This window comes from Schistocerca piceifrons, chromosome 2, assembly GCF_021461385.2.
Source record: "Schistocerca piceifrons isolate TAMUIC-IGC-003096 chromosome 2, iqSchPice1.1, whole genome shotgun sequence".
Classification (NCBI taxonomy): Eukaryota; Metazoa; Arthropoda; class Insecta; order Orthoptera; family Acrididae; genus Schistocerca; species Schistocerca piceifrons.
The window spans coordinates 679,897,579-680,041,757 of NC_060139.1; the positions used below are offsets into that span (position 1 = coordinate 679,897,579).

General features: G+C 43.6%; 1 protein-coding gene and 1 pseudogene across 1 annotated transcript; both read right to left on the reverse strand.

The window, feature by feature from the left end:
- Positions 1-1,997: 1,997 nt before the first annotated feature.
- Positions 1,998-67,496, reverse strand: LOC124775747 (gastrin/cholecystokinin type B receptor-like). The gene is made up of 4 exons (XM_047250577.1): positions 67,330-67,496; positions 47,326-47,443; positions 14,105-14,390; positions 1,998-2,626 (listed from the first exon to the last, which is right to left on the reverse strand). Exons 1-4 carry the CDS (start codon positions 67,494-67,496, stop codon positions 1,998-2,000), a joined length of 1,200 nt encoding a protein of 399 aa, XP_047106533.1.
- Positions 67,497-93,375: 25,879 nt separating this feature from the next.
- On the reverse strand, positions 93,376-93,492 carry LOC124778438 (annotated as a pseudogene).
- Positions 93,493-144,179: the final 50,687 nt, after the last annotated feature.

A 144,179-nucleotide genomic window follows, 5' to 3' on the forward strand; every position in this document is an offset into this window, starting at 1 on the left:
AAGGAAGGCCTCGGCGCTTGTTCGTGACGCCACGTCAGCTAGGCACGGCGAACGCCAGGTCTGTTGCAGGCATACTCATAATGGTGGTGTCTCCCTCCCTGACACAGGAAAATGTGAAACTATTAGCGGTAGTTGACCAACACACAGTGTTCTGAGAGATTTCTGCAATCAATTAATTGTGCAATTCATTACACTTCTTAACAAATAGTGTACTTCTGAACTTAAATTTCCACCTGTTTTAAGGATTGACATACAAAACCAACTTCATGGTCCAGCAGCAACAGAATTCGTGCTTCTTTAATTTATTTGTAAATCTGAGGAAGTTACGTTTGTACTGGGATATCGCTGCACTCCACAGGAAGTGCATGGAGTTGTGGGAGGACGAATGGCTGGCGATGACGGCCAATAAACTGCGGTCGGTAAAGTCAACCACTCGGCCGTGGCGTTCCTCCTGCCGGTTCCTCAGGCGGGAAGAGGTGGCCCTCACACGTCTTCGGATCGGGCACTGTCCTCTGACGCATAGCTATTTATTACGGCGGGAGGATCCTCCGTTTTCTGCTGCTTGTGGTGTGCACATCTCTGTCCGACACATTTTAACAGACTGCATTTTATACCGTGATGCAAGGGCAGAAGCACAAGTTGATGGTGATCTGCCTTGTGTTTTAGCTAACGATGAGACGTGTGTGTCTAGGGTTTTTAAGTTTTGTGCTGTGTCTGGACTCTGGCCTAAACTTTTAGGCTGGAGGATTTAGTGTATTGCAGAGTGGCTGACTCCTCCGAGTTTTTCCTTGCGGTCAGCCAGCCACTTACATCTGCTACATTGTTTTAACTCCCTCTCCCTTTTTCTTCCTGTGTTGTCCATGTTTTACTGCTGACGCCCTGCTTCATCCCACGCTTCGGTGTGGGTGAGCACATATTTTCCAATGATTGTTCCCCGTGTTTTTGGTTCCGTTTTATGTAAATGTTCTGAGTTTTTTTCTTAACACCCGTCTCACTATGATACTGAACTGGCGCTGAAGACCTTGCTGTCGTGCGCCCATAAACCCCTCTACTACTACTACTGTACTGGGTTGCTTTTACAAGAAACTGTGTACATATTGGTGCTCTTCTTTAGGTATCTTGGTTGACTATGGGGTGAGGAGCACTGAATGTTAATGAAATATCTTGCGACTGTACACGTTGGGGGAGGGGGTGGGGGACAGAAGAAGAGGCAAAAGAGAGACACTTGTTTTATCAAATAAATTTTTTTTATCTTATAAAGTTCCTCCTTTGAGTTGCAAGAGGGGAATATTTATCTTTTCTAATGTTCATGTTTAAAAAAGTTTAAGCTCAGCAGTATTTTCGATGTATGAAGCTATTTTGTTTCCTGTTTAGAATTCCTTTCGTTGAAAACGACTGTAATCTAATGACTGGCAACAGTTGGACATTAACACATGTAAATTAGTTCACATTTCCAGTGACGATGTCAAACGAAAATAAATAAATAAATAAATAAATAATAGAAACGAGTTCGTTGTAAGGGGATTGGGGTAAGTTTCGATAACAAAATGGATCAAGTAAAAATAGTTACTTGAATGTAAAATTTCCGAAGCTTGCAATGGGGCAAAGCGTCTTCTCATATTGATCTACGTTTGTTTCGACAGGATTCCGTAATATAGAACTATGATCTTCATTTGTAGCTTTACGATAGTAAGAAAATCTTTCATCTAAATAAAACTGCAGAATACAAGACAATACCAAACATTTTGTCCAAAAATAGGAGATTTATAGTGATAAGCACGCCCAGGCGTTTCTGCCTGCAACAGACCTGGCGTTCGACGTGCCTAGCTGACGTGACGTCACCAACAAGCGCCGCGGCCTCCTCTTGAGTCGGTGTTGGTTATAGCCGCTTACATGTGGTCCCAGTAAAATTTCGCCTTAATGATCAACAGACTGATTTAGGAAATCTACGTTATTTATTAAGGATTGTGAAGTTCAGTACAGGTGGTGTGTGGTTGTCAGGGCTTCCAGTTGGCGGTTCTGTGCTCGGCGTCGTAGTAGGGCCCGCGAGGCACGATGGACGGCGGCCTGGGCGGCTCCCTTTGCCTGCTGGGCTGCTGCTGACACTGAGGTTCCGCGCCGGCGCGGCACGGCCGCGTCAGCCAGCTGCGCACGCGCGCCACCGCCGACAGCGTCTCGTTGAAGAAGCAGTACAGCAGCGGGTTGACGACGCTGTTGAACAGCGCCAGCAGGTTGACGCCGTAGCGCGCCAGCCACCAGGCGTACTTGTCGCCGGTGCCGGCCGCGTCGTGGACGATGTTGAACAGCCAGTTGGGCAGGCGGCACACGAAGAAGAGTACCATCATGACGATGATGCGCCGGAAGGAGCGGATGTTGCGCACCGTGTGCGGGGACGTCTTCTTGGCGGAGGGAGCGCGCTGGAAAGGACCCGACGGCGAGGCCACGCCGGTGGCAGTGGCGGTGGCGGTGGCGGTGGAAGCGGCGCCGGCGGCCGTGCGGGCGCGCCCGCTCAGCGTGTCCGAGCTGCTGGTGGCGTTGTTGGAGCGGTTCGCGTCGCCGCTGCTGTTGGACGTGGTGCCGTCCCCGCGGTCCTTGCCGCAGCGCGCGTTCTGTGCGCCACAGGCGGCTGAGACAACGAGATAGCAAAAAAAAAAAAAGGTTCACATGGCTCTAATATATGGGACTTAACATCTGAGGTCATCAGTCCCTTAGACTTAGAAACTACTTAAACCTAACTAACCTAAGGACATCACACACATCCATGCCCGAGGCAGGATTCGAACCTGCGACTGTAGCAGCCGCGCGGGATTAGCCGAGCGGTCTCAGGCGCTGCTGTCATGGTCTGTGCGGCTGGTTCCGGCGGAGGTTCAAGTCCTCCCTCGGGCATGGGTGTGTGTGTTTGTCCTTAGGATAATTTAGGTTAAGTAGTGTGTAAGCTTAGGGACTGATGACCTTAACAGTTAAGTCCCATAAGATTTCACACACATTTTTGACCGTAGCAGGCGTGCGGTTCCGGAGTGAAGCGGCTAGAACCGCTCGGCCACAAGGCCGGCATAGTACAAAGACTTCAACAGTTTTTCACTCCTAGATCAAGGCAGCTTTCCGTCTCTTTTTTTGGGGAGGGGGGAGGGGCTGGGAACTGATTAGTTTCGCGGTGACTGACGAAACAGGTTTGACATTTCACTCTTAAAACTATACCTGAGTTGTGACCTCAGCAGAGCTCATTTCAGGACGTAGCCTGACTTATAGGTGCTACGGAATTATTTTCCGGCTTATCCGAATGTAACACCAATCAGAAAACACTGTTTGATCGAAGTATCCGGACACCTGTTGGTAGACATTAATGTGGGGCGTGTCCAACCCCCGTCTCTATAACGGCATAAACTCTACTGAGGGAATGTGGGGGAATGGCAGCCCATTCTCCGCAAGAGCCGAAACCGGACAAGTGTATGGTGCTGCACGTTCGGGTCTGGACTGAAGTAACCCCAGAGGTGTTCCATTGCTTTCGGGTCGCAGCTTTGGACAGGGCAGTCGGTTTCAGGAATGTTTTTGTCCACAAACCATTGCCTCAGAAATGCTACTTTATGACAGGGTGCACAGTCATGATACAATCATCGTCTCCGAAATGTTCCTCCAATGTATGCAGTCTACAAATCTGTAGAATGAAAAACACTCCGTACCGTAAGACTACTTCCTCGCTACTTCACTGTTGACACTATACGTGATGGCAGGTATCGTTCTCCAGACATTACCAAACCCAAGCAGTTCCATGGCACTGCCATAGGGTATAGCGTGATTCTTCACTCCAGATCACTCGTTTCCAGTGATCTACTGTCCAATGTCGTCGCTCTTTACAACATGTCAAGCGTCGCTTAGCATTGATTATAGAGACGTGTGGCATATGAAGAGCTGCTCGGCCGTTGTACCTCATTCCTTTTAACTCCTTACGCTGTCCGGACTTCTGATAGCACTTTGGAATATGCGAGTTCATGTGAACAACCAACTTTCACAATGATCGCCGGTGTCTGACGGGCAGTACATGTGGCCTTCCTGATCTTGGTTTAGCTGTGGTTGTCCCTTCCCGTTTCAACTTCACAGTCGCAACAGCTACAGTCGACTCTGGCAGCCTTTGGAAGCTTGAAATGACCCTACTGTATTTGTTACTGAGATATCATCTAATGACTTCTCTGTGTTCGAAGTCATCCAGCTCTCCTGACCGACCCATTTTGAAGTTGCTGCTTCTTTACTGACAATACCCCCCCCCCCTACCCTCCCCGCCAGCCCTCTACACTTCTTTTACAGTGGCGGGTCCGTCTCTCGTGACACAGTACTCAGTTCCACATTACATATTAGTGTCGAGTAGTTTTGCTGAGATTATATCCGCAGGGGGAAGGGGTGGGGGAGGAGAATAAGAATACGTATGGACAGTCTTGTCCCAAGTCACATTACCTGCAGCGACACCAATGGCTGTTGTGAACCAACAGCCCGTGAAGTTCCTCGTACTATGAGCCTTTGACGAAAATAATGAAGTTTCTTATTTCGTACCTCAGAGTTGCCAAAGAGCCTGACAATTCATGTCCCCTTGCTCGATGTATGTCACATAACAGCTAAATTTGTAAGTAGGCTGTTTAGGCTTTTATGTTGGTAACGCCACATAGTGCTCTGTATGAAAATCGCTGACTAAGCTGTGTGCAGTCTGCGGCTGGTTGGACTCATTGTTGGAATATTCGCTAACTTAGTGTTGGGCAGTTGGACGTGAACAGCACGTAGCGTTGCGCAGTTGGAGGTGAGCCGCCAGCAGCGGTGGATGTGGTGAGAAAGATGCCAGAGTTTTGAGAGGTTACTATGAGCGGACGATCTGGACATGTGTTCGTCATAAAAAGGAAATTTGTAAGACTGGATGTCATGAACTGATATAATGACTTTTGAACACTATTAAGGTAAATACATTGTTCGTTCTCCATCAAAATATTTCATGTGCTAACTATATGCCTATCAGTAGTTAGTACCTTCAGTAGTTAGAATCTTTTATTTAGCTGGCAGTATTGGCGCTCGCTGTATTGCAGTAGTTCGAGTAATGAAGATTTTTATGAGGTAAACGATTCATGAAAGGTATAGGTTATCGTTAGTCAGGGCCATTCTTTTGTAGGGATTATTGAAAGTCAGATTGAGTTGCGCTAAAAATATTGTGTGCCAGTTTAGTGATGATCAGAATAAGTAAAGAGAGAACTGTCTGAGTACGTTCAGTTTTGCTCAGCTGTTTGAAAATCAAATAACGTAAGAGTTTTTCCAGCACTGTCATTCTTTACATACAAAGGGGAAGTTTCAAATTCTGCGGATGTTCTTTGCTGTCGATCTGTCATTATTACCTCATTCGCTTACGGACGTTGGTCAGTGATAATTCACTGAACTGACACTTGATAACCGATTTATTGCGAAGTAATGGACGCAGGAAGAGGAAAGGAGAGAGGGAAGGGTGGGGGGTGGGGGGATTAAACACCTCACTGGTGACGTTACTTACAGATGGAAAGCAAGTTAGGATTATACGGGAACGGAGCAGGAATTCGATCTTAGCCTTTTCAAATGAACAGATCTGACATTCTCTTTTAACTGCTTCAGAGAAACCACGGAAAATCTAAATCTGAATGACTGGACGGGTATTTGAACGTCGCCAAGGGTACTGTTATTTGATATCCATGAGTCAGGTAGCAAGTTGTTTCTCTTTACAGATCCTCTGCTTGACATCAGACACATTCTAGAAAGCAAAGCCGTTTCAGTGATCATTATCCTTTTTATTCAACGACCTTGGTATCTTAGTGACATTAAGGGAAAGAGAAAAATATTGAAACTTCAGAGGAAACTAATTGCTACCTAATTTGAGAATTGCTCAGGCGTTTGGGATTAAGCCAAGACGACGATGGAAGGAATTCAGGAATGTGTTCCTGTGGCAATGTGATTCAGTCTTCACGAGACTGTAGCGGAGATACTTAGGAATACTAAACGGAAATGTTCCAAAATGTTAAAATGTCGGCTCAACCATTTATTTACAGTGTAAAATCTCATTAAAATTTACGCGTTTCGAAGGTGAAGCCCACATCATGTGTTATACAACAGCCTCTGAAAGTGATCAAGGTAAAATCGCTTTTAGGCAGAGTCTTGTATAACGGTTGTGATGAAAGGTTGTCCTTCAAAACGCGTGGACTTCAGTTATTTTACGCTTTAAACCGGTGACTGAGTCCACATTTTAATAGTGAACTTCGTTCGAATGGAAAACTTTTGGACCAGCTTAGAGAAAGAATATCATATTAAACTCATGGATTCAAAAAACCTGTAGTAGTCAAGAACACGAACATAATTTTATTTATTTCTAGTTTTGGCTCATCTACAAGCCATCTTCAGATCATAACAAAATACACTGATCAGTGAACACCTGCCAAACAGTGGGACACATCGTCGTAATTTGTATGAGCAGTATCGTTTGTCATGCAATCCAATGGAACAATGATATAAATTATCCCAGAATTAAAGGTCGTCATACGTTATGCATAGTTTTCTTATTTGACACTGTTATCATGCTTGCCTTATTATGTTACTCTAAAGAAATGGCAGTTCTTCACGAGAAACTAGTGCTATGTAAACTTCGTATAGCAACATAAACATCATGTTTATATTCATAAATCTAACGGCCTTTTGTTCGATCCCACTGGCCAGACTTATAATTTTTACCTTGCTCTTATAATTTCCTTCACGTCTGGCAATATTTGTTGTTGTGAAAAATGGCAAGTTGCACCGTGGTTCGGAATCCTCTTAAACTGTAGGTCCCCAACATAGCTGGCTGGGTGAGTCACATCAAAAGTCGGAGAAAGGCAACGGCATACCAACAGGATAATACCTATTAAAGCACTGTGATGTTCAACCTTCGATCACTAAACACTTGTAAAATTTACAGTTGTAACTGACACCAATTCGCAGTTCCTAGCACTCTGGTATTGTCAATATACGGCGTAAAACAGAACATTTTGTGCTTATTTTGCATGTGACAAACCTTTGAAGGGTTTATAGTTATAATTAACTAGTGTATAAACTATAAATTATGATGACTGCTCTGAGGAAGGCCTCTGTAATACGGCCGAAATCTCAGTTTTACAGTTTGTAGTAGGACATAGTACAACATCCACAAGAATTTTAATCATCATGACAAAGGTCGTGGAAGCCTACATAGTTGTATGATTTACGACTTCCTTTGAATAAAATATATAGTAGTAAAATTTACGTTGGTTTGGTAACAATTTAACATCCCCCCCTTTAGTGTTCTGGGGTCAAAACAAGCTTCGAATAGATGACTGCTTTACTTATGGAGTTCACATAGCACTAGTTTCTAGTGTGGAACTGGCATATCGTTCTACAGAGTCCATAACTATCACTATTTCTCACGTCACTTTCGAATACTGTAACGTGGAAAGCATGACCTCAGTGTCGACGTATATAAATTGTCTTATTCTGTTAGTGTCCATTATTCTGGAATAATTCACATCACTGTTCCATTGGACTGTATAATAAACGATCCTTCTCACATAAATGATGACCATGTGTCCCGCCGTTAGGCAAATGTACACTAATTAATGTATTTTGTTATGATCTGAAGATGGCTTGTATATAAGCAGAAACTAGCAATGAATAAAACTGTATATGTGATCTTGCCTATCCACAGCTTTAACAAAACAGCCTTGTCAATTAATAAAAACACCCTATTAATCTATGCTAGACTGCCTTTCACACCTGTCATAAAGGAGTATTTAAAAAGTGATTGTGACCCTAGTACTCGCACGGAGGTGTTCTTGCGGTAATTTGTTTCGCGCTCAACACGTGTGTTGGACACATAAGGGGGTCTGTGCAATGTACTACGATGTAAAATGAAGCTGGAAGCTTACGATACGTGCTTAAAACTGACATATGGTTGAAACTGGCCGCTGGCACAGATAATAAAAAGAATAGAGCCTATTTGAATCATGATTTCGTTCTCAAAACATAAGAGGACGCCTGATAATAATAATATCCGTCGTACACTATTTACTCAATACGTGCACATTTTTCACCAGCCTCAAGACTTGCATAGGTAATGTTTTTTCGATCAAAAACCAGTCTTTTTCTCACAGGATATCGCTACATGCAGTTGCCTGTGAAATGGGGGAAGAAGTAAACTTGTTTTCAGTAAGCGGTTGAATAGCGAGATGTCTCACCAAACAAGTGGCCTGTGCACCCTGTTAAGAGTGTGTCGACGTACCTCGAAGGATTGTTTCAAGTGTAGGCCGTGCGCGCGATGTCACTTTACGGTGAGAAACGTTGTCAGCACTGGAAGCTGCTCACCGAAATGCCGACCACCACAGCGTCGTCACTCGAACATTGGACCTCTATCATAGGAACGACACACTGAAGATGTGCTTCGTGGCGAAACATATCTGCTGATGAGCGCAACTTACATCTTATGGTTCCTAGGTATTCCGAGGAGAATGAAACAGAATTGTGCTCTGCCTCTTTCATGACAACTAAAGGGGAGGAGGGATGAAGGGCTATGTTGAATCAGACGGTCAATTTGCCCTTTGGCGTCCATTACAAAAAAAAAAGTTGCAAACCGTCCAGCACCGCGATCCGCGAAACAGGTGGGAAAGGCGACACGTGGAATAGAAACGAAATAAATGGTGTCGGGTTTTCTGCACCGGTGACTGCAGGCAATGATTGTCTTCAGAGAGTGTGAACGTGGTCGGCTACAAATGCAGGTCTCAGGCATGGAGTCCCCACTGTTTTAAAACTGCTCAAATGTGTGTGAATTCCTAAGGGACCAAACTGTTGAGGTCATCGGTCCCTAGACTTACACACCACTTAAACTAATTTATGCTAAGAACAACACGCACACCCGTGACCGAGAGAGGACCCGAACCTCCGGCGGGAGGGGCCGCGCAATCCGTGACATGGCCCCTCAAACCGCGAGGACACACCACGCGGCCCCACTGGTTTAGATGCGGGATGGGTCAGTCATGTTTTCGATCAGCATCACATACGGACGCCTCGCATCATTATCGAGAATAATTTTAGGGGTATGTAGTAACGGGACAGGAGTCTCAGACCTCCTTTTCAGGTCTACGGTCTTTCAAAACGATAGTGCACGAGCATACCGCGCCCATCTCTTGAACAGGAGACAGAAATGAACCAAATGGCATATGGTAACTGGTGACATGAACCCTACTGAGCGGACTCTGGAGCAGTTAACATTACAGTGGGTTGTTAGGGTTGTTACAGGAAGAGTCTTCATACACCTGGTGGCGCAAAGAGGGCCGCCATCAAGGAAAGCGATAGGCCGAAGCAGCGATGTCTCGACACCATGCCGAAAAGGATCCAAGTATATTGCGAGGGACGTTCATTAAGTAATGCATCGCATTATTTTCTCTACCAGTTTCGGTTTTAAAATGTACTGAATTTGTTGTGGGACGTCATGAAATGCTCCCGCTTTACCCCCTATAGTTTCATGAAGTTCCGATAGGTGGTGACTGTACATGAGGCCTTCAAAATGGCGTCTGCAACGGAGATGAGTTTCGCGAAGAGAGATGTCACTGAGTTTCTTTTGACGGAAAACCAGAGCATTGCAGATATCCTCAGACACTTAACGGAATGTCTACGGAGAACTGGCAGTGGATAAAAGCACGGTGAGTCGTTGGACGAGGCGTTTGTCATCATCGCAACAACGTCGCGCAAACAAGACCATTCTCCCGCGTACCGCTCACAGCTGTAACTCCTGCAGTGTTGGAACGTAGGACACTCTCATTCGAGGTAATCTACGAATCATAATCAAACACTTCACTGCACAACTAGACGTTTCTGTTGATAGTGCTGACACACTCTGTAGCACCATAGCTTACACACTACATACCCTTTGTTGATTCATTTATCTTTTTGTTTCGTTCAACATCCCATCGTTGAATTTCTGTAATTAGTGTATGATTAATTCGATACTGTATTGAAGTATAATCTCTGTAATATGCACAAAATGAGCAAATGATATGTTTTGTCTTTTTCACGTAATCTCTTTGGTTATCTTTGAGGTTGAATAATTTTGGTTCAAATGGCTCTGGGAACTATGGGACTTAACATCTGAGGTCATCAGTCCCCTAGAACTTAGGACTACTTAAACCTAACTAACCTAAGGACGTCACACACATCCATGCCCGAGGCAGGATTCGAACCTGCGACCGTAGCAGTCTCGCGGTTCCGGACTGAAGCGCCTAGAACCGCACGGCCACCGCGGTCGGCTTGAATAATTTCGTTTAAATAATTTTTTTTATAGAAATGTCAATATGTGCAAAGGTTCTGTTTTATTTAATATGTTTGGTTGCTGTTATGTAAACTGCTGACCTTCACTTAGGGTTCTTGGTTATTTCGTATGTAAAAGTTGTTGTGGTTCCCCTCGGGAACGGAATTGTCTAGCGCGCTCAAAATGTGGTTAGCATGGATAGAAATTGGAACAAAGAGTCAGTCGGGGGCGAGCTACCAAACTATCAACTGCTCATGTAAAACTTGTGTATTGTGCTGGTTCCGAGAGAGGCTTTTCCTGACGTTATCCAATGCCTCGGATGGATGGATAAAGAGCTGGAACTATTCTGGAATTGGTATCTATCATCGCCACCAAAAAATGACAGAGTCTAGCAATTCTACCTGCAAATCCACCTACCAACATGCAATCGCCACCGCATTGCGCAGTCACTGTAATGGAACACTATAGTAATGTACAGTGAAGGATCAGGATCATAGGATGCTACAGTGTACCCAAATATAAGGTAAAATTTGACTCAACTCTTGTACCTACCGTGATTTATCCTTAGTCACATATCCACTTAGGGTCCCTCCCACCCTAAAGTGCTTGCCGAGTGTCCTTTATTGAAGGCATATTAAAATTAATATGGCAATAGACTGTTCTAAAATTAATATTGTTTGCTGAAAGGATCTTACAAATATCTCAAATTTGTGTTTCACTGCAGAAAAAGTTCAGAACTGCAACTGTTGAGAGTTATATGTTCATGCTTGCTAAGTACTTGTTTCTCTAGTGTATTGAAAGTGTGTTTAGTTTACTCTACTACAGTGGTCAAGATTAAGGGCCCCCCTCCATTGAAAATAGTTCAGATGCACCAAGTTACTTACTCTTGCCATTCAGGTCAAGTTCTGTACAATATTGGGTTCCTCTTGTCTATTTAAAGTGCATATTAATGTTGTAACAGGATCAAAAGTTTGTCTATTGTTCTTATGCTAGGTAACAAGTAACAGAAAAACCACTATCTATGAAAACAGTAACTTCTTTATGAAAAGGACAGGGAGAAGTAATTTGTTAGTGAACTCCATTTAATTTTCATTCAAAGTAGAAAGGTGTTTCGTAGTGAGAGAATTAATCTATGTGAAGCAACTAAATTTGCTGTGAACCATATCCATATTTCATGTCAGATAGGAATTGGTTTGAAAAGTAATACTAAACCTATGTCCAATTTACGATTCTACAGTGAATATTAATAGTAGCGTTATTGAAACCATTCATTTTGACTAAGTCCTCAAAGTAACAGTGTGTTTTGTTATCTGTTATATTTATGCAAATAGTTTGTTCTGATCTGTTAACTCCAACATTAACGTGAACATACTGTATTCAGGTGCCAGAGTTAATTGCACTCGCGTGTGGCAAAGTATAGGTTGTGTTTGTCCTATTTTCTTGAACAAGAATGTCAATCATTCTCTTGCCTAATTAGGCTGGCGAACGTTTTCTTTATTCTTTGAACAGTGTAGATAGGTAAAATATGGTTTGCTACTGTTTAAATATTTACGTAATTCTGACTTTCACTTCCGATAAGCCACCTCCGTTAGGTACAACACGGTCAACATAACAAAATACCTCTCAGAGGGTAACACTGCTCTGTTGCTTTATGACATAATTGCTTTAACAAGACAGTTTTATCTCACGACCCGACTCCAACTTTAATAAGGTTATGGTATAACAGTAGCGGACAGTAGTGTTTTAACTCGTCCGTCACTCAAAGGTGTGTGCCCGCTAGGTTCCGAGACGTCTAACAGAAGACCATAAAGAGCAAAGAAGGGCCACGTATGCGGAATTGCGTTCGCGTTAGCAGAGTGATCGTGACTATTTTTTTTTTTTTTGTCGAACATTGTCACAGGTGATGAAACATTCGTTTATCACTTCGAAAAGGAAGCGAAACGGCCGTTCGTGGAGTGGCGCCACATCATCTCTCCTCTGAAGAAAAGCTGAAAGCCACATTCTCAGCCGATAATGTGATGGATAATGTTGTTTGGAACTCTGAAAGGGTTATTCTGCTTGATATCTTATCTAGTGGTCCAACGATCAACTTCGAAGTGTATCGCACTACCCCAGGAACTGGAGAAACGACTTCAGCGTATTCGTCGATACAAAAATGCAAACGACCTTGACCTTCTTCGTGACAACGCAAGGCCTCACGCAAGAGTGACCACCCGAGAGGAGCTCAGAAACCTTCGTTGGACTGTTCTTCCTACAGCCCGGATCACGCACCTGCCGACTTCCAACTGTTTGGCCTAATGAAGCATGCACACCACGGAAAGCAGTACATGCAGCAAGACGTTGACTCCCACGTCGACCACTAGAGTGGCGACATTCCGGCTTATAAGCCGCCGTAGCAAGGGGGCGCAAGGCCGTCGCAGTGAACGGAGATTATGTTGGAAAATGAGGTTTTGTACAGAAAAGAGTGGAGAATAATGTAGTGTATTGAAATCCTGAATGAAACCGACCTGCTTTGAGAAAAGAAATGTTTTGCAATACTAATTGAACCCTCAAGTAATACACAGGATACGCATGAGGGTATGTAATACTACCAAGCAGCAGGTTCTGATATCGCAGATATGCACCATCGGAAAGAATGCGTTCATATTGATTGTTATTTTGTTTTTATTTCGAAGTAGTATTGTTGTTGTTGTGGTCTCCTGTTCAGAGACTGGTTTGATGCAGCTCTCCATGCTACTCTATCCTGTGCAAGCTGCAGTACCTAATGCAACCTACATTCTTCAGAATCTGCTTAGTGCATTCATCTCTTGGTCTCCCTCTACGATTTTTACCCTCCACGCTGCCCTCCAATACTAAATTGGTGATCCCTTTACACCTCATAACATGTCCTACCAACCGATCCCTTCTTCTAGTCAAGTTGCGCCCAAATTTCTCTTCTCCCCAATTCTATTCAATACCTCCTCATTAGCTGTGTGGTCTACCCATCTAATCTTCAGCATTCTTCTGTAGCACCACATTTCGAAACCTTCTATTCTCTTCTTGTCTAAACTATTTATCGTCCATGTTTCACTTCCATACATGGCTACACTCCATACAAATACTTTCAGAAACGGCTTCCTGACAGTTAAATCTACACTCGATGTTAACAAATTTTTCTTCTTCAGAAACGCTTTCCTTGCCATTGCCAGTGTACATTTTATATCCTCTCTACTTCGACCAGCATCAGTTATTTTTCTCCCCAAATAGCAAAACTTCTTGACTACCTTAAGTGTCTCATTACCCAATCTAATTCCCTCAGCATCACCTGAGTTAATTCGACTACATTCCATTATCCTCGTTATGCTTTTGTTGATATTCATCTTATATCCTCCTTTCAAGACACTGTCCATTTCATTCAACTGCTCTTCCAGGTCCTTTGCTGTCCCTGACAGAATTACAATGTCATCGGCGAACCTCAAAGATTTTATTTCTTCTTTATTTTTCTTTTGTTTCCTTTACTGCTTGCTCAATATACAGATTGAATAACATAGGCTACAACTCTGTCTCACTCCCTTCCCAACCACTGTTTCCCTTTCATGCCCCTCGACTCTTATAACTATAGAGTAGTATTACCATCATTAATTTCGTAAGATTTATGCTTTCGTTCTCAACTCCTTGGTGTGTGCCTCCCTTCACGTATGCAGATATGCCGGCGTTGCAAATACTTTTTCTTTGCATTTAATGTAAAGTAACTGTTCGAACGAAATTAGATCGTCTGCTTCAGGCAGCCGTCCTGCTTGATTCGACCGTCTCACTTACGGGCAGAAGCGAAAGGCTTCCTCTTCCTCCAGACGAAGCTGGCGACGACGGCGTGCAGGACGAGGAAGGCGAGCAGCAGCGGGATGAAGATGAAGCCGAAGAGGACGCGCATGTAGGTCTTGCCGCTGGCTTCGGTGCTCTCGTAGCAGCGGTCGAGCAGCCGGCAGTCTGCCGGCCGGCCCCCCTCCATCACCAGCACCAGCGTCAGCGTCACCTCGTACAGCGACACCGACGGGCTCGCCACGCCTGCGGGACGGCGCAGTGCCACACCACTGTCTAACGTAGGCTAGTTTCCAAAATAGAAAGAGTCAACGGAACTTAAAATTATTAGTACTGCAGAGTAAACTCCTAATACATTGGTGCAGTAAGACATTATTACACGCCAACCAGCGATGCTTTATATGAGATGTAAAGAATGCTACATTCAGGTCACAAAGTCATGGTATTGGGATATCGACATATACACATGGCGATACTATCGCATACACAAGGTATGAAAGGACAGTGCATTGGTGGAACTGTCATTTCTACGCAGGAGGTTTCCAACGTGATTGTGGCCGCCTGACAGGAATAAACAGACTTTCAACGCGGAATGATAGTTGGAGCTAGACTGGCGGAACTGTCCATTTCGGAAATCGTTAAGAAATTCAATAATGCTGAGATTCATACTGTCAAGATTGAGCTGAGAATACCAAACTTCAGGTATGACCTCTCATTACAGACAACGCCTTCATTTAACGACCGAGGGCAGTGGCGTTTTCGTAGATGATGATGATGACGTTTGGTTTGTGGGGCGCTCAACTGCGTGGCTATCAGCGCCCGTACAAATTCCTAACCTTTGCTCAGCCCAGTCTGATGATTAAATGATAACACAAACACCCAGTCATCTCGAGGCAGGTGAAAATCCCTGACCCCGCCGGGAATCGACCCGGGACCCCGTGCTCGGGAAGCAAGAACGCGACCGCGGGACCACGAGCTGCGGACCTTTTGCGTTGAGTTATCGGTGCTAACAGACGAGCAAAACTTGGTGAAAAGTCGCAGAAATCAATGTGGGTTATACGACGAGCGTATCCGTTAGGACAGAGCGGCGAAATTTGGAGTTAATGGGCTATGAAAGCAGACGACCGAGGCGAGTGCCTCTGCTAATGGCACGACATCGGCTGCAGCGCCTCTCCTGGACTCGCGACCGTATCGGTTGGACCCCACACTACTGGAAAGTCGTAGACTGGCCACGATTTAAGTTGGTACGAGCTGACGGTACGGTTCGAGTGTGGCGTAGACCTCATGAAACCACGGACCTAAGCTGTCAACAAGGCACTTTGCAAGCTGGTGGTGGGTCCATAATGGTGTGGGCAATGTTTACATAGTCCTCTGGTCCAATTGAACCCATCGTTGACTGGAAGTGGCTATGTACAACTACTTTGAGACCATTTGTAACCACCCATGGACTTCATGTCATGGATAAGAATGTGCCCTGTCACTCCGCGACAGTTGCTCGCTATTGAGATGAAGAACATTCTGGACAATTCGTGCGTGTGATTCGACCACCTACAACGCCCGGCATGAGTCCCATCGAACATCCATGGGACGTAATCCGGAGGACGGTTCGTGCATAAAATCGTACACCGACAACAGTTTCACATTTGCGGACTGCTAGAGGCACCATGGCTTAATATTGCCGCAGGGGACTTCCAACAACATGTCGAGTCCATGGCACGTCGAGCTGCTGCTCTGCGCCGGGCAAAAGGAGGTCTGACACAATACTAGCAGGAATTCCATTACTTTCGTCATCTGGGTGTACGTCTGAGTGCAACAGAAGAGAATGTGCTATGACAGTGCGACGAAAAAGTCGGAACAGACAGCTCAGTTGTAGCAAGTGCGACGTAGAGCCATTAGCACAGCGTACATAGCACTCAGACATGGCTAGATGGTTAAATGTGTTGGTCCTCGTGTTTTAGGCAGGGTGTGGCAAAAATTTGTAAGCGCAGGCTCTGTACCCATTTAATATAATGACGTCCGCGACATAACTTAAAGAATCCTTTCGACAAAAGTTTCCAAATGTGAATACAATATTATGGAAGAGAAGGTAAATGAGAAGGGAATCGCAGACACGATACTGTGAGAAGATTTTCAGAACTAAACATCCAAATCGAAACATTCCACTTACAGCAGTAAACATTCAGTCAGAATTATTGAGATCTTTAGAAGAACATAGCATAACAAAAGTTTTCCATCTGGTATACGACGTATAGTTCTCGCTTCCCGAGCACGGGGTTCCGGGTTCAATTTAAGGCGGGGTCAGGGATTTTCACCTGCCCCGAGATAGGGTGGTTCATTGATAGTGACCGGGCCAAATATATCAAGAAATAAGCATCAAACGAAAACACTACAAACTCGTCTAGCTTGAAGGGGGAAACCAGATGGCGCTGTGGTTCGCCCGCTAGATGGCGCCGCCATAGGTCAAACGGATATCAACTGCGTTTTTTAAAAAATAGGAACCCCCATTTTTTATTACATATTCGTGTAGTACGTAAAGAAATATGAATGTTTTAGTTGGACTACTTTTTTTGCTTTGTGACAGATGGCGCTGTAATAATCACAAACGTATAAGAACGTGGTATCACGTAACATTCCGCCAGTGCGGACGGTATTTGCTTCGTGATACATTACCAGTGTTAAAGTGGACCATTTACCAGTTGTGGAAAAGATCGATATCGTGTTGATGTATGGCGTGTGCTATGTATGCTGCTCTGTGTCCTGGACGACATCATCCAAGTGTCCGGACCGTTCGCCGGATAGTTACGTTATTTAAGGAAACAGGAAGTGTTCAGCCACATGTAAAACGTCAACCACTACCTGAAACAAATGATGATGCCCAAGTAGGTGTTTTAGCTGCTGTCGCGGCTAATCCGCATATCAGTAGCAGACAAACTGCTCGAGAATCGGGAATCTCAAAAACGTCGGTGTTGAGAATGCTGCATCAACATCGATTGCATCCGTACCATATTTCTGTGCACCAGGAATTGCATGGCGACGACTTTGAACGTCGTGTACAGTTCTGCCACTGGGCACAAGAGAATTTACGGGACGATGACAGATTTTTTGCACGCGTTCTATTTAGCGACGAAGCGTCATTCACCAACAACGGTAACGCAAACCGGCATAATATGCACTATTGGGCAACGGAAAATCCACGATGGCTGCGACAAATGGAACATCAGCGACCTTGGCGGGTTAATGTATGGTGCAGCATTATGGGAAGAAGGATAATTGGCCCCCATTTTATCGATGGCAGTCTAAATGGTGCAATGTATGCTGATTTCCTACGTAATGTTCTACCGATGTTACTACAAGATATTTCACTACTGCATGACAGAATGGCGATGTACTTCCAACATGTTGGATGTCCGGCACATAGCTCGCGTGCGGTTGAAGCGGTATTGAATAGCATATTTCATGACAGGTCGATTGGTCGTCGAAGCACCATACCATGGCCCGCACGTTCACCGGACCCGACGATCCCGGATTTCTTTCTGTGGGAAAAGTTGAAGGATATTTGCTATCATGATCCACCGACAACGCCTGCCAACATGCGTCAGCGCATTGTCAATGCATGTGCGAACATTACGGAAGGCGAACTACTCGCTGTTGAGAGGAATGTCGCTACACGTATTGCCAAATGCATTGAAGTTGACGGACATCATTTTGAGCATTTATTGCATTAATGTGGTATTTACAGGTAATCACGCTGTAACAGCATGCGTTCTCAGAAATGATAAGTTCACAAAGGTACATGTATCACATTGGAACAACCGAAATAAAATGTTCAAACGTACCTACGTTCTGTATTTTAATTTAAAAACCTACCTGTTACCAACTGTTGGTCTAAAATTGTGAGCCATATGTTTGTGACTATTACAGTGCCACCTATCACAAAGTGAAAAAAATGGTCCAACTAAAACATTCATATTTCTTTACGTACTACACGAATATGTAATAAAAAGTGGGGGTTCCTATTTAAAAAAACGCATTTGATATCCGTTTGACCTATGGCAGGGCCATCTAGCGGGCCAACCATAGCGCCATCTGGTTTCCCCCTTCAAACTAGACAAGTTTCGTTCCTTGTAATTTTTTCGTTTGACGCTTATTTCGTGAGATATTTGGCCCGGTCACGATCAATGGACCACCCTGTATACATCTGTGAGGACCTGTTGAATGTGTGCTGGGGATGTTGAGGATAAGCACAATGAAAAAGTGGTTTCGTTTATGATATGAATTGCATGATTGTTTATTTTGTTCCTTCTTTAAGAAGTGTAATAATAGTAGTGTACTTCTAATTAATGCTTACTACCAACTTGTCATATTATACCACATTCAAGAAGAATGTGGCAGTTCCAACTCAGAAGAATGCAGAATCCGACAGGCGTGAATATTATAGAAATCATCAGTTCACTAAGTCATGGTCGTAGAATACTGACACGAATTGCACACAGAAGAATGCCCGAGGCGATTTTGACCCTGCTACTTTTCTTAAAGAAAGACAAATCAACGTTTTTAGCATATTTTGATTTAGTGAAAGTTTTTGGTAACGTTGTATGGAATATACCCTTTGAAATATTGAAACTAACAGTAGTAAAATACACGGAGGGAAAGGATTGCTACAACTTGTACCTAAACCAGAATGCAATCAGAAAAGTCGAAGTATATGAAAGGGAAGCAGTAGCTGAAAAGGAAGTTAATGTTATTTTACCACACAGTTAATAAGCACTACAGGAAAGCAAGGAGAAATTTAGAAAAGAAATTATAGTTCAGGGAGAAGAATAAAAACTTTGAGACTTGCCAATGACATTGTAATTACGGCAAGACAGTGAAGGACTTTGAATATTAGTTGAACGTGAAGTACAGTGTCTTGAAAATGGGTTATAAAATTAATATCGATTACACACAGCAAGGGCGCTGGCGTACAGGCGAATCACGTCATGTAACATTGAGGAATTATGTTTCGAAGTGAGGAGATGAAAGCAGTTGGCGAGTTTTCTATTTGGCCAGAAAAATAACTGACGATGACAGATGTAAGGAGGATATTTAACGCAAATTGGTAAAAGTGAGGAAAGCTTTTCTGAAAAAGAGAAATTTGTTTAAATATGTTATAATCTGAAATGTTAGGAAATCTTGTCGTATGTTATTCGTCTCGCAGTGAAGCCTTGCAGAGAAGTGAAACGTAAACGATAAGCAGTTCAGAAAAGAGCAGAAAGAAGCTGTTGAAATGTGGTGCTGCTGAAGAATGATGAAGATTAAATGGATAGATCGAATAACTAATGAGGAAGTACTCAATAATATTGGGGAAAAGAAGTAATTTGTCGTAAAACTTGAGTTACTGTAGGCATCAGCTGATAGCAGATGTCATAAGTCTTCAGGGAATCGTCTGTAATGGAGGGAAATTTCAGGGGTAAGAATTGTAGAGGGAGACAGAGGCTTGAGTATTGTAAGCAATTCAATAGAATGAGATTGTGGTTGGTATGCAGACGAGAGATCAACGTGGAGAGCTGAGGACCAGAACAACAAAGAGAGCAACAATGAGCGTTTTGAGATCGTATGCTCTGAGGTTATACATCTTTCATTATTCAATTATTACCGACAAAAATCTGAACCGCTAATCCCAGTACTTATAAAAAATACATTCCACATATAACTGCTGCACTACACCGGGCAAAAAAAGGTCCGACACGGTGTTAGGAGGTATCTCACGACTTTTATCACTTCAGTGTATATTAGAATTACGACCTAGTATTCTTGGACCAGCTGGTGCTCCAGTGCTCAGAGTCTGTAATCAACTATTCAAAAAATATTAAGTGTAACTACTCACTGTAGCTTTAGGATGTACTACTACGCTCACAGTGATAATGTTTTTTTTTTTTCTTTATTGTATTTCAATTCCCCAACGGGGCGGGCTGGCAGCAGCATATGCGCTGCTCTTCAGCCGAAAGACATAGAACAAAACAATAGAAGACATTTAAAAACAGCAAAGGAGAGAAGAAGGCGAACATAGATATAAAAAAGGGAGAACATCATGGAAGGCAATAGACAAAAAACGGGGTGACTGTAAAATGGAGATAAAAAACTGTTTAAAAGTAGCACACACAAAAGGCCACACACTGCGACGATTAAAAGAACAAGGCACAGTATGACTGGAGCATAAAGGTGTTGACGGATGGCATAGCACACAATGTAACACTGACGGCGAACCTCAAGGCAGTACACAATTAAAATCACACCTCTTGACGCACACGAGAAACAGCACTAAACACAACACTGATGTGGCACACTGATGATGATCAATACAGAGGATCTGCCAGGTTCAAGGAGATGAGGGAGACCTGAAGAAGGGAGGGAGGGGAAGAGATGGGGGAGGGGAATGGGGGGCGCGCGGAAGAGGGCCAGGTAGGGAGGGATGTGGGAAAGAGAGAGGCAAGTATGGGGTGCAGGGTCTCAGGGGAGGGGGGGATGGAGGAAAATCCGCTCTGGGAGAAGGAGGAAAGAGGAGAAGGGGGCCCTGGGGAGGGGGGGGGGGGACAAGGCAGGGTTATAGTTGGAAGGAAGGGTATATGTCACGGCGAAGTTCGTCATCCGGGAGGGGGAGGCGTTGGAAATTTCCCTGATGAAGGAGATGGAGGGTGTGGAGGTGGAGAGAGGGAGGGATACAGCGATAGAGGCGCGGCAATGGGCGGGGGGTGGAGAGGAAGGAGGAAACCAGAGGGTGGGGGGGGATCAACCCTGCGAACAATGTAAAGGATGCGGAGATGTTGGAGGAACAAGAGGAGGTGGGGGAAGGGGATCAGTTCATACAGGAGCCATGTGGGGGAAGGAAGGCGGATACGGAAGGCAAGGTGGAGCGCGTGGTGTTCAAGGATTTGGAGGGCCTTGTAAAAGCGGGTGGGGGCGGAGATCCAGGCAACGCTGGCATAACAGAGGATAGGACGGATGTGGGATTTGTAGGTGTGGAGGATGGTAGAAGAATGCAATCCCCATGTCTGGCCGGACAGGAGTTTCAGGAGGTGGAGGCGGGAATGGGCTTTCTGCTGGATGGTCAGGAGATGAGGGGTCCAGGTGAGGTGTCGGTCAAGGGTGAGGCCAAGGTATTTCAGGGTGGGGGTGAGTTGGATAGGACGACCATAAAGGGTGAGGTAGAAATCATGGAGGCGAAAGGAGCGAGTGGTGTGGCCTATGATGATTGCCTGGGTTTTGGAGGGGTTGAGACGGAGGAGCCACTGGTTACACCAAGTGGTGAACTGGTTAAGGTGGGTTTGGAGGGTACGTTGAGACCGTTGAAGGGTAGGATAGAGATCCAGGAAGGCGGTGTCATCAGCATATTGGAGAAGGTGGACTGGTGGGGGTGGCTCGGGCATATCAGCTGTATACAAGAGATAAAGGAGAGGGGAGAGGACAGAACCCTGGGGGACGCCAGCCGTGGGATAAAAGATACGGGAGTTGGTGTTGTGGAGGGTGACATAGGAAGGACGGTGCGAGAGGAAGGAAGCGACCAGACGGACAAAATTGATAGGCAGGGCGTAGGTTTGGAGTTTAAAGAGGAGACCAGGATGCCATACACGGTCATAGGCATTTTGGAGGTCAAGGGAAACAAAAATGGCGGAGCGACGGGAGTTGAGCTGGAGGGACAGAAGGTGAACAAGGTTGAGGAGTTGGTCGTCAGCAGAGAAGGAGGGTCGGAAGCCACACTGGGTAAGGGGGAGGAGGTGATGTGCAGCAAGGTGCCGATGGATACGGTGGGAGAGGATGGATTCAAAGACCTTACTGAAGATGGAGGTGAGGCAGATGGGACGATAGGAAGAGGTGGCAGAAGGGGGTTTGTTGGGTTTGAGGAATAGGAGGATGCGGGAGGTCTTCCACAGGTCAGGGTAGAAGCCAGTAGAGAGGATGACATTATAGAGATGGGCGAGGACAGTTAGGAAGGAATAGGGGCTTTCTCGAAGGTGACGGTAGGTGACACAGTCGTGACCAGGGGCCGTGTTGCATTTGGACTGGAGGAGAAGTTTAATGTCTTGTGCTGTGATGGGAGTGTTGACGTCGGAGGGGGGCAACTGCCCCAAGTACTGGAGACTAGGAGCAAGTGGAGCGACTGAGGTATCAGCACGTTCCATGACGATGGGGAAAAGAGAATAATCAAAGTGGGGATCATCAGGGATGGAGAAGACCTCGGAAAGGTGGGAAGCGAAGTGGTTGGCCTTACTGAGGTTGTCTGGAAGGGGGCGATCGTTATGGAGAAGGGGGTAGTGGGGAGCGGAAATGGAACCAGTAAGACGATGGAAGGCGGACCAGTACTTGGAGGAGTTGATAGGGAGGGTGGCATTGAGTCGTGTGCAGGTCTGGCGCCAGTCCCGGCGTTTTGTTGCTGTAATAAGGTTCCGTACGTGTCGCTGTATTTGCCGGTGGCGTTGGAGTGTATCCCTGTCACGAGTGCGGAGGAAGGAGCGATAGAGGCGGCGGGATTCACGGAGGAGGAGGACAGCCCGCGGAGGGAGAGTGGGACGGTGTGGGTGGATGGTTTTAGTAGGAACATGGGCCTCCACGGCGTCAGTAATTACCTTTTGAAGGAAGGACGAGGTGCGGATGATGTCGTCAGGATGGCGATAGGTAAGAGGGTGGCTTTCGACCTGGGTGGAGATGGAGTCCCGGTAGGCATCCCAGTTGGCACGGCGATAGTCATGGACGACCTTGGGAGGGGGTGCAGGTTGCGGAGCCGGAGGGGGGCGGTTTGCAGACGTTATGGTGAGAAGGACAGGGAGGTGATCGCTACCTGTGGGGTTAAGGACGGCGACAGTGATACGCCCAAGGAGGTTGGCGGAGGCAATGACAACATCGGGGGTGGTGTTACTTTCGGGTCGGGTGTGCTGGGGAATGGGAACAAGGTCACCCTGGATTGTGGAGAGGAACTGATGCCACCGCCGAAGGGCAGCAGGAGTGCGGCTATGGATGTTGAGGTCGGCGGCAATCACATAGGTGGAGAAGGTGTGGTCAATGTGTGAGATGAAGTCATAAGGAAGAGGAGCAGTGGAGCGGACATAGATGGTGGCACAGGTAATGGTGAGGGAGGGGAAGAAGACGCTAAGGATAAGGTGTTCAGTGGGGTCATTGAGGAGAGGTTGTGGCCGGATGGGGATATGCTTAAGGTGGCCAATCGTGACTCCACCCTGCGCACGAGGACCAGGAGCATCAGTGCGGTGGAGGATATAGGGGGAGGTGCGGATAGAATGGTGGGGCTGGAGAAAGGTTTTGTTCAAGAGGAAGGTGTCGACCTGGTGGTGGGAGAGGGTGTGCATGAGGAGGTATTTGTTGGAGCGGAAGGAGCGAATGTTCTTGAAGAGGATGCGAGACTCGTGCCGCGCCATGACGGGAAGGAGGGGGGGAAGAGAGGGAAGGGAAGAGACTTAAACGAGGGTGTCGAGGCGGGTGAAGGTGAAGTGGGCTTGATTGTGGGAGTAAGTGGCGAAGGTGTTCAGGTGGAAAACAGAGCGAGCAGCAAGGGATATCTGTTGGAACGTGTGTGGGCGCTGAAAAGGGTGAATGTTTTGGAGTACAACGGTAATGAACCGGATGATGTCCTCGGCCGTGGGGGGTGGACGGAGGGAATTGTTAGGATGGACAGGAGGATCGACGGGACGAACTGGGACTGTAAGTTCAGGGGTGGCTGGAGGGGGTTTAGCTTTACACTTGTGGAAGTATGTGGGATGGGGGCCATTGCAGGAATTACAGGAAGGAGGAGCAGCGAGGTTGGGGCAGTTCTTGAGAAAGTGAGAGGCCTTGCAATGGGGACAGGTGGGGGGGTTTTTGCAGTTGGGAGTCAGGTGGTCATTGTACATCAGGCACCGCTGGCAACGGTAGGATTGGGGAGGGGATTTGGAGGATTCAACAGGGTGGCGACGGTGGTATATCAGGGCACCCTGGGTGAGGAGATGGTCTATGGATGGGGCGGACTCTGAGAATATCCGCATGAGGTAGGTGGGACCAGAGGCATTGTGGATACAGCGGGCAGAGCGGATTTCCAAGTCCGGGTGGGAGTTCAGTTCTACCAACACTTCATCCTCTGTGATTGCCGGGCTGAGCTTGGTGATCACAGCGGTGTAGGTGGGGGGGCGACGGGGAGGCTGGGGCTGACGAGGAGTGGAAGCAGAAAGGAAGGGTGTCAGAGAGGCGTGGGGGCCAAACATAACTCGTGGGAGTTTTCGCAGGAGGTCTGTGTGAAAGGATGGGGACGGGGACTTGATAAGGACTGAGTCCCTGCGGGGAATGAGTTGGGAGATGGGAGCACCAGGTAAGTACTTTCGTATTTCCTTGGTGAGGGTACGAGCGTCGAGGAACTTAGGATCGAGAGTTGACAGGACAAAGGTGTGGAGGGTGGGGGCCAAGGTAGGGGTGGCAGGAGGAGGGGTGGTGTCCATCGTGACGGCAGGGGGAGGGGGAGGTGGTGTTGATTTTTTGTGGGAAGTGGCGGGAGCAGAGTCGGTAAGGACGCGCTTTTGGGCTTTTTTGGAGACTGGAGGCTGGGAGGAGGGGAGAGGGACGGGGAGGAGAAGGAGGTGGCGGGTGGCAGATCCCTGTGGCGTAGTGGAGGCACCGGGAGAAGCAGCTGGCTCAGTGGTGGCGATGGTGGCTCGGCGCGACGTGATGCGTGCGGGAGATGCAGAAGACGAAGCGACGGGGTCGGTGAGAGAGGGGAAGCCAACCACCTGAGGGGCGGCAGCAGAGGCGGCAACAGAGGCGTACGTGAGGGCGGGGGTAGTAGTGGGAGCTGTTGAGGGTGTGGAGGCTGGAGGAAGGGTGTAGAGGTGTGGGTATACAGCAGGGGAGGAGATAGGGGGGTGGGTAAGTGGGGGAAGGGAAGGGGAGGTGGAAGGAGGGAGGCCAGAGGCGGCACTCCAGGAAGTGACTGTGGGAAAGGGGGAGGGGTAGGTGTAGATGACGGTGGAGGTGGGAGTACTCATTGCAGACGAACGGCGACGGACAGACGGACGTGCAGCAGGCGGCGTCGGCGTCGGCGGCGAACAGACGGACGAACAGCAGGCGGCGGCGGCGGCGGCAGCGGTTACGACGACGGCGATGGACAGCCAGCAGGCGGACGGACGAACGAACAGCGACAGCAGCGGGCAGACAGACAGACAGACAGACAGACAGACAAACACACACAATCTTCGAAGACGGAGATTCCACCTTGAGAGTAGCCCAGGCTTTGCAATCTGACGCTTTCGAAGGAGGGGATCCAACCCTCTAGAAGAGTATAATGATTTCATATTATGTTATATTACTGAGTGCGCTGGAAGTCTTTCAGTCACGAAATAGTTTCCCTTCTCTGAGTGTACAGGGTGTTTCAAAAATGACTGGTATATTTGAAACGGCAATAAAAACTAAACGAGCAGCGATAGAAATACACCGTTTGTTGCAATATGCTTGGGACAGCAGTACATTTTCAGGCGGACAAACTTTCGAAATTACAGTAGTTACAATTTTCAACAACAGATGGCGCTGCAAGTGATGTGAAAGATATAAAAGACAACGCAGTCTGTGGGTGCGCCATTCTGTACGTCGTCTTTCTGCTGTAAGCGTGTGCTGTTCACAACGTGCAAGTGTGCTGTAGACAACATGGTTTGTTCCTTAGAACAGAGGATTTTTCTGGTGTTGGAATTCCACCGCCTAGAGCACAGTGTTGTTGCAACAAGACGAAGTTTTCAACGGAGGTTTAATGTAACCAAAGGACCGAAAAGCGATACAATAAAGGATCTGTTTGAAAAATTTCAACGGACTGGGAACGTGACGGATGAACGTGCTGGAAAGGTAGGGCGACCGCGTACGGCAACCACAGATGGCAACGCGCAGCTAGTGCAGCAGGTGATCCAACAGCGGCCTCGGGTTTTCGTTCGCCGTGTTGCAGCTGTGGTCCAAATGACGCCAACGTCCACGTATCGTCTCATGCGCCAGAGTTTACATCTCTATCCATACAAAATTCAAACGCTGCAATCCCTCAGCGCCGCTACCATTGCTGCACGAGAGACATTCGCTAACGATATAGTGCACAGGATTGATGACGGCGATATGCATGTGGGCAGCATTTGGTTTACTGACGAAGCTTATTTTTACCTGGACGGCTTCGTCAATAAACAGAACTGGCGCATATGGGGAACCGAAAAGCCCCATGTTGCAGTCCCATCGTCCCTGCATCCTCAAAAAGTACTGGTCTGGGCCGCCATTTCTTCCAAAGGAATCATTGGCCCATTTTTCAGATCAGAAACGATTACTGCAACACGCTATCTGGACATTCTTCGTGAATTTGTGACGGTACAAACTTCCTTAGACGACACTGCGAACACCTCGTGGTTTATGCAAGATGGTGTCCGGCCACATCGCACGGCCGACGTCTTTAATTTCCTGAATGAATATTTCGATGATCGTGTGATTGCTTTGGGCTATCCGAAACATACAGGAGGCGGCGTGGATTGGCCTCCCTATTCGCCAGACATGAACCCCTGTGACTTCTTTCTGTGGGGACACTTGAAAGACCAGGTGTACCGCCAGAATCTGGAAACAATTGAACAGCTGAAGCAGTACATCTCATCTGCATGTGAAGCCATTCCGCCAGACACGTTGTCAAAGGTTTCGGGTAATTTCATTCAGAGACTACGCCATATTATTGCTACGCATGGTGGATATGTGGAAAATATCGTACTATAGAGTTTCCCAGACCGCAGCGCCATCTGTTGTTGAAAATTGTAACTACTGTAATTTCGAAAGTTTGTCTGCCTGAAAATGTACTGTTGTCCCAAGCATATTGCAACAAACGGTGTATTTCTATCGCTGCTCGTTTAGTTTTTATTGCCGTTTCAAATATACCGGTTATTTTTGAAACACCGTGTAGGTGATCACCGTGTCATTAGCAAAGTTTTCCTGGTATCTGCGGCTCTACACTCTCATAGCGGCGCTGTGCCAGCGTCAAAACCCCAACCCTACAGGAAAAATCAGGAGCCATTTTTCCCGGAATTCACCAGGAGTGCACGGTACTGGACGTCGAACCCCGCCCCCTCATATTCAGAAAAATTGTCTTTTATTAGCAGCCCTTTTGTGATTGATCTTTCATAGACACCTGAGTACTCGCATCTTTGGAAGGTTATCTCTTGATCTTGACCTTGTCGTAACTTCCAGTGCTATTTCTGCATCCGCAGCTGCCGGTAGAACTTGCTGGTCTGTAATTCCTCTTGAGCTATATCAACTGCTCTTTTCATTTTGTTGTCCGGAATCTGTTATATTTTGAATTAATGTGGTTTGATTTTGGATATATTACTCACGAGAAGGGCAGTAGAAGCTTTTCAGCATTACAGAGTATGCGATCTCATGTCTACTCCCTCTGTAAGTTTAATATGTTGTCACATTCAACCAAAGTACGTTCAGATATTCCTTTCAATCCATAGTTGCACGTCTGTGTCCTGATGATGTTAATTATACCTAAACACACGAGATACGGGCAATATCGTATCAAGAAATGTATTGCCGGCCGGAGTGGCCGTGCGATTCTAGGCGCTACAGTCTGGAACCGAGCGAACCATGCCTCGGGCATGGATGTATGTGATGTCCTTAGGTTAGTTAGGTTTAATTAGTTCTAAGTTCTAGGCGACTGATGACCTCAGAAGTTAAGTCGCATAGTGCTCAGAGCCATTTTTGAACCAAGAAATGTATTGTCCTTTTGGAGAAGTTTATGTAAGTTAGTTGAACTCTTTCATAGATGCTTGTGAAAAATGCGTGCAGCTCCTGTGCATACTAACCGAGTTCCAGTCACATGCCGATTCTACAAACATAATTTCTTTGTTTCTTGTCAATGACGTACTGGGAAATTAAGTCCTGTACTTCTGTTGGATTACCACTGTGCAGAAAATGACAAGCTCCTAAATTTTGCCCTTTATTTCTGTGGGACAAATTTCTAACAATACTAGAAAGCTTCTACACCTGTACTTATTTTCCTCAAGCCACATTACGGCGTGTGGCGGAGGGTACTTTGTGTACTAATGTCCTCCCCCTTTTCCTGTCCCGGGCGCTATTGGTTCGTGGGAAGAACCGTTGCTGGCAAGCCTCCGTGTGGGCTCGGATCTCTATAATTTTGTCGTCATGATCTTTTCGCGAAATATACGTAGGAGGAAGAAATTTATTTGTTGACTCTTCTAACAACCCCTCTGAACTTCAACAGTAAGCCATGCCGTGATGCAGGACGCCTCTCTGGGAGCGTCTGCCACTGGAGTTGGGTGAGCACCTCCGCGAAGCTTTTGTGCTTACTAGATGAATCTGTAACGAAGCGCGCTACTGTTCTTTGGATTTTCTCTGTTTCCTCTTGAGGTGTAGCGCCATATACGGATCCTGCCTTGGGGGCGGTTAAGTGGGAGATGTGTCTCAGAGCTGGATAGTGACAGACGGTGACGCGAGACTGGACGCGCACGTAGTTTATGTATCAGCCGATAGAGGACAGTACTGGATAGGGGACTGTGATTTAGTTTCGATTGTACCCACTAGAGTGCACTAAAGTAATAGAATGTTTTTCATAAACTGTTCTAGTATTTTCATAAAGTGTTATTATGTCTTTTTGTGTATGTAAAACGTTAAGAATGCGTTTTAGCAGTATGAATGATGCGTGAGTGTAGTTTAAGGTTAATATGAAGATAATTGTTTAACGAGTTATGTAGTGGGATTTAGTGTGGGAACATTCGAAGAAGTATGGAGGTGGACAAAGGGGATTTTTGTAGAATTGATTTGAAAAGTAAGTTTATGGTAAAGGGAAAGTTAATTCAGGTATTAATAACAATAGTAAATAACTTTATGCATAAATAAAACTTCAGCATATTAGATAATAACGTCGGTAAAAAGTGCAGTCGTTAGGTTTACTATATTGCCATTGGTTATTGATGAAAAGTGCGGACTGACGCGGGACAATGTTGTTTTGCTATTGGCTGTTGAGTAAACTGACCAGTGCTAAAGCAATATTCTTCGCGCGCCTTTCTCTACTGGTAGAGAAGACAGAGTATTCTAGAGAGGATTCGGAGCCTAGCCATGAAACAGTTCGGACGTGTGTAGTAGTAGTTCTGATGGAAATGATAAGTTGGCGGATCTAGCGGTGTTCCATACATCAAAAGTGTTGTAAAGTGACTGCATAATTATTCCGATGAGTGTGTAGAAATTTCGGAATTTTTAAGTGAATTTTGTGACGAGAGAAGACATAAATTCCGCGTGGCGTATTGAGCAGTCGGTGGCTAAAAACTGTGACCGTAGTCACGGTACCGACAGACTTAATATTTGTCGAGCATTCTCTATTAAAAACAATCCGTATTTTTGTAGCTATTGCGTTTTCGGGAATTGCAACACCATAAACTTGCTAACGTGAGTGAAAGGGATTGTGAGTGACTGTATTAAGACTAGCACGGGATTGGCAGTGATACTTGTTCACCTCAGTTTCAGAATATATTAATTAAGGACAAAATTTCCAACCTTTCATTTCGTGTGAAAACTTTCTCCCGAAACGTAGATTAGTGACTTTAATTGCAGCCTGGTTCACGTCGAAGTACAATAGGTTTCGCTGGGCTTCCCTACTGATGATCTGCTGAGTCTATGTTCACAGGTAGGTGCAGGTTCGTCGTAAAAGGGACGGAAGGAACCGCGCCGCCACACTCTGTCAGCACTATATGGTATGGACCCCACACTGACGAGCATCATTCAAATATTGATAGAACGAGGTTTTTATAAACTACGTCCTTTGTGGGTGGAGTACATTTCCTGAGGATTCTTCCAATGAATCTGAGTCTGGCATCTGCCTTACGTCCAACTATTTCGTTCCACTTTAAATCCTTCCGTGCCCGTACTTCTAGTTATTTTATGGATGTGATTGCTTCCAGTGATCGCTCTGGAATCGTGTTATCATACAATAAGTGATATTTCTGCCTCTTTATGCGCAGTACGTTACAAGTTGTCAATGCCTACAGAAAGGGTCGATCTTCTAAAGGTCTCCCTGCATTCTGTTTCAGTTTTCTAGCGTTGCGACTTCTCTTTATACGGTAGCATCATCCACGAAAAGCCTCATCGAACTTTCGACGTTATTGACTATAGTTAGATTAAAATTCGTTGATAGTTGACACTTCACGCGCTCGCAATCAGAGCGCTCAACGTCACGCCCGAACCGTTCGCTGCTACTAAACTGCCACAGCAAGTAGTTCACTTCCAAATCCTAGTCCGGCTTTCTATCTTGATGTGTTTGGTTCCCGAATCCTGGGTCTGGTCCTTTTATTTCCTATTTCATCAAGCATGATAACCAGACTGAAAACAACACACACACACACACACACACACACACACACCGATGCTAGCGAAATACGCACGTTTCATACACAGCAGTAGCCAAATACTACTGGATTCATCGTCATTTATACAGCTATTTTAAACACAGAGATCGGCTTACATTAGAAAAGCTTGGCGCCACAATGTGTGAAGCTGAATTTTTGAAGGGTGTCAACCAATCGTTGCGACTGGAAGACGACAGTCACAAATACAACTATTAGCAGTGTAATGGCAAAGCGTAGTGGTTAGCGTGTAAACCTGTCAGATAGGAGGTCGAAGGTTCGTATTTCGTCTGGTGATTTTTTTTTATTTTTCTATATCTAATCAAATGACTGTAATTACAAGGGCTGTTCGGAAAGTAAGGTCCGGTCGATCGTGAAATGGAAACCAGTGTGAAAATCCGATGAAGCTTTGCACAGATGTGGTGATGATGATGATGATGATTAGTGTTGTAGGGCGCACAACACAGATGTGGTGGATAGCGTCTCTAGTATGCCCGTCGATCGCATCACGTCACTCATTTCAGTGCTGAGCACACAGTGTGCACGTAAAAAGGTTTAGAACAATAGTGTCTCCCGCCAAGTACGAGGGCCTGGTGTGACATTTTGTCTGAGGCCATGCAGCCTACATAACATAGCTGTCAGGCGTTTCCTTCTGCATGACAATTCTCGGCCGCACTCTGAAGGGGCAATGAAGATGCTCCTGCAGCGTTTTCGATGGGAAGTGTTTGATCAGCCACATACAGCCCGTAATTGACTCTCCATGAGTTTCATCTATGCTCACTTGAGCCGCTATCTATGAAGACAATGTTCTGGCACAGACAACGAGCTGTAGATCAGCCTAGAAAATTGGCATGAAGCTCAGGCGGCTTGCTTCTATGATGAGGGGACTGGAAAGTTGGTACAACGCTGAGACAAATGTCTAACTTGGAGCGACGACTATGTAGAAAGGTAGCTGTAAGGTGCAGCCAACTGTTACAAATAAGACATTTTTGATTTTGACAGTGGTTTCCATTTGGCGACCGATCGGACCTTACTTCCGAATAGGCCTCGTATCACTTTTACTCAGTTAATTGGTTTAAATGTAATGTTTTTATTTCTAATACTTTACTGCATCATTTTCATCATGGCACTGACTTTTTTATTTGCCGTTATTTTTGTTCCTCTTCTTTCGTTTGGAATCTGCTTGTGTCGCCTATAACCTGCAAACAAGTGACAACTGAGACTGCTCATCTGTCGTTAATGCGATGCCAGTGTGAGGATAGTTTCAGGTAATCAGTGACAGCGAGCAATTACAGTTCGCTTTTACCGCTAAAACAGAAATTTTGCTGCGGAACTTGGGTATGCAAGGAAACGTATTTTGAAATTTTTCTCTCTTGAGTTTGCTCGTAGAAGTTAGCGTTAAACACCGCGAAAAAAGCTGTCGCGATTTTAGTTCTGTCGCACATTGCCGATCGCCCTGTTCTCGGATACACTGCACATCACCAGTTGTGGTTAGGTTAGTACAAGAGTTTAAATTCAAGGCCACAAAACCCTGCATCTGCCGTAGTTCAGTTATTGGTCTCTTAAAACCAGCTGTCGGTAGAGCATGTCGCACTTCCGTCATACCTCGCGGCGTCTGCTTCCAACATCGTTCCGCGTTACACATTGAACATCATTTGCGAAGTTACCCTTCGTGTTCGTATGTCGCCTATAACCGAGTGGCAGCCGACAGCAGATGTGGCAACACTGTATCGGCAAGTGACAGACGTGAACTACCAAGTAAGTTTGATCGGACTGTAGCTCGTTTAGACACATTGTGGAAAGAAATGATCCTCTAATATTTCCTTGGGCTCCTCCCGAAGTTACTTTGATGTCTGAAAATTTGTCTCCATTGAGAGTGACGCGATGTGTTCCATTTGTTAAACGGAAGCGCCAAAGAAACTGTGTTCAAATACAGAGATATGTAAACAGGCAGAAAACATCGCTACAGTCGGCAACGCGTATAAAAGACAAGTGTCTGACGCAGTTGTTAGATCGGTTACTGCTGCTCCAATGGCAGGTCATCAAGATGTGAGTTTGAACGTGGTGTTATAGCCGGCGCACAAGTGATGGAACATAGTATCTTCGAGGTGCCGATGAACTGGGGATTTCCCCGTACGATCATTTCACGAGAGTACCGTGAATATCGGAATCCGGTAAAATATCAAATCTCCGACTTCGTTGCGGTCGGAAAAAGATCCTTCAACAACGGGACCAACGACGACTGAACTAATCGTTCAACATGATAGAAGTGCACCCCTTCCGCAAACTGCTGCAGATTTCAATGCTGGACCATCAACAAGTATCACCGTGCGAACCATTCAAAGAAACATAATCGATATCGTCTTTCGGAGCCGAATGCCCACTCGTGTACCCTTAATGACTGCATGACCCACAGCTTTACGCCTCGTCTGGGCCCGTCAACACCGACATTGAACTGTTGATGACTGAAAACATGTTGCGTGGTCGGACAAGTCTCATTTCAAATTGTATCAAGCGGATGGACGTGTCAGGTATGGAGGCAACCTCATGAATCCATGGACCTTGCATGTCAGCAGGGGCTGTTCAAGCTGATGGAGACTCCTTGATGGTGTGGGTCGTGTGCAGCTAGATACGACTCCGACAGACGACACATACATAAGAATCCTGCCTGATTACCTGCATGAATTCACGCCCATTGTGCATTCCGAAGGATTTTGATAATTCGAGCAGGACAATGCGGCACCCCACACGTTCAGAATGCCTGAAGAGTGGCTTCAGGAACACTCTTCTGAGCTTAAACACTTCTTCTGGCCACTAAACTCCCCAGACATGAATATTATTGGGCATATCTGGGATGTCTTGCAACGTGCTGTTCAGAAGAGACCTCCACCCTAGATTAGATTAGATTAGATTAGGTTTTCGTTCCATAGATCCGTGCTGAGGAGATCCTCGTGGATGTGGAACATGTAAATTTTTTTTTAAAGGTGAAATAACAATACTAATAGTGTGAATATACACAATACATCATTTGTTTCAATTAAAAAAATCGTCAATGGAGTAGAAGGAGTTGGCCACTAGTAGGTCTTTCAGGCTCCTTTTAAACTGATCTTTATTTGTAACTAAATGTTTTATGTTTGCTGGCAAATTATTGAAGATGAGTGTTCCTGAGTAGTGGACCCCTTTTTGAACTAAAGGAAATGCTTTCAAGTCCTTGTGCAGATCATTTTTGTTCCTGGTATTGTATGTATGAACTGAGCTGTTTGTTGGAAAAAGAGATATATTATTTAGGACAAATTTCATTAAGGAGTAAATATACTGAGAGGCAGTAGTTAGTATACCCAGTTCTTTGAAGAGGTTCCTACAGGACGTCCGTGAATTTACTCCACAAATAATACGTATTACACGCTTTTGGACTCTGAAAACTTTTGTTTGACTTGAAGAGTTACCCCAAAATATTATACCATAGGACATTATGGAATGAAAGTGGGCAAAGTATGCAAGCTTTTTCATTTTTATGTCGCCCATGTCTGCCAACACTCTAATTGCAAATACAGATTTGTTAAAGCTTTTCTGCAGTTCTGTGATGTGCTCCTCCCAACTGAATTTATTATCAAGTTGTAATCCCAGGAATTTAAGACTGTCGACCTCTTCTATCTGCTCTTCTTCATACTTTATGCATATGCTGGGTGGAAACCTCTTACAGGTTCTGAACTGCATATAGTGAGTCTTTTCGAAGTTTAATGTCAGTGAGTTGGCTTTAAACCATTTATTAATATCCATGAAAATATCATTAGCAGATCTTTCTAGAACTACACTCGACATACTATTTATTGCAATACTTGTGTCATCTTCAAATAAAACGAACTCTGCATCTGGCAATGTAACTGATGAGAGATCATTAATGTGCACAAGAAAAAGCAATGGCCCTAAGATGGATCCTTGTGGGACCCTCTCGTACTCTTACGTATTTATGGACAGACAAGTAGGATTCATGGTGTAAATATCCCCCAGCAGTACTTCAGACATTTGTCGAGTCCATGGCACGCTGCGGCACTTCTGCCTGTTCGCGGGGGCTCTACACGATATTGTGCAGGTGTACCAGTTTCTGGCTCTTCAATGTAGGAACCCTTCATCCCAATGGCGCAACTGGCCTGCACCGAACGCCTTCCCGGAGTCGAGCGACTCGGCATCGAGCTTTGCAAAATTCTACAAGAGAGCGACGCCAGAGAAGTAGAGTTAATGTTTGCAGAGCGGTTAGCGACTGACCGAAGGCGACGACCCAGATGATGGCGAGGCAGGTGGAGCAGGCGGGCGCGGCGGGCTCCCAGCGGCCCGGGCCGGCGGCCAGCAGCAGGCTGCGGTAGCGGTCCAGCGCCACCAGCCCCAGCGTCAGCGCGTTCGCCAGCGCGCCCGCGAACTCCATCAGCGGCACCGAGCCGCACATCGTGCCGCCCAGGTTCTGGCACAAGCACACACTCGGCTTTATATTCCTCCACTGCAGCTGCAGGCGACGTTGTGCTACTTACGTAATGAAACGAAACACCTGCAGCCTACGCTTTGATGTTATTGTACTGCACTGAAACCAGCTTTGGGGGGCAGTACGCTATCTTTCGGCCTCAACTTGCACTGGAGGGGTGAACTTAAGTCGTATACACGATCCCAACAGCTATGAACTGACTTCTGTAGAATATTGCAAAAGCGATGTTCTATCTGCAACCATAGTTACACTATTCTACAGAACCATGCTTGCAGACACTACGTCGTTTTTACAGTACTCTGCGGAACCATAGACGCAGACACAACATCACTTTTACAGCATTCTGCGGAAACATAGATGCAGACACAAAATCGCTTTTACAGGATTCTGTGGAACCATGGTTGCAGACACAACATCCTCTTTATGCTATTCTGCGGAACTATGGTTGGGGACACAACATTACTTTTACAGTATTCTATGGAAACCATGGCTCGAGACACAACATTGCTTTTGCAATATTCTATGGAACCATGGTTGCAGATCTAACATCACTTTTACAGTATTCTATGGAAGCCAGTTCAGAGATGTTGGCCACTGACTGAATTGTGAATACGATTGGGGTTCACCCCATCAGCGTCAGTTAAGGCTTGACGATGGTGTATTGAGTCACCGACACTGGTTAGGATACAAAAAAATAACATCAAATCGACGGCTGCAGGTGTTTCATTTTATTACATAAGTGAGTGGCCAAAGTCCATCATATCGTCATTCACAAGGATTGGTATACAGAAACTTATTTTGTAATTTGTGAAACACTAACAACAGAAAACATGGCTTCTACACTACTGGCCATTAAAATTGCTACACCAAGAAGAAATGCAGATGATAAACGGGTATTTATTGGAAAAATATATTATACTAGAACTGACATGTCATTACATTTTCACGCAATTTGGGTGCACAGATCCTGAGAAATCAGTACCCAGAACAACCACCTCTGGCCATAATAACGGCCTTGATACGTCTGGGCATTGTGTCAAACAGAGCTTGGATGGTGTGCACAGGTACAGCTGCCCATCCAGCTTCAATACGATACCACAGTTCATCAAGAGTAGTGACTGGCGTGTTGTGACGAGTCAGTTGCTCGGCCACCATTGACCAGACGTCTTTAGTTGGTGAGAGATCTGGAGAATGTGCTGGCCAGGGCAGCAGTCGAACTTTTTCTGCATCCAGAAAGGCCCGTACAGGACCTGCAACATGCGGTCGTGCATTATCCCGTTGAAATGTAGGGTTTCGCAGGGTTCGAATGAAGTGTAGAGCCACGGGACGTAAGACATCTGAAATGTAACGTCCACTGTTCAAAGCGCCGTCAGTGCGAACAAGAGGTGACCGAGACGTGTAACCAATCGCACCCCATACCATCACGCCGGGTGATACGCCAGTATGGCGATGACAAATACACGCTTCCAATGTGCGTTCACCGCGATTTCACCAAACGCGCATGCGACCGCCATGATGCTGTAAACAGAACCTGGATTCATCCGAAAAAATGACGTTTTCCCATTCGTGCAAAAAATGGCGCTGAGCACTATGGGACTCAACTGCTGAGGTCATTAGTCCCCTAGAACTTAGAACTAGTTAAACCTAACTAACCTAAGGACATCACAAACATCCATGCCCGAGGCAGGATTCGAACCTGCGACCGTAGCGGTCTTGCGATTCCAGACTGCAGCGCGTTTAACCGCACGGCCACTTCGGCCGGCCCCATTCGTGCACTCAGGTTCGTCGTCGAGTACACCATCGTAGGCGCTCCTGTCTGTGATGCAGCGTCAAGGGTAACCGCAGCCATGGTCTCCGAGCTGATAGTCCATGCTGCTGCAAACGTCGTCGAACTGTTCGTGCATATGGTTGTTGTCTTGCAAACGCCCCCATCTGTTGACTCAGGGATCGAGGCGTGGCTGCACGGTCCGTTACAGCCATGCGGATAAGATGCGCGTCATCTCGACTGCTAGTGATACGAGGCCGTTGGGTTGGCTCTGAGCACCATGGGACTTAACTTCTGAGGTCATCAGTCACCTAGAACTTAGAACTACTTAAACCTAACTAACCTAAGGACAGCACACACATCCATGCCCGAAGCAAGATTCGAACCTTGGACCGTAGCGGTCGCGCGGTTCCAGACTGTAGCGCCTAGAACCGCTCGGCCGGCTGGCCGTTGGGATCCAGCACGGCGTTCCGTATTACCCTCCTGAACACACCGATTCTATATTCATTGGATCTCGACCAACGCGAGCAGCAATGTAGCGATACGATAAACCGCAATCACGATAGGCTACAATCCAACCTTTATCAAAGTCGGAAACGTGATGGTACGCATTTCTGCTCCTTGCACGAGACATCACAACAACGTTTCACCAGGCAACGACGGTCTACTGCTGTTTGGGTATGAGAAATCGGTTGGAAACTTTCCTTATGTCAGCACGTTGTAGGTGTCGCCACCGGCGTCAACCTTGTGTGAATGCTCTGAATAGCTAATCATTTGCATATCACAGCATCTTCCTCCTGTCTGTTAAATTTTGCGTATGTAGCACGTCATCTTCGTGGTGTAGCAATTTTAATGACCAGTAGTGTATATAGTCTGCAGGCTGAGATAACTAAGAAAGGGCTCCGTTGATGCATCTGGAATGAGTAAATATACATCGAGGTCTGGTTTGAAGCTGGGTGTACTTGGAGCGATTTTCAGATTCAAATGTGGTTATCATAATAGTTTTTTAACTTTTGTGATATTTATGTCAGTGAACGTAGGAGCTAGTATGAAAGGATTAAATACTCATTAGTGCAATACATTTTCTAAAACGCAGAGCAAGTGATGGAGAAAATGTAGGTGATCGAAGTTATCATAGATCTGGGGGTACAGTTACCTGCCTATACTTCCACCACAATTGTTAGCTACTATTCTATTTGTGGTCAGTACTTTAAAAATACATTGAAACTTTGAGCACTCAAAAATAAAAACGTTGATCTAAAGTTTTCTTAAGTGCTTTATTAAGCCTGGCAAAAGAAAAAAACTAGTACGGTAGATAAATCACACAGTTTGATCCATTATCAAAATTATAAATATAATGAAAGGTACTATGATGGAGTACCACACAGGTACCTCCAACTTTAGCTGAGCGTAGTACCTTCAGTTTCAGCCATCTTTAACCTGAATCCTCGTTTCAGAACATCCCTTTCAGTTAGGATTAAAATGGTCTGTTCTTCATTTATCGAGACAATATCTAGAACATTTGGCGAAAGAAACTTTATTCATTATTTCTGGAGATATATTTCATTATATGTTAGACCTGAATCACTGCCTGAACCATAGCAGCTTGCAGTTAGAACATGTGACTGACATTTGTTTTTCTTAGTTTTAGCCACATTACCAATTACGAAATGAGCCTTCGTCTAAGTACCGATGGTTAATGTATGTATTCCTTAGTTCCATGTTGTCACTGGCATCAACACTGTTCACTAAATTGTGTCTCTGTTTACCTGGAGTAACAATGACCACTGGTCAATGTAACCCCGAAACAGGGAAATCACGCACATGACCTCAGAAATCATAATATAGAGGCAGACACATAAATGTGAACAAAAAATTAATCATTGGTCTATTTTGAGAATTAATCGAATAATATACACGGTATATTTGCAAGCACCGATCGCTTTGCAGTTGAATGACATCGGTGGATTTTGCACAAACTGATTTTAACACACTTCTCGTTCACAATTATAAACCGTAACAGGCTCGCCAACCATTGCGCAAGAAAATCGGCACGACATTGCGCCATTTAGTGTATATTCATGGAACTTTACCACCAAGTAATATATACTAAACATCCAACTGATAGCCAGCAGAGAGCTGTAAAAATGTTTGTCTATAATTGGTCAAAGTAACTATGACGGTCAAAGTAAATCCAGTTTACGGTAAGGAAGTGGTTTTTAGCCATTGTAGCTGACAACTTACGACACCAACCTTTTCTTTTTTTCTTGGAACTGTATACCTTTTTACTGTGGCACTGCATGGAGCCTTCGAAGAGTACTTCGGCGACATAACACTTGTGGATCTTTGTGCCGTGATGGACGCGGCACGTTTCGGCTTGGATTTTCCGGCGGCGCTGTAGCGGTCCGGGTTGCTGACTGCTACACTGTCAGCCAAGGATAGCAGCATGGCCGCCAGGTTGTCAGCATGTCGAGTATCGGTATGACCTCAGTGAATGGGTAATTTCGAGTTTGTGGCGATGGTGAAGCCATAGAATAATTTAAGACGGTAACCAAGTTTTATTGGCAGTTCATTCTATACAGCAAAGTCGGCCAGGGCCAGTAGTGAGGTACTATTAGGTGTCGAATTGCAATAACTGCAGTGTTGGCAGCAGCCGGCTGGGATAGCCTTGCTGAGGAGGCGGTGTCAGCACAGTCCCCTGGGGAGAAGCAGCCAGTAGCGAGTGCTGTCGGCAGGCCGGGAGGCTGTAAATCGGACTCGGTGTGGTATCGGACGAACCCAGGCTCTGCGGAGGCGACGGAGTGTTAGGCACTGGAGTGTGCAGAATGGCTCCACTGGAGCGCAGCCAGAATGAAGCCCAAGTGCATCAGGCTTGCTGGCGCTAGCGGGTCCTTGACTGTACCTCGTAGCCGATGTGACGTTGGAAGCAGCCGGCTTGGGTGCAGACTGCATCAGCGCTGAGATGAAGTGTAAGTCTGAAGCACAGCGTGCCACTGGTGGTAATCACGTGAGAAGCTCGTACCAGCAGTAGTCATATCAGAAGCCCTGACTGATGCCAGGACAGGCCAGGTCAAACGTTTGGTGACAACAGACAAGTCCCCAGTGCAAGCCATAGACCCCGATATATGCGTTCAGGTGGCGCTGTTGTGACAAAAAGCCTCACTTATTGCCACGTCCACCTGAAAAGCACTGCCCCATGCGTTCTAAGTGGGGCAAGCCGTCCTGTTGTAAGGCAGCTTCCAGAATGCTGAATGTAGTATTACAGTGCCTACCACCGGAATTCATAACTGATAGCCAACTGTGGCCCACTCGAGCTGAAGCCGCTACAGTTTCTCCCCTCTTGGGAGTAATTAGATCCTCCGAATTCCAGTCTGCTCCTGAACCGTGGAACTTGCTATAATGGCATGAATCTATTGTATTTACTTTTAATTTTCCCGTACTCATTATATACAATTTTTTTCCGTTCTTCTTATTAATAGGCACTGCTCACGGTGTAATGTCCTTAGGTTCGCCCCTTCCATCTGGCAGCAGTGCCAACCACCTCTCACGGACAGGAGTGTGTGGATCCAGTAGGCGTCCTGCCACATTACGAAACTATGTATTCACTGCTACTCACCAGCTGCCTTCATTCACTCTTGTACTTACTCTTAACAACTTTGTATCTGTCTTCTCTAAACAAGGTATCCTGTCTATCACACTTCACAAATGTATCAACATCTTATCAGACTAAATTAAAACGTTATCGTTCCACTGAACCCATTACAACCTTATACATTCGCTGCAAATAGACATATTATCTAGACTTTTTTAACTTATATTACAATCGCACTCTTTAACTATAGCTAAATGTGTCCTCTATGCTATTACGCAACCCTCTTGGTTGAATGCAACTCCTAAGACTTCAGTATTCTAGGTGAATTTACTGTTATCATGCCCACCGTGGAATTCCGACATATTGCTACGCTGCGTTGAGCCAGTTCGTGTCCTGTAAAGACAGAAACCCCTAAACCAATGACGCCTTTGCGATACTTACCTACGTTCCAATTTGTTAGCGCTGTACCACGGTTTACATCTCTCTTACTAAAAAATAGAATAAGCAGTAGGCGTGTAACACAGAAACGGAAAAAGAAGAGGAAAGCCTTGCTCACAAATGACGCAATCTGGATGTCAAACGCATAATCTACTAGTGTAGATTCTTGGAGAACTCCAAAATTCCTAATTTACTTATCAACACTACTCACAACAAACTATACCTACCTCTCACGCCGAAGGTTCGAGTCCTGCCTCGGTATGGGTGTGTGTGTTGTTCTTAGCGTAAGTTAGTTTAAGTAGTGTGTAAGTCTAGGGACCGATGACCTCAGCAGTTTGGTCCCTTAGGAATTCATGCGCATTTGAACAAACTATACCCAAAATAGCCTACTATCTGCAGTGACTTATACTTCCCCGGCAACCACGGCCTTTCTCGTCTCAACCATGTTTTCTACCTGAATTGCTTTGCAAAATGTCCATTCCTCTATCACACCCAACACACCACACGGTGTTGCTCAGTGCTCTAGGTCCCACAACCTTGCAAGTTACCTTGTGTACATACAGCCGGTATTATTGATTATTCCCTTGGCCCCTTCCCAGCCACATTTAGAAGATTTCATGTAGTACTTATGAGAACAGGATCATGCATTTCATTATTTACAGTCAGTTGCCGATTTTTGTACAATACAGATGTCTTGTCCAAACCGTTACGCTTAGCAGATGTGACCGGAGTTACAACAACAGGAAAGGAGCACTCTGGTGAATGGGGAGTGTATGGAGAAGCGAAACAGAGAATTAAGATGTTGTCGCTTTTAAAGTAGGACGGGGACATTAAGTCTTACAAGCTTTATTTGTTTTATTTTATGACTATTGCTTTTAACTGAGTATACATTAAAGCTAGGACACAAACAGCCAGATATTGGAAACACTCCAGAAACGAGTAGCTGTGGATTACATTTGTGTGTTGTATCATAAATAACGATAACGACCAAAACTGGGTATATAATCGACGTAACAGAGAACAAGAAAAATCCAAGGAAGAATATAAGCCACGACCCTATGAGAGGCTATAAAATGCACACGCTGCCTCTCAGTTACATTTCTGATGACAGTAACACCTCTGCTAATGCCAGTTCTGATGCCAAATTAGCGGTCAATGGCAGTGACGCAAGAAAAATGCTGCTGTGAAGATAAAACCGCTTAGCAACAACCCATTCTGTACAGCAAAGTCAGCCAGCGTCCCTAATCAGGAACTGTTGAGGCGCCAGAATGTGATTGTTGGCAGTGTTGGCAGCAGCCGGCTGGGGCGACCGTGCTGAATAGGCAGTGGCAGCACAGCATGCCGTGGTGAAAAAACGAGCACTGATTGAGTCTATACTCGATACAACAAGCAGCAGGACAACGGGATCAGAAAAAAGGACAAACAGATATCAGCAGCCCGCGTGTGTCTATAAAATACACATGCAAATCAGTGGTCCACGGCGGTGACGCTAGCAAAATGCTGGCGTGAAAGCAAAACCACTTTATCCAAAACTCCTACATGCTGCCTCTCTGTTGCATTGCTGATGACAGTAACACCTTCGCTAATGCCAATTGTGATTCCAAATTAGCGGTCCATGGCGGTGATGTATGGAAAATGCTGGCGTGAAGACAACACTGCTTTAGCGACAACTCATTCTATATGACAAAGTCCGCCTATGCCCCTAGTCAGGAAATGTTGGGGCATCTGAATGTGATCTACACCTACATCTACGTGATTACTCTGCTATTTACAGTAAAGTGCCTGGCAGAGGGTTCAATGAACCACCTTCAAGCTGTCTCTCTACCGTTCCACTCTCTAAAGGCACGCGGGAGAAACGAGCACTTAGATTTTTCTGTGCGAGCCCTCTTGGTAATGCTGGCAGCAGTCAGATGATATGACCTTGCTAAGTAAGCAGTATCGACTCAGCCTGCCTTAGGGAAGCAGCTTGCACGGAGTGAGTCTATACTCGACATAACGAGGAACAGGACACTAATACGAGGAGAAATGCATGGTAGAATAGATACCAGGAGCCCATGAATGATTATAAACGGCACGTGCTGTGCCTCACTTGCATTGCTGATGAGCGTAGTAGCACCTCTGCTAATGTCACTTCTGATGCCAAATTAGCAGACAGTGGCAGTGGCGCCGGCCGTTGTGGCCGAGCGGTTCTAGGCGCTTCAGTCTGGAACCGCACGACCGCTACGGTCGCAGGTACGAATCCTGCCTCGGGAATTGGATGTGTGTGATGTCCTTAGGTTAGTTAGGTTTAAGTAGTTCTAAGTTCTAGGGGACTGATGACCTCAGGTGTTAAGTCGCATAGTGCTCAGAGCCATTTGTACCATTTGAAGTGGCAGTGGTATGAGGAAATCGCTGGTGTGAAGATAAAACCGCTTTAGCTGCAACTCATTCTGTATAGCAAAGTCCCAGTGTCCCTAGTCAGGAAGCGTTGAGCCTCTGAATGTGATGTTGATAGGTCTGGCAGCAGCCAACTGGGGCGACTTTGCTGCCGTGGCGAAACAGCCATCAACGAGTGAGTCTGTTCTCGACATACCATGGAAAAGGACAACGGGATGAGAAAAATATCTAAGGTTGTATACATGACAGGAGCACCTCTGCTGATGCCACTTATGACGCTAAATTAGCGGTCCATGGCAGTGATGCAAGGAACACGGTGGCTTGTGGAGAAAACCACGTTAGCAGCAACTCACTGTGCACAGAAAAGTCGGCTGGTGTCTCTACCAGGAACTGTTGAAGGACTGGAATGCGATGTTGGTAGTACTGGCAGCAGCCGGCTTTTGGTTTATTAAAAAAATGAACATCTTTCTTGCAAAGTTTAGAGATTTCGTAGACGATGTTCATTGTACATGAACTTATAAAAATGTGCTATGTTTTATCATTCAAGACATGTGATGACAGTAGGTGACTGTACTTAACCAGAATGACTCAATGCCTTCGAACCAGAGATAATTAGCAATCGAAGTCAGTCGTCTAAAATCACACACTGCATTTTCCCGGCAATCAGGTCGTTCTTTTTTAAATACTTAGCAGCACTATGCGCACAAAATTTTCATTCCAGGCTACAGTAACAACCGGTTTGAGAATCTGCGAAACTTTCAAGTTCACAGCGATTAGAAGATTTTTACAAAAATAAAATAAAAGACTTTTGTACATAGTTGTACGTGAACAGTAATACAAGTGCATGCATGTCCTCATACTCGAGCGACATTGTTGATCGCCACTGTTGTGCTCCCTGTCTGATGGATATAAATCCATATGAGGAATATGTAGATTTTCAGTAATGTTGTTGTTTGAAAGGAAAATTAATGCTTGGCAAATTACCTTCATCGAGTAACAGTTGAAAATAATCGCTGGGTAGACGTGTTTGGTACAAAATTCCAAGAAAGACTGACATTATAATTTTTTCTAATATTGTACGTCAATATTTTGTGTGTGTGTGTGGTGATTCATAATCTGACAATAGTCTTAGACCACTGGAAATAGAAAATGATTAACAGCAACGTGTGATCTCTTTCAGTAAAGTATCTATCATCTTCGTGCTTTGAACTAAAATAAAAACCAAAATTAAACAGCATCTAAAATAAGGTGTAGGATAGACTACATCGTCCACACAGTCAAGTGGCCTATTCTACACCTTATTTTAGATCGACGTGACGGTGCTGTGCAGAGTATATTTATATTTTTGACGATGCCATTACGGCCTTATCACTTTAAGACATGGTTTAAAAAAGATCTGAGGATGGTCATCACTGACTGAAACCGGTCATCGTCAAAAGAATTGATATTGTGATCAAAGACTGGAATAAAAAAACGTTTGACAGTATTGATTCACTGTTCATATAAGTGACTATGTCGCAGCTAGTGGAATATGTAGACACTCTGGACAGCATGTTGGGTTACAACAGCGGTATGTGAGCGAGCGTTATCCTGTTGGAAAACACTTCATGGAATGCTCCTCATGAATTGCAGCACAACAGATCGAATCACCAGACTGACGTACAAATTTGCGGTCAGGGTGCGTGGTATAGCCATGAAAGTGTTTTACTGCTGTTAGACGAAATCGCACCCCAGACCGTAACTCCAGGTGTAAGTCTAGTGTGTCTAGCACGCAGACAGGTTGATTCCAGACCCACAACTGCCGTTCTCCTAAACAACACACGGCATCACTGCCACCGACTCAGAACCAGTTTGCATCGGAAAACACATCAGACCTCCACCCTGCCCTTCAATGAGCTCTCGCTTGACACCACTTGAGTCGCCAATGGTGGTGGTCAGGGGTCAGGAGAATGCACGGTACTGGGCGTCTGGCTCGGAGCTGTCCTTGAAGCAACCGGTTTGTAACCGTTCGTCGTTTCACTGTGCTGCCAGCTGCTATTCAAATTGTTGTGCAGTCGCATTACGTTGCTCAGAGCCATACGCCGAACACGGTGGTAGTGCCACATGGTCGTCCGAAGCTCGATCTTCTTGGGACCGCACGTTCTCATGAGCACTGCTGCCAGCATTCATGTAAAGTGGCTACATTCTTGCCAAGTCTTGCTGCATTATCGCATAAGGGACTTCCATCTTCTCGTAGCCCTATTACACGATATCGTTCAAATTCAGTAAAGTGTTGACAATGGCATCATTGTCAACATAAAGGAATTCTTAACTGACATCAACCCATCATGTAAAATCTAAAAGATAACTGAATCTCACGACTGTTATTGCGTGTATTTAAATCAAACCTGATTTGCATCCTCATAACGGCGCTACTTTCTCCACTCTTAGGCAACTGGCCCCAAATCTGAAAGACGTCATATTTCAGATGTAGGAACACGCCCACCAACTTTTGTTTATGTCTCAAAACTCGCCCTTGGTGATGCGATTTTCTCCGTCAATGTAGTACACTCGATGTTCTGCTGTTCTGCTGTTTTGAGGGACGTCCTTGTTCCATATCACACCTCTAACATTCTCTTGTAATCTTTCTGCTAGCTTCCCCCGGGTACTTATTTCTCTGTAGCATCTTCCATTGTCATATATTAATCTCCCCAGATATTTGAAACTCTCCTCCTTCGTCAGTTGTTCCCCACCAATTATTATTCTAGATGTGACTCTCTCTTATTCTTGATTGAAATCATCATGTTACATTTACTTACAGAAATACAGTAAGTCCCGTATCCTTGTGTTATTCGTTCCTCCTCTTCCTCTTCTGTGTTTCCCCAAATCATCAAATCATTTGTAAACACTATTGTTTCCTATTTCCTTCGCCAATTACTTGGACCTCTACGCTCCTTATCTCATCCATCACCACAATGAGGACCAATGGTGAATGTGGACTTCCACTGTCTCAAGCCGTTCTTCTGTTTCAGGCAATTTGATCTCTCTTCTCCCAGTTTAACACAGCTGACACTCATATTGTGCATTGGTCTTATCCTTCGTACAGATGTTTACTCCTCTGTTCTCCAGAGACTTCTATACCTTGATTCTACGTAATCATGTCCTTTTTCAGAGTACAGGAAGGTGATTAGCAGAGCTGTTCCATTTTAATACTGATACTTCTGTAAATGTCTTTCGGTGAAAATTAGACCTACTGCAGACCTTCCTGCTCTGAAACCATGTTGGTTTTCTCTCATCCTTTCTCCTGTTTTGGTCCAAAATCGAGTTTCCAAAGCTTTCTCAAAGATAAAATGACTCATTAGTGTGATTCCCGATAGCTTTGGCACTATTTTATATTACTTTTCTTGAATATCGGTATAACTGCTCCGTTATTCCAATCTTTAGAAGTTCTCCTATCTGCCAAAAGTCCAACGTTTCGTCCACTTGCGGGAGGCGGGCAACGGCATGAAGCAGGAGACTGTCCTATTGTCCATAGGGGCGGAGCGGGGACTGAGTGTGCCCTGAGACCGCTACGGTAGCTTTGAAGGCCTTACGGGAACTCCGAAAAGTGACGGCTAAAGGTGACGTGATGAAGCTACGATAGGCCCAGCAAGCCAGCAGTGGATAACCCTACTTTCAAAAACGGAACAAATGTACTGCAGTAAGCCTCTCTAATTCAGATTAAACCCGACGTTCCTCAGGCAGAAACTAATTTCAGAAACTTAGACGCAATAAATTTTACAAATATCAGAGAGAAGCACAAAACCTTATAGCACCAAGTTAGCCTCGTAGCAACAGTTCAGACTGATGATCTGCTTTACAACAGACATAAGACTTTGCCTATTATCTGTCGTCCAGAGAGAGACATACAACTGCCCCGCCCCCCACCCACCCAGTTCTTAATGGGATTTTAAACATCAATGACTTTACGCAGCCACGTATAAAAAAAAATCCTCAGATATGAGATCATGGAACTATTTTTTTGAATTGTCTGTGAAGCGTGAGCGGATTTCTAAATAGGAAAATCAAGGCGATAGATAGATGTCGGAAATTGTATGTCGGTCAAGCACATATGTTTTCCTTTTCAGAGGTGTTAAGTACCGTGCAATGAATTCTTTGCTGGAAAGCATCACACGTCGCTTCATAATAACAGAGTTCTCTTAAAAATGGACTTACCCATCTAAGTATGGGATGACTGAGGTTGGAAGTGTTGCTTATGACAGCGAAAACTGATAACAGGAGGTCGCTTGCAGCCAGCGAGCCGAGACAGCAGCGTAACATCAGCCGGTACTTCCTGGAACACAACGAATCTATTAATACATCACTACTTGGCCTATCGTTCCGTATCCATTAGTGTTCTGACTAGCTCGAAATGTTAACAAAACTCTTCAACCTGATTTCCAGGACTTCATTGTATCTTCCGTCCTTGAAAAGCCTGATCTGCTGGAACAACCTCAGTCAGCATACATATTACCCCTCATACGCAATCAATTCACAACCGTTCCCATCGCAGTTGTAATCAACCCCATCTCCCTTAGACCTATCCATCCTACCAGTTGCAACTACTGTAGCTGTCGTAGCTCAATGAAAGGCTCTAATCCATTCGCTTTCTGCATAAGTCAGATCCTAGTGACTGACTTCACCACTATCAGTCCCTTGGTTCACATACACCCCACATTCAGTACAACCTCCTCTCCAACGCTTTCACAGCCAATTCTTAATACTAATTTGGTATCTTTTTTTTCTATATTCCTTTTACTAGTAACTGGCTGCCCGTCCCTGATTTGCAAGGGCATCAGTAACTTGTAAGTATTTACGGCCGGACGACGTGTCTGGTGTGGCAGTAATTCTGTTTACGGGGCACTGCGTAGTACAGTTATAATTAAACAGCAGAAAACAATGTTAGTAATTGATTATCATCATTTTCACATAAATTAAACGCTATGGTGCTGCTTTTCAGCCTTTCAATTACAAATAAAGAAGCATTTAATAATACAACCATAAAACACTCATGACGTGCATGACGTAACGTTATGATTCTCATATACTTTTGGTTTTTGTTGGGGCCTCCGGTGAGAGTAGGGATGGATATGGAAAAAAGAAAAAGATACCAAAGCAGTACAAGAATTGGTTGTTTCAAATAAGTTACAGAATTCTGATCAAGATGTTACTAACAACTCTACCATTGGATGTAGCGACTGGAAAAAAGGCACTCAATTTGGCAATCCTATGATAGATGCTTCTCATAATTAGTCTGGTTCCACTTTCAATACTACGTACAAGATACATTCTGCACAGTAATGTTGGACATATCGTTCTTTTCACAGAATTTGCATCTGTGAGATCTATACGCGGGAATTGTCTAGATGCAGGTACTCAGCTGTGAGAAAACAAATAACACGAAATTACTGGAACAAACGCAATAGATGTTAGCACTCAATTTTCTATTCTGTCATAATATGCAAACAAAGTCTGTCTAGAGATTTGCAACCACTGCGCTGTCATGAGAATTGAATTAGGTACCTGACATATAGGGAGAGAGAGGAGAGAAAGAGTGACAGAAAGAGAGAGAGAGAGAGAGAGAGAGAGAGAGAGTGTTTTTTTCTTAAAAAGGGAGGAGAGTAAAATAATATTAACGCAGAAACCAAGAAAACAATTATGTAGATGCTAACTAAGAACATAAATTAGTAACTCAAATGACACATTTTACTTAATAGTAAATGCATTGTCGATTAACTTTCCCAGTTTCTGTTTGTTTCTGACATATTCTTCTCCGCTGCTTCATCCATTGGCAATTTAACTGATCCAGAATACCGCTCCACTTCTGCATTACTAAACGGCTAACCGGTTAATGGTTGACGGTGCACGATCCCAGTTGCAGACTGCGTATTATCGGTTTAGTGGGGGAACAGAAATTTGATTTTCAGCATTTCATACAAGTACTGATCAGGTTTAAAAATTTATAGTGCTTTTATAACCTACTCATTAAGAGTGAATGGCTTCTGCCAGTGGTCTGGCAGACTAGTTTCATGTGAGACCAATTTCCGTCACTCTGATAAAAAGAAGTAACAGAAATATACTGAGGTGACAGAAGTCATGGGATACTCCTAACATCGTGTCGGGCTTCCTTTCGCAGCGCCTTATACACCAACCCGACGTGGCCATGGACTCAACAAGTCATTGGAAGTCCACTGCAGAAATACTGAGCCGTGTTGGCTCTACAGCGAAAGTGTAGGATATCGTGCACGAACTCACCTCTCTAGTATATCTCACAAATGTTCGACGGGATTCGTGATGGGCGAGCTGGCTGGCCGAAACATTCGCTTAAACTGTCCAGAATGTTCTTCAAACCAATCGCGAACAACTGTGAACCGGTGACATTGTGTATTGCCATCCACAAAAATTCCACGGTTGTTTGGGAATATAAGGCCCATCAACGTCTGAAAATGGACCTCAAGTAGTCTAACATAACCGTTTCCAGTCAATAATCGGTTCAGTTAGACCAGAGGATCCTATCCATTCCACGTAAACACAGCTCACACCATTACGCAGCCACCACCAACCGTTTTGACAAGTTGGGCCCATGGCTTCGACGGATCCGCGCCACATACGACACCTACCATCACCTCTTACCAACTGATATCGGGACTCATCTGACCAGCCCACGGTTTTCCAGTAGTCCAGGATCCAACCGATATGGCCACGAGCCCACGAGAAGCGCTGGAGGCGATGTCACGGTGTTAGCAAAAGTACTCGCGTCGGTCGTCTGGGTCATAGCCTATTAACGCCAGATTTCGCCGCACTGTCCTAGTAGACACTTTCGTCGTACGTTCCATATTGATTTTTGCGGTTATTTCATTCAGTGCTGCTTGTCCGTTAGCACTGATAACTCTACGCAAACGCCGCTGCTCTCGTTCATTAAGTGAGGGCCGTCTACCCCTGCGTTGTCAGTGGCGATAGGTAATGCTTCAGATTTGACATTCTCGGCACTCTCTTGACGACGTGGATCTTAGAATGTCAAATCTGTAACGTTTTCCGAAATGGAATGTACATGAGTCTAGCTCCAACTACCATTCCGCGCTCAAATTCTGTTACACAAGCTGAGACATCGTCGCGAAAAAACACAGTGACCCGTGTATTTAATAGATTTCCTTTAATTTACGTCTATGGTCACAATCTTTTTGTTTAATGACCATCATCATATCTGTTTCATAAAAACAAAGTTCTAATGTACTGCAGCCATAGTGGCATCGTCAAATGTTAAACGCGGAATCAGCACCAGCATCAGTGATACTGACAACATGAATCGTGCATGTGATATGATTTATATATATATGACGATGCTGGTGCTGATTCCGCATTAAACATTTGACGATGCCACTATGGCTGCAGTACATTAGAACTTTGTTTTTATGAAACAGATCTGATGATGGTCATTAAAGACCGAAACCGGTAATCTGTTAAACAAAAAAAGATTGTGACCATAGACGTAAATTAAAGGAAATTTATCAAATTCTGTTAATTCCCGTCTTGCGGCCATAATCACGTCGGAAGCCTTTTCGCTCGAATCACATGAGTGCAAATGAGTCTCCGTCAATTCACTGTCCTTGTGTATCTTGTGTACGCGATACTACCGACTTGGTGTATGTGCACATCCCTATCCCTTGACTTTTGTTACCTCAGGGTAACTGGATAAGATTAATAGCTAGCATCTCCCACAATTCATCTTCCGACTGTAATTTGCATGTACTTCTTGGCAGAGGGAAAGTATGAGCTATTTTTTTAATCATTACGAGCTCTCTCTTGGTAGTTTAATCTATGTGGTAGCGAGACTCGGACTTTGTGTGAGGAGGGGTGAGAGGGGGCGGGAGACGGGCATCCCCACAACCTTATTTTATATACTTTACCCCACATGACATGAGAAAATGCTACTCTGCGATACCCATAATCCAGCCGCGAGTTGCGTTGGCTGGCTGCTTTTGTGTCCCTTCACAAGAGGTAGCTCATTTAGCTTGCGTTTAAGGAATCTGGCGAGATGGAGGCTTCAAAGGACAGACGCCACTTAAGCTCAGAGAGGCTGACTTTGAGGCGTCACGGTGTTGCGTACCTGTTCAGGAAACGCCTTCCTCTTGTGTGTTCGTAAAATTTGTAGGTTACAAATACGAGAACTGTTTGCACGTAGGCTGGAAGTGACAAAGCGCACCTACTTGCAAGTTACTGTCTTTCGTTATGGAGATAATGGATTGGTCACACACAGTAGTTTGAAGCGAGGAACGCAATCCTTGCCCTGCCAAAGTTATTTCTCAAGGCTAGGAGACGGCCTCCACATAATAAGCTCTCTCTCTCTCTCTCTCTCTCTCTCTCTCTCTCTCTCTCTCATTCTCTGTCTCTCTATCTTCTCCCGTGGAAACTTTCTGGTTGATGTTCCTAAAAACTTTCTTATGAGAGTGACGCGAAGAGTGGAGTTACCTTCGTTTCATTGTCCGTTCACTAGTACCCACTGTGTTTGCCTGATGAACATTTTTAGGACGGTTGCTTTTTCGTGGAGCACTCAGGAGGATAGAGAAGCGGCGTTTTTCGGCGTCCTGGTGTCAGATTTGGAAAGGGGCAGATGTTCTGACTCTGTGTTGAGATTGACTGTGCCGGACATCTTCTGGACACTGATATCAGACACCGTGGCGCGCGGATGCTGCCTTTGAACTATGAAGCCGATTTTTGGTTTGGTAAGTGCTGAATAGGACGCAGGTTCGAGTAAGCGTTCGTAATCCTGAAAGGATTTTATGGAGAAACATGATTTCTTTTTCTGTTCTGTACCCTTGACCGATATGCAAGCGGGCGTCATAGTAGAGAATTGTGTCCACGCGTTTCTGTAAGATTGTTCATGCAGTGCCAAGTGTATGCCGTTAATTTGTTGCGTGTTTGATTAACATCCGTTTCAGATGACTTGATCCATGCATATTACGTATCTGAAAAATTGCGGTGGCGGGGTTCTGATTCCCGTTAGTTCCGACGGGATCAGGCATTTAACTGACCAGTTTAGTCGATTCCCACATCGACCTCTTGCAAGCGGCATCATCTTCCGTTAACACAATAAATTAAGTATTACTGTTGCAAACTCTGTATTTGTCTTCAGGCTCTGTAACTCACTACGCCCAAATGACCCAGACTGTATTCAACAAGTGTTTGAGACTGTAGCACTGGTAGACTTCCAACAAACTTTAAACGTAATTTTAAACTCTTTCTCCTTATATGCTTGTCGTCAAATATCTTTCACATTAACTAATTTGTAGAAGAATCAGACGTTTGAAAGTGTGCTATACAGAATCGGAGGTGGGGGTTACTCGCGTTGCCACTTCCTTGTTCTGGTAAAGATGTTCCATAACATGTTTCTTTGTTGGTACTTCATCATTTGACACAATTTTTACATTTTTCAAATGCGCCCAGTTTCGTATTCTCTTGTTTCCGACAACTACGTTTCGGTTCACACATTCATGAGCTCCACACGTAAAGTTTCAGGAACCCATTCCTTGATTCCAAGTCACTGTTTGCGACAAGCTAAGATCTTTCGTTGTTAGGTTGCTTGTGACCTGTTTCGGCCGTCTAGTGTAACCTTACTTCCCAGACGCAGAACTATTTAACACACAGTAGTATACTTCCCATAGGTTCATGTTAACGAAGCGACTCCTAACTGATCTTTATCGAACTGTGATCCGTTTACTAGCGTGTTTAAACATCTATATCTGCATCTATATCCCCACATGCTAGTTAACGGATCACACTTTGGTAAACATCAGTTAGGAGTCGCTTCGTTAACATAAACTCAAATGGCTCAAATGGCTCTGAGTACTATGGGACTCAACTGCTGTGGTCATAAGTCCCCTAGAGCTTAGAACTACTTAAACCTAACTAACCTAAGGACAGCACACAACACCCAGCCATCACGAGGCAGAGAAAATCCCTGACCCCGCCGGGAATCGAACCCGGGAACCCGGGCGTGGGAAGCGAGAACGCTAACGCACGACCACGAGATGCGGGCTTAACATAAACCTATGGGAAGTATATATATATACCGGGTGATCAAAAAGTCAGTGTTGTTGTTGTTGTTGTTGTCTTCAGTCCTGAGACTGGTTGGATGCAGCTGTCCATGCTACTCTATCCTGTGTAAGCTTCTTCATCTCCCAGTACTTACTGCAACCTATATCCTTCTGAATCTGCTGAGTGTATTCATCTCTTGGTCTCCCTCTACGATTTTTACCCTTCACGCTGCCCTCCAACGCTAAATTTGTGATCCCTTGATGCCTCAGAACATGTCCTACCAACCGGTCCCTTCTTCTTGTCAAGTTGTGGCACAAACTCCTTTTCTCCCCAATTTTATTCAATACCTGCTCATTAGTTATGTGATCTACCCATCTGATCTTCAGCATTCTTCTGCAGCACCACATTTCAAAACCTTCTATTCTCTTCTTGTCTAAATTAGTTATCGTCCACGTTTCACATCCATGCATGGCTACACACCATACAAATACTTTTAAAAAGACTACCTGACACGTAAATCTATGCTCGATGTTAACAAATTTCTCTTCTTTAGAAATGCTTTCCTTGCCATTACCAGTCAACATTTTATATCTTCCCCACTCCGACCATCATCAGTTATTTTGATCCCCAAATAGCAAAAATCCTTTACTACTTTAAGTGTCTCATTTCCTAATCTAATTCCCTCAGCATCACCCGAATTAATTCGACTACATTACATTATCCTCGTTTTGCTTTTGTTGATGTTCATCTTATATCCTCCTTTAAAGACACTGCCCATTCCGTTCAACTGCTCTTCCAAGTCATTTGCTGTCTCTGACAGAATTACAATGTCATCGGCGAACCTCAACGTTTTTATTTCTTCCCTATGGACTTTAATACCTACTCCGAATTTTTCTTTTGTTTCCTTTATTGCTTGCTCAATATAAAGATTGAATAACATCAGGGATAGGCTACAACCCTGTCTCACTTCTTTCCCAACCACTGCTTCCCTTTCATGCCCCTCGACTCTTATAACTGCCATCTGCTTTCTGTACAAATTGTAAATAGCCTTTCGCTCCCTGTATTTTACCCCTACCACCTTTAGAATTTGAAAGAGAGTATTCCAGTCAACTTTGTCAAAAGCTTTCTCTATGTCTACAAATGCTAGAAATGTAGGTTTGCCTTTCCTTAATCTATTTTCTAAGATAAGTCGTAGGGTCAGTATTGCCTCACGTGTTCCAAAATTTCTGCGGAATCCAAACTGATCTTCCCCGAGGTCGGCTTCTATCAGTTTTTCCATTCGCCTGTAAAGAATTCGCGTTAGTATTTTGCAGCTGTGACTTATTAAACTGATAGTTCGGTAATTTTCACATCTGTCAACACCTGCTTTCTTTGGGATAGGAATTATTGTATTCTTCTTGAAGTCTGAGGGTATTTCGCCTGTCTCATACATCTTGCTCACCAGGTAGTAGAGTTTTAGTCATGACAGGCTCTCCCAAGGCCATCAGCAGTTCTAACGGAATGTTGTCTACTCGCGGGGCCTTGTTTCGACTCAGGTCTTTCAGTGCTCTGTCAAACTCTTCACGCAGTATCATATCTCCCATTTCATCTTCATCTCAATACTCTTCCATTTCCATAATATTGTCCTCAAGTACATCGCCCTTGTATAGACCCTCTATATACTCCTTCCACCTTCCTGCTTTTCCTTCTTTGCTTAGAACTGGGTTTCCATCTGAGCTCTTGATATTCATACAAGTCGTTCTCTTTTCTCCAAAGGTCTCTTTAATTTTCCTGTAGGCAGTATCTATCTTACCCCTAGTGAGATAAGCCTCTACATCCTTACATTTGTCCTCTAGCCATCCCTGCTTAGCCATTTTGCACTTCCTGTCGATCTCATTTTTCAGACGTTGATATTCCCTTTTGCCTGCTTCATTTACTGCGTTTTAAATTTTCTCCTTTCATCAATTAAATTCAATATTTCTTCTGTTACCCAAGGATTTCTACTAGCCCTCTTCTTTTTACCTACTTGATCCTCTGCTGCCTTCACTACTTCATCCCTCAGAGCTACCCATTCTTCTTCTACTGTATTTCTTTCCCCCATTCCTGTCAATTGTTCCCTTATGCTCTCCCTGAAACTCTGTACAAACTCTGGTTCTTTCAGTTTATCCAGGTCACATCTCCTTAAATTCCCTTTTTGCAGTTTATTCAGTTTTAATCTACAGTTCATAACCAATAGATTGTGGTCAGAGTCCACATCTGCCCCTGGAAATGTCTTACAATTTAAAACTTGGTTCCTAAATCCCTGTCTTACGATTATATAATCTATCTGATACCTTCTAGTATCTCCAGGATTCAGCCATGTATACAACCTTCTTTTATGATTCTTGAACCAAGTGTTAGCTATGATTAAGTTATGCTCTCTGCAAAATTCTACCAGACGGCTTCCTCTTTCATTTCTCTCTCCCAATCCATATTCACCCATTATGTTTCCTTCTCTCCCTTTTCCTACTCTCGAATTCCAGTCACCCATGACTATTAAATTTTCGTCTCCCTTCACTACCTGAATAATTTCTTTTATCTCATCATACATTTCATCAATTTCTTCATCATCTGCAGAGCTAGTTGGCATATAAACTTGTACTACTGTAGTAGGCATGGGCTTCGAGTCTATCTTGGCCACAATAATGCGTTCACTATGCTGTTGGTAGTAGCTTACCCGCACTCCTATTTTTTTTATTCATTATTAAACCTACTCCTGCATTACCTATATTTGATTTTGTATTTATAACATTGTATTCACCTGACCAAAAGTCTTGTTCCTCCTGCCACCGAACTTAACTAATTCCCACTATATCTAACTTCAACCTATCCATTCCCCTTTTTAAATTTTCTAGCCTACCTGCCCGATTAAGGGATCTGACATTCCGCGCTCCGATCCGTAGAACGCCAGTTTTCTTTCTCCTGATAACGACGTCCTCTTGAGTAGTCTCCGCCCGGAGATCCGAATGGGGGACTATTTTACCTCCGGAATATTTTACCCAAGAGGACGCCATCATCATTTAATCATACAGTAAAGCTGCAAGCCCTCGGGAAAAATTACGGCTGTAGTTTCCCCTTGCTTTCAGCCGTTCGCAGTACCAGCACAGCAAGGCCGTTTTCGTTAGTGTTGAAAGGCCCGATCAGTCAATCATCCAGACTGTTGCCCCTGCAACTACTGAAAAGGCTGCTGCCCTCTTTAGGAACCACACGTTTGTCTGGCCTCTCAACAGATACCCCTCCGTTGTGGTTGCACCTACGGTACGGCCATCTGTATCGCTGAGGCACGCAAGCCTCCCCACCAACGGCAAGGTCCATGGTTCATGGGGGTAGGAAAAAGTCAGTATAAATTTGAAAACTTAATAAACCACGGAATAATGTAGATAGAGAGGTAAAAATTGACACACATGCTTGAAATGAGATGGGGTTTTCTTAAAAACAAAAAAACAAAGTTCACAAAATTTCCGACAGATGGCGCTGGACAGCAAAACGTCAGTGACTGCGCGTGGCAATCGTGTATAAAAGGAGCTGTAATGAGAGAGAGAATCAGATGCGCCAGCAGTCGCAGCATGTTGACGTTTCCTGAAAAGGCGTTTTTAGTGAAGCTGTATTATCAGAATGGGGAATGTGCTAGTTCAGCGTTATGATCCTATCGCCATAGGAAGGGGATTCGAACGGGTAAAGGTCTGTTGACAAATGGAGCTGTGGCAAGAATGATTTCGAAGTTTGAAGCCACGGGTTGTTTAGACGATAGACCCCGCAGTGGCCGACCGAGCACAAGGCGTAATGCTGCTGAGACAGTTCAGGAAGAAATGGAGACTATAGCGGGTTCGTCCATGCACGGGGAATTCAGCGCTCGTGCAGTAGCACGTCGCACCGGCATTCCATACACTATTGTTTGGTTGGCACTGAGGCGTACCCTCCGATGCTATCCGTACAAAATCCATAGGCATCATGAACTGTTACCTGGCGATTTAGTGAAGCGGAGGGCATTTGCGGTGTGGGCGTTTCAAAAGATGGCGGAAGATGACGATTGGTTGAGAAGATGACGATTGGTTGAGTAACGTGTTGTGGACCGACGAAGCTCATTTCGCACTCCCAGGGTCTCTCAACGCCCACAACTGCAGAATTTGGGCTACCGAAAATCCTAGAACTGTCGTGGAAACCCCATTGCACGACGAGAAAGTCACGGTTTGGGTTGGATTTACCACACCTACCGTTATCGGGCCTTTTTTCTTCGAGGAAATGCGTGATTCTGGTTTTGTAACTGCTACCGTGACGGGTGAGAGGTACGCTGTTATGTTACAGAATCACATCGTCCCCAGCCTGACTGATAAACACCTGCTGGAACGTACGATGTTTATGCAGGATGGCGCTTCTCCCCATACCGCTAGACGCGTGAAAGATCTCTTGCGCGCGTCGTTTGGTGATGATCGTGTGCTCAGCCGCCACTTTCGTCATGCTTGGTCTCCCAGACCCCAGTCCGTGCGATTATTGGCTTTGGGGTTACCAGACGTCGCAAGTGTATCGTGATCGACCGACATCTCTAGGGATGTTGAAAGACAAAATCCGACGCCAATGCCTCACTATAATTCCGGGCATGCTTTACAGTGCTGTTCACAACATTATTCTTTGACACAGCTATTGTTGAGGAATGATGGTGGATATATTGAGCATTTCCGGTAAAGAACATCATCTTTACTTTGTCTTACTTTGTTATGCTAATTACTGCTATTCTGATGAGATGAAGCGCCATCTGTCGGACATTTTTTGAACTTTTGTATTTTTTTGGTCGTAATAAAACCGCAAGTTATTCCAAGCAAGTGTGTCAATTTGTACCTCTCTACCTACATTATTCCGTGATTTGTTCAGTTTTCAAATTTATACTGACTTTTAGATCACCCAGTATATATACGGTGGTCCATTGATAGTGACCGGGCCAACTATCTCATGAAATAAGCATCAAACGAAAAAAGTACAAAGAACGAAACTCGTCTAACTTGAAGGGGGAAACCAGATAGCGCTATGGTTGGCCCGCTAGATGGCGCTGCCATAGGCCAAACGGATATCAACTGCGTTTTTTTAAATAGGAAACGCCATTTTATTACATATTCGTGTAGTACGTAAAGAAATATGAATGTTTTAGTTGGACCACTTTTTTCGCTATGTGATAGATGTCGCTGTTATTGTCACAAACATATAAGTACGTGGTGTCACATAACATTCCGCCAGTAAGGACGGTATTTGCTTCGTGATACATTACCCGTGTTAAAATGAACCGTTTACCAATTGCGGAAAAGGTCGATATCGTGTTGATGTATGGCTATTGTGATCAAAATGCCCAACGGGCGTGTACTATGTATGCTGCTCGGTATCCTGGACGACATCATCTAACTGTCCGGACCGTTCGCCGGATAGTTACGTTATTTAAGGAAACAGGAAGTGTTCAGCCACATGTGAAACGTCAACCACGACCTGCAACAAATGATGATGCCCAAGTATGTGTTTTAGCTGCAAATCCGCACATCACCAGCACACAAATTCCGCGAGAATCGGGAATCTCAAAAACGTCGGTGCTGAGAATGCTACATCAACATCGATTGCATCCGTACTATATTTCTATGCACCAGGAATTGCACGACTGAACGTCGTGTACAGTTCTGCCACTGGGCACAAGAGAAATTACGGGACGATGACAGATCTTTTGCACGCGTTCTATTTAGCGACGAAGTGTCATTCACCAACAGCGGTAACGCAAACCGGCATAATACGCATTATTGGGCAAAGGAAAATCCACGATGGCTACGACAAATGGAACATCAGCGAACTTGGCAGGTTAATGTATGGTGCGGCATTATGGGAGGAAGGATAATTGACGCCCATTATATCGATGGAAATCCAAATGGTGCAATGTATACTGATTTCCTACGTAATATTCTGCCGATGTTACTACAAGATATTTCACTGCACGACAGAATGGCTATGTACTTCCAACAGGATGGCTGTCCGGCACATAGCTCGCGTGCGGTTGAAGCGGTTTTGAATAGCATATTTAATGAGAGGTGGATTGGTCGTCCAAGCACCATACCATGGCCCGTGCGTTTACCAGATCTGACTTCCCCGGATTTCTTTCTGCAGGGAAAGTTGAAGGATATTTGCTATCGTGGTCCACCGACAACGCCTGACAACATGTGTCAGCGCATTGTCAATGCATGTGCATACATTACGGAAGGCCAACTACTCGCTGTTAAGAGGAATGTCGTTACACATAGTGCCAAATGCATTGAGTTTGACGGATATCATTTTGAGCGTTTATTGCATTAATTTGGTAATTTCAGGTAATCACGCTGTAGCAGCATGCTTTCTCAGAAATGATAAGTTCACAAAGGTACATGTATCACATTGGAACAACCGAAATAAAATGTTCAAACATACCTACGTTCTGTATTTTAATTTAAAAAACCTACCTGTTACCAACTGTTCGTCCAAAATTGTGAGCCATATGTTTGTGACTATTACAGCGCCATCTATCACAAAGCGAAAAATGTGGTCCAACTAAAACATTCATATTTCTTTAGTACTACACGAATATGTAACAAAAATGGGGGTTCCTATTTTAAAAACCGCAGCTGATATCCGTTTGACCTATGGCAGCGCCATCTAGCGGGCCAACCATAGCGCCCTTCAAGCTAAACAAGTTTCGTTCTTTGTAGTTTTTTCGTTTGACGCTTATTTCGAGAGATATTTGGCCCGGTCACGATCAATGGACCCCCCCATATATATATATATATATATATATATATATATATATATATATACCCTATATATATATATATATATATATATATATATATATATATACCCTATATATATATATATGCTCGAAATGTACGAAGGCGACACCAGAATCTTCCTCCAGTACCCGTGGTGAATCTACCCAACAGTTAACTTCAGTTTTGTTCCAAAGAGACCGGTTTAAGGTCGCCTAAGATCCCTGTTACGTTACTGTATATTGTTAACAGTCGCAGCACCATGTTTCTGAATTCTATATCATTTACCATGACTGCTTGATCATTTGATGGAGCATTAGAACGCTTTGTAGAAGGATTGTGCTTTTCCTATTAACACGTATTGTGCTAAAAGTAGGCTGTCCTTTTCATTAATTAGCCTTCGTAAGACTTACTCTCGGCCACAAGGATTGGCAGGAGTTCTGTTATAAATTTCCGAAAATTTTGAAATTAGTGATTCTTCGACGCACGCTTCCAAATGTAAGCTTGTCTTTCTTATGTAGTACTTAAATCCTGCGTATTGAGTTGTTCTCTGTGCTGAAGACGGGAATTACTGAGGGTAGCAAGTTAACGTTGAACCAGAAAAAAAAAACAGTTTCCCCGATTACTTTTACTGTGCGTACATGACCTAGTTTTCAGGTTTATTTCGTTGTCTAAAGTTACTGACCATGATGTTATAGTGCATACATGATTAGTCTAAAACTTGCACTTAAGTATCTGCACGAGGGTTCATAGCAAGACTTTTAGAACGTTTCTTTACCGTTTCACTCTCGAACATAGCGCGGGAAACATACACACCTAAATGTTTTCGAGCGAGCTCTGACTTCTGTTATTTTATCGCAGTTGTCATACCTGTCTGGGGTAGGTGCGAGTTCTGATAACCGCGACATTCACCTACTACGCGATAATACAAAACGATTTTCCTCCTTTGGACCTTTTCGATTCCTCTGTCAATCATATCTGTTAAGTACGCCACAATGCGCAGTAATACTGCAGGAGAGGGTGGACAAGCGTAGTGAAGACAGTCTGTTTAGCAGATTTGTTGTGTCTAATAAATGTTTTGCCAAAAAAACCTTCTTGGGTTCACCTTCCCTAAAAAAAATTTATATGTACTGGTTCCAGTTTAAGTTCTTCATAATTGCAATCCCTGGGTATTTAGTTGAATCGACTACTTTTAGATCTGAATGATTTATGGAGTAACTGAAATTTACCGAATTTTTTGTGGTATTCATGTAGAGAACGTCATATGTTTTTTAGATTATACGTCAATTGGCACTAAATCGCTTCCTTCTGGGACCTCAGATGTAGCTTCGCTTGCACAAGATCATTTCTCGTAATTGTTACGGGAGTGAGGCTTAATGGAAAAGTTTTTTATTTTACACACACTTTCATTCAGTATTCCCTACTGCAGTCAGTTTCGGCTCGTTGCCGCACATTCCCCATTATCTCGTTCGCGGACTCATGTGTACTGGAAAATTTTCTCTTCTACTATCCGATGTATGCACCAGTTTTCGCTGTTAACTACACTGAGGTGACAAAAGTCATGGGCTACCGATATCCACACGCACCGGTGGCGATGGTATGACATACACAGGGTATAAAAGGGCAGTTCTTTGGCGGAGCTGTCACTTGTACGCAGGTGGTCCATAAGGAAAGCTTCCCGACGTCATTACGGCCACACGACCTAAATTAACAAACTCTGAATGCGGAATAGTAGTTGGAGATAGACACATGGGACATTCCATTTCGGAAATCATTGGGGAATTCGATATTCCGAGATCCACAGTGTCAAGAGTATACCAAGAATATCAAATTTCGGGCATTACTTGTCACTACATAAAATATAGTGACGGACGGCCTTCACTTAATGACCGAGCGCAGCGGCGTTTTGCGTAGATTTGTCTAAAAAAAGGTCACTGCTTGAAATAACAGCAGAAATCAACGTGGGAAGTACGAAGAACGTATCCGTTAGGATACTACGGCGAAATCTTGCGTTAGTGAGCCATGGCAGCAGGCAACTGACACGATTGCCTTTGCTGATAGAACGACGTCCGGGGCTAATGACCATATCAGATGGACCCTTGGAAAACTGTGGTATGATCAGATGAAACCTGATTTCAGTTTGTAAGTGCTGATGGTACGGCTAGAGTATGGTATAGACCCCACGAAGCCATGGACCCAAGTCGTCAACAAGACGCTGTGCAAGTTGGTGGTAGCTCCATAATGGTGTCGGCTGTGTTTACATGGAATGGACTAGGTCCTCTGGCCCAAATGAACCTATCACTGACTGTAAATGTTTACGTTTGGCTTTTTGGAGTCCATTTGGAACCATTCATGGCTTTTATTTCCCAAACAATGATAGAATTTGTATGGATGACACTGCGCCATGTCACCGTACCACAACTGTTCGTGATTAGTCTGAAGAACATTCTGTGCAATTCCAGCGAATGATTTGGCCACCAAGATCGCCCGACATGAATCCGATCGAACATCTACGAGACATAATTGAGAAGTCAAGTCGTGCACACAATCGTGAACTGGCAACAGTTTCGCAATTATGGACGTCCATAGAGGCAGCAAAACTAATTATTTCAGCACGGGACGTCCAACGACTTGTTGAGTCCATGCCACGTGGAGCTGCTGCACTACGCCAGGCAAACGGAGACCCTATACAATATTAGGAGGTATCCCATTACTTTTGTCACCTCAGTGCATGATGCATCCTGTATAACTGAAGCAACAAATTTATAACCATCTAAAAATGAGCCTAGAACACTAATCACAAAATAATACACATGAAATGGTAAAATACTAAAATTAATTACTGGAAAAACCCTTTATAATACGGAATAACATAAGAAAGATGGAATGGGTAGTCAGTCAGGATTTTCGAATGCTATTTTCGGAGCATCAAGGAGTGGAAGCGAACTAGTCTGTTTATTCACGTAGCAACTGTTCAGGATGGTTAATGTGGTGACTCGTTACCTCCAGTATTTAAAGCATAAAGAGTTTTTGTTGACAGTGCAGTATTTCTGCTGCATTACACGTCATTTTCTGCATTCCAGACAATGCTCAGCAAAGATTTGGTCTGTTTCCCGCTCCTTCCATCTTCTGTGGTGCCATTTAGTTCTGTTGGACACTAATGTATCTGATTTCTCTTTGCAGGAAGAGCCGCACTCTTCTCATGCTATAGAGGCTATCTTTGTTCATTGAGACTGCTGGTCTTTGTGATATAGTAGACCACTGACTCTTAGCTTCGCAAGACGTTGGTAATTGTGGTAGACAATAAACACTGTGATTTGCTGACAATCTTTTGGAACGCTGTTGATGGATACGCTAATGTTTAACTGGAATTCATTTTCTAGTTTTCCGACATTGCCTGAATGTTTCCATTCTGTTTGTTTAGTAAATCCTTCAATTCCATAAAACTTACGTTTTTCTAGGACTATAATATGATCTAAACAATACAACGCCTTGGAAAGAAAACAAAACATACCAATTGGCGATATTTTATTATTTAAGGCTTGAAATACACTGACAGAAAAAAAATCACAACACCAAAAATAATTAATATAGAGTAATGGCATTTGGGGTACACATTTGTCTACATAACATATGTAAGGTATTGCTAGATCACAGTTTAATGTGAGCAAGAGATTAGCCATTGCAAATGTGAAATGCTGGTACAATAATAACCGGTGTCACCGCCAGAATGTTGAATGCAAGCTTGCAAACGGGTATGTATTGTCTTCTACAGGTGCTGGACGTCAGTTTTAGGGATGGAATTTCATGCCTGTTGCATATGGTCGGCCAGTACTGGGATGGTTAATAGTGTTTGTGGATGGTGCATGAGTTGCCATTCGATGATGTCCCATATGTGCTCGACTGAAGACAGATCTGGTGACGGAGCAGGCCGAGGTAGCATGTCGACTTTCTGAAGAGCATGTTGGGTTGCAACAACGTTATGTGGGCGAGAGTTATCCGGCTGGAAGACAACCCCTGGAATGCTGGTCATGAATAGCAGCACAACAGGTCAGAACACCAAATTCGCAGTCACCGTGCAAGGGATAACCACGAGAGTGTTCCTGCTGTCGTACGAAATTACACCCCAGACGGTAACTGTAGGTCCAGTGTGTCTGTCATGTAGACAGGTTGGTTGCAGGTCTTCAACCGGCCTGCTCCTAACGAACACACGGCCATCATTAGCACTGAGGAATAACCCGCTCTCATCAGGAAACACAACAGGTCTCCACTCTGCTCGCCAATCAGTTGTCGCATGACATAATTGAATTCTCAAATGGCGGTGGTTTGGGGCCGGTAGCATAAAGTTACGGGGCCTCTGGCTCGGAACTGTCCTTGAAGTAGCCGTTTGGTAACAGTTCGTTGTGTCACTGTGGTTCCAACTGACGCTCAACTTGTTGCCTACTGCAGATGCAGTACGATGTGCCAGAGCCACAAACCGAACACCATGAGCTTCTTTGTCGGCAGAGCCACGTAGCGATGCGGAGCCGATCTTCTTGCGACCAAACATTCTCGTGACTACCACTACCAGCAATCGTGTACAGTGGCTTCATTCCTACAAAGTCTTGTTGCAGTATCGCAAAAGGAACATCCAGCTTCTCACAGCCCTATTACACGACTACGTTCAGGCTCAGTAAAGAGTTGATAATGGCGTCTTTGTCGCATTAAAGGTATTCTTGACTAACATCGACACGTCACGTCCAATCTCAAAGGTGACTACCGCTCATGACCGTTACAGCGTGTATTTAAAGCAAACCTGGTTTGCATCCTCTTAGGCGACTAGAGCGAAATCTAAACAGACATCATCTTTCTGATGTACAAGCACGCCTACCAGCTTTCGTTCATGTCGCATAACTCCTTCTTGGTGCTACGTTTTTTTTTCCGTCAGTGTTTTTGGTGGCTGAATGTGTACATAGCTCGCAGGGTTGGGTAACCATTTTGCGTTGGGTTGGGTTGTTGGGGGGAAGAGACCAAACAGCAAGGTCATCGGTCTCATCGGATTAGTGAAGGATGGGGAAGGAAGTCGGCTGTGCCCTTTCAAAGGAACCATCCCGGCATTTGCCTGGAGCGATTTAGAGAAATCACGGAAAACCTAAATCAGGATGGCCGGACGCGGGATTGAACCGTTGTCCTTCCGAATGCGAGTCCAGTGTAACCATTTTGGAATTCAAACTGTGATATGCCGTGTAAATTCTTATTATCTACGTGTGAGACTACGCTTGAGTTCATTACTTTTTCCAGTATTTTGGAAAAATATATCAATAAGGAAACTGGACGATAATTTTCTTGTAGAGAGCCTTAACAACATTGCATATGTTAACCTGTCTGAAAAAATTTCCTGTGTATGTCACGCATTACTCGCCTTACTAAGAACATTACTTATTAAGTTCGAACAACGTTTCAGAATGCTATTTGAAATTGCATCAACATATAAACCTTTGATTGTTAGAATTTTTATAATTCAGTTAATTTCAATGAATTATGTTTGTGCTACTCCTAATTGCTAAAAGTTTTGTGGAGTGACATTTTTAATAAACGGTTACATTCTTTGTTCTTCAACTGAACCAGTTGATCCTACTTTTACTGTTATATTTAGAAAGTGATTGTTAAAACACTTGCAGCTTGTGAATTATCCGTCATAACATTGTCATTTAGTTTAATTGTTATCGTATCTTGTTCCCTGACTGTTTGTCCTGTCACCCGTTCAACAATATCCCTTATAATTTTAATCTTATTATCTGTGGAAAAGGGCACAGGACATCCCCGTTTTCAAGAAGGGAAGTCGAACAGATGTGCAGAACTATAGACCTATATCTCTGACGTCGATCAGTTGCAGAATTTTGGAACACGTATGATGTTCGAGTATAATGACTTTTCTGGAGACTAGAAATCTACTCTGTAGGAATCAGCAAGGGTTTCGAAACAGACGATCGTGTGAAACCCAGCTCGCGCTATTCGTCCACGAGTCTCAGAGGGCCATAGACAGGGTTTCCCAGGTGGATGCCGTGTTTCTTGACTTCCGCAAGGCGTTCGATACAGTTCCCCACAGTCGTTTAATGAACAAAATAAGAGCATATGGGCTATCAGACCAATTGTGTGACTGGATTGAAGAGTTCCTAGATAACAGAACGCAGCATGTCATTCTCAATGGAGAGAAGTCTTCCGAAGTAAGAGTGATTTCAGTTGTGTCGCAGGGGAGTGTCGTAGGACCGTTGCTATTCACTATATATATATATATATATATATATATATATATATATATAGTGAATATATATATATATAAACCTGTGGATAACATCGGAAATTCACTGAGGCTTTTTGCGTATGATGCTGTAGTATATCGAGAGGGTGTAACAATGGAAAATTGTACTGAAATGCAAGAGGATCTGCAACGAATTGACGCATGGTGCACGGAATGGCAATTGAATCTCAGTGTAGACAAGTGTAATGTGCTGCGAATACATAGAAAGAAAGATCCTTTATCGTTTAGCTACAATATAGCAGGTCAGCAACTGGAAGCAGTTAATTCCATAAATTATGTGGGAGTAGGCATTAGGAGTGATTTAAAATGGAATGACCATATAAAATTGATCGTCGGTAAAGCAGATGCTAGACTAAGATTCATTGGAAGAATCCTATGGAAATGCAGTCAGAAAACAAAGGAAGTAGGTTACAGTACACTTGTTCGCCCACTGCTTGAATAATGCTCACCGGCGTGGGATCCGTACCAGATAGGGTTGATGGAAGAGATAGAAAAGATCAAACGGAGAGCAGTGCGCTTCGTTACAGGATCATATAGTAATCGCGAAAGCGTTACGGAGACGATAGATAAGCTCCAGTGGAAGACTCTGCAAGAGAGACACTCAGTAGCTCGGTACGGGCTTTTGTTGAAGTTTCGAGAACACACCTGCACCGAGGAGTCAAGCAGTATATTGCTCCCTCCTACGTATATCTGGCGAAGAGATCATGATGATAAAAGCAGAGAGATTAGAACCCACACCGTGGCACACCGACAATCTTTATTTCCACGAACAATACGAGACTGCAATAGATGGGAGAACCGATAGAGGTACTCAGGGTACCCTCCGCCACACACCGTCAGGTGGCTTGCGGAGTATGGATGTAGATGTAGATGTATTGCTAATTTCTCTCAGGACGTCATAGTTCTAGATATTTTAATGACTTTCCTTAAAATATGAGTCGTTATCTTTCCTGTGCCATGTAAACTGATATCAGACTAGTAAGTTAATGACTGTGCCTCGTATTTCCACGCTGAAGTGAACAACGGTCGTAATACACTCTGAGCATGTGCGCAGCATACCTGGTGAAGACGACGTACAGTTCTGCTACGTTCAGTGCGATGGCGGCTCCACCAACCAGCCCGAAGAGCACCAGATAGACGACGCGGTCGACGTTCTTCAGGTAGGTGTTCTCACTCCACAACGCGAACGACAGGTTCGAGTTGGGTGGTAGCTCGCAGTTCGCCATCCAGGGAAACTGCTCGCGACGCCGCCGAAAGAAGTTTTTTAGAACTTGTGGCTTTTATAAGGCGAACAGACAGTGACTGTACACTGAGGTGACAAAACTCTTGGGATTCCTCCTAATGTTGATGGTGCTGAGACAGATTAATTGTGAAATGTCAGTTTGGAGTGTTTTGAAATGTAGGTTAATTAATCTGTAAAAAAAAGCGCACCACATGTTCTAATGAAAGCATGAAAACTATCTGAAGATGAATCGTAATGATTCGAAACCGGTAACGGTACCTTTTGTATAAAGGAACTGAAAATAAATTTGTGGCTGGTCGCTGTTTCAACACTATCAACATTTGTCTTCAAATAACAGCCACAGTCTTCAACCATGTCATCATAGGACAACATTGAATACCTCCTAATACCTCGTCGGACCTTATTTTACCCGGGGTAGTGCAGCATCTTTACGGGGCGTGAACTGAGCAAGTCGTTATAAGCCATTGCAGAAATATTGAGCCATGCTACCTCTGTAGCCGTTCATAATTGCGGAAGTGTTACTGGTGCAGGATTTTGTGCACTAACTGATATTCGATGGGATTCAGGTTGGGCGATCTGGTTAGCCAAATCATTCCCTCGAATTGTCCAGAATGTTCTTCAAACCAATAGGGAACAGTTGTGGCACGCTAAGTGACATCGTTGTTTGAGAACAGGAGGTCCATCAATAGCTGCAAATAGTCTCCAGGTAGCCGAACGTAACCATTCCATGGTCAGTGATCGATTCCGTGTGAACGCAACCCTCGCCTTATGGAGCCATCACAATCTTGCACAGTGCCTTGTCGACAACGTGAGTCCATGGTTTCGTGGAGTGTGTCCCACACTCGAACCCTACCATCAGCTCTTACCAACTGAAATCCGGACTCATCAAATTAGGCCACGGTTTTCCAGTCGTCTATGCTGCATCGCATCCGATATGGTCACTAAGCCAGGAGAGGTGTTGCAGGCGATGCCGTGCTGTTAGGAAATGCACTCACGTTGGTCGTCTGCTGCCATGGCCCACTAACGCAGCCGCGGTGGTCGAGCGGTTCTAGCCGCTCAGTCCGGAACCGCGCGACTGCTACGGTCGCAGGTTCGAATCCTGCCTCGGGCATGGATGTGTGTGATGTCCTTAGGTTAGTTAGGTTTAAGTAGTTCTAAGTTCTAGGGGACTGATGATCACAGATGTGAAGTCCCATAGTGCTCAGAGCCATTTGAACCCACTAACGCAAAATTTCGTTGCTCTGTCCTAGCGGATACGTTCGTCGTATGCCCCACATTGATTTCTGCTGTTATTTCAAGCAGTCCTGCTCGTCTGTTGGCACTGACAGCTCTACGCAAGAACCTCTGCTCAGGATTGTTAAATGAAAGCCGTTGGCCACTGCGTTGTCTGTGGGGAGAGGTAAGGCTTGAATTTTGTTATTCTCGGTACACTACTGATAATGTGGATCTCGGAGTATTGGATTCCCCAAGGATTTCCGAAATGGAATGAACTATGCGTCTAGCACCAACTACCACCCCACACTCAAAGTCTGTTAATTCCTGTCGTAAAGACACAAATACGTAGTAAATCTTTTCATATGAATCAACTGAGTACAAATGACAGCTTCGCCAATGCACTGCCCTCTTATACCTTGTGTACGCGGCACTACCGCCATCTATATATGTGCATATCACTGTCCCATGTTTCTTGTCATCTCAGCGTATAATCTTATTTCTGAATGTGTGGCTTCGAAGGTCTCTGATCTTCTACGTAACAAACCTCACAAATGCACTCACCGCGTTGCTCAGCGTGTATACAGAATATAAAAGAAATATACAGAATGACATTCGGAGACGGTTTTGTGCAGCTTGCTACTCAGTAATTCAATTTTCGTGAGTCAAGTAAGTAGATTACTTAAAAAAAGAAAACAGTAAGATAATCATCTGTTCAAAATTTTCTCCACTGTATACAAGAATCTGACAGTGATGAAACATTTCTAGAGGACCGAAACAACAAAATAAACATAAATAGAAACATACTGTGGCTGACCGAAGTCACTAATGCACTCTATTGGAGGGCTGCTCAAACCAGAGGGGGCCACTTCGAATCCTGGTAGCGGTAGAAACATTCGTCAGAAGTGTTTGGTGGTTAACATTCTTGATTAGCAGATTTCGCGCAGACGACGTGTACTGAATACCAAACTGCTCTGCACTGTCTCGAGGGTATTGATGATTGCGATTATTCTACCGGATGAGACATTACTTCCTTCGAAGGCAATCGACTGGAGCAGACTGTGCACCTGCACTGGAGTCCACAGTCTTTTTTCTCTTTGTCTTAAAAAAAAACGATGTCCATAAAATGTACAGTAACCTGTATTCAGTATACATATCCTACAAGAAAGGTATCAGTACACGAGGAATGAGAACCTTTCCTACGAGGTAGCCCTGCTGACATTTGGAGATTACATACTAATCATAATAAATATTTTTTGGAGAAATACGATGAACATAGGTGTGATAGTGGACAGTACATTAAATAGTCGTCTTCTTAATCACAAATCAACACCTGAGTCCTGTATCATAACTATCTTCAAATTACTAGTGTACCAAAAAGTGCTATGTTAGCACCTAAAACTGCGATATCTCGTAAACAAATATTTAATATAGAAACGTATGGTTTTTCACTAGCAATTTTTAATTATTTCATGTCACTAATTTTCAGTCACAGTGCTCTAATTTTTGAAATACGAACCACATTTTTTTTTTCTAAGTGAAAAATGAGTGCAACCTTAACATGTTCTCTCCTTTTTGAGGTCAGTCAGAAGATAGCTTACTGTCAGTATTTAACACATTGAAAAGAAAGCTTCTGGATCTTATTACACAAAATGTTGTGTATCAGTTTTCGGATGAAATGCTAATTATCTAATTTATGATACTTGTCTCAGTTTAATAAGTTCCACATGTAACTGATTTCATCAAGTTACGTGACATTTCTGCAGTGACACCCTGAAGTTTCATGAAAATAATAATAATAATAATAATAATACTTCTGGTAATGATAGTATAACATTTACTCAGGCAAGAACTTGCTATACATCGAAAATTTGTAACATTATAGGTTGAGATAACACTTTTAGATACAGTTACTTGGTTAATATACATATCTGTTAATTATTTTTGTAAGTACGAGTAGTTCTATTCATCGCATATTTGTTCCGGCTCAATTACCAGTTGTAACCCTATACAGATGTCATTATCAACTTTGTGCGAAAGTATTACTATGAAATAGCCAACTTTATCGAGAGATACGTTAAGTAAGTTGGTGGTTATGGACATAATACAAGGAGAACAAATCGTTACATTGCATACACTATGAAATAAATGTCATAATTTCTGACTCAACTGGTGTCCACAATTAATGAAACAAACGAAATTTTAGAGGCTGACCTTATTTTGCCACAAAATTGTATTAACATGTGGTAGTAAAGTAGAAGCATGTGAAGAGTACAGAACGTAAACAACAGCAACATGCATAACTGTAGGCAAAAAGGTTCTTCCTTTTTTCCAACTTAACAGATTTGCACACGTATTCCGACAACTGGTTAATGATTTTCAGTATGATGTGTGATTGCCTCTGGCAACAGTCAAGACCTGACAAAGACGGTGCATGCTATGAATGATTTCATTGGTCTCATGTTGAGGTAATAACGCCCATTCTTCCTGCAAAGCTGCTAGCAAATCTTGAAGAGTGGTTGGTGGATACTGACGTGATGCAGCCCATCTCCCTAGTGCATCCCAGACATGCTCTGTGGGATTCAAAGCGGGAGAGCTAGCAGGCCATGCCATGCGTCCAGTATCTTCCGTTTCCAAGAAAACTTCAACCACCTGTGATCTACGAGGTCGAGTATTATCATCCATTGGCACGAAGTCCGGGCCCACAGTACCTCTCAACAACCGCACAAGAGGTCCCAAGATCTCATCACAATACCTGACTCACCCATACTATTTCATGAAGAGGTGTCCGAGTGATCAAAATAGTCCATGCCGACACTATCAGGGATTCACCTCGACATTGGTCTCTTTCCACAATGTTTGGGCCCCTAAATCGTATTCCACGTTCCTTCCAGATGCGAATTGCTGAGAATCACTCTTCAGACCAAATCGGGACTCATCTGTGAAAAGATCATTGGCCCTCTGTTCGACCTTCCAGACGGCATGTTGACGACTCCACTCTAGACGTTCCATTCTGTGAAGACGCGTCAGAGGTACACATACAGCCGGTCTCCGACAAGAAAGGCAACTCTACCGAAGCCTTCCGTACAGCGTTGCCTCGATGCTACAAGACCATTGGATGCTGCGACGTCAGATACCATTCTCCGCGCAGTGCTAACTCGGCACTGTAGTGCCCTCATTGGTAAATAACGGTCAAGTGTCTCTGATGTCAGACGTAGGCAGCCCTGCCCTGGTCTCCGGGATATCGTTTCTGCCTCTATCAACTATCGCCACATCTGGAAGGCAACAAAACGATTCACATTAAGTCATATGGTAATATCAGTTTGTGACTCTCCTGGTTCTATTCTTCCTATGGCTCAGCACCCTCCAGGGTGTCTGGCACGTGTCTTCTCTCTACCATACTGGACCGTCTGTGACTAGCCGCGCGAGGTAGCCAAGCCGTCTAGGGCGCCTCGTCACGGTTCACGCGGCTCCCCACGTCAGAGGTCCTTCCTCGGACATGCGTGTGTTTGTTGGTCTTAGCGTAGTGTAAGCTGAAGGACCGATGACCTCAGCAGTTTGGTCCCATAGGATCTTAGCACAAATTTGCAGTTCCATCTGCGACTGTGTACACAGCGATTGTGGATGTGGAACTACCCAGCAACCACTACCCCTTTTGACAGGTGTCCTGACGCCATCGATGGCGTGGTTGACCGTTGGCCGGAATGCCATCTTCCGTGCAAGACACAATCGTACAGACATCTGTTGACAATCTGTATGATTCTGTCGTGAATTAGACACAGAACGGGGAAATAGCGGTTTCTTGCTTTAATTTTAGACACAGTGTAGTTAAAATGCTAACTGAGTTATAGGTAAACCTGTCATAATTATGATATGAGGTTCAAACTTAGTTTGAAAAGGTTTAATTTTGAATTTTCTACCGACTCCTAATAGGAAATAGTAAGTTATTTACCTTATTAAATTCCTTTATGAAAAATAAACATAAAGTGTCAGTAGCTTCAATTATTAATTCTCCTCATATAACTACTAGTATTTACAATGTTTGACTAATAAATTGGGAGCAAGTAATGGAGTCAAACCATTAGTGTACATTTCAATATAAATAGTGTTTATGTATTTAAAGTTTGAGTTACATGCTAAAGAAAGTTACATGTTGAATACAGAGGGTAATGAAAGTCATAGAATGAATAAATCAAAGCTCTCTGCAAGTATCGTTCCGTTAAATTTACATTATAAAATTCGCTGAATATTTATTCTGATATTTATTTTCTAAGTAATTTTATATAATCTGACAACGCAAACGTAACAATAGTTTAGAGGTACAAGAAAAACTATGTAATGTATTTCAAAACTGCTTGTCAGCTGATGTCCAGCTAGGCTATTGTTATTTCTTCTTTGCAAAACTTGGTATAAAAGAAGGAATTAAATAATTACTGTTATTAACAAAGCGTCTACATATTAAGATAATTATTTGTAGTAAGTATCTGGCAAGTAACAGCTTATAGGCTCGCACATATTCATACATGCTGCCATCATAAGAGGAAAAGGCGTAAATGACACGTACCTGGGTTCCATTGTCTGTAATGTTGTAAATCGTCAGTAGTGTTCGTCTTGGTGATGTTAGCACTCGTAAGGATCTTTGCCCAGGGCTGAAAGAAGTTCATCAGACCGTTAAACATTGAAGTTTTCGCATCTGTTTAAATGTATTAAATATAGTAATCATTCAGATAGATATATAGGTGTATATGAAGCAACCTTTTAATGAAGTGCTTTGTGCCCATCCTTGGTCATATTACTGAGCAAGATCTCTGTTTCAGTCTGGAAACTTGCTCTGTGGATCATAATTTGCAACCTCTTCTGTCTTATAACAAAAAATTACACTGCAGATATGAGAACACAATAACAGAACGACAACACTGGAGAAATTCCTGTACGCGGTCAGTGGGCAATGAAATATCCATGCTACTAAGTAAATGCATTTTCGTCATTGAAAGAATGTCTGACTGATGTTCTTTCATGGAAAAACAAACGATGCTTCTAAAATATGAACCTATTAATACACACATCAAAAAAGTTCTGCATCATCCCAGTTCCCAGAACCCCTGAAGACAGACGTTGACTGTGGATATTATATCACAGACACGGTCCCTTTGATTGTTAAGAGATGTCACTAAACCCACCCAAAGACGTAAACAACCATGCATGAGCAGCGCCTATTACATGGAGGGGTCCGACAACCGATCAGTTCCAGTCATTCCATCAGGAAGGAGGTACACGGCTCGTGTTGTCTGTAGTTCAACCATGACTAGATGGTCAGTACCGCTGGTCGATCGCGTCCGCATTGTTACTTTGTGCCAGGAAGGGCTCTCAACAAGGGAAGTATCCAGGCGTCACGGAGTGAACCAAAGTGATATTGTTCGGAGATGGAGAAGATACAGAGAGACAGCAACTGTCGATGACATGCCTTGCACAGGCCGCCCACGGGCTAGTGTTGCAATGGATGACCGCTGCCTACGGATTAGGGCTCGGAGGAACCCTGACAGCAACGCCATCATGTTGAATTATACTTTTCCGGCAGCCACAGGACGTCGTGCTATGACTCGAACTGTGCGCAATATGTTTCATGAGGCGCAACTTCACTCCCGACGTCCATGGCGAGGTCCATCTTTGAACCACCACATCATTCAGTGGGGTACAGATGGGCCCAACAACATGCCGAATGGACCGCTCAGGATTGGCATCACGTTCTCTTCGCCTATGAGTGTCGCATATGCCTTCAACCAGACAAGTCGGAGACGTGTTTGGAACGCCTTAGACGCACTGTCCAGCAAGTGCAGCAAGGTGGAGGTCCCTGCTGTTTTGGGATGGCATTATGTGGGACAGACGTACGCCGTTGTTGGTCATGGAAGGCGCCGTAACGGCTGTACGATACGTGAATGTCATTCTCCGTCCGATAGTGCAATCATATAGGCAGCATATTAGCGAGGCATTCATCTTCAAGGACGACAATTCCCGCCCCAATCGTGCACATCTTGTGAATGACTTCCTTCAGGACAACGACGTCGACTGACTAGAGTGGCCAGCATATTCTCCAGACATGAACCCTATCGAGGCCGGCATGTGTGGCCGAGCGGTTCTAGGCGCTTCAGTCTGGAACCGCGCGACCGCTATGGTCGCAGGTTCGAATCCTGCCTCGGGTGATGTCCTTAGGTTAGTTAGGTTTAAGTAGTTCTAAGTTCCAGGGGACTTATGACCTCAGAAGTTAAGTCCCATAGTGCTCAGAGCCATTTGAACCATTTGAACCCTATCGAACATCCCCGGGATGGATTGAAAAGAGCTGTTTATGGAGTGTTTGGTTCAAATGGTTCTGAGCACTATGGGACTTAACATCTGTGGTCATCAGTCCCCTAGAACTTAGAACTACTTAAACCTAACTAACCTAAGGACATCACACACATCCATGGCTGAGGCAGGATTCGAACCTGCGACCGTAGCAGTCGCGCGGTTCCGGATTGCGCGCCTAGAACCGCTAGACCACCGCGGCCGGCGCTGTTTATGGAGTACGTGACCCACCAACGCAATTTGAGGGATCTACGCCGAATCGCCGTTGAGGGGTGGGACGACAATCTGGACCAACAGTGCCTTGATGAACTTTTGGATAGTATGCCACGACAAATGCAGGCATGCATCAATGCAAGAGGAAGTGCTACTGGGTATTGGAGGTACCGGTGTGTGCAGCAATTTGGACTACCACCTGTGAAAATCTCATTGTATGGTAGTACAACATGCAAGTTGTGGTTTTCATGAGCAATAAAAAGGGCGGAGATGATGTTTATGTTGATCTCTATTTCAATTTTCTGCACTGGTTCCGTAACTCTCGGAACGGAGGTGTTGCAAAACTTTTTTTGATGTGTGTTTATAAATGCCAACGTTATGCTAGTTTTGATTAAACACATTTTTTGTATCATAGCTCCATTATGAGGAGATTCTCAACGATTCAGAACATGTTTAAAACCAGATCAGATAATACGAATTTACAACGAAGTGTGTGGATGGTCCTTATTAACATGGGCCAAGTGAAGAATCTTAATAATGTCATCATTGAAATTGTAATAATAATCTTCTCAGAAAGCAGATAAATGTATAATGTGCATGCACATGATAATCCTTAGCCTATTGTACCCAAAAATGATCAAACAGGATATCATTATACAATAGTTATTTACATTAACCATATTCAGTGATGAAGATGGTTGTGAGCGAGTGGTTCTGTGGTGGTTGTGTTGGGGGTGTGCAGAATATGTAAGCAACTAGTGGTTGATAGTACATTTTATTGGTTCCATAGTTATGTAGGCGTAGAAAGTGTGCACCCACAAGAGGCGGGCGTAAGGTGAGAGGCGGTGAAACTCAGGCTGCGAAGGGCAGGCAGAGATGCGTCTCGTCCAGACTGCTCGGCTGCGGCGTTTCTAGCATACTGTTAAGAGCTGCCTCTCTGCCGTCAGGCGGTGGTGCATCAGTTCCCGTAGCTGTGAGCGGAGAGAGCCGACGTTCAGACCCAGCAGTAGTCGGCAGTGTTATCCAGATTCAAACCGCGGACCGATTGCTGGAGAGTGGCGGCCGGCTTTGTCGGACACCAGTGGCTCGGGGCTGGGAGGACCTTAGTTCGACCCTTGTCCCATCTAGGCTGTAGTTCCCGTCGAGATGGTAGAAGGAAATTGGCAGCCTCACAGCAGAAAGCAACATGACAACAATGTTCGACTTGATGTCCTTCGGGTCTCTGAAAACCACACACAGTGAAAATTGCACCCAAACGGAAATCTGTGAAATTTGCATCCAGTATCCCTGGAAGCTACCTGCTCAAGGGCAAGGCCTACATTTACATCGAGAGTCGTCGTCCACCGGAAACACTCCTCGTGGGACACAGTTTAACTGCACTCCGAAAGTCCTCGTCCATCCCAGTGGCTGACCGTATGGACAATCACTGTCGGTATGATTCTGACTTTCGCAATGTTCAGTCAGTGTGCCACTTGTTTGTGTGCTTACAGGTTTGATATGGAAGTGTCAACGACCATCCGCGGTAAGCCGTGTGGTGACTACGGTTGTTACTGCTAAATAGCAAAGATAACCAAAGTAGGCGGGAATGCGAATTGGCGTTGTTCAAAACACAGACAGAGGAATGATTAAGGCCAGACACTGTTCAAACGAGCATCAGCGTGGACCACCCAATGACGCTCGCTTAGAAGCACAAAAGAGAGTGAATCAGTAGAAAAAGGGGTCACGCGAGACTTTCATTTCTAAAATACATACCGAATAGTTAGGTGACCTGCATAATCGAGGACATGATTTTGTTACTGAAATACCAGAACAGAAAACAACTAAGGGGGTATTATAGAACCATACATTTAAACAACATTGTCTACAGAGTGTAGCGATCTGGTGCTATATTTGGCTTAAAATCAACAGTCGAGGTAGCAGTAATATTTGTGTATTTTCGGTTTCGGCTTATGTTGAAACCATTTTAGTGGTTTTTGGCCCCCTATGGCTGTGTACGATTGTGATATCACGAGAAAACCCAGAAGCCGCCAGCGCCAGCCATAAGGGGTAAAAAATTATGAAGATGGCTTTAACATAAGCCGAAACCGGTAAATAAACAAATATTATTGCGATCTCGGCTGTTGATTTAACCTGTCATACAATCACCGGAAAAATCATACGGAAACCACATATAACCAAAAACACGACAATAAGTTGTTCTTCAAACGGTGCTACTAACAGTAATGACGGTAGCCGTGTTGTTGTAAGTGATGATAACGTATGAGACAGGAGCGTAGATTTTACTCAAGAAGAAGGAAGACAAACTCTAAACAGCAAACAAGGCTTTTTTATAGATGGAACCTTCAAATGCTATATCATGCGACTTTCGTAAATATATGAGAGTGCCAATCAGATAAAATCGGCGCGAGCATTGGGGCACTCATCCCACTGACGACAATAGGTTGAAGATACCCACACTGTAAAACGCCGTGTCCTCCTTCGTGAAGAAGTCCATAACTGCCTGCTACTCATCCTCGTGCGACAAGAATCGTCAACCCTTCAAGGCCTTTTTTGAGGGACCAAAGGTGTGACAATCTCGTGGGAAAAGATTAGGACCATAGGGCGGGTGCTCGAGTGTCTCCCACTTGAGCTGACGTCACTTCCGCGTTACTGGGTCGTGCGTTATCGCGAAGCAAACCCGACGGTGGCTTTCGCCAGACATGCTGCCCTACACATATTCTATATTTTCCAATGTATGTCTACCGTTGTTTATCCTTCAGCAGCCAAGAAAAGAATAACAGAACGTTGGTCCTGTTTGTACACAACTGGTAATAACGTCACCACAAAAAAATGTTCAAATGTGTGTGAAATCTTATGGGACTTAACTGCTAAGGTCGTCAGTCCCTAAGGTTACACACTACTTAACCTAAATTATTCTAAGGACAAACACACACAACCATGCCCGAGGGAGGACTCGAACCTCCGCCGGGACCAGCCGCACAGTCCATGACTGCAGCGCCTCAGACCGCTCGGCTAATCCCGCGCGGCTGACGTCACCATAGTTCACGTTTTCGATTTCACCGCACGAGCCTCGGAAAGTCACGAACACCACACTAATCCCTTGTCTACAAGTCGGTGGTTCTATATCCGCATCGGAGCCGACCAACGTTGTATATGAAATGAAATGAGGGAATGGCATCGTTGGTCGGGAGGCCCCATTCTGGGAAGTTCAGCCGCCAAGTGCATGTCTTATTTCATTCGACGCCACAATGGGCGACGTGTGCGCCGGTGATGAGGATGAAATGATGATGAGAACAACACAACACCCAGTCCACGAGAGGAGAAAATCTCTAACCCGGCCGGGAATCGAACTCGGGCCCGCTGGCGTCGGAGGCAAGCACGTTACCACCCAGCAAAGGCAGGTGGGCGGACAACGTTGTATATAAGCTGCAGCAACGCCCTCAATCGGAAACTTTTTGATCACCTCTTATAAATTATTCAAGCAGACTTTGGAAGTCTAAGTGTGAGACAAACATCTATTCAGTGCCCTTTGCATTCTTACCAAACAAATGAAAAAAGTCATATATCTGTACTTTCCGCAATGTTATCGATAATTTACCATAATGAAATCCTAAAGAAAAGTCACCGTTGATTTCGAATCAGCTGTGATTTCCGCTCTAAAATTTGTGCACACTGAAGTGTATGCCTGCCTGCCATTACCACATGAAGAAATCTCTCAGTAGAAAACTGCAAGATTTGAGACTTAAGTGAGAGTACAGAGAAAATAAAGAAGTAAGGCTGCAAATCCGAATGTGTGCTGCATTGGGATTTCTTCAACCTGAAGATGTCTGCTGCGCCTCGTTCGAGACGCATTCATAATCACGGGATATCGCCAAGTATTCTTAGTTTTACGGCAATTTTGTAGGTAGATGGTTGGAAAATGAGGAAGTCCCGGCCTGTCTATGAAGTTACTAAAACTGGCGCCATTCTACCACCAATGCCGTAGAAAGCCGGACCAACGAAATTAATAATTTATTCGGGAAAAAATCCCGAAATTAAAGACCTGATAGAGTGTATGAAGACAGAAGCAGAGAACTCAGTGTGTGCGTTAATGAAGTCAGGGCTAAATATGGAAGGTAACCGAAAGAAAACAATGTCATGAAACTTGATGAAATTCTGGAAAAAACAGTAAAAAGGTACGAGGAGGCTGGTGACATCGGGACTTGTTTGAAAGCGTTCTGCAAATTCCAAAATTTTTAATAAATTCATCGGCCTAATATTGGATGACGTATACGAAAATGCACAAAATAAAAATAATAACATATAAATGTAAAAAATAAAATACTGACATGCTTAAAAGCTGATTTTAATTAAACACTAATAAATGACATTTTTCTTTTGCCATTTACCCAGTCCAGAGCCTGGATAATGTGTGGTACGAGTCTGTTTTATTTCGAAAAATCCTTAGACAAAACATGAACACTTCCTGGAAAAGCGACATATCATGTACAAAGCAGTGTGATTCTTTCATAATTTATTTTACTTCCTCGCTGACGCAATGACAAAATTTTTACTTATTACCGGCTTCGTCCAACGTCGACCATCTTCAGGAACAATGGAAAACATAAACACCAAATTACAAACAAGTAATTTAAAAACCGCATCTCTTCTCCTTGGAAAAAGCACACTTTATTATAAATATAAAATAAAATATAGCTCATAGCTTTGGATGGTATATGTAATGTAAGGTACATAATATGCGTTGCCGTACTAACTGAAAGATCAGGATTACGAGTGTCTATAGGTGAAATAAATTTTATATAGCTTCTCCTCCAACTCCTATCACTACATTCGCGCATCCTCTATGTCTAATTTCAAAATAGGATAGCAACTGGCAAACCATCAGAAGGCTAGAACGTATATTATGGAAGAATAGGATTAAATTTGGATTGGATTGTTTTGGGGAAGGAGACCAGACAGCGAGGTAATCGGTCTCATCGGATTAGGAAAGGACGGGGAAGGAATTCGACCGTGCCCTTTCAAAGGAACCATTCCGGCATTTGCCTGAAGTGATTTAGGGAAATCACGGAGCCGGTCCGGGTGGTCGAGCGGTTCTAGGCGCTACAGTCTGGAACCGCGCGACCGCTACGGTCGCAGGTTCGAATCCTGCCTCGGGCATGGATGTGTGCAATGTCCTTAGGTTAGTTAGGTTTAAATAGTTCTAAGTTCTAGGGGACTGATGACCTCAGAAGTTAAGTCCTATAGTGCTCAGAGCCATTTGAACCATTTTTTGGATTCACGGAAAACCTAAATCAGGATGGCCGAACGCGGGACTGAACCGTCGTCCTCCAAAATGGGATTAAATAATGGTCAAATGTGTGTGAATTCCTGAGGGAACAAACTGCTGAGGTCATCGGTCCATGGTCTTACACACTCCTTAAACTAACTTATGCTAAGAACAACACAGACATCCGTGCCCGAGGAAGGACTCGAACCTCCGGCGGGAGAGGTCGCGCAATCCATGACAGAGCGCCCTAAACCGTGCGGCCACTCCGCGCGGCACAGGATTGAAACTGAGTTTTGACCAACACATAATTTTAAGTTACGAATGCTTCACCATCTACCACAAAAGAAAGACGAATATGCAAATCCTGGGGTTCATAAAATATGCTGACGTGTTTGTGATAAGGCCTACATTGGCTAGACTGGAAGGTTATTTAACAGAAGTATTAAATAAATTACGTATGGTGGCAACAAAACTGCATTGGGTTTGCATGTTGAGAAGGAGAAACTTAGCAAAGATAACATTTGAGATCAAACGGAAATGATGCACAAAACAAAACAGAAATCAACGCTGGAAAAACAAAGCAGGAAAGTTAATTTGCTACTAATGTATTCTTTACGACTTGTGATTGCCTGCTCGGCTGAGCCACGAGCTGTGGTTTTTGCCTGCTGGAGTTGTCTGGCGCCCACAGTGAGGTGCTGGTGGCCTGTTTTAGGGGCGCTGACGTCGTCATGCAAATGACCAGCAACGTAAACACCCTGCTGCCAGAAGAAGGGCGCTATCAGTGGTCGACACAACGCTCTGCGATATGCCCGGATTTGCAGTTTTAACGCTTAAATCCTGGTTTTCCTTCTTTTACAATGTTTACTTTATCTTAATCTGGAAAATGGTGTTGTGGACTACAACCTTCAAAAACTTTTTCTTTGTTATTACATACGTTATTTTTAATCTATATCTTACTTAATACAAAATTTTATAATGCTCACATATCTTCCATTTGGCAATAATGACAATGATACGCAGAATTAGACCAGCAGACAAAATCGTTTTGCTGTTTTGAAGTCATATAGAGGGGCGTGTGCATGTAGCGCTGCGAGTGAGAGGAGAAGCTGTTTACATCTAATTTTACCTATATGCGTGCATCTCTTGTACTATCAGTTAGTATGACAATGCACCTCACGTACATTACATGTACCATATGTTGATCGACGGGTGTGGATCATATTCTATTTCATATTTACTCTAAAGCATGCTTTGTCAAATAGAAGTGATACAATTTTTATTTTCTATGTTCCTAATTTGGTTTATATGCTTTCCATGGTATTTTCTGAAGAAACAGTAGTAAGTAAAAATCTTCCAACAGAAGAAATATGATCACTTCCTATTACAGCAATTTTGACATTAAAGTTCTTTTTCGAGTCTCTCTAGTCCTCTTCATCGTTACGACAATTAAAGGTACGTTCCCAGGGGCCGTAAAATTGCATATTGGGCGACAAAATCGCGACCAAGCATATTGCAGCTACATGTTGTACGGCAACACTGACGGTCACTGTTGCCTGGCAGTGATTGCGGAAATATATTTCTGAGTCAGGTGCGTTCAGGCGAGCAACTTTATGGCAGCGAAATGAACGAAAGCGAGGTGGCGGAAGTGAGTGCAGCTCTCCTGCATCTGCATTAGGCAAGGAAAATAGTTAGCAAGAAAAAGAGAAATCAGGCGTCGTGGGCGTTAGCGTTATCCTTTTATTTTTCCAAGTAAGGAGACTGCTTCCGAATCTTTTAACTTGTGAATTGTTACTGGATAAATATTTTTTCCTGAACACAATTTTGAATACATCATTTATAAGTAAGTCGTCGGAGGAATGGTGAGACCAGTACCAATATTAATTACTGTGTACGAGCTAGAACACTTCAGCTTTTGGGTAGCGGTGGTTCATACAGACGTACGTTTTTGAACTGCCCTTCTCATCAATATGCGTCTTGGTTCAAGGCATTTCCAACGCTTTGGTGGAAGGACTCAAGGAATTTATTAAAACAGTTTGAAATAACAATCATACGTTTACGTTAACGTTTTATAGAGGTTCATCAGTAAAGTGAGAGAATTATTAATTTCATAAATACACTCCTGGAAATTGAAATAAGAACACCGTGAATTCATTGTCCCAGGAAGGGGAAACTTTATTAACACATTCCTGGGGTCAGATACATCACATGATCACACTGACAGAACCACAGGCACATAGACACAGGCAACAGAGCATGCACAATGTCGGCACTAGTACAGTGTATATCCACCTTTCGCAGCAATGCAGGCTGCTATTCTCCCATGGAGACGATCGTAGAGATGCTGGATGTAGTCCTGTGGAACGGCTTGCCATGCCATTTCCACCTGGCGCCTCAGTTGGACCAGCGTTCGTACTGGACGTGCAGACCGCGTGAGACGACGCTTCATCCAGTCCCAAACATGCTCAATGGGGGACAGATCCGGAGATCTTGCTGGCCAGGGTAGTTGACTTACACCTTCTAGAGCACGTTGGGTGGCACGGGATACATGCGGACGTGCGTTGTCCTGTTGGAACAGCAAGTTCCCTTGCCGGTCTAGGAATGGTAGAACGATGGGTTCGATGACGGTTTGGATGTACCGTGCACTATTCAGTATCCCCTCGACGATCACCAGTGGTGTACGGCCAGTGTAGGAGATCGCTCCCCACACCATGATGCCGGGTGTTGGCCCTGTGTGCCTCGGTCGTATGCAGTCCTGATTGTGGCGCTCACCTGCACGGCGCCAAACACGCATACGACCATCATTGGCACCAAGGCAGAAGCGACTCTCATCGCTGAAGACGACACGTCTCCATTCGTCCCTCCATTCACGCCTGTCGCGACACCACTGGAGGCGGGCTGCACGATGTTGGGGCGTGAGCGGAAGACGGCCTAACGGTGTGCGGGACCGTAGCCCAGCTTCATGGAGACGGTTGCGAATGGTCCTCGCCGATACCCCAGGAGCAACAGTGTCCCTAATTTGCTGGGAAGTGGCGGTGCGGTCCCCTACGGCACTGCGTAGGATCCTACGGTCTTGGCGTGCATCCGTGCGTCGCTGCGGTCCGGTCCCAGGTCGACGGGCACGTGCACCTTCCGCCGACCACTGGCGACAACATCGATGTACTGTGGAGACCTCACGCCCCACGTGTTGAGCAATTCGGCGGTACGTCCACCCGGCCTCCCGCATGCCCACTATACGCCCTCACTCGAAGTCCGTCAACTGCACATACGGTTCACGTCCACGCTGTCGCGGCATGCTACCAGTGTTAAAGACTGCGATGGAGCTCCGTATGCCACGGCAAACTGGCTGACACTGACGGCGGCGGTGCACAAATGCTGCGTAGCTAGCGCCATTCGACGGCCAACACCGCGGTTCCTGGTGTGTCCGCTGTGCCGTGCGTGTGATCATTGCTTGTACAGCCCTCTCGCAGTGTCCGGAGCAAGTATGGTGGGTCTGACACACCGGTGTCAATGTGTTCTTTTTTCCATTTCCAGGAGTGTATAATACATTACGAACAAACTTACGGGGCGTGAAAAGTAATGTGTACAAGCACCAAAATAAAAACAAAATTACGGTTCACTGCCACAGATCCTTTACTAAGATGGTAGTACTAAAAATGTCTTTTTTCAGATTACAGTGTTTGCATGTATTATTTTCTGTGTTCCAAAGCTCTGGCAGTATATTTGCGTATTACGGTCATGGATTTCATGCTTCTTTCGTTTTCCCACTACTGTACTCTTGTAGACGACAAACAAATCGAGTGCTCCTATGTAGCGGGTCAACTTTCAAAATGCAACGAAAGATTATCGTTTTTTTATGTTATCAGTCATTCCTTTGTGGCTTCCATGTTCTTGGAGATGTAGTTCGCCTAATACGTTAGACAAACATAATCTCTAAGAAGGAAAATATAGTTTCTTGTAACGTGGCAGTGCACATTGTCGATATAAGAAAGAGAAACAAGGCTGAAAGTAAGATGGAAGCACAAAACAGTCAAGAATGGAGACAGATACGGCATGGACTTTGCTGCACTGAGGCAAAGTTGCCGTTAACACTATTACAACTACACATTGCCTTAAAATATGGCCCGTGTCAACGAACCTTAAGAGCCCTCGACTGCTCCACCTGCCGGGCAAGTTGTGGAGCCCGAGTGGGGAGATAAGTGAGCCTATCCTGGGCGCAAATTTCACTGGGTGCAAATTTCATTAGGTGCGGTGCTGACGCTTCTATGATCTGCCTGGCCGGATGACCACGATTAATACTCGCCAAAGCAGATCTGTTGCGCCAGTGGGGCTGCATTCTTGAGGGCTCCTGGTTACGGTTAACAGCCGGGGCAGCGTCCGGCGGGCGGGCGTAATGCTGAATCGGTGAATTGTCGCAAGTGCCCTGTTCTAATTTACTCATGCCGATTATATTACTGCACTGAAGATGTGCAGAAATCAGATTTCAAGTAACACGTTATCGATATTATTAATAACGTAAGAAGCAAACAGAAAATTTCCTCTTGATGGCCAGACTCGGTATGCCAATCAGGCAAAATGGCCGTAAGCATCCCACCGGCGTACCAGGTAAACGTTTGGTAGAACACCGTGTCTTGCTGTGTGAAGAAGTCCTTAACTGATGCACGTCCTCGTCCGACAGAAATCACCGACTCTTCAAGGTGGCCTTTACGAAGGCACCGAAGAAGTGATAATCGCACAGAGAGAGAGAGACCAACACTATAGGGCGGGTGCTCGAATGTCTCCCATTTGCGTTGGAGTAATGTCTGCGTTACATTTTTGACATGGGGACGTACTTTTCGGCACGGAACTTGGCGCACAATTCCAAAACGGTGTTTTATACAGACATACTGCCCTATACAACTTCTTCATTCTTCGATGGATGTCTACCGGTGTTTGTCCTTCGACAGCGAAGAAACGATTAAGAGCACGTTGGTTTTGTTTGGACGGATTTGGTAATAACGTCGCCATAGTTCACGTTTCTGCATTTACCACATGCACTTCGGAAAGACACGAATGCCTCTCTAATCCCTTGCCTACATATCGATGCTTATATACCTGCATCGGAGTCGTGCTACGTTGCATATACGTTGCTGCAACGCCCTCAAACGGAAACTTTTTGATTGGCCCTTATATATATATATATATATATATCACTTGTTCTCACTAAGAAATTCATAAATGGAGTAGAAGGAAAGTGACTGGCCAAATTTCCATCTGTCAAACAATAAAGCCATTGCTCCTATCGCCGGCCGCAGTGGCCGTGCGGTTCTAGGCGCTTCAGTCTGGAACTGCGCGACCGCTACGGTCGCGGTTCGCATCCTGCCTCGGGAATGGATGTGTGTGATGTCCTTAGGTTAGTTAGGTTTAAGTAGTTCTAAGTTCTAGGTGACTGATGACCTCTGATGTTAAGTCTCATAGTGTTCAGAGCCATTTGAACCATTGCTCCTATCTTCTCCCAGCTACGTTTCTTTGTGCTTAAGGTTCTCTGTGAGTCATACCATTTTTTTCCATTATCTTCCGTCGTTGGGTGTTATCTCGTTTCTCTTATTTTCGTTCTCGGATTCCTTTATATGTTGCCGCTAACGCTCATAATGAGCATGCCCGTAATTTGTATTTATTGTTGTACTAATCACGAAAGAATTGCATTTGTGGCGTTAGTTTCAGAATACGCTAGAGTTGGTCTCAGTATAAAACCCTAAATCGAGGTAAACTAAAAATCTATTATCTAATGGACGGGTTATTCATCAGTTCACTACACAGTTGCGAAGCTGTAACAGTCTCTTAATATGGAGAAACTAATAACGCAATTCACGCAAAAAACACACATGAATCACATAAACCTGTGACAGTACCAGTTTTATTTTAGGAATGGCCACTTGCCTTACAAGAAGAATTGCTCGCTCTTCAGTTTGCAAACAATAGGTAGAGGTTATTGGAAATTGGTTCTGCCTTTCACGCAAAACACTGCTTCTATCTCATTACCCAAATATGTTTCAATACCTCTGTGCTACCATCAGTGGGTTTCGTGAAAAAGTGAACGTATTTTAGGTCGTAGCTGATCTAACAAAATGTGACCTAAAGATAGTTTTTGCTCTTTTTTGTTCTTATTTTGACTTTACATTATACTGTTTTGCAGGACAACCTGGTGTCCTACACTGATAGGTTCTCATCTGCAAACCAAACGATGTAAATATGAATTTCATCAGTGTGTAAGTAAAGTGAGAAGGAAGGCGGAAATTACGTGGCTAAAACAGGAATTCAGGGAACTATACGCTAAATAACCAGTGCTCAACAAGTAACTTTACAAAACACATTTAGAATTGTCCGATAAATTCCCAATATCAGCTCAGTTTGAGGAAATAACACAGAGAGAAAATGCGCAAATACATAAAATAATGCAGGAAACACAGGAGAAATAAAACAAAAAAAATGCAGAATCATAAACAGCACAGACACACCAATTGCAAACAGCCATCACATTCAAAAACATGTTTCATGACAGAATCATCAACCTGACATTAAATTCACCAAAGAATAAGAAACCCTAGCGGAAAAGAGGGCCAAAACACAGCCTTAACTCGCACACGTCGCAAAAACGATAGAAGATCTCATAAAAGAATCTGAACACATTATAAAAGTACAAGAAAGACTGAGTACGTCAAATTTTAATGCAAACTTGTTTGGTTGGTTGATTTTTTTTTGGGGGGGGGGAGGGGGAGGAAGGGACCAAACAGCGAGGTCACAGGTCCCAGAATGCAGACTTCGGAAGAGAATTATTTGCTGCGGAAATAACACAGATGATCAGAACACATAAAGCCATCATAATTTCTAATGACAAAACACCAGAGAAAACCATAGTCAACAAGCTTAAACAATAATTAAAACATGTAATATAAATACAATTTGTGTATATGTATGTACATATTTATTGATGTGTAAGGCTACTGTAAATTTGTACGTTTCTGATTCGAGAATAATAATCCCATACTGACAAGGGCAGACAAAGAGAACATTACTGTGATTATGAATGAAAAAGATTACGTAGGTAAAACATTAGTGTTTCTGGAGGATAACAACTCATCTAACTGACCAGTGACCCAACAGCAAGATACCAGAGAAACGTTCAACAAGTCCTGAAAAACATAAAAAATACATTATCAAAAGGCCAGATAAAAAGAATGACCAAAAAAATCGAAAGGCATTCTCTCTAAAATCCCTACCAAATGTGCACAGGAACATACCCATTTACGACCGGTCACCAATATCAGAAATGCTCTATCATACCACCTAGCCCAGTTTATATACAAATCACTAAAGAAAGTAAACACTTTTAAAAACGACAGGAAACTATAAAACTCGGTCGAACTAGTAGAGACAATCAAGAACATAGACATAACAGACACAGCGATACTCATATCGTTTGATATCACTTCAGTGTACACTTGCATTCAAATAATGAAACAATCCACATCGTCAGACAAAGAATAAAATAGCAAGGAAACATACCGGACTCACACATTATGTTCAACAAAGAATTTGATTCCCAACATGAAGGACTGCCAATGCGATCACCAATAAGCTCCCTCTTAGCCAACACATTCATGAGCAACTTAGAGAACAAGATATTCACACACATAATAAAACCAAAAAAATACGAAGTTGTATACTGGTACCATTATGGCAATGACATAATATGCCTGATTGATGAATCATACATACACATAAGACAACTACACAATGAAATAAACAACTTACACCAAAAAATTCACTTCATATTAGAAATAGATACAGGCGCACTAAATTTTCTGTATCTCACCATACGAAACACTAAAAGACTTCATATTATTCAAGAAAAATATTCAAGAAACCGACAGCCACAAACACCACCATTCACAATCTATCGAACAATGGTGGCAGACTAGCAAGCAAGTTTCAGATTCATACTCCACAGATTGAACAGGACACCAACAAGAAACATAATCACAGAGAGGAGCTAAATCCAATAAAGAAATAACATTTGAAAATAGTTACAAGACTCATAAGAAAGAGGAATTAAATCAACAAATTTGTGAACAGAAAAGAAACAAATGCACCACACACACAAAAACCGTTCACAATACAGAACTACACAACAAATCCAATGACCACATGCAAGACACAACAGTGTAGCAACACACACAAAAAACAAAGTGGCACATAATGACTTATAGTAAAAAATTGTCCACAGAATACGCAACATAAAGAAAAAACAGGAATTTCGAAAACAACAGACAGGAGATATTTACAATCAACAGAATGTGAATATATGAACTCACGTGTAACGTTTGCCAATCAGTATACATAGGACAAACATGGAAGTATTTTAAAACAAGATACTCAGAACCCCTAAACAGCCTAAAAAAAGTAACAGCAGCCATAGCACGTTTGCTCACCACAGAGCAGACCAGAACCAACACCCAACTACAAAAGGAACAGATTTAAAAGTACTGAAATCCAGCCACAGCCTATACCATAAAATAACAACAGAAGGAAACTTTCACATAAAGACGGCAGTAGCAGAAGGCAAAGAAGTCTTAAATTAATACACTACACTCTGCAAAGGCACATTACTTAAAACACATTAAAGGAACTTTACAGAAAGGACAACATGAGTATGTTAAGTAGCTTACCCCCCCCCCCCCTTCCCAACCCCCCACCCTCCCTCCACTACACACACACACACACACACACACACACACACACACACACACACACACACACACAGAAAAAGAGAGATAAAAGTAAACAAAATTCAAAATCGGTGCCAAACTCACCAGAGAACAAATGAACATTGCCGGGGGCGGGGTTAGGACACACAAAATATCGTTTATATCTCGTTTTGCGACGTGGAAAGGCGTTTGTTAAGCCAAAATCATACAAAAAACATTCACTATTTGTGTGCAGTACTCTCAGAACGCGAAAGAAGGAGGGTCTGTCAGAAAAAAGTAAGTAATAACAAATATATATGCATGACATTTTGCCACACCAAAATCAGGTTTTTCAAAAAACCAAGGGAGTTGATAACTCGCTGATAAGATTAACATTTATATCGTTTGCTTTGGAGATGACAAGCTATCAGTGCAGGACACCATACAGATAGTCCTGCAAAACTATGTAATGTAAAATAAGGGAAGAACAGAAACAAATAAAAACTGAGTTTAGACGACATTTTGTTAGATCAGTTACAACCTAAAACACGCTTACTTTTTACAGTTTTTCGCGGAAGAAAGCCATTGGTGATGACACAGAGGTTCCGAAACGTGTTATGGTAACAAGAAGAAACAGTGTTTTTCGTAAAGGTGGGGCCTATATTCAATACCTTTAACTATACACACGAAAAAAATACAAGAGCTGCAAATCCAAAAGATGAATAATAGATACAGGATTTATTTATTTATTATTCACACTTACAACCTGTTGTCTTGGAAGCTACCATACAACTCACATTTTTGGGGGTAGTAATAAACGTATTTTACAACGATTTAAGAAAACGTACAGAAGTTGTTTTCTACTGCCTAGACCACAGTTCACATTAGACATCTAAAACTTGATAACTAGTTTCGTTTGTGTTTAACAACCACCTGTAATAATCATCTTCAGATCGTTCAAATTGTACATCGATGAGTCAAAACACTAAGACCACCTGTTTAATACCGTGTTGTTTCACTTTTCAAATGCAGTACTTCTGTTTGGCGTGGATTCTACGACAGGATTCCAGAAGTATGTGGCATCAGACGTCTATGCACAGATCAAGCAAGTCCCGTGGTTTACACGCACGCAGGTTGTACTCGATATGTATTCCAAAGGGCGCAGATGAGGCACATTTGCTGGAGAAGACATCAGTGTGAGTTCACTATAACGCCCCTCAATTCACTACAGCACGAATCTGACCTCGCAACACGGACAGTTATCCTGCTGGAAGATGTCATCGCCGAGGGGGAGACATCAAGCATGAAGCAATGTAACTCGTCTGCAATAAAGTTCACGTAGTTCACTGTTGTCATGATGCCTTCTATTACCGCCACAGGTGTCATGGAACCCCAGCTCAATGTACCTCATAGCATAGCACGCCCGGTTAGCCGTGCAGTCTAATGCCGACTTTCCAGAGTGGGAAGGAGCGCCTGGTCGTGGCATGAATCCGCCCGGCAGACTTGTGTCATGGTCCGGTGAGTCGGCCGATCTGTGGATTGTTTTCAGGCGGTTTTCCTTCTTCCTCAGCGAATGCGGGCTAATTCCCCTTATTCCACCTCAGCTACACTATGTTGGCGATTTCTGCGCAAACAAGTTCTCCATGTATGTGTATACCACCATGACTCTACCACGCAAACATAGGGGTTACACTCGTCTGGTGTGAGATGTTCCCTGGGGCGTCCAGCGGGGGCCGAATCGCCCAATAAGCCTGAAAGAGTGGTTTGGTTTGGGGCGGAGGAGGAGTGAAGTGGACTGTGGTATTCGTCGTGAGGTTGTGGACCACTGGGGCTGCGCCAGGGTCGGAGCCTCTCCGTCATTTCTAGGCCCCTCAGTTAGCATACAATACAACACAATACCTCATAGCAAAATTTTACCAACACTGGCCTGAATTTGTGGCACAATGCATGTTTCGTGGAGTCAGTTCCATGGATGATGGTGCGTAAGCTCCCAACCATCTAGCTACATGGTGTAACAAGAAATGCGATTCATTCGACAGGTGACACGTTTCTATTGATCCACACTGGAAACTAAGTAATGCTGTGCTCCCTGCAATCGTAACTGACAATGTCGCTAGGTCAACACAGGAATATGTAGAGGGCGTGTGATGTGGAGGTCCATGTTCAACAATGACCTTCGAACGATGTGTTCAGAAACACCTGTGCCTGCACCAGTATTGCACTCTGTCGTCATAACTGCCACAGATCGCTACCTATCCTGAAATGCAAAGTGGGGGATCCTCTGACCTCTACGTTTTGTGATGAAACGTGATTGTTCAACACCATACAGCCAACTCATTACTTCACCATCCTTCAGTCAAGTTCCATAGATGTTCACAGTAGTAGAGCGCCAACAAGCCACCAGCTTCACCGTTTCAGAAATTCTCATATCCAACCAAAGCTCCACAACAATGTGCCCTGTGTCAAAACGGCTTATATTATTGGATTTCTGGATTTGCGGCCCATATCTTCGCTATATTGGCTGCCCATTCATCTCTCTTTCACTTACTTTCCTTCGTTACTGCTTCACGTGCTCGCAGCATCACCAGGAGGCATTCAACATCACGGTGGGCATAATGTTTTGGCTCATCAGTGTAAATGCAGGTGAGTGCGCGTAGAGCAGTATCAACACTGAATATCATGCAAAAACATACATTCGTATTAAGAAACAGAATAAGGCAATACTGGTGTTTAAAGCATAACCCATAATCTTGCAACGGCCGGTCGGTGTTGCCGAGCGCTTCTAGGCACTTCAGTCTGGAACCGCGCGACCGCTACAGTCGCAGGTTCGAATCCTGCCTCGGGCATGGATCTGTGTGATGTCCTTAGGTTAGTTAGGTTTAAGTAGTTCTAAGTTCTAGGGGACTGATGACCTCAGATGTTAAGTCCCATAGTGCTCAGAGCCAATCTTGCAACATGGAGGTCAAAAAGAGAGGAAGGGGCAGGTGCATAAGTGAAAATGCATCAGTTATCCATTGTATACGCTTGTAAAACAGGTAGTTGAGTAAGAAAGCTTATTACTGTATCACCTGTTTTACAAGCGTATACAATGAATGTTTAATGCAATTTTACGATTGCAATTTCCCTTCAGCTCTCTCTCTTTTTTCGCGTGCGTCTCACAAGATTACGGGTATTGGCTGTAATGTCTTGCCCTTGATGATGCTTTAAACATCGACATTGTCTTAGTCTGGTTGTTTTTAATACGAATGCAAGTGTTTATGATGTTGTCTGTTGACACTGTTCCATGCATATTCGCCTGTATTTACGATTTGTACGATATGAAGATGTTTGTTATACAGAAACGAAACTATTTGTCATATTTTAATTGTCTAATGTAAACTTCCATCTAGACAGTAAAAAAATAACTTTTCTGTAGTTTTTGTTAATTTTAATAAATTACGTTAAGACTACTGTCTCCTTTCCCGATTATGTCAGGCTCCACAAATAATAAGTTTCGTATCAGCGCACACTCCGCTGCAGAGTGAAAATCTCATTCTGGAAACATCCCCCAGGCTGTGGCTAAGCCATGTCTCCGCAATATCCTTTCTTTCAGGAGTGCTAGTTCTGCAAGGTTCTAGTTCTGCAAGGTTCGCAGGAGAGCTTCTGTTAAGTTTGGAAGGTAGGAGACGAGGTACTGGCAGAAGTAAAGCTGTGAGGACGGGGCGTGAGCCGTGCTTGTGTAGCTCAGTCGGTAGAGCACTTGCCCGTGAAAGGCAAAGGTCCGGAGTTCGAGTCTCGGTCCGGCACACAGTTTTAATCTGCCAGGAAGTTTCAAGTTTCAATAAGTGTACATATTAATTATCTATTCCTGGTACTTATAAATACAACAATGGTAATACGACTAAAACGTTAATACCACACCTATGCACTCCGTCTTCAGGCCACAAGTGGCCCATCGGGACCATCCGACCACCGTATCATCCCCAGTTGAGGATGCGGGTAGGAGGGGCGTGTGGTCAGCACATCGCTCTCCCGGTCGTTATGATGGTTTTCTTTGACCGGAGCCGCTACTATTCGGTCGAGTAGCTCCTCAATTGGCATCACGAGGCTGAGTGCACCCCGAAAAATGGCAACAGCGCATGGCGGCTGGGTGGTCACCCATCCAAGTGCCGACCACGCCCGATAGTGCTTAACTTCGGTGGTCTCACGGGAACCGGTGTATCCACTGCGGCAAGGCCGTTGCCTAATACCACACCTAGCTTCTACCAAAAAAAATTACTATAAACCTGTTAAGCGAGCGGGTGGAGCATACTCACTAGTGGTAGTCCGAGGTGCAGGTAAAGATGGCGGCGGCGGCGACTACGGCGACGATGACGACGAGGGCGGTGGCGGCCGAGCAGGCGGCGAGCGGCGCGGGCCACGTGCAACAGCCGGAGCCAGATGTTGGCTGGCCCTGCTGGGCCACCACCAGAACCGTGGGCGCGCCGCGTGTTGGCTCCACCTGCTGCACACAAGCACGTAGCCACCATGTTACAACTGCGCCTCCTCCACGAGTAGTACACAGTGAATGACAGCAGCCATGGTGTTGGACAGATCAGGTAACCATTATGAAGATATATTGGTATGCGGTGTTTGTTCTGTCAGATGTGCTTGACAGAGCAGGCTATGTATATAAGTGAGAATAGATCCACATACTTTCAGTGCAGTTGCACCATATCTTTAGTATCTCTGTGAGACTTAGGAAATGCTATGAGCAGTGCGGCTGATGGAAAGGGGCTCGAGAATTTGAGTAGGATTGGAGGTGTGTCCATATGGCCAAGACGGTTAAGGCAGCCATTCTAGAAAAGCAGAGCATCCAGATTCAAGTCCCTGTCTGGCACAAATTTTCATCCTCCATCACTGATTTATTTGAATGACTGTACGAGCCTGAAGTCCTGATTTCTCTAAATAATGCATGATAAAGGCGTTTGGAGATAATAACCATATCACGTTCTGCAAAAGGACACATACAAAATCGATCACACTCACAGCCTGTTTAAAAAACAAAATCAATGTGGCTCTTGCTTTTTAGAGAAAACATCTGCACCTTCAGTATGCCACCAGACAACAACCACAGCACACTGCACTGCATGCATACATCTACTGTGTGAAATATTACTGGTCACCCAATGCACTAAATGCACAGCCTAAACTCTTCACCATACACTAGGCTGATCACCCAATTGACCAAAATACTACTGTTGGTTGGCAAAGCATCCAGTTAGCTCTACTTTTTTAATATGAAAGCTCCTGGCTGTGTCTCCACTGCAACTGCTGTTCTCTCGACCAGGAAAACACTCCAACCGTTTTTGGTCCACACATCCTATGCTGATCGTTAATGAGGGTCCCATAGAGAGCTCCTTGGCGCAGCAGAGCTTTGCTCCTCACCAACTGATTGCATTGATCTTTTCTGCAGACAACAACCAGACTGCATGGATGGTCCTGTTTATGGCATGCACAGCAGTAGGAATGGCCCCTGCCGTCTGCAACCCAGTTCTGGGCGTTTGTCCTTTGCTGACATCGAAATCAAGTCTACCATGCACCGCCACTCACAGTCCAAGAACTCACCTGTTGGTCAGCCCAAGACTCTGGCTGTAGTACTGGTGAGCCAAAGACTCAGTGCTTGTCACACATTATTCTGTCCAGACTTGCAGCAGCGCCAGCAACTCCACAAACGCCGCCAATCGTGCCTCTTATCCAAACGCTATAGTGAGAGCAATGCTAACATGGCTGGTTAGGCGGAGCAGGAAACAAGATATGCCATAAATTATAAATACACGGTACCATCACACAAGGGTGACATACACACACATAGCCTGCAATTTAAAACCACATGAAAACACCAATTACAATCAACAATATATTGCATAGCCCAAACATGCCATGCTGATACATAGCCATTACAAAAACAAGAACATCTACAAAATAGTACACACTACTACTGCTATCCCTGTTTCAGTCCACAACAGGGCAGCACCTTCATGATGTCCAGCAAAAAAGAAACACTCAACCACACACCGAACAAAGTAACCCCAAGAAACAGCACCTCAAAGTGTGAAAAAACCCTTACAAAATTCACAACTGCGTATAATCCCTCTAGCTACCTAACACGGAAGACACAGTGAACCTAGCGCTACTTAAAACTATTATCGCAATCATTCTCTCCAGTAACACAAACAACCTGATGCTGTAATTTACCGTCTAGTAATGTCACCTGAAGACCAGTATCAGTTGCAAAGCGATTTAGAAAAGATAACTGTATGGCGTGGCAGGTGGCAGTTGACGCTAAGTAACGAAAAGTGTGAGGTGATCTTTCCAAAAGAAATCCGTTGGAATTAGATTACTCGATAAATAGCACAATTCTCAAGGCTGTCAATTCAACTAAGTACCTGGGTGTTAAAATCACGAACAACTTCAGTTGGAAAGACCACATAGATAATATTGTGGGGAAGGCGAGCCAAAGGTTGCGTTTCATTGGCAGGACACTTAGAAGATGTAACAAGTCCACTAAAGAGACAGCTTACACTACACTCGTTCGTCCTCTGTTAGAATATTGCTGCGCGGTGTGGGATCCTTACCAGGTGGGATTGACGGAGAACATCGAAAGGGTGCAAAAAAGGGCAGCTCGTTTTGTATTATCACGTAATAGGGGAGAGAGTGTGGCAGATATGATACGCGAGTTGGGATGGAAGTCATTAAAGCAAAGACGTTTTTCGTCGCGGCGAGATCTATTTATGAAATTTCAGTCACCAACTTTCTCTTCCGAATGCGAAAATATTTTGTTGAGCCCAACCTACATAGGTAGGAATGATCATCAAAATAAAATAAGAGAAATCAGAGCTCGAACAGAAAGGTTTAGGTGTTCGTTTTTGCCGCGCGCTGTTTGGGAGTGGAATGGTAGAAAGATAGTATGATTGTGGTTCGATGAACCCTCTGCCAAGCACTTAAATGTGAATTGCAGAGTAATCATGTAGATGTAGAACCTAAGACTAGTTTCCCTTCAACAACCGTCAACAAAGCATTAATATCATTCACACACTCCAAGATCATTGCACCTAACGTCCTGGCCCGGAAATTTTTTCTTTTGGTGGTTTGTTTTTTGTTTTAGGGACCAAAAACAACTAAGGTCATACGCGCCCACATCAAAACTGTAAAACATGACGACAAAGAGAGGAGCTTAAAACGACTACACGTCAACCCCAATCGAAGGAAGAGAAGACAGCTAAAAACGGGGACGTGGAGAAACGTCTATAAAATACGTCGTAGAGAAACGAAGGTCCAGAACTAAAAATTAAATTGCCTTCGCCATATTGTGACCACGGATAAAAGTAGAACGCAGTCGACAGCCCGGACGTCGTTCGCTAAAACGGCCGTTAACTAAGACATCAAACACAAACGGGAACGCAAGCGGTTAAAAAAAGGGCATTCCGTTAGGAAATGGCGGCAGTTAAAGGTTGGGAGCAATGTGCACAAAGTGGTGGGGGAGCACCACTAAATAAATGGCGATAGCTAAATAGAAAGTGCCCAATACGCAACATTGTTAAAATCATCTCCTCGCTGCGAGAGGGCGGAGAGGAGGTCGTTCAAGCCGCTGGGAGGGCCTCAGTATCCTGGAGCTTGTTGCCATGAAGGGAGTACCAGTGGTGATGCTAAAGTGAAACCATCTGCTGACAGACGACAACACAGTCATCGGAGAGGGTGTAGGAACTAGCGGGCTTAAGTACGAGGACTGCAGCCTTGGCAGCAACCTCAGCAGCCTCGTTTCCTGTCAGACCGACGTGACCAGGAACCCACATAAACACCACAGTGGCTTCATCAAGAGTGAGAAAGTGACAGCTTTCCTGGACTCGTTGCACTAAGGAATGGACAGTGTGCAGTACACACAGGCTTTGAAGGTCAGTGAGACAGTCTGAGCAAATGGGGCAATTTGGCAATTTAAAATCATGTGTCGTCGGATGGTGTTCGTGGCCTGATACAAGGTGAAGAGCTCTGCTGTAAATACTGAGCAGTTTCCAGAAAGCCGTCAGCGCCAATGACGACGGCACACCCGACACCACGGTCAGTCCGAGAGCCATCACTGGAGCGCCATGCGAAGGTTGTGAAACCGAAGGCGATAGAACGAGGCTGGAGTAGTACCCGACCACAGAAAGGCGAATCACCTTTTCATAACAGAAATACTAACTTAAACCCAAACATGACTAGCCAAATAGTATTAACCTCAGCAATCACAACCTTGCGCCTTTCTGCCAACTTCACCAGTTTACCCTTCACCTACTGAAAAGCTGGGATTGCTCTGTCCCAATGCTCACAGAGACCGGCTCCTGTACCACCACTTCGTATGAGACCTCCTCTCTGTAATGCCACACCACACTTGCCACATCCCTAACAACTATATCTGTAACAGCACACAGTATGGCAAGATGCAGTCTCTTATCTGCCTGGCTAAGGGCCCCACACTGGCACAATGCACAATCATGTTCTACTGCCAATTTTAGTGTACAATCTGAGTGGGGCTGGGCTCGGGGTTGCGCAGTCTTGGGCTCAGTTTTACAAAGAATTCATTGACATAAACATTCTTCTTGATAACAGAGAAAGAATAACAAAACAGAACTTTATTTATACCTCAACATAGTTCAGGGAGCCAGGGCTCAACAAGAGGATAAAAATATACAGTACCTTTAGCACATTGAATACAAAATTCAGTAGACTTCACCCCAGCAGATAAAATTTGGCCAACAAAAATAATAATGTCTGTTATGTGGTCCTTGGCCATAGACACAAAAATGGCAATAAAATTAATTTCTGCAATTAACCACAGTACAACTCATTGGAAGACAACTCTCTGACCTAATTAAAGGTACTTATATTAACAGTCAACTAAATGTAGATCTATGACCACTCCTATCACCAATTATTCATTAAAGCAAAGCTACTATCAGCGATCTGCAGCAATATCTATGTAAATTTCTCCAGTTTTCTGTACAATATGACATAGAAACAGATCACACTTACAGGATAAAATAACAAGAGCATACTCGATACAGTCGCATGAATAAAATCGTCCATATTAACAGCATAATAATACCTTATGTACAATGGCACATGTAAAATTAATCATACTCATGGCTTTTTAGAAAAAAAGAATTGGCATGCCCATTGTGCCACCACATAACAACGATAACATGCCAAACTGTACCCAGGGACCTAAACATACAAGATGTATGTAACATATGGAAATAATCTTCAGAATACTAATCAGGTGCAGTTATTAAAGCTTCTACATATACACACTAAATATCTGGGATGTATGTTGTTGTTGTTCTTGTTGTGGTCTTCAGTCCTGAGACTGGTTTGATGCAGCTCTCCATGCTACTCTATCCTGTGCAAGCTTCTTCATCTTCCAGTAACTACTGCAACCTACATCCTTCTGAATCTGCTTAGTGTATTCATCTCTTGGTCTCCCTCTACGATTTTTACCCTCCATGCTGCCCTCCAATACTAAATTGGTGATCCCTTGATGCCTCAGAACATGTCCTACCAACCGATCCCTTCTTCTAGTCAAGTTGTGCCACAAATTTCTCTTCTCTCCAATTCTATTCAATACCTCCTCATTAGTTATATGATCTACCCATCTAATCTTCGGCATTCTTCTGTAGCACCACATTTCGAAAGCTTCTATTCTCTTCTTCTCTAAATTAGTTATCGTCCACGTGTCACATCCATGCATGGCTACACACCATACAAATACCTTTAAAAAAGACTACCTGAAACGTAAATCCATGCTCGATGTTAACAAATTTCTCTTCTTTAGAAACGCTTTTCTTGCCATTACCAGTCACCGTTTTATATCTTCCCCACTTCGACCATGATCAGTTAGTTTGCTCCCCAAATAGCAAAACTCCTTTACTATTTTAAGTGTCTCATTTCCTAATCTAATTCCCTCAGCATCAACCGACTTAATTCGACTACATTCCATTATCCTCGTTTTGCTTTTGTTGATGTTCATCTCATATCCTCCTTTCAAGACACTATCGATTCCGTTCAACTGCTCTTCCAAGTCCGTTGCTGTCTCTGACAGAATTACAATGTCATCGGTGAACCTAAAAGATTTTATTTCTTCTCCATGCATTTTAATACCTACTCCGAATTTTTCTTTTGTTTCCTTCACTGCTCGCTCAGTATAAAGACTGAATAGCATCGGGGAGAGGCTACAACCCTGTCTTACTCCCTTCCCCACCACTGCTTCCCTTTTTCGTGTTCCTCGACTCTTATAACTGCCATCTGGTTTCTGTACAAATTGTAAATAGCCTTTCGCTCCCTGTATTTTACCCCTGCCACCTTCAGAATTTGAAAGATAATGTTCCAGTCAACATTGTCAAAAGCTTTCTCTAAGTCTACAAATGCTAGAAACATAGGTTTGCCTTTCCTTAATCTAGCTTCTAAGATAAGTCTTAGGGTCAGTATTGCCTCACTTGTTCCAATATTTCTACGGAATCCAAACTGATCTTCCCCGAGGTCGGCTTCTACTAGTTTTTCCATTCGTCTGTAACGAATTCGCGTTAGTATTTTGCAGCCGTGACTTATTAAACTGATAGTTAGGTAATTTTCACATCTGTCAACATCTGCTTTCTTTGGGATTGGAATTATTATATTCTTCTTGAAGTCTGAGGGCATTTCGCCTGTCTCATATATCTTGCTCACCAGATGGTAGAGTTTTGTCAGGACTGGCTCTCCCAAGGCTGTCAGTAGTTCTAATGGAATGTTGTCTACTTCACGCAGTATCATATCTCCCATTTCATATTCATCTACATCCTCTTCGATTTCCATAATATTGTCCTCAAGTACATCGCCCTTGTATAGACCCTCCATATACTCCTTCCACCTTTCTGTTTTCCCTTCTTTGCTTAGAACTGGGTTTCCATCTGAGCTCTTGATATTCATGCAAGTGGTTCTCTTTTCTCCAAAGGTCTCTTTAATTTTCCTGTAGGCAGTATCCATCCTACCCCTGATGAGACAAGCCTCTACATCCTTACATTTGTCCTCTAGCCATGCCTGCTTAGCCATTTTGCACTTCCTGTCGATCTCAGTCTTGGGACATTTGTATTCCTTTTTGCCTGCTTCATTTACTGCATTTTTTATATTTTCTCCTTTCGTCAATTAAGTTCAATATTTCTTCTGTTATTCAAGAATTTCTAGCAGCCCTCGTCTTTTTACCTACTTTATCTTCTGCTGCCTTCACTACTTCATCCCTCAAAGCTACCCATTCTTCTTCTACTGTATTTCTTTCCCCCATTCCTGTCAATTGTTCCCTTATGCTCTCCTTGAAACTCTGTACAACCTCTGGTTATTTCAGTTTATCCTGGACCCATCTACTTAAATTCCCACCTTTTTGCAGTTTCTTCAGTTTTAATCTATAGTTCATAACCAATAGATTGTGGTCACATCTGCCCTGGAAATGCCTTACAATTTAAAACCTGGTTCCTAAATCTCTGTCTTAGCGTTATATAATCTATCTGAAACCTGTCAGTATCTCCAGGCTTCTTCCATGTATAAAACCTTCTTTTATGATTCTTGAACCAAGTGTTAGCTATGATTAAGTTATGCTCTGTGCAAAATTCTACCAGGCGGCTTCCTCTTTCATTTCTTCACCCCCCCCAACCCCCCCCCCCCCAACCCCCCCCCCCTCCCCAAATCCATATTCACCTACTACGTTTCGCCGGCCGGTGTGGCCGTGCGGTTAAAAGCGCTTCAGTCTGGAACCGCGTGACCGCTACGGTCGCAGGTTCGAATCCTGCCTCGGGCATGGATGTGTGTGATGTCCTTAGGTTAGTTAGGTTTAAGTAGTTCTAAGTTCTAGGGGACTGATGACCACAGCAGTTAAGTCCCATAGTGCTCAGAGCCATTTTACTACGTTTCCTTCTCTCCCTTTTCCCACTACCGAATTCCAGTCACCCATGACTATTAAATTTTCGTCTCCCTTCACTATCTGAATAATTTCTTTTATTTCATCATACATTTCTTCAATTTGTTCGTCGTCTGCAGAGCTAGTCGGCATATAAACTTGTACTACTGTGGTAGGCCTGGGCTTCGTGTCTATCTTGGCCACAATAATGCGTTCACTATGATATTTGTAGTAGCTTACCTGCACTCCTATTTTTTTATTCATCATTAAATCTACTCCTGCATTACCCCTATTTGATTTTATATTTATAACCCTCTATTCGCCTGACCAAAAGTCTTGTCTCTCCTGCCACCGAACTTCACTAGTTCCCACTATATCTAACTTTAACCTATTCATTTCCCTTTTTAAATTTGCTAACCTACCTGCCCGATTAAGGGATCTGACATTCGACGCTCCGATCCGTAGAAGGCCAGTTTTCTTTCTCCTGATAACGACGTCCTCCTGAGTAGTCCCCGCCCGGAGATCCGAACTGGGGACTATTTTACCTCCGAAATATTTTACCCAAGAAGACGCCATCATCATTTAACCATACAGTAAAGCTGCATGCCCTCGTGAAAAATTACGGCTCTATATAACAGCTGAAAATAATTTTTTTAGAAGCTGACTTTCTCGAGTTTTAAACACAAACCCCAGTTACACTGTTTTGTGTGCGCATGTGTCCATTTTTCGTAGGGGCCGCCACTGTACAGGGTAGGTTCGTGGATCAACCCATTATATCTGGGTATAGTTTGGAGGTGGATCGACCAGCGTTTGGTCTAGGGTAGCATCCAGAGTGGCATCAACCATCTTACGTCCACACACACACACACACACACACACACACACACACACCGTGTAGAGCAACTGGACTGTGAATTAAAAAGTGGATAACGTCAGTTACTTGAACATTTTTTTCCAAATTCTCTGAGAGGCAGATGATCATCTATTACATACATCTCGTATTTTTAGAGCACATACGAAACTTTGACAGCCGTAGTTGGACAATATTCCATGTTGACAACATAGGAGAAAGTGCAAATGAGTGCCATTATCGTTGGGTGGACATTGAGGTAGTAAACATATAGCTGTATTTAAGATTCCACCACAATACATGAGTATTTAGTGTATGTATGGATTGGCGTGGCAGTTGTCGTTGTTTGTTGATGGATGTTTTTCTAGGATGACATTCGGAAGAAGTGGAACAAATGATCTTCCAGACACTTTGTAGATTCTCTCTAGTTTGATGGGGGAGAAACGTGGTAGGATAAACAAACAGAACGTAAATTTTGTTGTACATTTACACATACAGTATGTAAAATGTAAAAAAATATGTAAAATATGGATTCAATATAGAAAAAAATCCGGGTACGAAATGGGAATACAGAATATCCGCATTTACTGTGAATACTGTAGGAGAGTGATCATATGTTACTGTATTTGCAGAAAAAAATGATGGTTTCAAAGGTGTTTACTAGATGCACATTAGTTGACCGAATGCTTCAGACTCAGAAGATAAGTAGGTGTTTGGGATAATCTGCAGAGTTTACATTTCATGAGAGATTCTTTGATGGGGTTGGAAAAAAGTGCTGCATAATTATGTATATTTCCAAAGAATGTTTTTTTAAAGTGAGATGCGATAGATAGACATTCTGCATGGAGACAGAAAATATCTAGATATGTCAATTCTTAATGTCATTACATCGTGATCTTAACTCTCAGTTGGGAAAAAATTGGTCAACACTGAGGAATCATGATTGACAGTCGGTACCCCCATCTGTCGATGTGGACAGTCTTGTGCAGAGTTAAAAAGATGGCACTTTATTCCTCGCAGAGTGCTACTCTTTAATCATTTGGGTCTGTAGCATTAGTCGAATAGCATGCCAGAGCAACACCACCAAGAAGGCTTTGGCCAGAGGTAGCTTCTGCTACCCTCTAATAGCAACTTGATGCTGTACTGTGGTGTATTGCATGGAAACATATCTGCTTCTGTTACCACACAAACTTACTGTAACATATCAGTTATAGCTACCTGCGTACCATTTCTTATAGATACACTTACATAACTAAGCCTTGTACACAACGAATAATCGAAATTTATGGAAAAGCTAAGAACTTCAGTGTAAACACTAGATATGGGAGAGTGATGAAACCACACATACACTTAGAAATACAGAGGGAGTAGTCGAAAATTGCGGTAGAAGCTGTAGGACTTGAAGGTAAACACTAGATGCAGAGAGGGACGATACATGTACAAGGTGTTACAAAAAGGTACGGCCAAACTTTCAGGAAACATTCCTCACACACAAAGAAAGAAAATATGTTATGTGGACATGTGTCCGGAAACGCTTACTTTCCATGTTAGAGCTCATTTTATAACTTCTCTTCAAATCACATTAATCATGGAATGGAAACACACAGCAACAGAACGTACCAGCATGACTTCAAACACATTGTTGCAGGAAATGTTCAAAATGTCCTCCGTTAGCGAGGATGCATGCATCCACCCCCCGTCGCATGGAATCCCTGATGCGCTGATGCAGCCCTGGAGAATGGCGTATTGTGTCACAGCCGTCCCCAATACGAGCACGAAGAGTCTCTACATTTGGTACCGGGGTTGCGTAGACAAGAGCTTTCAAATGCCCCCATAATTGAAAGTCAAGAGGGTTGAGGTCAGGAGAGCTTGGCGGCCATGGAATTGGTCCGCCTCTACCAATCCATCGGTCACCGAATCTGTTGTTGAGAAGCGTACGAACACTTCGCCTGAAATGTGCAGGAGCTCCATCGTGCATGAACCACATGTTGTTTCGTACTTGTAAAGGCACATGTTCTAGCTGCACAGGTAGAGTATCCCGTATGAAATCATGATAACGTGCTCCATTGAGCGTAGGTGGAAGAATATGGGGCCCAATCAAGACATCACCAACAATGCCTGCCCAAACGTTCACAAAAAATCTGTGTTGATGTCGTGATCGGGGATTCTCGTCAGCCCACACATGTTGATTGTGAAAATTTGCAATTTGGTCACGTTGGAATGAAGCCTCATCCGTAAAGAGAACATTTGCACTGAAATGAGGATTGACACATTGTTGGATGAACCATTCGCAGAAGTGTACCCGTGGAGGCCAATCAGCTGCTGATAGTGCCTGCACACGCTGTACATGGTACGGAAACAACTGGTTCTCACGTAGCACTTTCCATACAGTGACGTGTTCAACGATACCTTGTACAGCAGCAACTTCTCTGACGCTGACGTTAGGGTTATCGTCAACTGCACGAAGAATTGCCTCGTCCATTGCAGGTGTCCTCATCGTTCTAGGTCTTCCCCAGTCGCGAGTCATAGGCTGGAATGTTCCGTGCTCCCTAAGACGCCGATCAATTGCTTCGAACGTCTTCCTGTCGGGACACCTTCGTTCTGGAAATCTGTCTCGATACAAACGTACCGCGCCACGGCTATTGCCCCGTGCTAATCCATACATCAAATGGGCATATGCCAACTCCGCATTTGTAAACATTGCACTGACTGCAAAATCACGTTCGTGATGAACACTAACCTGTTGATGCAACGTACTGATGTGCTTGATGCTAGTACTGCAGAGCAATGAGTCGCATGTCAACACAAGCACCGAAGTCAACATTACCTTCCTTTAATTGGGCCAACTGGCGGTGAATCGAGAAAGTACAGCACATACTGACGAAACTAAAATGAGCTCTAACATGGAAATTAAGCGTTTCCGGACACATGTCCACTTAACATCTTTATCTTTATTTGTGTGTGAGGAATGTTTCCTGAAAGTTTGGCCGTACCTTTTTGTAACACCCTGTATGTGTGCTTTAATACTGGAAAGCCAATACATTCTACAGATTTTGGTGAAGACTAAAATGCCGTATTCCACAACATGTCGACAACTGTATCACGAATAGCCACAATGGAACAAAATTAGTAGGAGACATTCGAAACTATATCGAGTAAATATAAAAAACCTATGCTTATATCATAAACGTATAATGTGGAATTATCTGGTGTTAAAATACATGTTCTAAGGAGTCAAGTACCTGGAGTGTTACATCATCTTTGTGTAGACGATTACCACCTTACGGATGTGGATATACCACAAAACCTTAAAACGTTTCATTGTCTTTTTGCCTTAATTTTTATTTCATAATTTACAATGTAATGCTGTGTAAAAAAGAAAAAAAACAATACTTTAATTGTAAAGAAGAACACGATTTTGGTATGTGTTCAAAGACTGCATTTAACAAGCCTGAAGTTGTCAAAGTGGTTAATGCAAAGTCACTGAGAATAAAAGAAAGAGCGCTGTTCTTCTATCTTCTCCTTGTATTATCACTTTGTTGTTGTTGAGAGCTACAGCTGACCAGATGTAATTGTCGTAGTTGTAATAATATTTGTTCGATAGAGGTTGTTTAAATCTATCTGTAGTGTCAGCTCCGTTTTGATTCAGCCATTACCTTGTCTTTCAATCAATTATATTATGATTTCTGAATGTTACAAAATGAAAAATATGTGAGGTTGGAGGCGGATTGTTCGGACACGAACGAGCGGACGTAATTATACTCCTGGAAATTGAAATAAGAACACCGTGAATTCATTGTCCCAGGAAGGGGAAACTTTATTGACACATTCCTGGGGTCAGATACATCACATGATCACACTGACAGAACCACAGGCACATAGACACAGGCAACAGAGCATGCACAATGTCGGCCCTAGTACAGTGTATATCCACCTTTCGCAGCAATGCAGGCTGCTATTCTCCCATGGAGACGATCGTAGAGATGCTGGATGTAGTCCTGTGGAACGGCTTGCCATGCCATTTCCACCTGGCGCCTCAGTTGGACCAGCGTTCGTGCTGGACGTGCAGACCGCGTGAGACGCCGCTTCATCCAGTACCAAACATGCTCAATGGGGGACAGATCCGGAGATCTTGCTGGCCAGGGTAGTTGACTTACACCTTCTAGAGCACGTTTGGTGGCACGGGATACACGCGGACGTGCATTGTCCTGTTGGAACAGCAAGTTCCCTTGCCGGTCTAGGAATGGTAGAACGATGGGTTCGATGACGGTTTGGATGTACCGTGCACTATTCAGTGTCCCCTCGACGATCACCAGTGGCGTACGGCCAGTGTAGGAGATCGCTCCCCACACCATGGTGCCGGGTGTTGGCCCTGTGTGCCTCGGTCGTATGCAGTCCTGATTGTGGCGCTCACCTGCACGGCGCCAAACACGCATACGACCATCATTGGCACCAAGGCAGAAGCGACTCTCATCACTGAAGACGACACGTCTCCATTCGTCCCTCCATTCACGCCTGTCGCGACACCACTGGAGGCGGGCTGCACGATGTTGGGGCGTGAACGGAAGACGGCCTAACGGTGTGCGGGACCGTAGCCCAGCTTCATGGAGACGGTTGCGAATGGTCCTCGCCGATACCCCAGGAGCAACAGTGTCCCTAATTTGCTGGGAAGTGGCGGTGCGGTCCCCTACGGCACTGCGTAGGATCCTACGGTCTTGGCGTGCATCCGTGCGTCGCTGCGGTCCGGTCCCAGGTCGACGGGCACGTGCACCTTCCGCCGACCACTGGCGTCAACATCGATGTACTGTGGAGACCTCACGCCCCACGTGTTGAGCAATTCGGCGGTACGTCCACCCGGCCTCTCGCATGCCCACTATAAGCCCTCGCTCAAAGTCCGTCAACTGCACATACGGTTCACGTCCACGCTGTCGCGGCATGCTACCAGTGTTAAAGACTGCGATGGAGCTCCGTATGCCACGGCAAACTGGCTGACACTGACGGCGGCGGTGCACAAATGCTGCGCAGCTAGCGCCATTCGACGGCTAACACCGCGGTTCCTGGTGTGTCCGCTGTGCCGTGCGTGTGATCATTGCTTGTACAGCCCTCTCGCAGTGTCCGGAGCAAGTATGGTGGGTCTGACACACCGGTGTCAATGTGTTCTTTTTTCCATTTCCAGGAGTGTAGAGTCCTTTCGTCAATTACGTTTCAACTGAGTGCCCCGAAACCCTTGAGACATTTATTCCGATCGTCGAACTGTACTGACCTTATCGGATCCTATTTCCGTAAAATAATATCTGCCAATCTACGCAGCGGCCTTATACAGCGCATATCTGCAAGTACACTACAAGAGTATGGATTTTTATAATTTATGTGGATATGGTGTCTGTTCTTTCGGACATGTCCGAATTATTTCATAATTGACAATGTAATGCTGTGTAAAAAAGAAAAAAAACAATACTTTAATTGTAAAGAAGAACACGATTTTGGTATGTGTTCACCATCGATGACTTGCAGCCGTCTAGAATGAAATCACAATTATATTAATACCTTCAGCTGCCAAAGAGCGATGGTATATATCAACGGGGACAGGTGAAAATGTGTGTCCCGACCGGGAATTGAACGCGGGATCTTTTGTTTGCATGGCAGACGTTCTATCCAGCTGAGTCACCGAGGGCACAGAGGCTAGTGCGACTGCAGGGACTATCTCGTTCACGCCTCCCGCGAGACCCACGTTCTCGCCTTGTACGTCCACACACTACATTCGTAGTGTCCCACCGCAACAAACTCATTACTGGTTCGGGGAATATGTGTGCATCCGCACGGAAGAAGAAGGTCATGGCAGGTGTTGCCAGAAGTATGTACTTATATGGATATGATGTCCGTTCTTTCGGACATGTCCGAAAGAGCAGACACCATTGACGACCTGCAGCCGTCTAGAACGAAATTAGAATTTTATTAATACTTTCAGCTGCAAACGAGCGTTGATATATATCAACGGCGGCAGGTGAAAATGTGTGCCCCGACTGGGACTCGAACCCGGGATCTCCTGCTTAAATGGTGTCTGTTCTTCCGGACATGTCCGAAAGAACAGACACCATATCCATATAAGTATATAGTTCTGGCAACACCAGCCATTCCCTTCTTCTTCTGTGCGGATGCACACATATTCCCCGGACTCTTGCGGTACTTAGAAAGAATGTCTTCCACGAGTAATGACTGTGTTCGGGTGGGACACTACTAATGTAGTGTGCGGACGTACAAAGCGAGAGTGTGGGTCTTGCGGGAGGCGTGCGCGAGATAGTCCCTGCAGTCGCGCTATCCTCTGTGACCTCGGTGGCTCAGATGGATAGAGCGTCTGCAATGTAAGCAGGAGATCCCGGGTTCGAGTCCCAGTCAGGGCACACATTTTCACCTGTCCCCGTTGATATATGTCAACGCTCGTTGGCAGCTGAAGGTATTCATATAATTCGGATTTTTATATGGTAAATTGTGGTATAAAAATCGAGAATGTTCTTGTGACGCTCTACGTTGTGCACTTCTTAGCAAGATTATCCATCCTCAATGAGGGTTGCCTCCATATCGCGTCTGTTGTAATGTTCTATATTGCCGCACTGTTAAACTGTTCCCGCACTTCGAGTACGCCTCATCTGGCTCTCATTACAAGGCGTGGAGTAACTTCTCGATTTTCCATTGTTTTTCAACAAAATGGAGATGTATGACCACCTAACATCAAACCACGACTTCCGTGTGCGAGAAGGCTACCAAGGAAGCAGTAATGTTACTGTAAACTACGATAAAACTGTTACATCTTCCTTGGCTAAGGCTCGTGGTATTACGATATTATACGCTACGATTTCTCTTTGTGGAGTGGGCTGTTTATTTGACCCCGTGGAAGTCTGTCTACATGTATTAAATGGCAATAAACAGTATTTTTTTTTCCAAATATGCTCGCAATACTCTGTACAAGTCACCTCCCCTCCCTTCCCTAAAGCGGTGGAATGAGTTATAAACCAAACGCTAACAAAGACTCCAATACACTTATAGTGTAGTAGAACAGTGGTGGATCTCTCTGCCTCTTTATATGTAATACGTTACACATACCTGTGTCAAGATTCATGTAGCACTTAGCCATCCTCTACAATTCGCTAACAGATACAAACTGCAGGAGAACCAATTTCAACGTAAAAATTAATTTTTGGACAACATGGTTGTGGAGAGAAGTAGCGATTAGCATGAATAATCAATAATTCAAGAACAGTCTTCATCGCGTTTATTATTGTTATAATACCGCCAACCGTTTTCAACCCGACGTAGGGGTCATCTTCTGGGCGTTTCCACCATTGGTGGACTGCTGGTGGTGTCACTCCTGTCTACGTAACGACAGTGGTAGTTTCCTGCCGTTATGTAGACAGGAGTGAGACCACCAGCAGTCCACCAATGGTGGAAACGCCCAGAAGATGACCCATACGTCGGGTTGAAACCGGTTGGCGGTATTATAACAATAATAAATGCGATTAAGACTGTTCTTGAATTATTATTTATTAAAAATTCATTGATTTCAAAGCAAAACGGGAAAAAAATCAATTTGCATTTCTTCTCGACGCTACCAGTTCACCAAATGAAGATGTATGTGAAGTACAGCATTTTCTCGTTAAGGTTGGTTGCTCGAATTTTACTTAAGGACCCATATCACACTTATATTTCTAAAGAATCAAATACTATAAAGGAAACTCAAACATACAGGAATATAGCTTTAGCTGTACTTTCTCATAACCACACCCAGTATATCCTCGAATCACATGCAAAGAAAATCATACATTCTTTCTGCTTTACTATTCGCGCACAACTGCTATCGTTCTTGGTATTGGAGCTAGTCTTTCATTGTTTTTGATATAAGGAATCACTTAAGAATCTAATGTCAGTCAGAAAACTAGATGGTTTTTTGCTTATAAGTTGCTCATGTATCATAACAATACTTCCGGTTATGACTCCTAAATTTAGAACACATTCGAGACTGCTGATAAAACTGTGTTAGGTAAGTGATGTTTTCGAGGTGTATTAGATGCTACCTGTGTGGTGTCACCGCCAGACACCACACTTGCTAGGTGGTAGCCTTTAAATCGGCCGCGGTCCGTTAGTATTCGTCGGACCCGCGTGTCGCCACTATCAGTGATTGCAGACCGAGCGCCGCCACACGGCAGGTCTAGAGAGACTTCCTAGCACTCGCCCCAGTTGTACAGCCGACTTTGCTAGCGATGGTTCACGGACAAAATACGCTCTCATTTGCCGAGACGATAGTTAGCATAGCCTTCAGCTACGTCATTTGCTACGACCTACCAAGGCGCCATTACCAGTTACTATTGATGCTGTAAAACATGTACCGTCGAGAGCGATGTTCACCAATTATGGATTAAAGTTAAGTATTCCAGCAGCTACGTACGTCTTTTGTTAGTCTCATTTCATTGTCCTGTTCCAGACCTCACGCCAGCCTGCGTGAGCTAAAACGCGTGCCTTTCGGCTTCCTCTCATAGTGGGTTGGCTCTCTTGCCAATCCACAACAACCTGCACCCGTTTGCCAGACGCCTTACTGCTCTAACGATACAAACACAAAATAGTGTATGTAGAAATCTGATGCAATTCCACTATGCTCTAGGCAACAAGCCTCCGGAAATGGTAGCAACTTTGAAATTCCTGGACGTATGTCAGGGTCCTAACTGCTTTAATGTTACAAACACATAACAGTGTACGTCGAAAGGAGCCAAGGAGATGTTCTCCACCTTTCTAGCTCTTCAGTATCGTTATTCATCAGTTATGTGGGCGAGTCTGAAGGTTTCTGGCCGGTGCGTCATGTCTGCTAGTTAGGACCTGTCATGTCTTATCGACAGTGCAGCTTCTGACGTGGGTGGTCAGCCTCTGGTGGCAGGGAGCTGTTGCAGCAGTAGATCTTCAGCTGGCTATCTGGGGAGCTGCATGTGACCACGGATATGATTAATGCAGGACGCCACATCGTATTCTTTTCAGTTTGTTCCCAACAAACTGCATGCCTATCCTATTACCATCATATGCTGGTTGTGGTGGTGGGTGGGGATTACATGTTTACAGTGTAAATTTACCTATTCATGTGTGTGTGTGTGTGTGTGTGTGTGTGTGTATGTGTGTGTGTGTTTTACCATCATATGCTGATTGTGGTGGTGGGTGGGGGTAATTATTTACAGTGTAAATTTTCCTACATTGTGTATTTGTATTTGTTTGTTGTGTGTGTGTGTGTGTGTGTGTGTGTGTGTGTGTATGTGTGTGTGTGTGTGTGTATTTGTGCATATTTCCATTTTCTGCCGTTATTGACGAGTCTACCATTATCCTATAGTAGCAGTCTGCTCTAAGGCAGTCTTCTAGTGTTGCCATTGTTTGTAACGCAACTCTAATGCTAGGATAATTTCCTTGTAGTGAATCGTATACTTGTAGCATTGGCACACAGGAAGAGTTTATTTGTGTAAACAATGCATTGCAGTAATTGTTGAATAACCAAATCTGGAACTTTAGTTGACAAACTTGAAAAGTGTGTTTTTGTTACTGTGGGAAAATTGGTCAAAAATGTAACAAATTAACCCAAAATTGTAGAACAGCAATGGGAGGTGATCTCATGTGGGAGTGCTTGCAGAAAATTCCACTGTTTATAATATACTGTGATTTCATTTTTTAAACACACTAACAATGCAGAGACAAGTTCCTTGCAGTGAAACACACACTTGATATGCAGTGAGAGTTTATCTGTTTAAATAATGCACTTTATATTGGAGACATTCATTATTTTCATTTTTTTGTAATTTCAGCTAACATTGTAGGGTAAACAAACGTGCTTGTAATTCTTTAGCAACATGTGGTAGTGATGAGGCACCATACATAATGTATACATAAGCAAACCACTCACTGAAATTCTTAGCATGAAGTGTCCCAATGAGCAAGCTTTGTAAGCACATGGCATACATTTCCTAAAAATCCTTTCACATACTTGCAACACTTGAGACATTCATTCACAGCACACTGATGGCTGAGCTAACACACCAAATTTTGAACTCCACTTCTCGGTATTCCATCCATTGTTATATACTGTCACTGTTCTCGGACAGTCACCTACTCATACTGTCTGGTGATTTAGTAACACAGGAGAACTGAACATTGTAGATATATCTGAAAAATCGTGACATTATACACATTCATAGCGTGAACGCATTACATTCATACTACTATATTGACGATTTTCGGTCCTTAACAGTATGTTGAGCCTACGATCTGAGGACAAACTTACAACAAAACGTATACTACCGCTCACACGTAGACTGTACATAATGGAGGATAACATCACTTAAATGGCCGATTTATACCATGTTAGCTGTCTGATGCGCGGTACCGAAGATGGCGATAATAGGTACTCATTGTCTGGGAACAGCTGCTGCATATCAGGTTGCCCATCACTGTGGATCGTCGCTGTGTTGCTGCTGCTGAGGTGCATACGTTGGCTGCGTTTCGTGATCTCATAATTCAAGTATGCGCTACTTCTATGGTGCAGGCAACGGAAACTTCAGCAACTATGTGTCATGGCCCAACATTTCAGCTAGTGCTGATTCCCACCCTACTGCAACTGGGAGGCACTACACTTTTTTAAAAGAAAAATCGTACATATTTGATAAAAGCACGTAGAATATTAATATATGAATAATAATGAGAAATCCAATTATACTGTGTACACAGATCGAATTATGAGATCACTCAATTGAATAATGAGAAGAAGGGAAGGACAGTGGGAGCGGAACTTTATTTTCCCGCCATTTTTATGTTATTCTATTGACCTACATCAATGTCATACAACTACTCTAGAGGCGTTGGCGGCGGAATGGGTGTTATCTTGATACGTGACAGGTATAAGGTGACATAAAGACTGTAGTGTTGGCAGAAGAGCCAACACTGTTTTTCTAGAGGAGGCCGAAATGCACCCGTTTAATGACACGCTGACTGGCGTGAGGTCTGGAACAGGACAATATCTTGAGAATTGTAAATAAAGTACGTAGATGATGTAATACTTAACTTTAATCCACAATTGTAGAACATCTCTCGTTACGGTACATGCTTCATAATATTAATTATCAATTGAATACGGCGCCTTGCTAGGTCGTAGCAAATGTAGCTAAAGGCTATGCTAACTATCGCCTCGGCAAATGAGAGCGTAGTTGTCAGTGAACCTTTGCTATGAACGTCGGCTGTACAACTGGGGCGAGTGCCAGTGCGTCTCTCTAGACCTGCCGTGTGGTGGCGCTCGGTCTGCTATCACTGACAGTGGCGACACGCGGGTCCGACGTATACTAATGGACCGCGCCCGATTTAAAGGCTACCACCTAGCAAGTGTGGTGTCTGGCGGTGACACCACAAAGACCTTGAATTTAACACACGCAATTGCACTAGAGGCGTGGGCGGTGACCTTGACTTAGATCGTTATCTGGGCTCGTAGGTACTTGCGCTGCTACACATACCTTACACGCAATGTTTTATTCGACTTAGTCTGTACCTCCTAAAATAATTACTAATTTTCCTGGAGCAAACAGTGTAGCCGACTCACTACGTGAAGGATCCACCAGTGTTGCTAGGCGGGGTTGCAAAGCGAGACGACCGCCGGATTCAAGAGTCCCTGGTTCTCCCCGCGGTGGACAGTTTCAATAGCACGGCTAATGCAAAATAAGTCTTCTCACGAAGCAAAAGGAGTGTATCAAAACATATTTACATACTGGTTGTCACTGTCGTGGATTATAGCACGTGAAGACTAACACAGATGCTTTGTTCCTTTGAACAGGATCCACCAAAACTACGGAACATAAACGCATTGTAAATTTTAAGTACATCGTACCACGTTTAATAGTGTTAACGATACGGGATGCTTTACAATTCTTAAACTGTGAAGTATTAAAAAAAAATGAAAGAGTAATAACGGGTGTCACTTACCGTTGCAATGGGTCCGTTGTAAATAGCGACTTTTTCACTGTCAATGATTGCGTCTGGAGACATTGCAGCAGTCACGAATCTCCGACGTTATCTGTGAAGCAGACAAAAGAGCGTATGGTTACCGACTACACAAGTTCCATTTTATGATCCACGTAACAGTGAAACATTCTAAATAGTTGTACAAGTTTTCTAACTTTTTCTGCTAATATTGAAAAATGTTTTGTGTAACGTACATGCAGAGGTTGAACCTAAAGAGGTGGATAAAGCATAAAATGACAATGTTAAAATTTATCACGAAGTAAAGTTTAAGATATGTCACCGAAAAACAGAAATAGAACAATGAACATCAAGTGTGAGGTGATCCACATGAATTCCAAAAGAAATCCGTTGGAATTCGATTCTCGATAAATAGTACAATTCTCAAGGCTGTCAATTCAACTAAGTTGGAAAGACCACATAGATAATATTGCGGGGAAGGCGAGCCAAAGGTTGCGTTTCATTGGCAGGACACTTAGAAGATGCAACAAGTCCACTAAAGAGACAGCTTACACTACACTCGTTCGTCCTCTGTCAGAATATTGCTGCGCGGTGTGGGATCCTTACCAGGTGGGATTGACGGAGGACATCGAAAGGGTGCAAAAAAGGGCATCTCGTTTTGTATTATCACGTAATATGGGAGAGAGTGTGGCAGATATGATACGCGAGTTGGGATGGAAGTCATTAAAGCAAAGACGTTTTTCGTCGCGGCGAGATCTATTTACGAAATTTCAGTCACCAACTTTCTCTTCCGAATGCGAAAATATTTTGTTGAGCCCAACCTACATAGGTAGGAATGATCATCAAAATAAAATAAGAGAAATCAGAGCTCGAACAGAAAGGTTTAGGTGTTCGTTTTTGCCGCGCGCTGTTCGGGAGTGGAATGGTAGAGAGTTTGTGGTTCGGTGAACCCTCTGCCAAGCACTTAAATGTGAATTGCAGAGTAGTCATGTAGATGTAGATGTAGAAATTCAAGATGCGCCTCAAGCAAATGGAAACGGCGCGAGTGAATACAGCGCAATCCAGAAAATCGAACAAGCCCAACGTCACATCTGTGAAACTGATGAGAAACCTAGCGCAGGCTTAGTAGTGACCAAGCGAGGACTATTGTCTACCAGTAGAGTAGTCCAAATGATCAACATAAAGAGGAATAGCGAGTAGTCCAGAGTTCCGTGGCTTTCCTCAGCTGGGAGTTAGTTTCAAGACAACCCTTCCGGACTGATGACCAAATCAAGCGCACTTGCACTAGTGGCTAGAAAGTTTATTTATAATTCTAAGGAATAGTATGGTCTACAAGCTGTGCGATTTTTATGAAAAGAAAAAAAACAGAAGTAATAGCGAAAGCTTTGGACTCACGTACAGCCTACTAGAGCAGCTGCTTTGCTCTGTCTCTGGAGTTTGACCAGACCTGTTTCCTGCTGACTTGCTTGGTGGACGTGTCCACATGTACCGTTCTAAATGCTTCTGAGGCTGATGCAGGACTAACCCTGAGCATCGTGCTATTAAGGGTATAGGTCAGGGTAAAAACGTTCGTAGCCTATCGTTTTTATTGGCTTAAAATGTTCTTTAGAGAGATTCATTCGTATAAAATATGTCATAAATGTTAAAAGTATGTTAAAACCGCAATTTACTGCGTGGAGGTCTGGACCATCCGAGCGCCCGAATGCAACCGCTCCAGTACTACTCGTATAATAGTTGCTGTTGGGACAGAGATCCTGTTAGTTTCGGGTAGCACCATAGAGGACGTTATTACCAAATAAAATTCTATTCTCAACAAGATTTCTCCTCATAACATGATTCGTTTATGGTAAACACCACGAAAGAGCGTGCTTGTCTCGCGCCTGGTTAACTTTTCATTTCGCTTTTTTTTTACGAAGTAAAATGTGAGTGCTTGAAATTGACAAACAGACGTATTTATACGCCTAGAAAAGGTTCGAAAAGTAAACCCAGCCCCGCAAAAAACGCTTCCATTCTTAAGCGGAAGTCAGTTAATCGATATTATTTCGTCAAAAGCAATGTGTTTCGACATCGTCGAACAAATTGCCAATTGTACGGTGCTGGCACTGCCTATTAAAGGTTTTCTTCAATTCAACATTAAAAAATACAAGTTGAAATTTTAAACGCTTGTATTTCCAAAACAGCATTTTTGAAACGGCGGGAGCTATAACTCATGAAATATACTTGCGGTTACATCACATCTTTTTGTAACTTGTGAGTAGTCTTATTTTTCACTGTAGTACGTAGGATTTCTGATATATATTTCAATTTCGATTTCTGGTGCATGTTTTTATAACGACCTATTTGCCGAAAAAATTGACTTTTCTTCAGAGTACCACCATTTTTTTAAAAGCCCTTTTTTCAATATTCTTATTTGCTGCGCTAGACAATATAGTCAGTTTTAAAGCCGTTTTTGAAATTTTGTACTAGGTTGACAATTGTGAAGTTCACAACTCCCACCAACCGCCCTCGCACTCCGCGAATGCCTTTCCTTGATGTCGTGTAGTGCCCCCGTGGGGCAAGTTTTTTACGTCACAAAAACATGTAATACAATCTTAAGCGTGTACAACAAAGGCCTAAAGTTAGTTTTATAATTTGTTTGTTATTTTATTGAAAAAATTAAGCTTATGAAAACTCCTATGCTTTTGCTAGCACAGTTACCGTTGTGTGCTACTTAACACAAGCGTTACAGCGCTATTATGTTTGGATTAGTGACTGCTCAATTGTATTTGTTATTGATTTACTAATGCTAACCTTTTGTTTTAAAGCCAGTACAGGAGTATCTGTTATCATGTTTCTTTTTCTGTTGTTCTTAAAACATCTTTATGATCAAAGGTACATGTACCGGGGTCCTTGTAACACCGAGTTCTAAGTAAAAGGCCATTTAAATTCAGTTAGTGCCTCTGAGGCGTTATTCGCTTTTAAAATTGTCTGTACTATTGTAGAAATTATAATTTTAAATTCGGCCTTTGTAATCGTAACACGTGGATGCGCTGTTGCAAAAATGTGTTCTGACAAACTTGTGTCAATAGGTTCAAATTTTGTAAGAAGGTAGACAAACAAACGTAACTAATGGTCGTCCTGTTGTTTTGTGGAAGCTTTAATAGTTGCACTATATAGCGCTCTAAAGCTTCACGTAAAATATACATGAAATCAGTGTTATGCTAGTCGCACGTGTTGAGATGGTTTAAAGTGATACAGATGATAATAAGAAAATATTCTTATAGTAATTATAATAAACGTTGGCAAAAAGGTTTCATCGTCCGGATTTTATGTGCAAAAAAATCATGGATGTGCACATGGAACTGCGTTTCGTAGAAATGAATTGCAATTTAAGCGTGGCATTTGGGTGTAATTGAAGAAACTGACTTTTGCAGTAAATTATTGTTTGGCTGTTTATACGCTAAAGATTTTATTCACCAGTGGCTTCAGATCATCGATAAATCTTCGGACGTCCAAAAAAATGCTGTACCAAACTAGAGTTATGAACAGCCCGGTACAAGATGATACACTATTTGATCGAGTGCTTAGAGCTTTATCAATCACCATGCAGAAAATTAAACCCGAAAATTACTATGGACATAATTGTCAGGAAAAATGTCACTTAATTTCTCACCATTGAAAAATGTTTTACTGCGTTTTTCATCGTGAACTACTATGCTGACATGTATAAAATTTTTTTCTGGACAAAATAATCTTAAGTTCGCCAGTTTTCGCACAAGACTGAAATGTTAACAGTATTTTGTCGTGCATACACTATTTCACAGTTCTTCTGTTTATTTCAGGCAATCATACTTAATTCGGATTGGTTGTTGCAATGTTTCACGCCAAAATTATTCACGTGAGTTTTTTTAAATGCTGTTCCTTCAGGTTCAATTTTTGTTATTGTATACCTTAAATAAACAGTGACAAGAATTTTAAGATAAGAGATAATAACAATATGTACACTTTTCAGTAGTTTACTATTTGTTGTGTGAAATGTTCAGCTTGCGATATAGTAAACATATCTAAGTTAAACTTATCTAAAATTAAAATTAAACTAAATGAAAAAAACTAAAAATACATAAAACAAAACAACAAAATAATAAAATAATACATAACAAAATTAAAAATGTAAAAAGTAAAGAAAACCTCCTACGAGCATGTGACCTTGACGTGGTGGTGAGGCCTGTCGTTATACTGGATAAGTTCAACCATATGAGGCAGGTAATCGTAGAGGAGCCAGACTAACGATGCCCAACTCAAGCAACGTGATTCTAAAAACGATAAAAAAAAACCTATACCGGTTCAGTCATCGCACGAGTCAACAAAAATCTACGTCGGTTGCCAAGATATGGCAGTCTAACGTAAAACGTATGGTAGAATAAAAGTTGGAACCAGAATGGAACGCGATCCCATCATAGCACAAAAAAGACGAATGTGTCCTGGGCAGAGTTAGGGATGTACGAAAAGGGAATTAGCTTTCGACGCATCTGGTAGCTTCAAAAACAAAAATCTTGACATGCTCGCGCTTTTTTACGAGTTAACTCTACTTCCCCAGCGCACGGAGCTCTTTTAACTGCAAGGTGTTGGCACACCTGCATCTTGCAATTTATAGGCTAAAGCCCCTGGTCCTGGGTCGACAATTCTGAAGATTCGCCAGCCATAGGAAACATTATATCATATCATCTGGCTGAGTAGCATACATGTCACGGCTAAAAGATTTTTTTTCTGTGGTGGAGCAGGAATAAAATTTCTGGGGTAGATTTTTTGATTTCTGGGTGAGAAGATTGGGACGGATTGTTCCCCAAGGAGACCAAACCCACCAGGTGTTACATATGTTATGAGGGGCGTAAGAGCAAATATACACAAATTTATGTACTTCAGAGAGTGGGACGCATGTATAATAGGAAGATCCTAGAGTGGGGATGCATGTATCTTTAATGACATGTTGTGTCAGACATGACAAATGGTATGTTGGATGACATGATGGCATGTGTCGTGATATACGACGTGACACCAGGTATCATGTTACATGACTAATGTAATTACGTACATGATCTAATAGCAGCAAGTAAAAAAAGCGCATATATGTCAAGATGTTTTGACGAAATGTGTTTAAAGGTACCAGATAAGTCGAAAAGCTAGTTCTCTTACATCCCCAATTCTGCTCCTGACAGATTCGCCTCTTTTGCGCTACGGTAGGAGCATTTTTCATTTTAGTAAATAAATTTTTAAAAACCTATCTTTATGTACAGCAACTCACCATTCCCAGATCCTACCTCCTACCATTTCGCATACACAGAAGAAAGATATATCATTAGGAGAAAATGAAGGAATGGTAGAAAAACACGAAACGACAAAGGCAGAAGACGAAGTAAAGTTTTTACGGAATCCTAGTTGGCCAATACGAAGATTAAAAAATAAAACTAAAAATATCAGATACATTCACGTTTATATGTACGTCAAGGCGCTAACACGCAAAAAAATTTTTTGCAACAGAACACTACTCACGCCCTCCTCCCCATCCCCTCTCGATTTCACGATTCGCGACTGTCATTAAGGTATAAACAAGTTTTACGCGTGGCTCTCAAGCTGTTGTTAGACAAGAGATGAGTATCCCGAGACGATGTGTAGGTCATCTGAGTTTGTCTTAGTTTTCATAAAATTGATGCATATAGAGTTTCGCAAATATTTGAGATCAAAGTTACACAAGCAGAAGAGGGTCCTAAACTGATAACTTTGAGATAAGGAACTATTGGTCGATACTGGATATTCAGATTTTGTTGATGTAAACAACTTACATCTCGTAGCAGTCATCTAAGCTCGGAATGTCTATTCAAATACGACAGCCAGTCACATGCAATAAAATGGTATTAAAATTTTGTCACACTGTGAAGCACCCGTGTTGCCTGTTGTACAATAAGACAATAACCAGGCCCCACCAACCAGTTCATTTTCTGCTGCGGTTTGATGCACAGACGACTGTATATAACTCCAAAGAAATATATCTACAGTACTGGGATCCAGCGATCATTCTGGCCACGGAAAACATTCTCCAACCCAAGAACGAGGGTATTTGATGCTAGAGTGATCACTGCTATTAAAACCAAATTGTGATGATCTATTATGTTAAAACCATATGTTTCGGCGGACAATGATCTTGAACTACTGTGGTTGCAAACTTTTTAATGGCAGCTAGATAACTTGTCCACAATTCGATGGTGCCCGTCGTTTTGAAACCATACCTCCTCGGGGGCAGGAGGTTCAGCCAGCAGCAACAGCGTAGAACATCAGCTAATTTGTACCATTCAAATGCGGTGGCAGCAAATAAAATCATATTAGTTGCTCTCATACAGTTGTCATGTTTAAAATGGTAAAGAATCGATACCATCGATCTGAAATGGGCGTAGAATGTGTGTTTTCATCACTCTAGCCGCGGAACTGCGGTAGTTGAGAATATCATCGAGCAGACAGAGACCTCACTCGTAAAGACTATACGCACTGTAATTAGTGCGGCGCTGCAGACCCCTTTCGCCAAGAATATTCTTTTCAAGCCTTTATATCCTGATCTCAAAGTACTCTTTGTAGGACGCTCTGCCATCTTTATACATTAGACATTAAAGTGTGAGACAGCGTGTACACACAGAAGAAAATTTATTTGAGATGAATGTTAAGAACAACATTAGAAATAAACTACATACCAGGTTTCTCTTTTCGAGGAATATTTCGACTAAAATCTTAACGTGTAGCAGGCGATATCTCCGATGCTTCTGTTGGAGTTCACATTCACCTGGGGAACCGGAAGTTTTGTTTTCCTGCAGTCACGGCGAGGAACTGTAAAGTTGAAACATCGCCGTTTCATTTTTACTGCAAAAATTGTAGTCAAACAATTTTTTCGTAGCAGCATAAGTGCTCACAGTCCCGCGTATGGTGCAAGGATCTTCTAAAATACTGATGAAAGAGCTAGAATAAATGTTACGACGATGTCGCACTCGAAATATCGCTCACTAACATGGCAATTGGAAGCTTTTATAAGGAGAAACTGTTTTTGAGAAAATCAGCCAACCAGTTGAAGGTAGAAAGGTTGATTGACACCTGACCATGGTTTCAACAATGCTAAAATTGTCTTCTTTGAGAGTTCAGTACAATGACCTATTGAAGAATTTTTTTACATCAGTCTTAAATAAAATTAACGAGATTTAAAGGATGCACAAAACCACTGGACAAAAATATAATAAACAAAAATTACTGCCGACGACATACTTCAGAGTAAAGAAGCACATGTCAAGTAACATGATATGTGTGACCATCAGTGAAACCAAATAAAATCCATTAAAAAACATTCCCATTGCAGCTAGGCTAAGCGTGAGAGTCTTCACATTAAAATTTATATGTAATTAAAAGTCAGTGAAACGGCCCGTATGTGGCTGGTGCCATGTGGCGACTGATAAAATTGTCGCAGTGCACGAAATAGAAACCATCGGTAGCTGACGTACCTGCGCGAAAATGTACGAGTATGACAGACATATAAAGTGTAAACTATTAATCACCACGTTGGTCGCATTATCATCAAGGAAATGTATAGAAACTATTCCACGTTACACAGAAATACACCTGACGCCTACAAATTGTGCATTTCTTTCTTTCTTTTTTTTGAGTCATCAGTCTTCTGATTGATTTGATACGGCCCGCCATGAATTCCTCTCCTGTGCCGACCTCTTCATCCCAGAGTAGTTCGCAACCTACGTTCTCAATTATTCACTGGATGTATCCCACTCTCCGCTTCCCTCTAGAGTTTTTACCCTCTGCACCTCACTTGGGTACCAAGGTACTCCGTGATGTCTTAACAGATGTCCTATCTTCCTGTCCCACCTCCTTGCCAGTGTTTACCACATATTCCTTCCCTCTCCGATTCTGCGCATAACCTCGTCATTCCTTACCTCATCAGTTCATCAACTTGCAACATTCTTCTGAAGCACGACATCTCAAATTCTTCGATTGTGTTCTGTTCCGGTTTTCCCACAGTCCATGTTTCATTACCATATAATGCTGTGCTCCAATCGTACATTGTCAGAAACTTCTTCCTCGCCGGCCGAAGTGGCCGAGCGGTTCTAGGCGCTACAGTCTGGAACCGCGCGACCGCTACGGTAGCAGGTTCGAATCCTGCCTCGGGCATGGATGTGTGGGATGTCCTTAGGTTAGTTAGGTTTAAGTAGTTCTAAGGGACTGATGACCTCAGAAGTTAAGTCCCATAGTGCTCAGAGCCATTTGAGCCGTTTGAGCTTCTTCCTCATATTAAGGCCTATGATTGATGCTAGTAGACTTCTCTTGGCCAGGAATGCCCTTTTTCCCAGTGCTAGTCTGCTTTTTATGTCCTTCTCCTAGCACCGTACGTCATGCGTTATTTGGCTGACTAGAAAGCCGAATTCCTTAACTGCATCTACGTCGTGATCGCCAATTCTGATGTTAAGTTTCTCGCTGTTATTTCTACTGTCACTTCTATTTACTTTCGTCTTTCTTCGATTTACTCTCAGACCATATTCTGCGCTCATTAGACTGTTCATTCCATTCAGCAGATCATGTAATTCTTCTTCACTTTCACTGAGGATAGCTATGTCATTAGCGAATCTTACCATTGATATCCTTTCACTTTCAAAATTAATTCCACTCTAGAACCTTTCTTTTATGTCCGTCATTGCTTCTTCGGTGCATATATTGAACAGTAGGGGCGAAAGACTACACCCTTTTTAATCTGAGCACTTCTTTCTTCGTCTGCCACTCATTGTTCCCTCTTGGTCTGCAACTCTTATTGTTTCCTCTTCGCCCTTGCACACAGCGTATATTGCCAGTCTTTCCCTATAACCTCTCTCAGAATTTCGAACATCTTGTACAATTTCGCACTGTCGAACGCTTTTCAAGATCGACAAATCCTATGCTCGTGTCTTGCTTTTTCTTTAGTATTGCTATCATTATCAACCGCAATATCAGAAATGCGTCCCTGGTGCAATTACCTTTCCTACAGCCAAACTGATCGTCATCTAACTCATGCTCAGTTTTCTTTATTCTTATCAGCAACTTGGACGCATAAACTGTTAAGCTGACTGTGCGATAATTCTCACGCTTGTCGGCTCTTGCAGTCGTCGAATTGTGTGGGGTGATTTTTTTACGCAAGTCAGATGGTACGTACATGAAATGTATCCGTAACTACGAATATGGACTACTATCAGCTGCAGAACTGAATGACGGGAGTAAAAATTGGTTCCGGAGCGGCGCTCGAACCCGGATATCTCGCTTATCACGAGCGATCGCCCTTCAATTTGGCTATCCGTGCACAGCCCACGGGCAGACACAATCCTCCATATGTCATCAACCTTGTGTCAACAAGCGGTACTCGTTTATCCATTGTGTATATTCCCGTACAGAGGAAACATTTTAGTTAAAAGTCGCTTGCCCAATGTCGGCGGATAATGTAAAGGCGATCCCTCGCTATAAGCGGGAAATCTCGGTTCGACTACCGGTCCGGCACAAATTTTCATTGTCACTTCATTCTACAGCTGATGCACTACTGGCTATTAAAATTGCTACACCAAGAAGAAATGCAGATGATAAACGAGTATTCATTGGACAAATATATTATACTAGAACTGACATGTGATTACATTTTCACGCAATTTGGGTGCACAGATCCTTAGAAATCAGTATCCAGAACAACCACCTCTGGCCGTAATAACGGCCTTGACACGCCTGAGCATTGAGTCAAACAGAGCTTGGATGGCGTGTACAGGTACAGCTGCCCATGCAGCTTCAACACGATACCACAATTCATCAAGAGTAGTGACTGGCGTATTGTGACGAGCCACATGCTCGGCCACCATTGACCAGACATTTTCAGTTGGTGAGAGATCTGGAGAATGTGCTGGCCAGGGCAGCAGTCGAACATTTTCTGTATCCTGAAAGGCCAGTACAGGACCTGCAACATGCGGTCGTGCATTATCCTGCTGAATTGTAGGGTTTCGCAGGGATCGAATGAAGGGTAGAACCACGGGTCGTAATACATTTGAAATGTAACGTCCACTGTTCAAAGTTCCATCAATGCGAACAAGAGGTGACCGAGACGTGTAACCAATGGCACCCCATACCATCACGCCGGGTGATACACCAGTATGGCGATGACGAATACACGCTTCCAAGCTACGTTCTCGGCGATGTCGCCAAACACGGATGCGACCATCATGATGCTGTAAACAGAACCTGGAATCATCCTAAAAAATGACGTTTTGTCATTCGTGCACCCAGGTACGTCGTTGAGTACACCACCACAGGCGCTCCTATCTGTGACGCAGTGTCAAGGGTAACCGCAGCCAAGGTCTCTGAGCTGACAGTCCATGCTGCTGCAAACGTCGTCGAACTGTTCGTGCAGATGGTTGTTGTCTTGCAAATGTCGCCATCTGTTGACTCAGGGATCGAGACGTGGCTGCACGATCCGTTACAGCCATGCGGATAAGATGCCTGTCATCTCGACTGCTAGTGATACGAGGCTGTTGGGATCCAGCACGGCGTTCCGTATTACCTTCCTGAACCCACCGATTCCATATTCTGCTAACAGTCATTGGATCTCGACCAACGCGATCAGCAATGTAGCGATACAATGAACCGCAATCGCGACAGGCTACAATCCGACCTTTATCAAAGTCGGAAACGTGATGGTACGCATTTCTCCTCCTTACACGAGGCATCACAACAACGTTTCACCAGGCAACGCCGGTCAACTGCTGTTTGTGAATGAGAAATCGGTTGGAAACTTTCCTCATGTCAGCATTTTGTAGGTGTCGTCACCAGCGCCAACCTTGTGTGAATGCTCAGAAAAGCTAATCATTTGCATATCACAGCATCTTCTTCCTGTCGGTTAAATTTCGCGTCTGTAGCACGTCATCTTTGTGGTGTGGCAATTTTAATGGCCAGTAATGTAGTAGTCCATATTCACAAGCGTGCGTATACGAAGGAACTTCGCATCGCAATTCGGAATTGCAATATCAGATGGTACATCGCCAGACACACATATTTTACACAACAACGTGAATGGTCGTTTTTGACACTTCCCCCCTCCCCCCCCCCGCCCCAATTATTCTACTAATTATGATGGTATGTTAAAAGTCTCTTCTGCCTTACTTGATCTTAAATCTTCCAAAGCTCTTTTAAATTCTAATACTGCATCCCCTATCTCCTCTGCATGGATTGCTGTTTCGTCTTCTATCAGGTCATCAGACAAGTGTCTCCCCCCCCCCCCCCTCATAAGGGCTTTCAATTTACTCTTGCCAGCTATGCACTCTCTTCTCTGCGTTTTACAGTGGAATTGCCGTTGCACTCTTGTTACCACCCTCGCTTTTAATTTCACTGAAGATTGTTTCGGCTTTTCTATACACTGAGTCATCCCTTCCGACAATGATTCCTTTTTCAATTCCTTTACATTTTTCATGCAACCATTTCGCCTTAGCTTCACTGCGCTTCGAATTTATATATTTCCTAAGTGATTTGTATTTCTGAATTTCCCTGAACATTTTTGTACTTACCCCTTTCATTGATCAACCGTAGTATTTCTTCTGTTACCCACTGTTTCTTCGCATTTACTTTCTTTGTACCTATGTTTTTCTTTTTAACTTCCGTGATTGCCTTTTTTACAGATGTCTGTCTCCCGCCAGATAGACCGTCCACTGAGCTATATCAGAAAACTAGAAGCATATCTCTTCATTCCTTAGTACTTTAGCGCCCCACTTCTTTGCGCATTGTATCTTCCTGACTAGTCTCTTAAACTTCAGCTTACTCTTCATCACTACTAAGTTGTGATCTGAGTCTACATCTGCTCCTGGGTACGCTTACAATCAAGCGCCTAATTTTGGGCTCTCTGCCTGATCATGACGTAATCCAACTGAAATCTTCCCGTGTCTCCCGGCATTTTCAAGATATATCTGCTTCTGTTGTGATTCTTGAGCCGATTATTCACTATTTATAGCCGAAATTTATTGCAGAACTCAATTAGTCTTTGTCCTCTCTCACTGATACATCGAAGCCCATACGCTCCAGTAACCCATTCTTTTACTCCTCCCCCTGCAACCGCATTCCTATACCCTATGACTATTAGATTCTCATCTACCTTTACGTATTGAATTACCCTTTCAATATCCTCATATACTTTGTGCATCCCTTCAAAATCGGTTTGCGACTTCGGTATGTGTACCTGAATTATCGTTATCGGTGTTAGTTTGCTGCCGATTCTCATGAGAACAACTCTAACACTCAACTGTTCACAGTAACTCACTCTCTGCCCTACCTTCCTATTTATAACGAATCCTACTCCCGTTATACCATTTTCTGCTGCTGTTGATATTAACCTATACTGATCTGACCATAAATCATTGTCTTCTTTCCACTTCACTTCACTGATCCTTACTACGAGGGTTGGAACTTTAATAGTGGCAACTATTTATTTACTGCTCGTATAAAATAGATACGTGTTTCAAAGTTTTATTGACCTTCAAAGGAGTCACCAGCATTGTGTAACCCGTTGCCAGCGATGTGGAAGTCGCAGGATACTCTTAGCAGTGCCACTTGTGTTGACAGTTCGAGCGGTGCTGTCTATTTCCCGATGAATTTGTAGCTGTTCTGAAGCGAATGCCGTGAAGTATTTTCTTCAGTTTAGAAACTAAGTTGAACTCACGAGGGCTTAAGTCAGGGGAGTAGGTGGTATAGCACTTAGCAGCCCCATCAGTCAAACAAATCAGTAACAACTTGCACTTCAAGTGCTTGAGCATTGTCCTGCAACATGATGGTCAGGTCCTGCAGAAAGTGACATCACTCCTGTCTCTATGCTGCTCATTTTTGGAACACATCGTGCGACCAAATCATTCATTTACATGTTCAAAAATTAAAACTGCTTTTATTTAAAATCTGATGATGTTTAGCAAATACGTCCCAAAAAACTCAGGCACTGGAATCAGCGCTTCGGAAGTGGTCTTCATTTATCCAGAAGCTGCTAATCCATGCAACATTGCCATTATATCACGTTTCGAGTTTTAAAAATTTGATGTAACCGGCATTTCCATCATTGCTCATATTAACAGTGACACTACAAGAAATGCATTTTTTGAGAGAAAAGATTTTAACCAGAACAATGAGCTGAGTTATTCAGAACCGTTTTCAAAATGAAAAACTGATACTCTTGATGAACGTTTCCGACGAGGATTTCTTTGGTACTCATGTCCTAGTCGTTTCTATTATAATTTTCATAAACGTTGTGGAACACCCTTATCCTCTACCTAAATTGACTCTAAATTGTTGCGAAAATTTTAATCAACTTATTTGCTTGGAGTAAATGTTTCGGCAGAGGGGATAAAAGCCATTTCTTTATAGATGATGTGGGGGGTGTATACGTGTCACCCATACCTGCAAACGTGACGTTCGTAGTCAGCACACCTCGTATGAGTGTCCTAAGTTGATTCCAGACTTCTTTGCAGTGTCTCACGGAGTGAGGTATATGACACTGTTGATGACTGTCAGCTCGGCACACTCGTTGGTGCTATTCGAGAGCGGTAAGCTGAGTGTGGGCGTCAGTTTCACCTGTACGTTCCTCTTTTTCTCTCTCATCGTAATTAGAAACACAACACGCCATTACACATTGCACGTTTCGTCATAGGTACACTAAACAGGTGAACTACGGTGAGCCATTGCGAAAGAAAAATGTAACGTGCGGAAATAATGGAAGCTTTCTAGGTACGAGGGATGTTCAATAAGTAACGTAATTCGTTTTTTTCTCGGCCAGTTTTGGTTGAAAAAATGCATAGCTTGTTGTGAGACTTTGAGGAATATTTCTGCTTCAGCCTCTATAGATTCAGGAAGCTCCTGTAGGTGGCGGCGCTAAATGCTGCCTTCAAAATGTCGTCTGTGATGGAGTTGGTTTCTAAGCAGAGAATTGTCATCGAGTTTCTTTTTGCGTAAATAAAGACCTTCGCAGATATTCATACGCGCTTGCATAATATCTATGGCTACCTGGCAGTGAACAAAAGCATGGTGGCTCGTTGGACGAGGCATCTGTCTTCATCGCAACAAGTTGGCGCACACCTGTGCGATGTTCCGCGTGCCAGCCGTCCGCATACAGCTCTTGCAGTGTTGCGAAATGCGGACACTCTCAATGAAGGATCAAAGATGCACTCCGAGGGAAGCAGTATGTCGATGATGGGGAGGTTATTGATGCTGCAAAACGTTGGCTCCGACGTTGACCAGTAGAGTGGTATCATGTGGGCATATAGGCCTACCCAGTAAAGTGGCCTAAGGCCGACGCATTGAACGGAGATTATGTTACAAAGTAGGGTTTTGTAGCCAAAAGAGAGGGGAATAATATTGCGTACTGGAATCCTGAATAAAACCAAACTACTTTCTGAAAAAAAAGTTGCATTACCTATTAAAGACCCTTGCAGTTTGTACCACTGGAGACTCCAAGTCAACAGTTTCATACAACTTCATCTGTCTGTGTCAGCGCCTCGTAAGCAGAAACTGAACCGCTCACGAAACTTCAGTGACAACGTGAAAGAGTGTGTACTGTCCTGAATTGTTGTGGAACTTAACTCTTTGAAATTAAAGATAAACACAGATTTGTAGTACACGTACAGAAAGTTCTTAAAAAGATTACTTACGTGGTTTACAATTTATGTCTACGACATGAGCTTCAAATTATGTCAGCGAGGTGGTTACAAGTTACAGATTTCAGAATGTACTCATATTAGCGTTCTCAGTTTGATAGTTCTGCGATAGAGTAACTATCGTTAAACGTCGTAACTGGCCGGTCGGAGTGGCCGTGCGGTTCTAGGCGCTAAAGTCTGGAACAGAGCGACCACTACGGTCGCAGGTTTGAATCCTGCCTCGGGCATGAATGTGTGTGATGTCCTTAGGTTAGTTAGGTTTAATTAGTTCCTAGTTCTAGGCGACTGATGACCTCAGAAATGGCATAGTGCTCAGAGCCATTTGAACCACGTCGTAACTGTTACTGAATAAAAATAAATAATAAGCTGAATATTATCAACTAGAACTGTACTGGACTGAAATGAGATCCTATCTTTAACTTCGTGTGTTCCTGTGTTGTAATCCTGAACGATGTAAATACTGTAATTACGGAAACGCTTCGACGCGCAAGTCGCTGAAGTGGCGTCATATCGGAAGACTTGCACCCGGTGAACGGTCTACCCGACGGGAGGCCGTAGTCACACGACATTTTTTTACGGAAACGCTATCTGATAAGAATGAGTCGCCAAAACTATGTCACAGTGTGTAACTGCATTTGAACTGAATTAATTAATTAGAAGATGTAGAACTTCATGTTAAATAAGCTGTTCTGTCGACTTTCTGTTGTGCAGTGCAGATACAGTGCGTGACGTCACAACACGCGACTTTCAGTTACGACACACAAGACTAACAGAATAAAAAATACTGGATAAAATGACAAATTTAATTTTGAAAGAATAGATAACCAAACGTTTCTATGAAAATGTCGTATGATTATATGTGCGAAAACTGACAAAATAAAATTCCAAACACTAGATGATACACAAGCAAATTCAAAATTGCACAGTAACAATAACTCTGCCCGCAATATCTTCATAGTCTCCTCACGAAAACTTTGTTGTCCTGACTGTAATGTAAAACTGGCCCTAACAAATTTATGTAGATTTCCCGTGGCAGCGAAAACTCGGTACCGCTCGAAAGCGATAAACATAAAAAATACAGCGCAGCAGCGCACCAACTAAAAGAAAAGAAAGTCTCCCGTAGCGCAGTACAAGGACTTGCAGCTATTCTAAACACATTAAGCTTTGACTGTAGCCACTGTGTTCCACAAAGCACAATGGCGCGGCACACAATAACAAAAATTCTAATTTTCCTGAGGAGATGGTGGAGGATATTGCATCTACAAAATGACTGCCAAAAGACTAGCATCGAAAAACTACATTGTGAATAATGAAAGTCATTCTTTGGCTATTATAAGTATAATCACCTTCAAAACATTACTTGTAATTAAAAATATGACTCCTTCGTGAAATTAATCATTAGAAAGCCAAAGTAGTCGAAAATCTATAAGTTCGGAACGCAGGCCACGTGAAGTGATGACCTTATCTAAACACGTCTCATTAATCGAACTAACTAACCCGAACCAATAAAGAAAAGATCCCACAACAACCTTCCGTTTTCCAAACACATCATAAATTACGCACAGCAAGCAAAACAGCAATAAAGTTACTTGAAAATCTTCACACTTCTCAAATAAATCTTTATCAAATAATGTTTCGAAAGTTGAACACCTTCTGTATTTTTTTCTCTGTGCTCTGTACTCTATTTCCGGACCGTTCAGTAGTGTGACCAACACTTGACTCCATACGTACTTCTCACAGAATGCTACTGGCAACCAAAGATCGCACTCCTTGTATTCAGCACCTCTGTGGCGTAACATATCCCCTATTGAAAACTACTGGTTGAAAAATATCCAGAGTATAGACATGAAGTATGACACATCGAATGAAAATAGAGCTTATATCACTCTCGCTATATATTAGAAACCTTACTGTGTAGTGCTTAGTGCTTTTCAAAGAAGGATTCCTATTGTCTGCCCTAGCAACCTAGAGAGAACAGTGCATAATGATTTAATACGTCCACTGACATTAGAACAGAAAAGTCCAAATATGTTTGCCGGCCGGTGTGGCCGAGGGGTTCTAGGCGCTTCAGTCTGGATCCGCGAGACCGCTACGGTCGCAGGTTCAAATCCTGCCTCGGGCATGGACGTAATGATGTCCTTAGGTTAGTCGCTGAGGAATGAAATAAATAGGAAGTGCAGGGAAGCTAAGACGAAATGGCTGCAGGAAAAATGTGAAGACATCGAAAAAGATATGATTGTCGGAAGGACAGACTCAGCATACAGGAAAGTCAAAACAACCTTTGGTGACATTAAAAGCAACGGTGGTAACATTAAGAGTGCAACGGGAATTCCACTGTTAAATGCAGAGGAGAGAGCAGATAGGTGGAAAGAATACATTGAAAACCTCTATGAGGGTGAAGATTTGTCTGATGTGATAGAAGAAGAAACAGAAGTCGATTTAGAAGAGATAGGGGATCCTGTATTAGAATCGCAATTTAAAAGAGCTTTGGAGGACTTACGGTCAAATAATGCAGAAGGGATAGATAACATTCCATCAGAGTTTCTAAAAACATTGGGGTAAGTGGCAACAAAACGACTATTCACGTTGGTGTGTAGAATGTATGAGTCTGGCGATATACCATCTGACTTTCGGAAAAGCATCATCCACACAATTCCGAAGACGGCAAGAGCTGACAAGTGCGAGAATTATCGCACAATCAGCTTAACAGCTCATGCATCGAAGCTGCTTACAAGAATAATATGCAGAAGAATGGAAAAGAAAATTGAGAATGCGCTAGGTGACGATCAGTTTGGCTTTAGGAAAAGTAAAGGGACGAGAGAGGCAATTCTGACGTTACGGCTAATAATGGAAGCAAGGCTAAAGAAAAATCAAGACACTTTCATAGAATTTGTCGACCTGGAAAAAGCGTTCGACAATATAAAATGGTGCAAGCTGTTCGAGATTCTGAAAAAAGTAGGGGCAAGCTATAGGAAGAGACGGATCATATACAATATGTACAGCAACCAAGAGGGAATACTAAGAGTGGACGATAAAGAACGAAGTGCTCGTATTAAGAAGGGTGTAAGACAAGGCTGTAGCCTTGCGCCCCTACTCTTCAATCTGTACATCGAGGAAGCAATGATGGAAATAAAAGACAGGTTCAGGAGTGGAATTAAAATACAAGGTGAAAGGATATCAATGATACGATTCGCTGATGACATTGCTATCCTGAGTGAAAGTGAAGAAGAATTAAATGATCTTCTGAACGGAATGAACAGTCTAATGAGTACACAGTATGGTTTGAGAGTAAATCGGAGAAAGACGAAGGTAATGAGAAGTAGTAGAAATGAGAACAGCGAGAAACTTAACATCAGGATTGATGGTCACGAAGTCAATGAAGTTAAGGAATTCTGCTACCTAGGCAGTAAAATAACCAATGAGGGACGGAGCAAGGAGGACATCAAAAACAGACTCGCCATGGCAAAAAAGGCATTTCTGGCCAAGAGAAGTCTACTAATATCAAATACCGGCCTTAATTTGAGGAAGAAATTTCTGAGGATGTACGTCTGGAGGACAACATTGTATGGTAGTGAAACATGGACTGTGGGAAAACCGGAACAGAAGAGAATCGAAGCATTTGAGATGTGGTGCTATAGACGAATGTTGAAAATTAGGTGGACTGACAAGGTAAGGAATGAGGAGGTTCTACGCAGAATCGGAGAGGAAAGGAATATGTGGAAAACACTGATAAGGAGAAGGGACAGGATGATAGGACATCTGCTAAGACATGAGGGAATGACTTCCATGGTACTAGAGGGAGCTGTAGAGGGCAAAAACTGTAGAGGAAGGCAGAGATTGGAATACGTCAAGCAAATAATTGAGGACGTAGGTTGCAAGTGCCACTCTGAGATGAAGAGGTTAGCACAGGAAAGGAATTCGTGGCGGGCCGCATCAAACCAGTCAGTAGACTGATGACCAAAAAAAAGTTAGGTTTAAGTAGTTTTAAGTTCTAGGGGAGTGATGACCTCAGATGTTAAGTCCCATAGTGCACAGAGCCTTTTTTTTTTTTTTTTTTTTTTTTTTTTTTTTTTTTTTTTTTTTTTTTTTTTTTTTTTGCAAATATGCTTTCTATTGGCCCGTTACCTAATTTTCGCAGTTTGTGAGCTTTTAAGAGAAACATCTAAAATAGTTAAAATAATCGAGCTGGAGGGTTTTCCCTTATTTAAGTAGTATACTAACGATATCGGACGCTTATCCAAAAAAATGGTGAAGTCTTTTAACTTTACGTCTGAAATTTCACGTTCAGCGGTGAAAGGTTAATTGTGTATTTTTAAACGTGACAGCCACACGTTCCTGGAGTTTGCTAACTATAAAACTAATGAAATGTTCACGAATACTGCTTTGGCCTCGGTGCATGTAGCAAACTCCCCATATATCGATTTAGCAACATCGAGCGTCCATAGTACTAGATGTAGCACCGACTCCTGCAATACCCAAACGACAACATCATCGTGCCATCTGGCTTGTCGTCCCTCAAAGAGAACTACATCTGCGTTATGGTGAGTCAGTCATACTAATTATGTGTCGTAAAGTTTCTCAGTGCGAAAAATGAAGCATGAAACGATCATAACAGACCACGTGTCGCTGAAAATAATGACGAGGCTCTTAATAAAACGATACACTTACTTTTGTCGTATATTCATTAAGGGTGGCGCAATATAACGACAAAAGCTGAAAATATACCGGCATCTAATCCTGTGAGCGATATTGGATCTGAAGTGCTGACGACACACAATAAGGACTATAAAGCAGCACCTTCAGGAGAGTGCCTGAAGCTGAGAAAGAAATATTTGAGCGACGTTACGGCTAAGGATCTGTTTACAGTATCATCATAATTAAGTTCTAATTTATCAGAAGACTTCTGCTTCGGCTGCCGGAGTAATTCATTCAATGGTAAACGCGGGCATCGGCTTCAGGGAATACATGAACTTTTACGACCTAGTTTACGATCTGCCGAAACTGTTTCGCCCCAGCACATAGTAATACAGTCCCTCCTTTCGGTCATCGCCCGAAAGTCGAAATGGCAGATATAGAAAAGCAGTTACAATCGCAGAACAGGGAAGATATCTAACTAGATCAGATGAGATTCCGGGAAGATTCTACAGAGATTGAGCGAAAGAACATGCTCCCCTTCGAGCAGAAGTTTATTGTAGTTCGCTGGAGCAACTTAACGGCTGGAAAAAAGCGTAGGACACTCCCGTTTTCAAAAAGATCGTAGGACAGATGCACACAATTACAGACCTTTTTCGCTCTCATCAGTCTGTTGTAGAATTCTGGAGCATGTTTTATGCTCATGTCTTATGATATTTTTTGAAAACGAAAATCTTCTCTATAAAAATCAACATGGATTCCGCAAACAGATATTTTCCGAAACTGAGAAACTCTCTCGCTCCATGAGATCGACAGCGCTATTGGTATAGCCGCTCAGGTTGATACCGTGTTCCTTGATTTCAGGAGCATTCGGTACAGTCCCGAACTATGATTTGATCCAAAAAATAAATAAAACTACAGGCTTACCGACTATTGGACTAGATATGTGACTGGATTCAAGACGTCCTTGCAGAAAGAACTCCACAAGCCGCTATTAATGGAACCAAGTCGACAGATATAAAGGCACTTTCAGGAGTATCCCAAGGAAGTGTGATAGGGCCGTTATTGTTTACAATGTATGAAAATGATGTAGCGGATAACATAGGAAGCCCCATGTAGCTGTTTTCGGATGATACGCTTGTCTATAAGAAGGTGGCAAAGTCAGAATGCAGCGAACTGCAGGAAGACGTGCAGAGAATTGATGGTTGATGCAGGAACTGGTAGTTGAGCCTTATCCTAAATAAAAATAACATATTGCGCACAAATGGGAGATGAAATTCACACTACACAATTACGCTATTGACGGCAGTTTGCTGGAGACAGCAACTAAGGCAAACTATCTAGGAGTAACGATTCTGAGCGACGTTAAATAGAACGACCACGCAGAGCATGTAGTAGGAAAACCAGATACCTCAGTGTTTCATAGGCAGAATCTTATGGAAGTGTAATTCATCCACGGAAAAAGTGGCTTGCAAAATGTTGTTCGACCGATTCTCGACTATTAATCATCAGTCTGGGACCCTTACCAGGTTGCATTAACAGAAGTGAGAGATGAGATCCAGTGAAGAACTGAGCGTTTCGTCAGGGGCTTGTTTAGACGACGCGGGAACGTTATGGAAATGCTCGACAAACTCCAGCTGCAGATTCGTTCAGCATTACGGAGATGTTTACTATTGGGATTCCTAGAGAGTACATTCCGGGAGGAGTGGGACAACATACATACTACTTCGTCCCACATACGTCTCGCAAAAAGCCTTCAACGAGAAAATTCGAGAAATTATTCTTCCGGCATGCCTTTAGCGAATGCGAGGGGAAAAGGGGAGGGGAGTTAGGTTATCAGACAAAGGTGCCAGTAGAAACCTCCACCGCACAGAGTCAAATGGCTTGCGAAGTATAGACGCACATGTAGATGTACATGAACCGCCACAGGCCGCGTATCAAATTATTTATAACTAGTATCGCTCATTGAGGCAAGTATCGTCAGTTATTCACTGCCCTGATGGGAAATTCACATCAGACGCCCACCACTCCTTGTTGATGATAATGTCGTGAGAAGTTTATTCTTTGTGCTGATGGGAAATCTACACCAGACTCATGCCATCCTGTTTTGTTGATAATGTCGAGCGGAGTGTTAACCTATAACGTTGGAGGTTGTGCATTACGAAAACTACGCTTCAGTAATTTTGGTATAGTACATAAATGACATAGTGAAGGGTGGGGTTACTGGTAGTATTTCCAGCCGCGCGCGATTAGCCGAGCGGTCTCAGGCGCTGCAGTCGGACTTTGCGGCTGGTCCCCGCGGAGGTTCGAGTCCTCCCTCGGGAAAGGGTGTGTGTGTGTGTTTGTCCTTAGGATAATTTAGGTTAAGCAGTGTGTAAGCTTAAGGATTGATGACCTTAGCAGTTAAGTCCCATAAGATTTCTCACACATTTGTTTTGTTTGATAGTATTGGTAGCGTTGATGAGGAAAGAAATGTAAATAAATGTGCGAGAGAGGATGTGGGAGCGACGACTTCTCTCTGTTTGTTGTTTCTTTGTTTTCCACATAGACTAATTAGAACGGCACATCGTTCAGTGTTTAGTTAATTCTGTTTTTGATATCTTTTGAAAATATAATCTGCATTTTACAAGTAGAAATAGCTGACCGCGTAACTTCTGCGCATTTATGTAATAAGAACTATCGCCTTTGATGCAAGTACAGTTTACAGGTAAGAACACAAAAAAATATATATACAATTATTGTTGTTATTTTTTGCTTAGGACATCGTTGTTCATCATGATTAAAGGCAAGAGTTTCCTGTTATAACTGATGAGTGCGAAAGTTGTTAAGTAATAATAGAAACATGTTTCTTACTAGGTAAACGAAGTAGTGAAGAGATGTTTGATACGTTTTTGTTTTGCATTTTTTAACTTTACCTTTTTCTTGTGGAGCCTGTGGTTTCTAGCGCTATACGCTAAATCTGTATTGGTTTTTAATTTTTTTAAATTTTTACTTCAGCATCCCCCGTTTCACGTTACAAACCAATAATATTCAAATAAAATCCGGAATTAAACAATGACATTTTCAATCTTGCTATAAATACTATTTAGTTTTAAGTAATAGACTGGTGGATAACTATATGGATCAAAATGTTCCGTATGTTACGTGGCTCTTTATATATGCACATTTAGCTTCTAATTGGTTCACCGCTTCCGGTTTCTAAGGGACTCTAGTAAGGCACTGACAGCATATACGAACAAAGCGATCAAAACGAGGTACCGCCGTATAGGTATGCAACACACCAAACGTACGGGTAACGAAGTTACGATATTAACTGACCAAAGCTGCTAGGAAAACCTTACTTACGGTACTCTTCGGTAGTTTTACGACTCTGTTTAACGTGTCGAGATTGGGGAAATGAATATCTGCTGACACTCGCGCCTGATGAAAGAAAGCAGTAACACATAAAATGCGAGCGGGGCAGTTTGACTGATTAATTGCGTTAGCAAAATCCCGACACTTAACGATAAACAGTTGGCATTGTCACCTAGGTCACTGAAAAGCCATTTTCAAAATCGCTTTAAGCTGGGAGGTTGACAGACACAGCCTCTGTGATGCTGATACGTAACGGGCATTGTAGACGTCCTCGGCACTCAGATGCACAGCTAGCCTGCACGCGCTGTGCGCCTGGGGACAGCAGGTGGTTCTGGACGGAGAGCGTACTCACGTGTGGCAGCCGACACGCCCCGCGGCCTGGTCGCATCTCCCGCGCGGTCACCGGGCTGGCGGCTAGCGGCCGCCCTCACTTATCTACTCTCGCACAGTACGGGCACGCGTCCACGCGCAAGCCGCTGCCGACGCCGACGTTCGAATCGATGCCCGTCCTTTCGACACCAGTTATGACTATCGATAAGCCGCTTACACAGCACAGATTGCGGGCAGCTCTCTTTCAGGTCTAAACCGTCTCTGGCGGCAAGTCTTCAATCGGTTCAACAAAAACAAAGGTCCAGGAACACAGCCCTGTGGCACACGCTATTACGCACTGTTTTTGCATCGATTCACGAGGAGATTAAACAACTGTCTGTTTCGAAGCTATCATTTCTTTCCTGTTACTTGCTATTGACTCGAATCTGTGGTCATCATTTACTACATGTTCATAATGTTCTAGTTTATATGTCTTTGATCAGAAAATGAGAAAAATTTATGATACATTTCAACTGTACATAAGGAATACTTGAATCTTAACAGTTGCTACTGCCAATCCCATCATCTCAAAGTACAAGGACACATACAGTGAAGCGCCGAAGAAACTGAAATAGGCAGAAGTATTCAAATACAGAAATATGTAAAAAGGCAGAATACGGCGCTTTTGTCGGCAACGTATAAGGCACCGAGTGTCTGCAGCAGTTGTTAGATCAGTTACTGCTGCCACAATAGCAGGTTATCAAGATTTAAGTGAGTTTGAACGTGGTGTTATAGTTGGTGCACGAGCGATGGCACACAGCATCTCCGAGGCAGCGATGAATTGGGGATTTTCCCGTCCGGCATTTCACGAGTGTACCATGAATATCAGGAGTCCAGTAAAACAACAAATCTCAGACACTGCTGAGGCCGGTGAAAGATCCCAAGAACAGGACCAACGACGACTAAAAAGAATCGTTCAACGTGACAGAAGTGCAACCCTCCCGGAAATTGCTACAGATTTCAGTGCTGGGCCATCAGCAAGTGTCAGCGTGCGAACGATTCAACGAAACATCATCGATATGGGCTTTCGGAGCCGAAGGCCCACTCGTGTTGTAACCTCCCTCTTACTAATCGGCCTATCCTGCTTGCGATATAAAATATAACGGTGGATCGCGTGTATGCCTAATGGATTTTTTCTAATTGTATAAGGGTACTTACCCGAAGAAGTGCCGGCCGAGGTGGCCGAGCGGTTCTAGGCGCTACAGTCTGGAACCGCGCGACCGCTACGGTCGCAGGTTCGAATCCTGCCTCGGGCATGGATGTGTGTGATGTCCTTAGGTTAGTTTGGTTTAAGTAGTTCTAAGTTCTAGGGGACTGATGACCTCAGACGTTAAGCCCCATAGTGCTCAGAGACATTTGAACCCGAAGAAGTGATACCGATAAGTAGGAGGAAAGTGTACAAGCGACCCTTCTGATTGAAACTCTACTATAAATAAAAGTAATTAAACCGAACAGGCCTATAATTGGGAAAATTAAAGTTATTTTGTGATGTGTCGGCAGCTGGGCCAACACCTTGTAGATCGAGATGGCTGAAAATGCACGCTAGACTAACGCAGACGGGCGTGAAGTACTGGAACAGGCTACGTAATTAATGCTATGAAGAAAAGTACGTAGCTGGATTAATACTTATCTTTAATCAATCATTGTAGTACATCGCTCTTGACGATACACAGGAGACTTTAATTACAATCACTGTAAGGCTAATGGCGCCTTGCTAGTTCGTAGCCATTAACTTAGCTGAAGGCTATTCTGTCTCTCGGCTAATGAGAGAGAAAGGCTTCGTACATCTAGTCGCTAGCTAGGTCGTCCGTACAACTGGGGCGAGTGCTTGTTCGTATCACGAGACCTGCCTTGTGGTGGCGCTAGGTCTGCGATCACACAGTGGCGACACGCGGGTCCGACATGTACTAAATGGACCGCGGCCGATTTAAACTACCACCTAGCAAGTGTGGTGTCTGGCGGTGACACCACATTTTGTGCATTCATTCACGAACAACACTGGACAGAAAGGGGTACCACTGACCATGAATCCAAAAGTTACATTAATGAACGAAAAGTAAGTAATTGACGGTCGCCAGCCCACTGGGGCAATTTACATCCAAAATACTGTACAAAATGATGGTAAAGAAAACACTGACGTGGCAACTAAAGGTTGCCTCGTTTTTCTTTTTTCTTTTTTTTTTTACACTAATTTTAAGTGAGTATGTAATGATAAAGAAAACTGAGAAGTCACTCTTACGTTATGTTTGCCATTAAATTTTGACTTTCAGTGACCTCAGAATAACATCATCAAAGAAATTTAGAAAAAAAGCAAGCACTTTTTACTTTGCCATTACTTATTTTGCAAATTGGATTTGATATTATTGTCTGAACAACTGACCCTTTTTTACTGACTTGAACACAATTAAATACTAGAATATGTACCAAACCAAACAGCCATGTGTAAAATAAATAAAACTTCTGCACTCTTAATTTGTACATTTCTTTAGATTTGGATTTTTTCCAGTGATTGATTCTCAAACTTAAAAAATGAAATTGCTTTACTTTAGTCATATACTGAAGCCACTGTTGTACAACAGTTAATTGAAAGTAGACTGAGGCTAAAATTCTTAAAAGAGAAATTATTCATTAATAAACTGGCTGTAACTATTTAATTTGTTTCTGATGACACCCAGTTAGCATATTAGGAAAAAAAAGAACAAGGATCCTGCTTGGTAACAATGTCTGGGGGCAATGAGGACACAAACGCCCTGAGTTTAACTGATTATTATTTAAATAAATCTTATCAATCAAATCACATTCAGTTGTGCTGCTGGGTTAGCCGTTAATACTATCCACCAATGAACAGTCTTACTTCAGTGCTCTGCATACGATGAAACTCGGAGCCGACGACGAAACTGTGTTACTGGAACTGCTGCTGTTGTTGAAGACGGTAGCATGTTGTGGAGCCACGGCTAATTATAGGAACGGGCGATCGTAATTAATACAGCCTCTTCCGTCCGTCCACTGTCCGTACTCCTGCTCTAAACATCTGGCCGGCGCGCGTACATGATGCCACCGAAAATGTTACTTACTACTGCGAGAGCGTTCACACCACAGTTCCGCACACTAAAAGCGCTGCGCAACAACTCCCTACCCAAAGATTTTACAACGCACAAGCATTGCTATTATCGTTGCTAGTCGATGCAAATAACAATTCCTTTGGCTTTTTCCCAGAGCTTAGAAGTTACACAGTAAAACACAGATAAATACAATGAAACGTCAACAGACTTCTACCTAAATATACACATACAGTGAAGCAATGTCCTTACTTATTAAAGAAAGCATTTAAATTACAAACATTTACATACAATTCAGAAAAAAGTTATATAAGGGTAGCAGGTGCCATGCATCCTTCATTTAGAGTGATACAGCGTACCCTTGATGACTGCACGACACAAAGCTTTAGGCCTCGCTTGGGCCCGTCAACGCCGACATTGGACTATTGATGAGTGGAAACATGTTGCCTGGTCAGCCGAGTCTCGTTTCAGATTGTGTAAAGCAGATGGAATCTATGGACGCTGCATGCAGCAGGGAACTGTTCAAGGTGGTGGAGGCGTGTGCAGTCTAGATACGACTCTGACAGGTGACACGTACGTAAGGATCCTGTCTGATCACCTGCATTCATTCACGTCCATTGTGCATTCCGACTGACTTGGGCAATTCCATCAGAACATTGCGAAACCCTACACCTAAGGTATTGCTAAAGAGTGGCTCCAGGAACACTCTTCCAATGGACCAAACTCTCTAGACATCATTGAGCGTATATGGGATGCTTCTTGTTCCGAAAAGATCTCCACCGCTTCGCATTCTTATAGATTTATGAACAGCCCTGCAGGATGCATGGTGTCAGTTCCCTCCAGCACTACTTCAGACATTAGTCATGGCACCTCTTGTTGCGGCACTTCTGCGTGTTTGCGGGGGGGGGGGGGGGGGGGGGCTACACGATATTAGGCACGTGTACCAATTTCTTTGTGTCTTCGGCGTATATTTAGAAATTTTGGAACTAATACCATGTGTAACATAGAGTTTCAGTAACTAAATTTTTGTATTAAGGAATGGAAGACGACAGACCTATGGACAGGAAACTTGTTATAGTTAGGAAAAGGGGAAAGTACCTCTGTAGTAACTAAATGTGAAGTAGAGAAAGGCAAGAAAAATGGAAGCGCGCTAGCCGTGTGGATGCTAACCCAAAACACAGTAGGGCATATTCGTAGAGAAGTCATCCTGCTTGTGAGGAGTAATCTGCGCGATGAAAGTTATTGGATGAAATATCCTCGGACGATATTTCATGTTAAACTATCGACGATCGTCTAGTTCCATGCCAAGATTATAGCCTATTTACGGGCAAGACATGTTATATACCAACCTAACATGTCATGTTTGAACAAGTGTGAAAAGGATGTTGCATGTACGGGGCAGACAACGTTCTGTCGCCGGCCGAAGTGGCCGTGCGGTTAAAGGCGCTGCAGTCTCGAACCGCAAGACCGCTACGGTCGCAGGTTCGAATCCTGCTTCGGGCATGGATGTTTGTGATATCCTTAGGTAAGTTAGATTTAGTTAGTTCTAAGTTCTAGGGGACTAATGACCTCAGCAGTTGAGTCCCATAGTGCTCAGAGCCACAACGTTCTGTCACTGAACACTGCAGCTTACCTCTTTCAGGCATAGCAAGCTGCAGTTACGCAAACGCATAGTTGCTGTTATTGACAGCATACACAGTATGTGTCGTGCTATATAATTTCAGAGTTCTACAGTAAAATTTCTTGAGAACGAGTGAGATATTTTAGTGCAAAACTATTAATGTCGTCATATACTTGCTGCAGAAAGGAAATGCTATATAATGATTGACTAGGAAATCAATACACAAGTTGCTAAAGATGAAATGAAAATCATACTGAGGTCATTGTACGGGAAACAGACTTCTCTCCATTTCCCGTTTCTTATCGACTGGTGCGCAGGAAGGACGACTGTCTCGTCTGCAAGGACAATCGTGACTCGAGCTGCTGGTAAAATTCTTCAATTAACAAACAGGTTCAGTCGACAGACCATTATCAGGCTCTTGAAAGCATTTAAAACATCACATCAGGTGAATACAAAATCATTGACATCAAACAATAAAACTATGAAATTGTCGCCGTTGTCACATCTAAATGTAAACTACGTTGTCAAGACACTGAGGCGACAAAACTCATGGGATACCTCCTAACATCGTGTTGGACCTCCTTTTTCCCGGCATAGTGCAGCTATTCAACAAGTCCCCTGCAAACATATTGAGTGTTGCCTGTGCAGGAATTCTCGATTGTATCCCATAAATGTTCGATGGGTGGTCAAATCAATCGCTCGAACTGTCTCGAATGTTTTTCAAACCTATCACGAATAACTTAGCTTGGTGATACGGCGTATTTCCATACATACAAATGCCATAGATGTTTAGGATCAAGAAGTCGATGAATGGCTGTAAATGATCTCGAAGTAGCCGAAAATAACCATTTCCAGTCAACGATCAGTTCAGCTGCGCCAGCTGGCCCAGTCCATTCCATGTAAACACGGCCCACCTCTTTATGAAGCCACCGCCAGCTTGCACTGTGGCTTTTGACAACTTGGGTCCATGGCTACGTGGAGTCTGCACCACACTCGAACCCTACCGTCAGCTCTTACCAATTGAAATCGAGGCTCGGACCACGGTTTTCCAGTCCAACCGATATGGTCACGAGCCCAGGAGAGTCGCTGCAGGCGATATCGTGCTTTTAGCAAAGGCTCTCGCTTCGGTCATATAGCCCTAGCCCATTAACGTCAAATTTAGGTGGAAATCATGAAAACAAAGGCGTTTTTCGTTGAGGCAGGATCTGCTCATGAGATTTCAGTCGCCATCTTTCTAAACAGAGTGTGAAAATATTTTCTTGGCGCCCACCTGTATAGGAAGAAACGACCATCATAATAAAATAAGAGAAATTAGACTTGCAAGAAAACATTAATGTGTTCGTGTTTCCCGCGCGATGTTCGAGAGTGTAACGGCAGAAAAATAGCTTGAAGGTTGTTCGATGAACCTTCTACCAGTCAACTGTGAACTGCAGAGTAATCATGTAGATGTAGATGTATATGTAGATGATTCACAAGCAGTCGAGGTTTATGTCCCGCATTTACAACTTTTTCAAATATGAATCTGAAAGTGAGGCATCTATTTTGGACATTTTGAAGACTGGAGAACTGCAGAAGCAAGGGTCGGTAAGAGAACTGTACAGAGAATAGGAAACAAAAGTATCGGAGCTAGAGATACCTCGGGAAAGTTTGTTTTTGTCTCGCCTGGAAAGCATCGAAATCGCAAGAAACCTGTAACACAAATAGCGGTTTTGACAACGATGTTTTAAAACCCTTCGTGTTTGAAATGTATATAAGAAGGGAATACTCGACATCACAAAAACTCGTTACAATTAAGCCTGAACAAATTGGCTTCAAAGATAGCGTTTCGTCAATGCAAAGAATTTTAAATGACATTGATCTCAAGGCATTTATTCCTTCATTTCTCACGAGTGCGTCCGGAATTTTATAAACTCTTATAACGACATTCCGGCTAACAATGTTTCAGCCATTCTCAAGATGAGTCGCTTGCAAGATTTTGTAAAGCGCTATACACGGTAGATTAAACGTGGATGCGTCAAAGGTAAAACAGTTGGTAACTAGAGCTTTAGACGTAAATAAAACTTTACGTCTCCAAGAGTAAAACAAAGCAAGCACAGAGTCATCGAATTCTCGATGTACTTGCTTTATTATTGTGGATGGCATTTGTTGGAATGCCAGTATTTACTTTGAGAACACAAACGTGAAATGTGCGGTTGCCATGATTTGTCGAGCTGGAGACCCTCCTCTCTGTTAAGCAGGTTGTCTGCTAAATGAATTTCCACAGTTTCCTTGAGCACCGAGTTCCATGGAATGGCCTGTTGTAATATTATGTTCAGCCTGTGCTTATTTACTGAAAATTGCAAGAATAATGAAGAAGAATCAACTAGATGTGCTCTTCCTTCCGCCGGCCAAGACATCAGATTTTCT

Bases quoted from the DNA above. Each gene is read 5' to 3' on its own strand.
- LOC124775747 (XM_047250577.1), bottom strand. From the start codon at position 67,496: ATGGCGAACTGCGAGCTACCACCCAACTCGAACCTGTCGTTCGCGTTG. The intron at 14,391-47,325 runs GTAAGTCCATTT...TTTGGAAACTAG, and splicing joins GTCATCCCATACTTAGATGG to CCTACGTTAGACAGTGGTGT. The intron at 2,627-14,104 runs GTAAGTGAGACG...TCGTTGTCTCAG, and splicing joins GAAGCCTTTCGCTTCTGCCC to CCGCCTGTGGCGCACAGAAC.